Genomic DNA, 144,179 nt, shown 5'->3' on the forward strand with positions numbered 1-144,179 from the left:
AGAGGGCACGGATTGCATGGAGCACTGGGTGTGGTGCAAAAACAATGAATACTATTACACTGAAAAGAAATAAAAAATTTAAAAAAGCATTAATTTGGTCTATAAACACCAAAATAAAAAGAAAAGCTGATTGTATCTTTGTTTTGTTTTTGCTTCAACTCTTTGGAGTACATGAGTAAAAATGAGTTGCTTACTTCTTTCCTTTCTTCTGATTTAATTCCTTTAAATCTATCTCATCCTCTCTTAAAACAAGTGAGTGAGCTGGACTAATTCCATTATTTCCAGAACTGATTACACAGTCAAGGTTCTCTTCTGATGTTTAGAGGTTCTATAGTTTATATCTGAGTGGTTGCCTTTTTAGTTGATATATTAGATAGCAGAACTACCATAACTATTTTCTATTTATATCAATTTACTGATGTTTACTGTTGCATCAAACTATTCTATAATTAAAATCTAACATGAGAGAGGATTTATACATATACTTGTATTGCAAAAGTTTGCTTTAATGTGCTCCTAATCTTTTAAATACAGAAACTACTATGTAAAATAAGTGATAATATAAAACTAGTTAGAAGAAATTATTTCCCTTTCTTTATAAACTGAAAGTTAATTGCTTTTCCTATCATTTCAAATATGGCACAAATAACGATTAAGAATGGGAGAAATATAAGAAGTATGAAAAATTTTTGAGTAAACTCTGATTGTAAAGTTTTGTCGTGAAAATAGTAATCAGTTGAAGTAATTACAAATAATAGAAGAAATGGTAAGAATAATAGAAGAAATTGTTTGACATGCAAACAATCCAGGTGGAGCAGCTGTATATTCATAGTTTTAAAGCAGAAAAAAAAAAAAAGGATTTGACAATAACAACTTAGTTTTTGTGACAGCGTTAAGTAACACTGGATTTGAATTTAAGTGGGAATACAAACTTGAATTTAAGCATCAGCGAACACCTGATTCATTGTAAACATTTAGACTTCAATGATGTTTTAATGGCAAAAAAAAGTCATCTTATAATGAGTTTATAATATTTTAGCATAATGTATATTTTATAATAAGAACAAATTTAAAGTCCTTAACATTTGCACATAATCAACACTTAGAAGCTTAATGATTATAGTGTGTGTCTAACATGAAATAGTGAAAACATCTTTTTCAGAAATTATTACTTTGAAGTAGGAATTTGTCAAGCAAAGCAATGTTAATACAATTAGGTAGACTTTTCATTTTTTTGTCAAGTGCTAAAGCACAATGAGTTAGCTATATTATTCCCTAACCACTTGTCTCAACAACTTTGCTACTTTCTCTCTCTTTTGTACTCACCTAAAAAAAGAGAAATCCACGACATTCCGTCTTTTTTGTGCCATGACCAACATAGGAAATTACACAACTGAGCAGACTGGGGCAATGACAATAGCCATAGTAGTAGTAATGACCAGTAACATTTATTCTCACTGGATTGTATAAGGTGCAGTGCTAAAAATTATTTCATGTAGTCATCACAACAATCTAGTGAGGTTGGTACAAATATACCAATTTAAGGTGAAAAACAGATTTAGAGAGCTTTGGTTAGATGTTCAACATCACATTGCTGTAGGTGGCAAAGGCGGGATCCAACTCGATCAGTCTGACCTTAAAGCTAAGGTTCTGTTCTACGAACCATTTAAATACATAACACCGGGGCACCTGGATGGCTCAGTGGGTTAAGCCACTGCCTTCGGCTCAGGTCATGATCCTGGGGTCCTGGAATCGAGTCCCGCATTGGGCTCTCTGCTCAGCAGAAAGCCTGCTTCCCTCTCTTTCTCTCCGCCTGCCTCTTCCTACTTGTGATCTCTCTTTGTCAAAAAATTAAATAAAATCTTAAAAAAAAATAAAAAAAAATACATAACACCAAACTCAAAGGAACACTTAACATTTTCTGACACATGACCTTCCATTTAGGCTAATGAACTATTTGTTATGAATATGAATCACATTAATGCCCGAAAAGCACTTGGAATAGAACGTGACACATTGCAAGTACCCGGTAAGTGTTAGCTAATATCATTATCTTGTCTCTCCCTATAACACCCAATCAAATATCAGTCTGGCTCTGTATCATCTGTTTCCCCATCATCTCTTTCCTTCCTGTTCTAGCAAAGCTTCTGTTTTTTTTTTTTTTTTAAAGATTCTATTTACTTATTTGTTTATTTATCTGAGAGAGAGAGAAAGAGAGAGAGAGAGCAAGCGCACATGCATGTGCCAGACCAGGGCAGGAGGAGGTAGGGGTAGAGGGAGAGAGAACTCAAGCAGACTCCATGCTGAGTGGGAGGTCGGGGGCAAGGGCAGGGGGCACAGCAGGGCCTGACCTCTGGACCCTGAGATCAAGACCTAAGGAGAAACCAAGAGTTGGATGCCAAATCAAGTGAGCCACCCAGGCGCCCCAAAGTTTCTGCTCTTTTGATTATCCCATCTCTTTGCACTGAGTTATAAATAACTCTTTCTACAGGATAATTTGGCAACTACCTACTGAAAATAAACAAAAAGTCCTCCCTTAACTCCTCAAGGTATTACCCCGGTCTCTGGTCCCTTTCACAATTTTATTCAGTCTCAGTTTGCTAGCTCTTGATTCTTAAAAGTTAGAGTTCCTAAGGGTTTTAGACTAGGTTTTATTTTCCTTTTTAAATTATTTGCTCCAAAAATGATCTCGTCTATTCCCATGGTTTCAAATAACATCCATATTCTGATGATCCCAAATTTGTATCTACAGTCTAGGCCATTCTTTGGATGTCCAGTTCAGAATATTCAATATCCTTCCAAATTTTTGAAAGACTGTTTACTTTTGGGATTGACTAAATGTAAATATTTTGGGTCTTATATATTCAATTGGAACTTGAGTATCATAATAGTCTTATCCTGTATTCTAATTCAAGTTTTGTTCTACCATTGACTTTGCCAATTTTCTATGCATTCTCATATTTAAAGAAGACTTAAGATTAAACTAAAAAGATTCTGATATTTGTATACACTGATATTTGTATACACTGATTTGTATTTCATCATCCATTATTAAAGTGTAAGTCAAAGCATAACACATATCTAAAACAAAACCAAAAACTTCACAAATCCTTTGTACTGTGAAAATAACCAAGAAAAATCAAAATCAATCATAAAATAAAAATATTCATTACATTAGGATTTTTCTACAGGGAAAACTGAAGTTGTTTGGAAAGACATTATATCATTATTTTTGCAGAACAGAAGCAAATATACATGTGTGAAGTGCATTATCAAAGATCTGTCAAGCCAAAAGATGAAACTAATTGGATGTGATTGGTCAAGATTAAGACTGTAACTAATTTTTCATTGTTTTCTCTTTGAACTTACTGGATCGGTTTTATTTCTGGCATCTCTTCTGCTGATTACTGGAGACATCTTATGTTTCATTTAGGCCTGTCTTTGTTACACCTTTGCAATACCAAGTGGCAATCTCTGGCTAAGTCTTAACTCCCTACTTCATTTACTACAGATACTGGGATACTGTTGCTCCATCTTTTTCCTATTCTCTTTCCTAATTATTTTCTAGTAGAGTAAATTTTCATACCTGGTTGTTTTTGGATGTAGGGCAACAGAACTTGAAGTATTGATTTAGCATATATGTTATTGTCTCTCCTTTCTATGACCATTGTTAAACAACAGCGAAATCTTCTATCGTCCTTCTCCACACTTCTTTATTCATAGTTGGCTCCTTTGTTTGCATTATTGTCCAGTTACATGTAGTCTTTGAAACAATTTTTAAAAATGATAATTCTTTGCAAAACTCCATTAATTTCTTTTCTTTTCTTTTTTTTTAAAAAAGATTTTATTTATTTATTTGACAGAGAGGGAAAACATAAGCAGAGGGAAAGGCAGGATCCCTACTGAGCCAGGAGCCCAATGTGGGACTTGGTCCCAGAACCCTGGGGTCATGACCCAACCTGAAGGCAAACACTTAACCAACTGAGCCACCCAGGCGTCCCTATTAATTTCTGTTTTATATGTGCCTGACCCTTCCCATTGCTTGACTCATTTTCTCTTTCTGCATTCAATTCTGTGCGAATGTAGCTGTTTCCCAAAGGAAGGGATGGAGGACAGAAAAACCAATATATATCTGCTGCACCATTCTCAGGTTGTGAGAAATCTATTTCTGAAGTCCAATGGGGGGCAAAGGTTGCAACCGTCTTTAAAAACAAGTGGAACAGGGCGCCTGGGTGGCTCAGTGGGTTAAGCCGCTGCCTTCGGCTCAGGTCATGATCTCAGGGTCCTGGGATCGAGTCCCGCATCGGGCTCTCTGCTCAGCAGGGAGCCTGCTTCCCTCTCTCTCTCTGCCTGCCTCTCCGACTACTTGTGGTTTCTCTCTGTCAAATAAATAAATAAAATCTTTAAAAAAAAAAAAAAAAAAAAACAAGTGGAACATTATCTTTGACAAGAAACATCCTAATCAAAAGCCTTTATCCCAAGAACTCAAAAAGATGTCTTTTGTCAATTTTTCTCTCTTCTTGCTTTAAGTAGTGAGGCTGGCTCACGTAAGTGATTTTATTTTATTTACTTTTTAAAAAGATTTATTTATTTATTTATTTATTTGACAAAGAGAGAGATCACAAGTAGGCAGAGAGGCAGACAGAGAGAGAGGGAGAGAAGAAGGCTCTCTGCTGAGGGGGAGCTTGACATGGTGCTCGATCCCAGGACCCTGAGATCATGGGCCTAGTTGAAGGCAGTTGCTTGACCGGCTGAGCCACCCAGGTGACCCTTGAAGGAAATTTAATGAACAGATTATTTATAAAGGTTTAGGCACAGTTAAGGAACTTTATAAATAACTGTAGAGTCATGTTCACTGGGATACAGGAGAAATTTATGCCATCCAACTGCTCTGCAGTGACATCACAGTAATTAAGAGTATGCATGAATTTTGGTCAGACTGATAAAGGATCCAATACCAGCTTTAACACTTTTATGGCAATTTAAAAAACCTATCTGCATTCCTATTTCCTCATTTGTAAAATGGAGATGATAATATATCAAAGGATTGTTGACAGATAGAACAGAAAATGTAACTCAAATAGTAAAACCTACACATAGTGCAACAACACTTGAATGTTAAATTTTATTAGTATTCTTTATTTGATTCCTAGTAGAGATATTATAATACTGGCCACAAAAAACAATATTTAGGATCAGGTGTGGCTGTAATAATAATTAAAAAAAAACAAATAAAAGAAGCTTAAATATAAGTTTCTCTTTCACAAAAATCAGGATCAGGATAGACAAGGTTTTGTATGGCAGTTCTGCTTTTAAAAAGCCCACATACATCTTCCATGTCAATTTTTGCCATCCTTAGCATGTGGCCATTTTCTTCACGGTCCAAAATAGTGGTCTTTGCATCCTTGTTTCATGTGGCAGAATGAAGTAAGTGTAGCACTGGCAGAAGAAAAGTTGCAGCAGTCTCTTAAGCAAGGTTCTTGAAAGCTTACATTCTATGGGCCAGAACATCAGTCATATAGCCACAGTGGGCTGCATGAGAGGCTGGGAAATATAGTTTTATTTCTAGGGGAGAAAGAGACCATAGATATTGAAGGATAATCTGAAATCCTTGTCACAGTCAGCAACTCTTTCAAACTATCTTTATTATCCTTAAGTTCCCCAAAGTTACCTTTTGTTCTCCCATTTTTAAAAAATCTTTCTTCTCCATTGAATTTTTTGTCCTGCTTTAACATTCATAGGCCTATATATTTTCTGTCCCACTTTTCTTTCCAACTTTCTCATCCTGTCTTTGTGTATGTAATGAGCATTCCTGTTATTTGCCTGCTATTTTGCATTTACTAAGGTTGAACTTTGTGCATAGAATGTAATTTTCTACAGTTTATAAGTCCAAGACTTCACTCTTCACTCTTCACTTTCACAAAAGCCAAATGTAAGTTACTTGGAAAAGGGCTCTTAGAAGCTTCAGTTTGAAATTGTTCTAAGTCTTCTGTAACCTTGTACCTGAGGCTCCCACGTATTAGATCTCCTTATGTACATATCTATTCTTATCAGGATGTGAGTTCAAGGAGATGAAAATCTGTATCTTACACAGCTTCATATCTCCTTCTGTAGAATAGTATTCTGCATGTTTTAAGTATTTGATTAGTTATGTATTATATAGAACTGGATAATTTTTAAAGCCATCCATAATTGTTACTGTAAATGATCAAATGTTTTATAACACCTATATAAGAAGCTGTGTGCTATAGTTTCTGAAATTTTGTGAGAATTTTATAATTGAATCATTGTAAAATATATTTAGAGACCTCAAATTGTAATTGTAACATAAATTCTTCTGTAAAGCCAACTTTACTCTTCCTCTAATTTTAATATTTTCAAGTTTGCATTTCCAAATGCTTATCTTCCTTAGAGTGAGTACCATTATACTTGCCTCAAAAAACAGTTTTTCAAATGTAGATATATAACTTTTTAAGGATCAGATTTATTGAGATAATTTTTTAAAAAGATTTTATTTATTTATTTGACACAGAGAGAGAGATCACAAAGTAGGCAGAGCAGCAGGCGGGGGGAGGGGTGGGGGGCATGGAGCAGGCTCCCTGCTGAGCAGAAAGCCATGATGTGGGGCTCCATCCCAGGACCCTGGGATCATGACCTGAGCCGAAGGCAGAGACTTTAACCCACTGAGCCACCTAGGCACCCCGAGATAATTTACATACGATAAAATCCACATTTTCTTAGGCATACTAGTCTCTACTAAGTAATTTCACTAGTTAGTTTTTTAAGATTACTACAGATTTGAAGCTATTACCTACTTTCTATATCTCTGAAGGCTTATAATTTTAATGATCTCTGAATATTTTCTAGGGAAAAACAGTAGAAATCTCTTAACTGAATGGAAACTACTTGGAAATCTTTAGTACCAAATGAACTGTTAAACTATGCTTTATATGATGAGGGAAGTAAAATCTCCAATAATGCTTTTAAAACTTAGTTTCCTAATCATTTAAAAAATTTTATGCTTTCCCAGAAAGCTATGGTAGGAAAAAACCACAACAGGCACAATTTTTGGTAATAGTTTTATAGGCTGATTAACATGGTATACCATATTTTCAATGACTGAAGAACTGAAAGAAAATATAAAATGATATATACTAATTACGACTGCCATAAAATTATATGTACATGGCAAAACATATAATTACCTTAGTTCTGATAGTATGCTTTTTATATATATAGGCAAATACCGAAAGGGTTGAAAAAGATGCTTTTTGATGCAAAATGTAGAAAAAAATGCAAGAATTATGAATTCTTCCTCTAGGTCTAATCTCTTTTACTCAAATAGGTATATTCCATTCAGTCTAGGGTCAATATGTCTAGAAATTATAATAAAAACTGAATACTGGACTAGATCTAAAGAGTCTCCCTCTATTGTATATTCTGAATTATAATCAGGTACAAGTGCTCAAGTTCATATGGAAACATGATAGTGGCTTTTCTTAAATAATAGTTGTGTTCAAATTATAATATGGTACCATTTTTTTGTTCTCTTTTTTTGTTTTTCTGTTTTTTTTTTTTTTTTTAAAGATTTTATTTATTTACTTGTTTTTACAGAGAGAGAAGATGAACACAAGAGAAGCAGACTCCCCATAGAGCTGGGAGTCCGATGCGGGACTTGATCCCGGGACTCCGGGATCATGACCTGAGCCGAAGGCAGTCGTCCAACCAACTGAGCCACCCAGGCGTCCCTTTGTTTTGTTTTTACAGAGAGAAAGATCACAAGTAGGCAAAGAGTCAGGGAGGGGGGGGAAGCAGGCTCCCTGTTGAGCGGAGAGCCTGATGTGGGGCTTGATCCCAGGACCCTGAGATCATGACCTGAGCTGAAGACAGAGGCTTTAATCCACTGAGCCACCCAGGCGCCCCTTTTGTTCTCTTTATATATCACTTTGGAAAAACTAGAAAATGATGTTAACTTTCATTAGTAGGACTCTGTAGTTCCGCTCCTCGCTAAATTTGTTTGTGGTCCTCTGAAAGAGCACATCTTTCCTTCAATGTTCACCATCTTTCCATTTTCTTATGTGGCTGTCCCAACCCCCTCATGCAGCTTTGCTTTTCCCAGGTCGGTCTGCTCTCACTGTAGCAGGCTCCAGATGCTTGCCTCCTCTAAATTAAAATTTTAACTATCAGGTTGGATAGTAACCAGATAAATCAAATCCCCCAACGTGTTACTGGCTAAAATAGCTCAAAAGGTCATCTCCTTGAGGTGTTTGAATTAAAAAAATAAATAAATAAATAAAAGTAAAGGAGTCTTTAAGTTCAAAGCCTTCATTCAGGTATGATTGACTGTGCTGGATGTTGGACTTCTTTAATGTCATTTAAGTCAAATGCATTCAGTCCATTTCCTTCCTCGTCAGGATATTAAAATAAAGATTTCTGTAGAAATAGTATACACCCCAGCTTTATATGTATTTTTAAAAATTATTTATTTAACAGAGTTTACAAGTAGGCAGAGGGGCAGGCGGGGGGGGGGGGGGGGGGCGGAAGCAGGCTCCCTGCCCAGCAGAGAGTCCGACATAGGGCTCAAACCCAGGACCCTGGGATCATGACACGAGCCGAAGGCAGAGGCTCAACCCACTGAGCCTCAAGAGGAGCAGAGGGAAAGGGAGAAGCAGGCTCCAGGTGGCACCACCACCACCTTGAGCAGGTGGCCCAAGAGGGGGCTCCATCCCAGGACCCCAAGATCATGTCCTGAGCTGAAGGCAGAGGCTAACCCACTGAGCCACCCAGACACCCCTTAAATTTCCTTTTGAAAGCGATTCATCACAATTTCCTTTTCACAAAGCGTTTTGATAAATCCAATGATAGCTTATTTACTTAGAATGTTGTTTTGAAGGTAGATGGAGAGGTTGCAGGCTCCCCGCTGAGCAGAGACATTTTGATCAGGCAGCGGCTTAACCCACTGAGCCACCCAGGCGCCCCTAGAATGCTGTTTTGAAGGTGGTTGAACATTTTGTCATTCACTTAAAATTAATGAATATAACAGAAAGATTAACACACTGAAGTAAATTAAGGGCAGAAATGATCAAGGCAGTGTGAATCCTCTTGGCTAGAACTCCTCAAGCCAATTACCTAAATCCTCGATTCGTTCACTTTTGGAACCAAGTCTAATACATTTGTCTTGAGGGAGTAGTCTCAGAATGTGGCCGGGAAGAAACTGATCAGGAAAACAAAACAAAACAACACAATGAGATGGAAAAGTAGAAGGGTTCCAAGAAAGGCTGGGATTGAGGGTGGAGGCCAGGGGAAAAAAAGCGATCGTTCTTTCATTGAACATTTATTTTTGGCTTCCCTCATGCCAGGGCCTATTTAGAGTCTTCTCCGGATGGGTGCCCCGAGTCAACAAATTCCGGATTCCGATTATCTCAGGAACTGGAGCTGCCCTCACTTCCGACCTCCTCTCTCACAAACTGCCTGGAGGCAGGGGAGTAGGGGTGGGATGGGGCGGATGGGAGAGGCGACGCCCGCCTCGCGGAGCACAACATCTGCTGTGTTCAGCCGGGAGCGTCTGTCAAGCAGTGGGAGGAAAAAGAGCTTGGAGCCACCAGCCCACTCTTAGGCAAAAGTCTCCTGAAACGCTCCCCTCCGCCCTCCGGGCTTCTCCTGGTTTCTTTAGGGAGGTGGTGCGGAAAGCCAACTTTTGGGAACTTGTAGGAGAGGCGTGGGGGCCGAAGAGGGACGAGCATGGAAAAGCGACCTCACTCGCTCCTGGTTTAGGACTCCCCTGCCGGGATCCCGCGCAGTGGGCGTTCAGGGTCGGGTCTGGGGCGGGAGTCAGGTCTCAAGCGGCCGCAGCCGCAGCAGCGGCCAGGCCGGGAGGGGCGACTAGGGCCCCCCCGGCGCAGTTCCCCGTCCGGCCTCGCGGGGGCGCCGGCGCGGCGGATCAGGTGACCGAGCGCTCGTCCGGGGCTGCGGGAAGCTGCCTCGTTCTCAGCCGCCGGAGACGCCGCCGCCGCCGCCGCCACACCTAGTGGAGGAGCCGGGGAAGGCGGCTCGGTGGGGGCTGGGGCGGAGAGCGCCGGGGGTGGGGACGGAAGGGCGGCGGGCGGAAGGCAGGGGGCTGACGGGGCGCGGGCGGCTGCGGGGGAAGGGACCCCGAGGCGTCTGCCGAGGCTCGCTCGGTCACTCGCGCGGGATTGAGGCGCAAGGGTCATGGGCGCTCTCCCCTGAGACGGAGGTCGCGGGGGGGGGGGGAAGAGGCCCGAGAGAGGTTGACGCGGAGGCCGCGGGCCGGTGACTGGGCGCAAGGCGGCCGGCGGCGGCAGCGGCGGCGGCGGCACCACCAGCACCACGACTACCACCATGTCGCGCTCCGTGCTGCAGCCCAGTCAGCAGAAGCTGGCGGAGAAGCTCACCATCCTCAACGACCGGGGCGTCGGCATGCTGACTCGTCTCTACAACATCAAAAAGGTGCGCACGGGCCGACGAGGCCGCGGCGGGGGCGACGGGCGGGCGGAGGAAGGACGGGCGGCGGGGGAGAACGGGGGTGGGGGCAGCGGGCGGCGCCCACGGCAGAAATCACGGCCATGCCGAGTCAGGCCCGGCCCGGGGTCGCCGAGATGCGTCGCGGCCTAATGCGGAGTCCCGGCGCCTCGCCCCGCGACTGGCGGGCCGGCCGGAGGCCGAGAGAAGCCATTTCCCCGCTCCCAGCGTTGGGATCTGGCGGGGCCGGCGCAGGGTGCGGGGCGCCTCTGTCGCCCCCTCCTCTGCGCCCCCGCCCCCGGAACGGGGTCAACAGGAAAGGGAGGGGGTGGAGGGTAGGCAAGATGGGGGCGGGGAGAGCATAGGAAAAACTTGGGTGTTCATAACTGAGGCTGAATGGTGGGAATCTGGCGGAGATGGTAGCAATTTTTGGCCAATTTTTTGGTGTGTGTATGTGGGAAGGGGATTGTTCATCAGGGTGAACCCCGCATCTCCTCCGCTTGCCACTTTATTTTAGATAGCTAAATAATAGTCGTTTGAGAGCATGCTGACAATTTGGAATTATTTCATTTTGAGGGTGGAGAGGAGGGGGAGGTGAGGGTGGAACCAGTTTTCTTCTGAGATACTTCTGGGCTGTGAGTCACTAGAACAGGAATAACAGCCTTCTCTCCCATCCGTCTTTACACCTCCTCATCTTAGTTTTTCCAGCCTTGTCTAATAGTACCTAAGCACATTTCTTAAAGTTCTGTGTCGGTACGAAATGAAAACTGTAAATATGTTGCTATTATTACTGGTTTATAACATATAAGGAAAATTTGTAGTTGTAGCGAATAGGCCCGTTGAAAGTCTTTAAATGGCTTCAGCAGATTAAGAAATGGAAGGCTGAGTTGGAGTTAAGAGAAATAGATGTAAAAGATAGAATAAATATTAATTCCTCCTAAGAGAAAACAAACCAAAATTTTTTTTTCCTTTTAAGGCAGGGTTAGTAAGTTTCAAAGAACTTGGTTAAGAGAACATTAAAGAGATTTTTGGGTACAGTCTACGTTCTTTGAGTTTCCAATGTGTATTTGATGTCATGTCTTCATAACTATTTTTGTTGGCTTTTTAGTAAATCATGAATATTTCCTTTAGCTTAACCATAGTCGAATTGTGTGTAAATTAGGGCTGCTGAAGAAATAATATGTATGTTTTTTGAAGTCCATATAATGAGGTTCAAGTATAAAACTGATTTATTCCAACAATTTGATGTAGATATTGTAATTTTAAAGAAGACTGTCCTGACTTAATATTGATAAGTTTTTTATAAGGATGGTTTATGTTGCTGTTGCTTACCTGGATGCAAGATTAGTTTGCCTCTAAACACAGTAAAATCTGGAGAGTATCTGCAACATGTCTGTTCAGTTTGTTACATCTTATGTGGCAGGAACTCAGTATCATTACAAAGAAGCCCTCTGCATTTACCAAAGAGCCTTGGTTATAAATTTATGTGGTTGCAAAGAATTTAATTTTGGTACTACTACTTACAGGTTGTATCGACCTAAACTTTTTTGTGAGATTATGCTTCAACAAACATTGAAATTCGTTCCTATATGAACTTTGTCCAAAAAAACGAGCAAGGCAAGCAGTACTAAAAATTACTAGACCTGTGGTATTGTGGTTAAAGGAAATGGTTATGATGGTTTTCAGAAGAGGAAGTGAGAGTAACATCAAAAGTGATTTGGGTATTTGGGCACAATACCTTTTTAACCTTGCATTTAAACATTTTTATGGTATAAATACAACCAAACTTTATTCCACTTTCATAAAGTACATAAGGTTAAATTTTATTCATTTCAACTCTTACAATTTCAGTTCAATGCCTTAAAAGCATTATTTTTTCACTTCCTGTTTTGAGAAACTTCAGGCTCTTGTATTACTGAGCTAGTGAAATTTAGAATGAGTTGAATGTGATTATTAAATCCAAGTGTCAGATATTTTGAGTTACTGAAAAGTTATATTGCAGCACCTTATTGATAAATATTTTGTCCACCTTGCTTGATTGTGAGTTCCCTCTGGGCAGAGAGAGTGTTACTCATTTTTGAATTACTAGTACTTACGGTCTTACCTGGTCCACGAAGTTTTCAGTTAAGTCACAATTGAATGGATAAATACACAATGTATGTTATAAGTATATATTTAACATATTATGTGTGTGCATAATCTTGCTCTAGTTTTAATAATAGCTTTTGGTTTGCTCTCCTTGTGTAATTTTGCATACAAATGCATCAGATAGATTTTGAATCTTTTAGCCTATAGAGTTGTCTATAAGACTGGCATATCTTCCTGGCTGGCTAGGGATTGAAACATTTGTTCAAAAATCTTGCCAAAAAAAGTGAGTAAGATTTGTTCACCATGTGTTTATAAGGTTCATGCAGTCTGCATTTTTATAACAGTATGAGCTACCTAATCTTTTCAATCCCAATCTCTTAAAATCCTCAAGAAAACAACAACAACAATAAAAACCCCCAAAACCCCCAAAAACCAAAACCCTTCCACTACATAATACATGTCTATCAATTAGTTATCGCATTTTTATTAACTCATGTGTGCATTATATTGTTAGATTCAATTACTCTGTTTCAGTTGAAAGTCTGCATGGGAATATAATGAGCATACACCATGAAAATACTTAAGTGACCTGAGTAAAATAACTTCATAAGTTGCTGGAATCAAAAATAATATGCTTTGGTGCTTATAACAGGAATGTAACATGATTATTGAAATCGTTTTGCTTTTTTAAAAAAAATTCATCAGTTGAAAAATTTTTGAATCTTAATATGTACAGATTTCGGAAATTTTAAGGAACTTATAGACTAATCAGGGATGTGAAAACACATGAAGGAGGATTTTAGGGAAAAGACGTGAACGTGGTAGGTAGTTTTACATTTAAGTTTATTTCTTGAATCCTTAAAAATTGAAAACATGTCTTTTTCCAGACCTGATAATACTGCTCACTTATATGTTGATTTTTAACATTTTCCAAGCTCCTTTTATATCTGTTACTGTGGCATGGCAGGCAGTGTGGTTGTGAAAGTGGAGTACTAGGCCAGGATTTGGGAGACCTTCGTTACAGTCTTCAGTCTGTCACTGAGTTTTGTAACATTGGGAGGTGTCTTGACTTCTCTGAACTTCATTTTTTACTCTTTCTGTAAAGCAGGGGAAAATTAACTGTAAAAGAAATGCTAAAGTCCATTCCAGCTCTGATTATCTTATCTTTACAAGTAGTAGTCATAGCCCATTTTAAACAATAACTGAATTCAGTATACTTTTCTATAAAATAGAGATGGTAATCCATTCTCTGCCTACATCACAGGATTATTCATGAAGATAAAAGACAACAATGTGAAAATAGTTTAAAACCTCTGTGAATGTAAGGTAGTATTTATTTAGGAGTCTCAGCAACTTTTTTTGTCAACATTTGTTTTTTCGAAATTTTACTGCTATTAGCAAACATATTCACAAATACCAAAACATTTTTGCTGAGTTCAGAAATACATCTATTTTGTTTCTTGTTTCCTTTCCTTTCTTACCTGTCATCAACATGAACTTGATAATTCTGTACCAAAAAGGTCTCAGTTAATACTTGCATAATTTTGTTACATTATTGCCTTAATTCTAAAGGACAGAAAAGAAGAGCCACCTAGCTATTGCAAACTTTTTTTTGAATGGCATCTGTTTGCAGATTTCAAAGCACTTTCACTTGTTTAAAAATTTTTTTCTTATTAGAGGCTTTTTAAAAAAATAGTCTTTCCTCATAATTTTGGATATATTTATTCTATGAGGAAAAATGGGTAGAATAGCAGTGTCTTTAGCTGGTATCTGTATATTTAATGGAGAAAAAAAAGGGTGCATGGGAAGGGTGTAATGTAAGACAAAGGGAGGGGAATCAGCTTTAGTTTTCTTTTTCACTGTTACGTTTATCTTTATTTAGGGTGTTATTTTCTCTGTTCCTTAATCAGGAGCAGAAATGTGCTCCAAAGATTGGTTTGTAGCAAATTGTAGACTAATAATTATTATTAGTATGAGATTCCCCCCCACCATCCCCTGCAGTGGGGTTTCATTATTAAGAGCCTTAAACATGATAAGAAGGAAACATCTCTCCATAAAAATCTGAATTAAATAATATATATTATTTATTTAAACAAATCCTATCATGTCCATTTGTAACTTTATTTTTCAGGAAAGCTGCTTGTAAAAATGAGGATTTGATAATTTTTTTTCTTGTTACATTGGATGGTAGGCTGAGGAGATAAAGATCACTGAAAAATACTTAGGAAAAAATTATTTTTATTTTTTCAAGTGGCAGTGATAGATTATTCTTTGTGGGCTAGTTAAGTAAATACTAAGCATTTTTTTTTAAATCTTTTTTTTTTTTTTTTTAAGATTTTATTTATTTATCAGAGAGAGAGAGGGGGAGAGAGAGAGAGCACAGGCAGACAGAATGGCAGGCAGAGGCAGAGGGAGAAGCAGGCTCCCTGCTGAGCAAGGAGCCTGACGTGGGACTTGATCCCAGGACGCTGGGAACATGACCTGAGCCGAAGGCAGCTGCTTAACCAACTGAGCCACCCAGGTGTCCCAATACTAAGCATTTTTAATGATTACAAGAAGAATACATGTTTATTATCAGAAACTCAAACATAAGATATTTGTGTCACTTCAGAAATTCTTTGCCTGCCCTTCTCCCACTTTTAAAAATAAGCCTTATACTTACACCCTTTTCTGTACCAATGCTAACATATGTGCATGCATATTTTATTATATTTTGATTAAATTAGACTCTTCACAAAAATAAAATTGAAGCAGCATGGTGCAGTTTACATATAAATGAAATTAGGGTCCTTAATCTATTGCTTGTAAACTTACACTGTAAGAAAGTGTTAAAGGAACGAACATACTTAGCTAGCTATATCCAATATGTAAAAAATGAAGAAGCCCAGATGAGAAAGTATGTCAGGGTCGAAAGTTCTTGTTCTTACTGCTTGGGATAATTAAGAATCTACTCCATATTTTTGTTTGATAATTTCCTAGGGATTGTTCTTATTAAGTTAAGTTATAGCAGTAATTTTGGGTCAGTTCCGGTAGTTGTACACTTTATATGTTATTAGAACTAAAAAGTTTCATCTCTTTATTGGCCAGTAAAAATAATGTGTAATGAAATTAATGCTAGCTGCCATTTTATTGAGACTTTACTGTATGCTGTTTGTAGTCTTTAAATTTGTCCTTAGGTGTATGTTGTACTTATTTATAGTTAAAGCAGTTGACTTTGGAGAGGTTAAATAATTTACCCAATTCCCTTTTTTTCAAAGTTTTTTTATTTATGTTTTAGTAATCTCTACAACCGATGTGGGACTCTGACTCATGATCCTCAGATCAAGAGTTGCGTGCTTCTCCGACTGAGCCAGCCAGGTGCCCCTTCGCACTTCTTATTTTAAAGAAAATAAGAATTTAGATTAGTGACTTTTTTTTTTAATTAAACCATAAGTATGGTTTCTGATTTAATTATTTTTGCCATTAGATTTATAGTGATTATTGACATTTTTGTGGTAGATAGAATTAGATTTTGGACACACAGTAACCTTAAAGAGATATGCAGTTATATTACAGAAATAATTTTTATTTTTACTGTAGATTAGTTTTGTATGAACTTCCTATGGATTTGTATGAAAAGATCACTGAGATCATACTCTCAGTGTACCAGAATTATTATTGTTTTAAAAAAAGATTTTATTTGAAAGAAAGAGTGCAGTGGGCATAGGGAGAGGGAGAGAGAGTCTTAAGCATACTCTGTGTTCAGCATGGTGCCCATGTAGTGCTGGATTTCATGACCCGAGCTGAAACCAAGATCTGGCCACTTAATTGACTGTACCACCCATGTGCCTGCCCAGAGTGATTGTTAATGGAGACTCCTGTTTAGCTTCGTAATGTATTAAAATGAGAAATAGTTTAGAATTAGGAGTTTTAAAATTCAATTTATTGAAAATCTTTTGGAGAAATATGTTTTTTTTATTAGCTTTTCAAGTTCTGTGCATTTTTTCTTTGTGATTATTTCTAAAATTTAGTCTCTGCTATTAAAATATAAAAATTGGAAGGACTAACCATAAAAATAATACTAAAGAAATCGGGAATTTTGTTTTAAATTGGGGGAAGAGTATGAAGCAGAAAGGAGAAGTGTAAACTGAAAGAAACAATGAAGTACCATTTGTCTTTCCTAATGTTAAGAACACATGCAATCATTTCCCTACTTGAAGGTATATTTTGTTCCAAATTGAACTTGGATTTTTTTTTTTTTAATTTTTAGAAGGAGTGATTATGCAGGATGCGGGGAAGATGGGAGGGACACAGGGAGAGAGAGAATTTTAAGCAGGCTCCTCACCCAGTATAGAGCCCTACAAAGATTTAATTCTTTGAGAGAGAGAGCAAGAGTGAGTGAATTTGGGGAGGGGCAAAGGGAGGAAGAGAGAATCTTAAGTAGGCTCCCCATTGAGTGAGGAGCCCAACCTAGGGCTCTATCCCAGACCCTGAGACCATGACCTGAGCTGAAATCAAGAGTGGGATGATTAACTGACTGAACCACCCTGGGGCTCCTAAATTTGGAATTTCTAATGTTCTTTTTCATTTTAAATTTTACATAAAGTTAAATGGTAACATTCTCATACTGAAAATTTGTAACATGAAATATAAGAAATATAGTTAATAAAGTACACCGGTAAGTTTGTTTCTTTCTGTCTTGGGGAGAAATTAGTAATTAGTAAATTAGTAGTACTGTTTTCTATTCTCAAAATGTGGGTTTTGTTGTTGTTGGCTGTTTTAACGATTGCCTTTATCAGTAAATGTAGTAAAATCTTTTGATCCTTTTAGGAATTTGCAGTACTATAATTAAACTTTGGTGGATTTTTTTTTTTTTTTTTTACTTAATCTGACAGTGCCTGGGTAATAATTTCTTAAAATAATATCATATTGCAGTGTTTTACTTAAATAAGTTAACAAACTTCATAAGCTCTTGAATTGCTAATTTGTAAGTAGGCTTGTACATGTGCCAGTTTCAAAGAAATTTCTTGTTTTAAGTAAAAGTCTGGGAAAATACTTTCTTATTGCATAGTTAATTATTTTAGATACTTGACAGTAATAAAACTGCATTTTAGAAAGTATTTTATAAATCGTATGAACTTTTCTTTTAGTTCCAGATTTTGAGGGTTTTTTTATTCATTCATTTGCTTTGCATTTACTGAATGTCTTCATAGACACTGGGGAGACAGATAAATTAAGATGCAGTCTCCAATGCCAAGAAATTCACATTTTAGTAGGTTGAGAGATTTAGAGGTATTTACCTAAAATGTGTTGTGTAAGTGTGCTTATGAGAGTCTTGAGAAGGGCAGTGAAGATTCCATTCTGGGGAAGAAGAGATACTGACCTTTGTGCTTGATTTTGAAGTATGAATAGAAACTTCAGGTAGGCAGTGACAAGGTGTAGTCGATCATTATTAGGATTCCAGAACTTTTGTTCAGCAGAATATATAGAGATGTAAAATATATAAAGTTATAAAAACCCTAGTAATGTCTAATGCCCTCCTTGCTGACATATGGCCTCTAAACTTCTCTTTTGTTTTTCATTCTTGTAATTTATTCTGTGGCTTGAGAGAGCTAGATTCTGATAAAGCTCTGATACTGTCTTTTAAACTTTGGACAAGTTATTTAATTTTTCTTGGTTATAGTTTCTTTATAAGTTGAGGAGACCAGTCTTTTTTAGCCAGGGATACACAATATAATTATTTTAAAAGGTTTTTAAAAATATATCTGTATCTTGACATAAACCTGCTAAGAAAAAGCCCCTGAAATGATTCTGATGTTAAGAACCATTGAAATAAGTAAAATGTAAGTTTTAGAGCCCCACAAAGATTTAATTCTTTGAGAGAGAGAGCAAGAGTGATTTCTTTCTCAGGCAGTTACTCACAATAGTGATACAATTTTGTTTTTTTGGGGTAATACTAAATTTCTGGTATATTGGGCTGCATGTAGACTTTTTACTAGCAAAATCATCTACAGAGTACTTATTCTCAGCTTCTGTTACACTCTAAGCTGTATATTTTTGTTTCCTAAGCCATGTTAATCTTTTTGATACTAAGTCTTGAAATTTTTATAGATATTCCAGTTCTACTGTGTCTGTAGAGTACTCTTTAGTTAACCTTAGAAGGTTGAGTGAGTTAATTCATCTGAAGTGCTAGTGCAGTGCCTGACACAGAGTAAGAAATGAGTAAGTTTAGGCTATTGGTATTAAATCTGTTTCTGGGGCATGAATCAAAGTAGACAATAAGTTCATTTTTCCCCCCTGTTAAATCCAGCTCAGTACCCCCTCTGGGAAACATATCAACTTTTCCTTTTTTACTTTCTGACATTATAGTTTGATATCTATTTACTGCTAGTACAAAATAAGTATTTTTTAAAAAAGATTTTATTTATTTATTTGACAACAAAGATCACAAGTAGGCAGAGAGGCAGGCAGAGAGAGAGGAGGAGGCAGGTTTCCTGCTGAGCAGAGAGCCCGATGCGGGGCTCGATTCCAGGACCCTGGGATCATGACCTGAGCCAAAGGCAGAGGCTTTAACCCACTTAGCCACCCAGGTGCCCCCAAAATAAGTATTTTTATTACAGGAGTGTGTTCTTCAGTGGGCCTTTATGTATTTATTTATTTTTAAAGATTTTACTTATTTATTTGACAGACAAAGATCATAAGTAGGCAGAGAGGCAGACAGAGAGAGAGGAGGAAGCAGGCTTCCCGCTGAGCAGAGAGCCGGATGTGGGGCTTTGGTGGGGCTGGATCCCAGGACCCTGGCATCCTGACCTGAGCCAAAGGCAGAGGCTTTAATCCACTGAGCCACCCAGACACCCTGTCAGTGGGTTTTTAAAGAACAGATTGACTGATTGATTGATTGATTGATTTATAAAATAAAGTGGAGCCCAGCATGAGGCTCGAACTCACGACCCTGAGATCAATACCTGAGCTTAGATTAAGAGTCAGATGCTTAATTGCCTGAGCTGCCCAGAGGCCCCAAGAGCAGTTTTTTTAAAACAGTAAAAATGTGGTCACATATAATACTTGGGAAAAAAAACCTATAGAATACCTTTTTTTTTTTTTTGTAAATTGAGCTGTTTCTCTATATTGCAAGCTGAAAAATGTTTAAAACCTGTAGTGAAATACACTTCTTCTTGTGAAATGAATAATAATTAGTAACTCATTTGAATCACTAAGATTTTTTAAAAAATGAATTTTGAAATATCTAATGCATTGAAATATTTAAGTTTGTGGTTTTCCCAGAATTTGTGCTTGGAAAGCAATAACCTTAAATTGGCTCCAAGTAACAGGTAATTATTGATAAATTTGCATTAATTTTAAAGCATTTCCAATAATTCCAGTATATTTTCTATGAAGCCTCTTAATCTAAATTTTAGCAGTGAATTGCTTTTTTTTCCCCACATATCCAAGCTTGAGGGGAAGTTCAAAGCACACTAGTTGGCCAAAATATAGGTGACACATACAAAAAAACAAAATAATTGAAAACAAAACCACTAATATGAGACTTAAGTCTTGTTTTGCTCTTGATAGATTTTCCAGTATTTATTGAAACTTCATTGTATTACTTTTGTTTTTGAAATTACACAATAAAAGAATGATAGCTAAATTATTTTCTGTAGTCCATGATTTTAGGTGATGTCCGTCTATAGGCATTAATGTCAGTTAATTTCCTTGAAGACTCTAGGGAGAATCTTGGTCCTGATATGCTTTTTTTTTTTTTTTTTTAAAGATTTTATTTATTTATTTGACAGAGATTACAAGTAGGCAAGAGAGGCAGGCAAAGAGAGAGGTGGGGAAGCAGACTCTCCGCCAAACAGAGAACCCGATGCAGGGCTGGATCCCGGGACCTTGGGATCATGACCTGAGCGGAAGGTGGAGGCTTTAACCCACTGAGCCACCCAGGAGCTCTGGTCCCGGTATGCTTTTAAATTTGCAAAACACGCTTTAAGATCTATGGTTTTTCTTATTTATTGAGTAAAAATTAACTTCCTGTTTAAAAATTAACTTCCTGTTTCTAGCATAAATTGGTCACATTTTGCATTTTTCTCTTTTTCCCTGACATATTCAGATAGGGCTAGTTTTTTGTACTTTCACAAATAGCATTCTCACTCTGAACTCTGGGATTTTGTTCATGTTTTTTCATTTACGTTACTGTATCTAAAAAATTGGTTTGCTCTGCAGTATTTTGGCAAAAGAATGTGTTTTATTGCTGAGTTAGACTAGGACTTAAAAAACAAAACTGATGAAACTAAGCAGATTTTTCCTTTGATAGTAATTACTCCAGTGAAAGTTTTGAGCATTGAGGTGTTGAAAGAATGGAACTATTTTTTTTAACTGTTTTTCTGTGCATATATTTTTAGATAAGCATTTTTAGTGCTTTGTAATCTTTAGGTGCTCACAGCTAAACCTTGAGCAAGTCACTTAATTTTTCTGACGCTCCTTTCCTCTCTGTTGAGAGATGCTTTAGGCAGTTTCAAAAGCATAGATGTTTTTACGCACAACAGGTGCTTGTAAATGTTCTTTTCACTCCCCACTCTTGGGTCTTTTTTTCTTTTTCTTGATTGTTGCTTAATCTCTTATGAAAGATTGAGGATTATTTCTGTATTTGATTTTTGTAACATCATGTTAAGTTTTTGGAAAAATATGTAGCATTAGCCATGTAAAATTAATCTGTGTTATGTAATTGGTTTGAGGAAAGGACTTGGGGGAAAGGGTTTTGGTGGTAGATTGGCAGAAAAATTTGTTTTGCAGTTGAAATCACACAAAGTCTGGTGTTGAGGTTTCTGGTCACAGATATTTATTTTGTGGCCTGAATGAAATATTGTGTGGTTTTCTAAAACATCTCTGTTCTTTATTTTTGGTAATAATATTATATTTATATTTTGTGAAAAAAAATGAATTTGGAGATGTTGGCTGATAATACTGAGCTAGAATTGGTTAAATGGAAAATTTTACTTTAATAATTGGGAACTCACTATAGATATTCATGTGTTTTAAGAAATTTTATTTTAAAAAATGGAAGATTGTTCAAATAAAAATCTGAACAATCTACCCTGGGGAGTAGGTAGTATTACTTACTTTTATGAGTTAGAGAACTGAGGTTCGGAGATTAAACTGCTTGCCGGGATATGGGCTGAGCTCCTTGACTCAGATTTCTTAATTATTATATTTAAGTATTCCCTTTAACATTAGTACAATTTCATCTTCTACATTAAATAGTCATAACTTTGTTGAATTTAAAGACAAGTAGAATATTCATAGAAAATAAAGTTGCAATTGTGAGAACTGGAAATTTAAGTACATAAATATTTAAATTTCCTTTATATCTTCTGGAACTCTAAATTACAGTGTTTTTTGCATTATGAAAGCATGCTGAGTCAAGATAAAGTAAAATACATGGTTTTAGGGTTGTGGGTTTTTTTTTAAGTTCTGTGGCTCAAATTATTTACTTTTTGTCTAGTGATACAGCTCTTAGCCAATTATGCAAAAAAGCTTTTTTTTTTTTTTTGATAAGGCTGTAAGGTTCAGTTATTTAGGTACAATTTTGCCTTGTACTCACCTTTTCTTTTCCTCTTTTTCTTTTTTGGTGTTGGGGAGGTAGAAGTATTTAAAAGTTTTGTTTGATTTAGGCCTTTTGGTAAGCCTTTCTGACACATAATAGTCTAAAATTTGTTAATAACTAACTATATTAGTATATGTTTTCTTTTTTTTTTTTAAGATTTTATTTATTTATTTGACAGAGATATCATAAGTGGGCAGAGAGGGCAGGCAGAGAGAGGGGGGAAGCAGGCTCCCTGCTGAGCAGAGAGCCTAAGCAGGGTTTCCATCTCAGGACCCTGAGATCATGACCTGAGCCAAAGGCAAGAGGCTCAACCCACTGAGCCACCCAGGTGCCCCTTCGTTGTTTTCTTAAATGTGGCACTTCAAAGGGTGATACTTTTGAGAGTGAGAGATTAATTTTGTATAATATAATAGTTACAGGAGAATGAAGTAGAGTTTCAGATGTACCAACTGCAGACAATGTTTTTGAAATATATGTTGTTATTTTATGATTTCTTTGTCCTGTGTCCTGAAACTCTTATGCTTTGAGTGATGTTGGAGAAGAATATTAATTTTTATTAAATGAGAGTATCTGGTTAGTTGGATTTTTTTAAAATTTTGTTTATTTGACAGAGATTACAAATAGGCAGAGAGGCAGGCAGAGAGAGAGAGAGAGAGAGAGAGAAAGGGAGGAGGAAGCAGGCTCCCTGCTGAGCAAAGAGCCTGATGTGGGGCTTGATCCCAGGACCCTGGGATCATGACCTGAGCTAAAGACAGAGGCTTTAATCCACTAAGCCACCCAGATGCCCCTAGTTAGTTGGAATTTTGCTATACTGCTTTGGTATAGGAGGAAACCCTTTTTAACTGAATTATTATGTATGGCTTTTTGTCAGATGTTAATTACTTAGATGTTAGTTTTTAGTCAACTCGTTTTTTTCTTTTTTTCTTGTACTTTTTCTTTTTTGCGTGAGTGTTTCTTACACGGTATTTCTGTTGATATTAAGTAAATAAATCAAGCAGGTTGACCAGAAAAAATGAAATAGGGGCTAGTACTTCTATATAGTATCTATGAGCCATGTATGTTTTATTGGCATTTTTGAATGCTCATGGTATTCCAAATATCTATGTTAACTGCACAAGCACATGCATGCACACAAGTAATGGGCCTGAAAACTTATTAGGGTAAATTGCAATTATTATCAACCAATTTAACGGATGGAAAAACTGAGGCAAAGAGGAGTAAAATCACTTACTTGCTTATGGTTAGGCAGTTAAAAAGTGATGGAGTTAGGATATGAACATGGGAGAGCCTATCTTAGAACTCATGTTCTTAACTAGGAGGCTAAACTCTATCAGTACAACGTATTTGGCATTTAGAGAACAAATGAAGGAAATGTGTGATTGGAAAAGGGAATTGTGGTCATTATTTTATATACTATGATAAAGACTATTTTGCAGTTATTCTTATGAGACTTTTACTTGGGTAATTATAATTATTGAGGCTGTTATTGACAACAGCTCGCATTTTTAGAGCATTTTAGAACACGCATATGGTAGCCCTTCTGTTAAATACTGTACATGGTTTATCTGTCTCTTTTCTAATCCTCATAATGACCCTCTGAGGTAAGTACTAAGTTCCCCATTTAAACATGTAGAAACAGACTAGGAGATAATTTGTAGTATATTAAAGGTCCTGTGGATCATAAGTGGTGACGATTGAAACCCAGTAAGTCTTATTCTAGAGTCTGTTCTGCCTCCCAGGATAGTATGTTTAGATATGGCTCATTGAGCAATGTGGAAAAAGGTAAATCAATTCCACAAAAAGATTATACAACCACTTATTTTTCCATTGAAACGAAATTTCATTCTTTATGTTTTCAGTGTAAGAAAGAATTCCTCGTATATATACATGCATCTATATATATGAGAATACATGAATGTTAGTTTTCAGATATTTGATTAAATTCTTACACAGTAAAATTTGTGATCATGGGAAATGCATATGGTATTCTATCATATTTTCATTATTCAGTAGTCACGAATAATGTTAGAATGGATAGCTAAATTTTTAAATATTAGAATATGGAAGATAAAACATAACATTAAGAAACTGAATGTAATACTGAATAAATACTCAAGTGGAAAAAAAACTGTAATAAAAAATAAAAAACTGAAGGTTATTTGGAATCACTAAGATTTGCACCACCTCAGGCATATTTAGGGAACTTGATTTTCATTGTATCATTGGTGTAAGGAAATGTTAATCTGTAGCTATTTATATTTGCACAAATTCTTAGTATGTGGTTCTTAGTTATTCTTATTATATATAGTAGACTATTTTTTGGGAAGTGAATTAATTGGCTAATTAGTTTATGAGAAATCATATTTTAAACAAATGATAGTCTACTCTGATGAAAAGGCAGATGTATTTTAGTATTTACCATGTTGAAATGGAATTTGCATAGTTGTTTTGTGTCAATCTGGTTAAGGATTATGAAGTTCTAAATTTCTTAGGTTAATTTTATCTACCTATGTTTGAACAATAAGAGAATTCTTACTGCATTCCTATTTCCATTTGGAAAATAACAGGAATGTTTGCATTGATTTTTATACTTTGATTTGGAAGGGAGTTAGGTGATATTTGAAAGTAGTTTCAATTTGAGCTGAAGTACAAAAGTCATCCAATAACAATTTATTTTTATTCTTGGCTACTGTTTCTTTTTAAGGTATGTAAAATTTCACTGACGGTTTTGCTCCTATTTTTATAGTTGCATGTAGTCTTCATTTTCCTTCTAGTATTATTTAAAGTTTATTTAGAAAGAGCACCAAGAAACTGACATGGTTGTACACTTACACAGTAGTATTTAAATATATATGAATAGTATAAACTCTATAAATCTATTGTATACTAAACTCGCTACTTAGAATACCTTTAAATTGTAGCACCATATAGTTCTAATCTTGTTTTGTTATTCATAGTCTGCAGTGCATAAGTTCTCTACTGAAACTACTGAAACGTATATCATAGTTTGACAATCATTGTTTACACGTAATTTTCTCTCTTTTTATTACAATGCTTCCCCAGCAAGGACAAGTTTGGAAGGTTTGCAAAGCTTTTCACCTTCCCTCTGCCCGCTTGCCCGCTTTCAGATCAGTTTCATGTTTCATAACTTCTCTCTCTGCAATTCACAACATAGCCATAGTAAACAATGAAAAAAACATTAAAATTGCAATATGTTTCCTCACACATAGTAGAGAGATAAAACTTTGTCAAAGGACACATTTTAAAAAAAATGTAATGAGAAGTTAAATAACAATGTTATAATTTTAGCAATTCCCTAAGAAATAACATTTCACTAGCATGCAGTTTATTAAACGTCACATAACAAAACACTAAGTAGTTTAGATTGTATTTGGTATTGCTAATAGTTCAGATAAAAAGTTTCTTCTAATAGTAGTACTTGACATTTGTATAATGCTTTACAGTTTACTACAGAGAATGCTGTATGGCTGATGTGGTCAAAATGTAAACATTCCCATTTATTCTGTGCTTATGAGATATAGAACAGATGTAGATTCATTGTTTGAAGTGCTGCTGGTATGATGGAAAAATACTGTTGTAACTCATATGTTCAGAGGAATAGGCAACACACTTTAGTAATATAAAGATAATTTTAGCAGCTTCCAGTTCTTTTGAACTAGGGCTCTTGTATTAAAATGTTTAAAGTGAATGAGGAAAACATTTTGGAAAAGACATTTAAACATAAGCTTATTATTTTATAACACTTAGAAAGAAACATTTCCAGTATTCTTCTGAATATTTAATTTTGTAATATTTTATTAGCTTCAAATGAATACAATCCTACCTCAAACCAAGACTTTTTTTTTCTTTTTCTTTTTTTTTAGGTTTGAGCTTTTTCCTTCACTGCTGTTCTGCGCTAACTGCTTTGAAACTTTCCATGCATTTTTTTTTCAGTAGAAGAACATCTCTGTACTGTCTCCCATTGCATATTTCAGCTGTGACAATCCCTGCACTTTGCCTATTCATTTTATCACCTGCTCACCAAAAACAATAAAATATCTCTAACTTCTGATTACAGATTTGCTATTACTTGGTTTTAGAACAAGGATGCATTTCACTTTTTTATTACTGTTGTCTTATAGGCATGTGGAGATCCCAAGGCAAAACCATCCTACCTTATTGATAAAAACCTGGAATCTGCTGTGAAATTCATAGTCAGAAAATTCCCTGCTGTAGAAACTCGCAACAACAATGTAAGTCATAGAAATTTTTATATTGCTTGATTTTAGCAGTCTGTAGGGAAAGTAATGTTTAGTTCTTATTTGTCTAATTCTTTGTATTTTGGTATGCCAATTATGTAACTTGATTAAGGGCTTTTGGGAACAATATTCTTATCTCTAAACTGGAAAAAATGATTCCGAACTACATCACCATTTTATTATAGAAGACATAAGATCTTAATTTCTTACACACTTCTTCTCTTTCAAGTTGGGACAGAAAGTAAGGTAATAGAAATGTATATATTCCAAATATTTGCATGACTAGTTGGGGAGTTTTTAATTATAGTCATAAATTTTAATTTGAAATTAATAAATGTCTTCATAGAATTTGTATTCTTTTTAGTAACTATCTGTGTTTATTTTAAAATACATTTATTTCTTTAGTATTTTTAAAATTGAGAAAAACATTTCTGAAAAATAATATAACAAGGTGATGGTATAGGATCTTTATTTTTCCATATTACTTTCTTCAGATGGAGTAGTTTTTCTTAGAATATACAATATAGTCATATCCGGAGTCTTCTTGATATGTTTATATAATCTTTCAGTAGTTCTTTATAATAATTTCTATAAATAACTAATTTTAGAAAATTAGAGCTAATTTTATCTCACCATGGTCTTTTCATATAAATTTTGTTGACTTGGAATCTTTTTGCATGTCTTCTTTTTAAAAATTTTTTTTTTCTTTTGTAGTCTCATTTTATAATCTTTACTTTTTTTTCCCTTATGTACAAACTTAGTCTAGAAATTTCCTCTTATATCTGGTCTCCGTACTTTTAAGAAACTGTTTAAAAAATATTTTGTCATCTTTTAGTCTCCTCAAATCATGTATATTTATTGAAGAATCATATTTTCCCTGTTGATAATCACCTTTACTTAAAAAATATTGTAATGTAGAATCAATCAGAATTAATAGTCTGATAAAGTGCTTTTTAAAGAATTAAAAAAAGGTCTGTTTCTTGTAGTATGGGTTAATAGAGGTCTTTGTGTGTTTCATAGACGATTGTGTTTCATAATTGTTATATTAAGATATCAATTAGTTTTTGATTACAAAATGGGTGATCCAAAGTATACGCTTCTTAAGAACACCATTATTTTATGGAGAATCTTTTTTAGTTATTGACATTAATTAACTGACTCATCTGACAGATAATTTACCCACTCTGAATGAGAGAGATTTTGTAATGAAAATCTGTCCTACCTTTAGTTTTATATATACTTCTTTTTCTTCTGGCTCATAAAATCTCTGTGATATGAGCTCTCCAGAGAATCATTTAAGTTTAATTTGTGTGTGAGTATGTGTGTGTTTGTGTGTGTAAAGTTCTATGTGAAAATAAGCATAGTTCCTAAATAGGAGGCCTTTTTTTAGAAAATTAGTAAGATCTGATTAAATACATGTTCACTGTTTTTGTAACATTAATATTTTTTGTTGAAGAGTAAATTAAGAATCTTTGCTTTTCCTGATTTTTGGGGCAAACTTTATAATAATGCTGCTATTTTTTGTTTTTTAAAAATTTTACTTCCCTTCTCAAATTCTGCAGCACAAAATTGACTTTTTAAAATAAGCTTTTTTAAAGATTTTATTTATTTGTATTTATTTAACAGAGAAAGAAAGATCACAAGTAGGCAGAGAGGCAGGTAGAGAGAGAGGGGGAAGCAGGCTCCCTGCTGAGCAGAGAGCCCAATGCAGGGCTCCATTCCAGGACCCTGGGATCATGACCTGAGCTGAAAGCAGAGGCTTTAACCCACTGAGCCACCCAGGCGCCCCTAAAAGAACAGTTTTATTAAGGTATAATTCACATACATATAGTTTACTCACTTAAGGTGTACAATGCGGTGGGTTTTTAGTACATCCCCAGAGTTGTGTATCCTGTACCACAATCAATTTTAGAGTATTTTCATCACCACAAAAAGAAACCCTAGACTTATTAGCATTCACTCCTACCAATCCCCCATCCCTAGATAAACACTAATCTTCTTTCTTTCTGTATACCTATTTTGGAGCTTTCAAATAAGTAGTATCATATAACATGTTGTCTTTTTTGACGGGCTTCTTTTCATTTAGCATAATGTTTTTATGGTTTATGCAAGTTGTAGCATATATCAGTACTTCATTTCTTTTTATTGCCAAAATATAGTCTGTGGTGTGGATATATGCTTTTATGTATCCATTCATCGGGACGCCTGGGTAGCTCAGTTGATTAAGCAGCTGCCTTCGGCTCAGGTCATGATCCCAGCGTCCTGGGATCGAGTTCCACATTGGGCTCCTTGCTCGGCGGGGAGCCTGCTTCTCCCTCTGCCTCTGCTGCCACTCTGCCTGCTTGCGCGCGCACGCGCTCTCTCTGTCTCTGGCAAATAAATAAATAAAATCTTATGTATCCATTCATCAATTGATAGATGTTTAAGTTGTTTCTGCTTTTTTTTGTTTGTTTGTTTTACTGTTATGAATAATGCTGCTGTGAACATGTATGTAAAAGTAGTGTAAACTTATGTTTTCATTTCTCTTGGATGTGTATACTTAGAGGTGGAATTGCTGGGTCATGTGATAATTTTTTGTTAAACCCATGAAATTAGTTATATAGTATTGTTGAATGTTACGCTGCTTATAGAATTTACTCTGGTTGTTCTGTTTGCAAAGTCTGAGTTTTGTCATACAGCCTTTAAAACTATTATGTGTAATGCTGTTCTGTTGTTTTTTGCCTACTGAAGTACTATGTACTAGGTATTTATGAAATTTTGTGATCTCAGTTTTGATCTGAGCCTGCTAAAATCCTGGTGAAAAGTTCCTGGCAAACTTGGGTTAGGAAATGAGAAATGAGTTCAGTTTTTTTTTTTTTTTTTAATTTCATAGAAGTAGTTAATGGAGCTTTAAGGACTAGCAACTTTCCTTAGTACCATCTGGGAATGATAGAAATTTGCAGATTTCTGGCTGTTAGGTATGCTGAAGAAATGGTATTGATATCATAGTCGGGTTTTTTTCCTTTGTGTTTGGGTCCTTGAGTCATTGTATAAATATGTGCCACAGAGCATGCTTACTTTATCTCATGGATCAGGGGGAATTACTGGTTAGCACTGTTTTTTTTTTTTTAATTTTAATTTTTTATTTTTTATAAACATATATTTTTATCCCCAGGGGTACAGGTCTGTGAATCACCAGGTTTACACACTTCACAGCACTCACCAAAGCACATACCCTCCCCAATGTCCATAATCCCACCCCCTTCTCCCAACCTCCCTCCCCCCAGCAACCCTCAGTTTGTTTTGTGAGATTAAGAGTCACTTATGGGGGACACCTGGGTGGCTCAGTTGGTAAAGCAGCTGCCTTCAGCTCAGGTCATGATCCCAGCGTTCTGGGATCGAGTCCCACATCGGGCTCTTTGCTCAGCAGGGAGCCTGCTTCTCCCTCTGCCTCTGCCTGCCATTCTGTCTGCCTGTGCTCTCTCTCTTCCCCTCTCTCTCTCTGATAAATAAATAAAATTAAAAAAAAAAAAAAGAGTCACTTATGGTTTGTCTCCCTCCCAATTCCATCTTGTTTCATTGATTCTTCTTCTACCCACTTAAGCCCCCATGTTGCATCACCACTTCCTCATATCAGGGAGCACTGTTTTTGTTTTGATTCAGGTAAGCACCACTTGTCCTCAGTTTCAGAAAAGGCAATCATAAAAATATTGTTTTGGTAAAAATTAAGCACAAATTTATTTAGGTGTTTCCGTGATTTGATTCTTAAAAAAAAAGGCTACCTGTGTGCTCACAGATAGCTGGTTATCTGGTATTGTGAGAAAAGGAGGACACTATTATCTGATACGCCCAGATTGGTTCTAACAATGCTTTAACAGTGATGATGTTGGGCTCTGTTGAGTTAATTTTACTGTCTTGCTCAGCCCCTTTGTAATCTGGTAGAAACTTTTGTACTCTTCCGATTCTGGAGTCAGGATAAGTCAAGGAATGTTTGTTTTGTTTTGTTTCTTTTTTGTTTTTGTTTTTGTTTGTTTTCTGAGTCGTGATTTTGAACTGGATGCCTCATAGGCTTCAAAGCAGGTTGATTAGGGTAAAAGTCACCTGAATAAAAGTGATACCAGTTTTATAATTACAGCAGCATTTACTGAGTGTCTAATATGTGCCAGGCTATGTATTTTAATAGAGTTATTTTTCTTATTTAATTTTAGATTAAAGAAAGCATTTCTGAGCTGAGAGATTGTCTAATATATCTATAACATGGTATCTTCTAGTATTTTGAGAGTGACTGCCAGATGGTTTAGAATTTGTTTCCTGTAAGTTTCTTAGAGCATATAGAGGGAAATCTGTAATTTTCCTAGATAAAGAAAATAGTAGAAACTTCTTATATTTTTAACAGGTAAAAATTGTTTTGTCCAAGAAATTCTAAAGGGGCATTTTAAGGAAATGTTCAGGTGTATATATGTTAAAATATTTCTTTTGAAATATTTTTCCTAAAATATTTTAATTTCCTCCCTTTGTTCTGATGTTAAATTTCCATCTAAAAGCTACTTTGTGTTTTTTAAAACAATAAAAATATCTAACACAAAGGTGTCATTGTAAGATTTGTCTACTTACTGTACATTGTAGTGTAAAACTTTTTATTTGATTCCCAAATTAATGGGAAAGTGATAAAAATTACTGCCCTGTATATGTTGAATGAATCAGGTCTTAATTGCCTAAGACTGATGGCATTGTTGGTGAGGAGAGTGCCACAAGAACCATACTGAGATTCTGGACTGAGATATAGGCCATTATTGAAATAATTAGAAAATTAAGTTTTTAGACTTAAGAGGAATATTTTGTTATAGGTATTACTTATCTCCTCTCTTAAGGAACCCAGTACTACAGGATACTATGTAATAAATTAAAGTTTTTAGCTTACAGCATCACTTAAGGAAACACAAAATAAAGCAACTCTAATACTGTTGGTTGTGAGACATAGCTTTAGAATCTTTTTTTTTTTTCATTTTTTAAAAAATTTTTAGAAGATTTTGTTTACTAGACAGGCGCTTTAACCAGCTAAGCCACGGAGCCAGCACTAGAAGATTTTGTTTAAATGAATCTTAACACTGAAAAAATAAAATAAAAAAACAAAAAATACAAAAAAAGAGAGAAGATTTTGTTTATTTATTTGAGAGAAAGTGAGAGAGCACAAGCAGGGGGAGCAGCAGCAGGAGAGGGAGAAGCAGGCTCCTGCTGAACAGGGAGCCCTATGCAGGACTAGATCCCAGCACCCTGGGATCAAGACGTGAGCCCTAGGCAGACGCTTAATGACTGAGCCACCCAGGTTTTGTTTTTAAACACCATTTTATCCCTAGTGCATGGTACATAAGAGGCAATAAATAAATGTTTGATGAGAGAATAAAATTTCCTTTATTGTTTTAAATTTATGTCAGAACCCAACATAGCAATATTTTTTAAATTTCATTATATTCTTAGCTAAAAAGTAACTATCCTTTTTAGTAGAGTTACACAAATATGTCTCATTAATACTACTACTGAGAATAAACTGGAATAAGAACAGGAGTTCCAGCTTCTTCTTTTTTCTCTTTTTTTAAAGATTTTATTTATTTATTTGACAGAGAGAGATCACAAGTAGGCAGAGAGGCAGGCAGAGAGAGAGAGAGGAGGAAGCAGACTCCCTGCTGAGCAGAGAGCCCGATGTGGGACTTGATCCCAGGACCCTGAGATCATGACCTGAGCCGAAGGCAGCGTCTTAACCCACTGAGCCACCCAGGTGCCCGGAGTTCTAGCTTCTTAAAAACATAAATATGTTTTGGGAGTGGGTGCTGGTATCAAGGATGGGAGTAGGGAAGCTCTGACACATGCCATCATGCACTGTGGTTTAGTTAGAAGGAAATGGTAAGGAAACTTACTTGTTTCTAGCTAATCTCTAAGAGGGCATTTGTTGTCTTGGCATGGTTTCCATTATGATGTGGTACTTAAGAAGATGGACTTTGGAGCTAGTAAACCAGAATTTGAGTTCTAGCTGAATGATTTGGGAAAGTTATTTCACATCTTTTTTCTTTTTTTAAAAGATTTTATTTATTTATTTGAGATACAGTGAGTGAGCGAGCAAGAGCGGAAGCTGGGGGAGTGGCAGAGGGAAGAGGGAGAAGCAGACTCCCTGCTGAGCAGGGAGCCCAACTGGGTCTGGATCCTGAAACCCTGGGATCATGACCTGAGTTGGAGACAAACGCTTAACTGACTGAGCCACCCAGGCGCCCCAAGTCATTTCACATTTTTTTAGTAAATATGCTGCTGAAGTGAGCATAGTCATTTCACATCTTAAATCTTCTTTGTTCTTACCTCAAAAATGATAATACCAATTCCTAAGAATCAGTTTAATATCTACTAAGTACTTCACAGATTTGTGTGACAAATTGCTTTTGAAAAATGGAAGCTGTTACTTATATTACCTTGCTTTTTGGTCTACTTCACTGGTTTTTCTTTTAGCTGCCCTTTATAATGTGGGTGTTTCTAAATGGCTTCCTGCCCTCCTCCCTCCTATACTCCCCTGCCTGCAGTATATATGTATGAAAACATTTACTTCAAGGCTTCAGCTGAGTAACAAACGGTCTTCTTTTTTCTGGGTTCTAGATCTGAATTCCGTCTACCTTTTGGACAGCTGCACAAGTTAAATAGCAAACTTTCATCTAGTATTGAACACATGGTTATCTTCCATTTTGTTTCTCTTTTGTCTTGAGTCTCTTTTTGTCTTGAGTCATTATCTTCCACTTTGTTACCTAAAATAGAATTTTCTGAAACCCCTTTGACTTTTAGAAAATGTCAAGTTAGTCATTTAGGGCTCATCACTTTTAATACTTGCCAGTTTTCATAACATTTTGAATTTATCCCCCTACCCCCCTTCAGGTCTGCATTTCCTGACGGGGAGAAATGCTATGATAATCCAAACACTGCTTTTCATGCCTTTCCAATCTCTCCTCATGTTGCCACCCCCCATCTTTCACACTGGGGAGGCCAAACAAAACAAAACTAATCTGTTTCTCTGTTGTAACTCACATCTCTGTTTTCCTGGCCCGAGTACTCATCTTTGAATCCTGTTGAGTAGGATATAGTAGGCCAACAAATAACACTTTGGTTTTAAAAGAAAATTATAATAAGATAATGTAACAATTTTTTTTAAAGATTTTTATTTATTTATTTGACAGACAGAGATCACAAATAGGCAGAGAGGCAGGCAGAGAGGGGGGGGGAAGCAGGCTCCCTGCTGAGCAGAGAGCCCGACGCGGGGCTCGATCCCAGGACCCTGAGATCATGACCTGAGCCGAAGGCAGCAGCTTAACCCACTGAGCCACCCAGGCACCCCAATGTAACAATTTTTTAGCCTTTTTTTTTTTTTTTTAAAGATTTTATTTATTTGTCAGAGAGAGAGAGAGACAGAGAGAGTGCACAAGCAGGGGGGGAAGCAGGTTTCCCACTGAACAAAGCCTGATGTGGGTCTTGATCCCAGGACCCTGGAATCATGACTGAGCCAACGGCAGACACTTAACACACTGAGTCACCCAGCTGTCCCATTGTAACAGTATTTTGATGGTGTATTTTGTCATTAGTCAATATGTCTCTATATATACTCTAATGGAAGCTTAAGGAAATATTTGGTCTTGACTGATTAAACTTTGCCAAAATTGAAAAATAGTGAGAACTAACTTAAGCGTCTATTCTTTTAAAAAGGTATTATCAACATTCATTTAATATCTCTTCTACATATAATAGTCTTTAATTCTAGCTTGAATAAACAGAATAAATAAAAGAATGAAACCCTGATTAGTAGATACAACTAAGCCATGCTTTGATACATTTGAAAAGTATGAAATAGGTCAAGTACTGGCAGGGAATTGCATTAGCACTAATAACCTACCTAAATTGGTTTAAATTATCTTTCAATTTTTACCAAAAGTAATATGGATATATTGTAATGAGTCAAATAGTTCAGAAGAATTTAGGATGAAAAGTGATTATATCTCTTATTCCATTCTTTCCTGCCCTGGTCTTGTTTCTCAGAAGGAACTTGTGTAAGGAATATCTTATTTTTCTTTTATAAATTCATTTACCAATGTTAGACACTATATATAGTCTACGAAAGAATTTTGTAGACTGCTACAGAAGAACTTAGGTCATTCAGTTTCTTGCTCCTTACTCACTCTCCTCTTCTTGATATTCAATAGGTTTTCTTTTCTTAATATTTTTGGATCATTGGTTACCTAATTTTTTTTTTTTTTAAGATTTTATTTATTTATTTGACAGACAGAGATCACAAGTAGGCAGAGAGGCAGACAGAGAGAGAGGAGGAAGCAGGCTCCCTGCTGAGCAGAGAGCCCGATGCGGGACTCGATCCCAGGACCCTGAGATCATGACCTGAGCCGAAGGCAGCGGCTTAACCCACTGAGCCACCCAGGCGCCCCTGGTTACCTAATTTTTAAACTTTAAATATAGTTCTCTATTTTTATAGCCTCATCACAGTCATTTATACTTTAATGCTGTCAAAATTGTTAGTTGCTTCCTTTTGTTTTTGAAATCATAAAGTGTTCTGAAATTGAATTATATACTGATTCTAAAAATTAAAACTAGTAAAGATCTGCGTGCTTAGTTTGCATTGTTTCACTCCATTGTCACACTGAACTTAGAATAATTTATATTACATATATGTATTTATGTTTATGTATATAATATATATAGCATTAAAATGAAATGGATTCTTTCTTCCAAAATTATTTCATAGTTAGATTTGTTTCATAGGTGCATCATAATTTTCTGTACTTATAGTTATGTGCCTTGATAGAATTCTTAAATTTACCTGTCCTAATAATCACATTGATCAGCTTTCCTTTTTTTATGGAGCCCACTCTTCTGTAACCTGCAGCCTCTGACTCCCCTCTGGACAGTTTGCTTATGTCTGCTGTATAGCTTTTGTCCTGGGAAATCTTCTCTTTGTTGTCCCACCAGGGCTTTCACATGGAGTTTTCATAAATTTTGGGAATGTCTTGAAATTGTGTACCGAGTTTGATTGGGAAAGTAATTTTGAGCTTTTATTGTAATCTCAGGAATGATTCTTTGATCCCCAAACACATCTCTTTTGAAATCATAATCTTGTATATTGTATATTCTCATTTTACTATACTGTAAGCATAACCTCTTCAGCTCACTGATGCTGTTTTCCTAAAGCAAATGAGACTGTCAGTGGACATTATACTGAGGTTTTTATAGTATAGTCCCCAAGGAGATACATTCCTGGCATTTGCAATCATCTGTTTTCCTCAAATTTCCTGAAGTTATATCTTGCCTTTAGTGATAGTTTTTCAGCTGTCTTTCAAAGAATCCCTTTGGCTGCAATGGTAATTATGATCCCTTACCTAATAAAAAGGATGTTACGAATACCTAATAACTTGTTGATTTTTAATTTTTATTTTCTTTGTCATTTGTTCTAGGGGGCTCTAGCCACTTTTAGCCTGTACCCTTTGAGTACCCTTAGCATAGTATTTTACTGCTTATCATGGCAGGTCTGGTCTTACCTTTGGTCAGATCAGAAGTTATTTGCCAAGATCCAGAGTAAAAGACAACAAAAGAAACTGCAATGGAGTAAATGAGAAGATTTTGCGAAATCACTTGTTTTCTTTTTTCTTCTTAGCAGTAATCTTGGCTAAAATTGTTTTAAATATGTATACCCATGGTCTTTGGCCACAAATAAATAGGATAGTATACTATGTTAGTCTTTTCTTTAGTGTTGGATAGAATGTAGAACATGGGAAAATTATTTAATTGCTTATATATTTTTAAAATTTTTATTTATTTGAGAGGAGCATGAGCGCATGAGTGGGGGAGGGGTAGAGGGAGGGATAGAGAGAATCTCAAGTGGACTTCACACTGAGCGTGGATCTCCCATGGGACTCGATCTAATAACCTGAGATCATGCCCTGAGCTGACATCAAGAGTCAGATGCTTAACCAACTAAGCCACCCAGGCATCCCTTAATTGCTTATTTCTTAAGGAGTATTTTGTTTTGGGAGAGTATGTTTATGCTTTTCATGGCACAAATGGCCATGCTTTCTTTTGCCTCTAGGCCTTTCTTTATTGCTATCTTTACTGTCTGGCAAAATATTTTACTCCCATATTCTTTCACTAGGCTAACTTCTTCTTGTCTTTTGGGTTTATGCTTAGATGTCACCATTTCAGAGAAACTTTCTTTAACCCTTCCAGTTAGGTTATGTGCTGCATGTATAGTTCCCTCCATTTATCATTTACTTTATTCACTTATTTGAAAGGTTTGTTGAATGATGTCTGTGAGCCAAGTTCTGTTATGTGAGAGGGGATCCAGCAGTGAATAAACAAACCAAAATACTGCCCCCTGTAGAGCTTATATTCTGTTGGGTAGAGATAGAAAAGAATATGAATATAATACCAGGTAAAGATGAGTTCTAAGAAGAACAGAGCAGAGTGATAGTAGGGAGATACTTAATTAAGGTGACCAGGGAATGCTATTCTGAGGAGGATGAAATTTGCAGTCATTGAGATGAGAGCTTATAGTGACTTGAGCTAGAATGGTAGAGGTGGAGTATGTTCAAATTCTCAATTATTTTGGAGACTGAGCCATGAAATGTTCAGATAATAGAATTGTATTTTGAAGATAGAATCCAGAGTAATTTGCTGATGCATTGATGGGGGATAATGAGAAATAAGATCTGAAGATTTTGGCTTGAACAGATATCAAGCTTCACTTGGGAGAGGACACAAGAGGAACAGGTTTGGGGTGGGAATAAAGAAGCGGTGGTACTCACCAGCTCAATATTAGATATGTTAAATTTGAGGGGCCTGCAAAACTGAATAGAGATTTTGAGTAGCCAAGTCTATGTATAAGTATTGAGCTCATATATATGTAGCATGAAGCTGAGAAGTTGAAGAGAAATTGTTAAGTGTTTTAATGGAGAGGAGGAGTGGCATAATCATTGAGAGGAAGAGAATGAATTGACAGTAAAAATTGGCAGTGAAAATGGAGTAATGTTGCTGCTCAGTTATGGTTTATGATCATGAAGTAGGGTTGAGATCAAGTCAGCCTGTGTATATTCTTTCTCTCAGTGGGTTTTTTTCAGGCAATAATGATAGAGGGAGAAAGGGCAAGGGTGTAATACAATGACGGGCCATTCCATTTTTTTGGGGGGGGGCATTTAATTTTAAGACGGATAAAAATAGAAATAGAGCATGAGATGATGAATGAAAAGATGGTAGGGCAAATGTATAGGGGGTGCCTCAGAGTTCAAAGAATTGATGAAGATGTAAAGGTATTAAGAGGATATTATCTGTATTAAGTGGGAGTTATTCTTCCATTGATGCTATTTTACCTTGTCTTCAAATCTCCCAAGAACAACAGATAAACAAAAAGGTCAGAAAGAAGCCACGGCAGCTTAAGCATTAACGTTATTCCTCTTTATAGGCCTGTAAATTGAGGACATTTAACATGATCCACCACTCTCTGTCAATATGGAAGAAAAATAATTCCTGGGAGCCTTCTGTATTTTAGGATCTCCTTTAACTTCCCCCATCTTCTTTACCATCCTCACTGCCCTTAGAAACTTCTGCAATTCTTATTGTGGTCTTTTGCAAACTAGAGTGAGTGAGATGTGTTTGTGTTTGTGTTTTAAACCTCTTTTGTGTAATTACTATATAAATATCTACATACTACATAAATAATTTCTACATACTACATAAATAATAATACATAAATAATTTCATGGAATTACTACATAAATATCTACATAAATATCCCTCACTAGATTATATACTCATTTAGAGGGCTATCATTTTATTGATAGTTTTATCCCTCATGTTGCCTGATAATAATAGGTTGGGATATTTGTTGACAAAATGAATACTATTTTATTACGGTAATTCTTCACTTTCCTAGAGGCTACTTTTCGTATCACTTGCCTCTTTGAATACCTCTGAGAACTAGGAAGGAAGTGGTTCCACTTTCAAGAATCTTCTCAAGAGGAGCGCCTGGGTGGCCCAATCCATTAAGCTGAACCTTTGGCTCAGGTCATGATCTTCAGGGTCCTGGAATCTCAAGGTCCTGGGATTGAGCCCCGTGCTGGGCCCCCAGGTCAGCAGAGAGTATGCTTCTCCCTTTTCCTCTGCCCCTTCTTATCACTCATGCTCAATCTTTCAAATAAGTAAATAAAATCTTAAAAAAAAAAATCTTCCCAAGAAAAAGAAAGTGTGTGTCCACATATAGATATATTTATAGCAGCATTCATTATTTGTAATAGCCTGGAACTGGAAACAGTTAAAATGCCCAGCAATCAATGAATAAATAAAATGTGCTATATCCACTTAATGAGATACTGTTTAGCAATTAAAGGGAACACACTACTGATGCATATTATAGTATCAGTGAACTCCAGAAACATTTAGGCTAAGTGAAAGAAGCCAGATCGAAAAAGCTACATATTGTGTGATTGTTTTATAGGAAAAGTCTAGAAAAAGTAGATTTGTTGAGATAGAAAGTAGGTAAGTAGTTGCGTGGTGCTGAGGGTGGTGGGGGTAAGAGTGAGGTTAATGTAAGTAGGTACAGGGGAACTTTTTGGGATATTGAAAATTTTCTAAAGTAATAAAGTTGGTAGTGGCACAACTCTAAATTTACACAAAGTATTTAATCGTTCATTTATCATGATATGGTAGGTAAATTATACCACAATAAAGCTATGAAAAACAAATAATTTTGAGCAGCCAGAATTGGTATTTTAGAAAAAATAAAGCTTATTTAGAAATAAGCCTTTTGGTTCTCACTATGTCAAGCTTGTTGAGTTTACTTAGACAAAATTGTAACAAGTCTCTTTTCTAAAGCACTGTACATTAAAGGTACTCTTATTAGGAGCAAATGATAATTGACAGGAAGAGAAATAGAAACTTTAAAAAGTGAAAAGTATAGCTAGCAAGGACTGTTTAATGTTAGCTTATTACCTTGTATATGTTAGTAGCACCTAAGGCTATCTTGACATGAGTAGCTCGGTATAATTATTGATTACAGTGATGACATCTAATCAGTAAGAAAAGCTTGATTTCTTTCTGTGTCCCCAGGTTATGAAAGCAAAGTTATCACATATTATAGAAAAACTTATAAAAATTAGTTATTAAAATTCAGTGTAAAGGAACTAGCTTCATTTATATTTTTACTTATATTAGAAAATGGTGCCATTATATGAGGTAAATTGTATTATTAACACAGTGTGCTGTCTTTTATATAAACCTGTTATGCCTAACCACACTATACTAGGATCTGTAATTAATGATTTTTCTAGTAGTAATGATAAAATTACAGTAGTTTCATCAGTTTGCATTAATTTTGACCATCTTGTAACCAGAAATCTTAAACTTTCAGGATTTTTTCTGATGCAAGTTAATGCACTGAGGTGGTCAGATAGAGATTGTTTTAATTTACCTAGTGCTACATAACAGACCACCCCAAATTTTGCTGAGCTTAAAACACAACTTATTTCTTATCATTCTGTGCATAGGTGGGGTAGTTCTTGTGCTTGTCTCACCAGTCTTACATCACAGCTGCATTTAGCAGTGAGTTGGCTGGGGGATGGGCCTAGCTGGGCTTAGCAAAATGCTGAACAACTTCTTTCCACATGATATGATAGTTGAGGCTTTTTCACCCATGGCATTTTAGGACAGTGTTCCCGAGAGAGGAAAATTGGAAGCCATAGGCCTCAAGTTAAGAGTGTCATTTCTGTGGCTTTTTGTTGGTCAAAGCAAGTTACAAGACCAGTTGAGATTGTAAGGGTGGCAAAATAGACTGTAATTCTTGATGGGAGGAGCAATTAAAGTCCCATTACAAAAGAAGCAGGCTTTAATATTTTTTGCCTTTCTGTTCTTTAAAATATAAAATTATGCATTTCAGAATTGAACAGATGACTAGCATAATTGGAAAAAGTTTGGATTTATATATAAAATGAAGAGGTTGAATTAGAGAAATTCTTGGAAGCTTCAGTCTGATGAGGCTACAAATAAATACAAGTATTTTCTGAAAATAGTTTTGGCTTTGCTTATTCCTATTCTAATTTTGTGTCATTGTAGGGCAGCTTCAATGTTGAAGTGTATTGGAGAGGTGTTTGGGCTTTGAAATTTGACTTGTATTGGCATTTTACCCTTTTATGGTCTATTTCTGTATCTGGAAAGTGAATATAAAAATATACCTGGATTGGGAAATAGAAAAAAGTTCTGGAGATAGATGGGAGTGATGGTTGCACGACTATGTTAGTATATATATATTTTTAAGATTCATTTAGAGAAAGAGACCACAGTTGTGGGTAGGGGGGTGGACAGGATAGGGTGGGAGGGATTAGGGTTACTTTCCCTAAAACTTACTTACTTTTTGTTCAGAAAAATGCATTTCTGATATAATTGACTACCAATAGAATCGTCTTATATATGATAAAAGAAGAATCCTACAAAATCCTATGAACCTTTTTAAAACATTGTGTACTTTTTGTGTGAATTTGGATTTTCAGTTAATCTTAAGTGATTTGCTTATATTTGGATGGAATATGTCATTCTCTTTAGATGTTTCATATCCTTCTTTTATACTTTCTTATCCTGGAAAGACATAATGAAATATTTTGCCCAACTTTGAGGATTTGTTCAAAGGATTAAATCAACACTCTGTGTTAGGATACATAAACTCATTTGAGGCATGAGTTGATGCCTGATACTACATTCATTTACAGTCAGCAGTGCAATTTGAAAATTGACTTCATGATTTTAATGTTGAGAATCTTGAGGATTGGTGATGGATTGATTGTCCATCTCTGTGCTATGTCCATCTCAGTGCTGGCGATACAGCAGAGAATGATACAAACGCCCTTGCTCTCATGGATTTAAGTTCAAGTTGAGATTTTAGACAACAGACAAGAGAAATAAACACATACTTTGATTGGAGATAAGTGGTAGAATAAGGAGTTAGAGAGTAATGAGGAAAAGGAGACTGTTTTAGAGAAGAATGCTTAATAGTGGCTTCTCTGAAGAGAAGTGTGGAGTGAGTTATGCAAAGAAGTGGAAAAGAGCACCCCAGACTTAAGAAAGAGCAAGTGCAAAGGCTCTGTGCTAGGGCCAACCTTGGTGAAGTTGATTAAAAGAGCAGGAAGAAGACCAAAACGTTAACTACTAAGTGAGGGTAGAAGAGTATGAAGGGAGATGAGGTCTTAAAGGTAGGCAGGTCTGCTATTTAAATTTGATTCTGAGGCTTTGGTAGGGACTTTGTATTTTAAGTGTGATGGGAAACCATTGGAATTTTTAAAAAGCCTTCTATTTTGAAATAATATTAGATGTGAAAAAATTTGCAGAAATAATACAGAGAGCTCCCATATACTCTTTACCTAGTATTAATATCTTGCATAACCATTATTGGAATCAGTTTTTTTAGATAGCATGTTTCTTTAAAATTCTCACTCTCCCGCTTCTATGTGGAAAAGACTGAAGAGGCAAGAGATGAAGTATAGAGTCCAGTTTGGAGGCTAGTGTAGAGATCTAGATGAGAGTTGATGAGCGCGGTAGCTGACAGTTCCTTCAGAGGTTTATCCAAATAGCTTCTTCGGGACTCGTACTTTTAAAAGCCTGGATTAGAATATCATACTAAGAAACTGTGCAAAGCTTTCCCTGAGTCCAAGCTCCTATATTTGGTTGTTTTTTTAAGAGGAACAAAATACTAGCATAATTTAGACCAAGAAAAATACTGTGCATAAGTAACTTTGTTAATGAAAGAAGGTAATAATTGAAGTAAGTGAATAAAGAACAATAGCCACATTTCTTTGTGTTGAAAATCAGTGAGTAGCTCTCTTAGGCCTTGGTTCCTTGCTGTAAATTTTCAGTACTTTTTCTTTGAAAGAATGAAAACTAGTAAATACTAGATGTCAGTCATGTTTTTAGATACTTTGTGTGGAAAATGCTTCTTACTTTGACAAAGATCAATTACCAAGATTTTTCATTGCAAAGGTATCTTATTTTATGATCTGCGTGGCTACTCTTTTACTTGAATGGTAAGAATTTTACTTGAATGGTAAGAATAATGATCCATGGTTTGAAATTTTAAGAAAGCATTCTGTAACTATATACTTTGCTAATGTATATAGTTTTTCTATGAATCCATGATATGCTTTTAAAGTATTAATGAACAGAATGCATTCTTCTCAGAGTTGTGCTTTTCTAATATTCTGTAATGTAACATTAAACAATTTATTACTAATTTATGTTCTTAAACTATTTCCTGCTTTTGTTCGCTATAAAACAATGAGGTGATGAATTAAGAAAACTTTGTTCTGGATGTTGAACCTAAAATTAAGTACTTTTTGGTAGTATCTACTCTCCCTCACTTTAGGAACTAAGTGGTAGCATTTTTTGTGGTTGAAGTCTGAAAATTGTAGACACTTTTGTTCTTTGTTATAGGTTTATATAATTTATTTTCATTAAATAGAGTACATAATTGAGATGATTGAGTGAGATACTTGTAGAATATTTGGAACAATGCCTAGCAAAAAGTGCATGCTCACTTAATATTAACTCTTATTAGAAGTACTATAAGTAGTATTGGATTATTTAAAATAGCCTTGTTTTTGTTGTTTTGAAGAAGTAGTCTGTGAGCCTCCTTTGTTACTTACTTAATATTTAATGGGTAGCTTCTGGGTGTCAGGCATTGTTAGATGTTCTTATGTACTTTATTTTGGCACATCATAAGAGTATTAGGTTCTGAGAGGTAAAGTCATATAATCATCGTTGTGCAGTAAGATGTGGGCTTTCTTTTCTTCTTTCTTTATTTATTTTTTCAGTGTTCCAAGATTTATTGTTTATGCACCACATTCAGTGCTCCATGAAGAGGTAGGCTTTCTAACAAAACTACCCAAACCTGTCATCTGTCATTGACATATAAAGGCCTTTTAATTTGTCAAAATCACTCCTCTCATAGATGTTTTTATTGCATAATTTCTTATGTGCAGAGCTATATGATATAGGTTGTGGAGACTGAAGAAATGAGTTGCATACACTATCTTATAGTGTTGGAGATAGCTGTGATACATGGAAGAAAATGATATTATTAGAAATTAGACACAATTAGAGGATGGAGGTGTTGTTTGCATTCAGGGAAGAAGGTTAATCCGGAATGGTGTTTTTGTTTTTGCTTTGGTTTTAAATTTTATTTATTTATTTATTTATTTGAGAGAGAAAGAGCCAGTGTGAGCGGCAGAGAGAATCTGGAGCAAACTCTGCCCTGAGTGTGAAGCCCATTATCGGGCTCAATCCCATGTGACCTGAGCCTAAATCAGAAGTCAGATGTTTGCTCAACCAACTGAGCAAAGGACCCTCAGGGATGGTTTCTTGAAAATAGGTTAACATTTAAACCAAGTGATTTGGTAGTAGTGGGATTTGGACATCTCAGTAGAGGAAACAATGAAAACATGAGATAGGAAAATAGTGAATAATTTGTTTTGGCTACTGTGTGTGAATGAATGTAGGGGAAATTTTAAGATTGGAAAGGTAAATTAAATTTAGGACCAAATTGTGTAGCGCTTTGAAAACGTGACTGTTTTCAATTCAGACATTCATTAGTTGAGTTCATTTCTTTTGGTCATTGTAGACGCTAGTTACATATGGTTTGGGGGGAAATAAATTGAATGAGAAATTTAGACCACAATGAGATTTTGTTATTAAAAGGGAAATTGGTGGGTATGCAGAATGGTACAAAGAGCAGTTTATTAGGAATGAGGAAATGAGATTTCAAATTCTGGTCCTGCCATGAAGTAGTTATATAACTTTGGAAAAGTTCTTTTACATTCTGTGTACATTAGGTTATCAGTATGTAAAATGAGGTTTGTATAAAGAATCATTAAAGCCATAATGAGATGGTGACTGTGTCTTTTTCTTTTGTCCAAATAGGATGCTGAAATTGAAAGATACGATTAATAATTAAGCCCAGTCACAACTGAATTATATTCTTGCTTATCTTAATGAGTCTTTCACCTATTATGTTTCAAAACTCAAATTTAAAGTACTGAACAGCAAGAAAAAGGACTATGACATTAATCATAAATGTCTAATGTTAAACAAGGTGAAGGTTTATAATCTGATGAAATAGAAGCTTTTAAAAATTAATTATTTTTAATTGAAGTATAGTTGACATACAGTATTACATTAGTTTCAGGGTATGTGACATAGTGATTTTGTAAGTTTGTATCTTAATACTACGCTTACCACAAGGGTAGCTAACCATCTGTCACAATACAGTGCTATTATAATAACACCGTGGCCTTTATTCCCTGTGCTATACCTTTTGTCCATGACTTAAACTCATTCCATCACTGGAAGCATATGCCTCCTACTCCCCTTCAACCACTTTTACCATCTGCCACACCCTGGAAATAGAATCACTTTTAAATAAGTATCTGCTTGATGTTATGAGTGGTAATGATTAAAAATGGGTGTATGAACAGGGAATTGTTTTGAAACAGATGTATTCTTCAAAATAAAGGCAGTTAATCTCGTAGATAAAGCTAAAAACAGTTACACATCACTGTAAGTATACACTTTAATATGGCATTTAGAGGAAGTAATGAGGTACCTCATTTGCACATGTTTTCTAGACAGAATTCTTTAAATGTCTTCAGGGACTGAAGTCTTAGGGTAGTTTACCCTGTGCTTGCAGTTTTAAATTAGTCTTGTTACAGTTTTTTTGTTTATTTTTTAAAATCTTCCCTTAATGTTTTAACTGCTGTAAATTTTCTGGCTTATAATGGTTCATTACAATTACATGGAGAGGCATCTTTTCCCACAACCTTCCTGTATAAGAACTGCATGAGAACCTCAGAATTATGTGGATTTGGTAGCAAGTTTGTTATTTCAAGCCACTTTCCCTGTGTTTTCTAGTTTTCTCATATTCTGAGTAGGTGATTCTCAGACATTTAATGTGTATTCAGATCACCTCGGTATTTTATTAGATCTGCCATGGGCCTGATTCAGTAGATTTGCCATGGGCCTGAGAATTTGCTATTCTAATAAGCTATCCTAAATGATGTGGAGTTGCTGTTCTGTGGACTACACTCAGTATCAAATGTTCTAGGAAGTTTATTGGAATTCACATTTATTGGATACACAGGACATTAAATATGGCTGGATTCTTTCAGAACTTATATTGATAGTTAAAAAGAAAAAACTTAGGACTTTTGTAAATCTAGTAATACAGTTGATTGAATGATATTTATCTTTTGTATTCACATTTCCCTCTTTCATGTCTACCAGTGTCTTAATCCTAGTTTTGCTTCTTTCTCATTTCTTTTTTGTTGTTGTGGTTTTTTGCTTTTGTTTAATGTATTATTATGTTTTGTGGATCTGGTTAGGGAACCGTTACTGTATTTTATGTTTGTATCTACATTTTATTTTGCATGCGTAACGTGGCTTTGCCTGGATGTTCTTTTTGGTAAGTTCCAAATTTATAAAGCATATTATTTTTTTGTAGTGTAAGTTACAGTGTTTTTCTTCTTTTTTCCCCTCTCACTTCTAGTAATGTGATCATGCTCATGAGTTGTTGTTTTTTTTTTTTAAAGAGTTCATTTGATATTTTTTCCTAACATTTTCCAACTTTCCTTAATAGTAGTGCAGTTTGATACTAATCTGCTTTCATTGGTTTTATAGCTTCACGCTGTCAGTTGCTGATCACTATTAGCAGTTGCTGTCTCAAGTATTTTGGTTTTTTAAAAAGCCGTAATCATTTAGAGATATTGTTCTAAGAGCTTGTGCTTCCATATAGCAATCATAAAAGAAGATAGTTTGTAGTAAAATTAAATATCTTTGTTCTGAATGAATAATGGATTCTGATTTTGTTTTTACAGCAACAGCTTGCACAGCTACAGAAAGAAAAATCAGAGATTCTGAAAAATCTGGCATTATATTACTTCACATTTGTAGATGTTATGGAATTTAAGGTAATGTATTTTAATATGTAAAATTTAACATAGAATGATGTTTGTTAATTGTATAAATTGCTTTATCACTTGGATATAATAAAATTTGACTTCTTCTAGAACTAAAACTTATACTACTTTTTATTTGTGTGTTTTCTAAATTTAGTATCATTTATATAGGTGAGAGATTAAAATAAGCTTTATTTTCAGGACCATGTTTGTGAATTGCTGAATACTATTGACGTTTGCCAAGTCTTCTTTGATATTGTAAGTATTATTTTCAGAAAAATTTCCGATTCTCTTCTATCTGATTTTCTAATAGAACTAAGGGGACTGAATATTTTTCTTTAGAAAAAAAAAATCTACGTGTCTAGTGTGTGAAATTTTAGCATTGTTAAGTTGGCAAATTTGTAGGATTTTATTTAAGGTAAGGAGTTATAAGGAGTTTTTAAGGTAAGGAGTTTTACTTGTTTATTTGTCACTGGGTATATGTTTTGCCCATATTGGGAAGTAGTAGTTATTTTAGTATTTTATTTTAGAAGACCCAATTAAAAGTTAAGTGAATAATATTTTTCTCTGTGAAAGACATACTTGATGGAATCTTTCTTAGGTATGATAATTTCTAGATACAGGAAATCAAAGTGAAAAATGTCTCCATTGACAGTTTACTTATTCAGTGAATTTTATTACTTATTGGTATAATACTCCTTTTTCTTAGTGAGATTGGCTCTATCTTCCTTCTCTTTCTGGTTTTGTTTATCGCTTTAAACTGTCATCAGTTAAGGCAATAACAAACTTGTTTCATCTATAAAAGTTCGTCAATAGCACAAAACTGTTACCTGTAACTTCCAAATTTTAGGTATATTTTTGGTGAAAGGAATTAGAATCTTAGAAATGGGATAAAATAAATATAGAAAATTATTGGCTTTCAATAGCTGCTGTGAAGATGTGTGTGTGTGTGTAAAAGTTTTGTAAAATAAGGAGTTAACCTTGATTTTTGTTTTCTAGACTGTAAACTTTGATTTAACAAAGAACTACTTAGATTTGATCATAACCTATACAACACTTATGATACTGCTGTCTCGAATTGAAGAAAGAAAGGCAATCATTGGATTATATAACTATGCTCATGAAATGACCCATGGAGCAAGGTAGACACACATTATACAAATCTTTGTGAAATTCTGTTTGATGGCTAACACCTCCCTGAAATTTGGTATGTCTGTTTTAAGTGACCGAGAATATCCACGCCTTGGTCAGATGATTGTGGATTATGAAAACCCTTTAAAGAAAGATGATGGAAGAATTTGTACCCCACAGCAAGGTAAAGTCTGGTTTTTATTTTTTATTTATTTATTTATTTTTTTTTAAAGATTTTATTTATTTATTTTTAGATGGAGAGGCAGGCAGCAGAGAGAGAGAGTAGGCATGTGAGCAGAGAGAGCCCGAATCGATCCCAGGGATCATGACCTGAGCCGAAGGCAGCGGCTTAACCCACTGAGCCACCCAGGCGCCCGGTAAAGTCTGGTTTTTAGATGCACATAGTAGGCATGTGAAATACAGGGTCAGGAAATCAAGCCCTGTGCTGAGCCCATGTGGTGCTTCCTTAAGATTCTCTCTCTCCCTCTCTTTCTGCCCACCCTACTCCACTCATGCATGCGTACTCTCTTGCCTGCTCTCAAATAAATAAATAAATAAATAGGCGTATGAGATGGCATAAGGGTGAATATTTAGAGTTATTATCAACTTTTATGAAAAACATAATGGGATGTGAATAATAGCTATGTATGGTTTTATCCAATTGTGAACCAGAGAACTCTAATTAGTTAGACTCCCAAAAAGTTTTTGGAGACTCAGGAATCATTCATTATAGTTTTTAGATGTGGTGTAGGGTAGAGAGGTAGTGAAATTTAGTATTTGAGAATGTCTCCTCTCATATCAGACTACCTGGATTCTAATCCCAACTCTGCCAATTACTGAGTATGTAATATTGGGTAAGTCATTTAACCAACTTCGTTGTATCTCAGTTTTCTTATCTGTAAAAATGGAATAATAGTACCTACCTCATATGGTTGTGAGGATGATTAAATGAGTTTAATAAGGATGATTTAATAAGTTTAATACTTCACCAAAGTATTTGGATACATAGTATTTGGTACATTTTAGTTATATTATTAATAAAAGCTCTTAATGAGAAAAAAATTGCAAGAGTTTTGTGAAAATAATTTGAAGCATCAGTCTTTTATAATATATTAAAAAAATAGTTCCTAATGAAACAATTTTGGTTCAAAGGAGTCTTGCTGTATGGGTTCTCCACAGTAGGGCTGATTCAAATGTTCCTAAGCACATCAGGGAAATGTATAGGTATCTCATATATCCTCTTTATAGATAAGGAAATTGAGGGCTAGAGAAGTGACATGAATGATTAGTCATTTGGCAGTAATAGTGGCAAAACCAGAACTAAAGCCCAAGATTTCAGAATCTTGGTTCATTCTCTGAGTGATGAGAGTTAGACATTTTAATAATACACTATTTTGTATGGATCTGTTAATGCCAAGATTTTTCCTTCAGTTTTCTTATTCCTGTGAAAATTCTGAAGATGCATTTACAGAAGGTGTATTTGCAATTAATTTTTTGTATAGCTGTATTATCCCACAAATTTATATGGGTTTAATGTTTTGAAGTTAGTTGGATCATTAGTTAGAAAGAAGCCAATGGATGGCATTAGTTTTGAAGTAAAAGTCAGCATTATAGATGGAAGTGTCAGGATTTTTCAGAGTGCTGAGCATGTCCTAGTCATCTGTCTCTGGTTTTGGTAACAGTTTTTCCTCACCTAGAATGGTCTTCTTTGCTCCTCCCTTGTTTTTTCCATGGATCCGTTTCTGACTTTTTGCCAGTTATGTATGGCCTTGTTTTTACCCACTGCAAATTTGTTTCTTTTCCCACTTAGGTGATGATTTTAGGTAGTATCCTGGTTTCTGTTTTCTGAACAAATCCCATGGTAGTTTATGTGCAGCCAGATTAAAGAATCACCCTTAGGGATGGCTGGGTAGCTCACTTGGTTGAGCATTTGCCTTCGGCTTAGGTCATGATCCCAGGGTTCTAGGATTGAGCCCTGCCTCCGGCTCCTTGATCAGCCTGCTTCTCCTTTTACTTCTGCCTTCCCCACTATCCCTGCCTAGAGCTCCCTGGCTCTCTTTGTCAAATAAGTAAATCTTAAAAAATATATAATTAAAAAAATCACTCTTGTACAGAAATTTTAAGAAGCAGAGATGGGGCACCTGGGTGGCTCAGAGGGTTAAGCTACTGCTTTCGGCTCAGGTCATGATCTCAGGGTTCTGGGATTGAGCCCTACATGCGACTCTGCTCAGCAGGGGGCCTGCTTCCGCCCCCCATCCCCACCCCCACTGCCTGCCTCTCTTCCTACTTGTGATCTCTGTCAAATAATAAATATACTCCTAAAAAAAAAAAAAAAATGAAGTAGAGCTAAGTACCAAAGCCCAGTTAAAAGTAAACAAAAAGCAGGTGAGAAGAAACATTAAATACCTTGATGATAAAGCTGTACTTAATAGACCAATGGCAAATAGAAGTACAGTAATTTATTAAGATAGAGTACATTTTTTAAATAAGGCATTCTTTGGAGAAATATGAAATATGTTGAGTTCTGTTAACACTTAGTCATATAACCCTAATGTTCTGTTATTTCAGAGAACTATCAGAGTACGAAAGAATGAAACTAGGCTTCCTACCTCTTCTGAAATAAAAATCCCAAGATTTCCTGAGCTAAGATCTTCTCCAGAAATGCAGAATCTATGTTGCTTTTATGAAATTAAAAAAAAAACTTGAGAGGAGATAGCTGGACCCATCTCAGATATTATATGGAGCATAGTCGTAATTAGGCTTTGTTGTTTTAGGGTGATACAGTTAGAAGCACACAGCAGTTAGAGCTGAAATTTAAATGGAAAAAACATTTATTCCTCAGCTTCCTTTTTTCCTATTTTAATTAGTCTCTTTCAGATGCACTGATTTCTCTTCAGATGGTGTATCCTCGAAGGAATCTTTCAGCTGACCAGTGGAGAAATGCCCAACTATTGAGTCTCATCAGTGCACCTAGTACAATGCTTAATCCTGCACAGTCTGACACCGTATGGTTCTCTTTTTTCCCTTTTTGAATGGAAATAGTAAAGTTGATTTTTTAAAAATATCGGTTATGCTGTGTTGTTGCAGTTTTTCTTCTAATTGATATTAGCCTGTCAGTAAAATTTATTTTAAGATGTTAAGTCGTACTATTGAATTTTTTATTTCTAAATTTTGATGCTGAGTTAATACAATCAGTGTTAAGTATTTTCTTTTAAAATTTAAATGTTTGTTTTGTTCTGGTGTAGTAGAAAATTTGGAAAATGCAGAAGATTTTAAAGAAAAAAATCAGAATATCACCTCAGTCTTCACTGACTATAGAAAATCATTATATTCTTTCACACAGTGGACCTTTAAACAACACAGGTTTGAATTGTGTGGGTCCACTTACACCTGGATTCTTTTGATAAATACTATAAATGTCTTTTCCTTAAGATTTTCTTAATAACATTTTCTTTTCTCTAGCTTAATTTACTGTAAGAGTACATTATATAATTTGTGTAATATAAAATATATGTTAATTGATCTTATGTCATAGGTAAGACTTCTAGTCAATAGTAGGCTATTTGTAGTTAAGTTTTTAAGAGTCAAAAGTTTTAGGTGAATTATCAGCTACAGAGGGAGGGAGTTTGGCACTCCTGACCCTCATGCTCTTCAAGGGTTGACTGTATTTTCAGTCTTTCCTCTGTGTATATGAACATAGAAGTTCTGCAAATGGAGAACACACACACACATAACTAGTAATTCGGGTGAGACTGCATCTATGTACATAAATCATTTTTAACTTGATTAATATATTATCCTTTGGAATATTACAAGCTCTAAAATAGACTTGGGAAATTTAGAATAGACTCTTGGAAATTTATCCTTTACCAGATTGAAGACAGTTTTGCGAAATATTATTTTAAGGGAGATTTCAGGGAGTGTAAATGTGAAGGGGGCACAGCTCTCATTGTCCTTTATGGATTGCACATTTAAATATAAATTATAAGACCTTTATTCAACTTTTCAAATAGTTGTGGTGGTATTTGAACCATGAATTGAGTAGTAAGAATTTTTAGGAGAGAGACAGTGACTTAGTATAGGATTTGTTTTTTTAGAATTTCCTTAATCAGACATCTGTATTTTCTTTTTAAGATGCCTTGTGAATATCTCTCTTTGGATGCAATGGAAAAATGGATTATCTGTAAGTAAAATTAGTTTTGTAATCACCCCTCAGGTTCTAAGTTTTAGAAAAAATAATGGATAACATGGATTACTTCTATGCCAAGCAGTGCGCTAAACCTTCTCAGTGCCTTACCTCATTCAGTTCTCATACTGACTCTGTCAGGATAGATAGTCTGCTTTATAGATAGGAATCTAAAGCTTAGTTCACATAGTTAATAAGTGACCAAGACAAAATAACCCAGGCTAATGCCAAGGCTCATGGTACATAAATTGCCTCTCAGAGTGGCTGTCAAACTACATTTTTGTTTTGTTTTTAAGGATTTTTAGAAATATTGTATTTATTCACTAAGGTTTTTGATTTTGATTTATTTCAGTAATACTAACTCATGGTTGGCAGTTAGATACATGGAGGATAAAAGTACTAGTTGTACTCCTGAGAAATTCACAAACTGTAGGGAAAATAGACACAGTGACCCACAGATATAATATAGAATGAGAATTGCTATAATACAATTACTTCTACCACCCTGAAGTCCAGTGGCAGAGGGAAATAATTTTGAGCATTTTTTTAACTTCCTCTAGTTCTTGTTACTTGATTTATTAACCATTAGGTAGTATTTGTTGTCTTTTCATTATAGTATGTCTCAAACTATAATGAAGGACCAGTTTTTCTTTTTTAAATTATTTTGGATTGATACTTAGATAAAATACAGATTACCAAACTACTAAGAACTAAAAGTGAATTACTAGAGTTACCAGAAATAAAGTAAGAAAGACACAAAATAAAAACTCACATTTTAAATTATTTAATTCAGTTTAGTCTGACAAATAGATTATTACTAGGTTTCTACTCCTACTAAATATCAAATTTTTGTGAAAGTTGCTAAGTACTCTCTTTCTTTACTTAATCTCATCATGCCCTGGCACTTTGAATAGTCCTGGCACTGTTACTAGAATGAAGGAGAGCACATGCTCCCTATCCTTAGCGTTTTTTAAAGAAAGATTTGATTGATTGATTTATAGTGTGCACACATGCGAGTGGGTGGGGGCAGAGGGAGAGAGAGAGAGAGAGAGAATCTTGAGCATGGAGCCTGTCTCGAGTCTTGATCTCATGATCCTGAGATAATGACCAAAAATCAAGAGTTGGATGTTTAACTGACTGAACCATCCAGATGTCCTCCTTAGCCATTTTTATTAATTATATTTTTTACATTGATCAGTTTTGTGATATTTATATTTTCTTCTATAATGATAGTTAAGATTTTAATCCCTTCTCTTAGTTGACTCAAAAGCCAGCTTTCCAATTATTGATTTTGCTGAAATGTATTGTGATCCTCGATGGTTCATGTTAATGGAAGTCTGGCCGTAGAGTAGAGGTGGTTAGTAGTTTAGGTGGCATGGGTGATCTCAAGAGTTAAAACTAGTTGCGCCAGTCTGTACAGGAATGCTGATTGCAGGTTTTCACATGATGAGCAGGGAAGTGATTCAGAAGGTAGGCTACCCTAATGGGGATATAGGGACATAGAGAAGGCAAAGAGATGTGGAATGACCACAGTTGCCAAAATAAGGAAGGTGTTTACTCTGAGTTTTGCTGCTTTCATGTAATTGAGCCTTGAGTAGAGGTAACAGGTTAAGAATTACGTTAAGAATTAGCTTAAACTCTGTACTTTTTGACCTCGATACTCATAGTAGGACATTTCTGTAGAAGGTGGTCTACTTCAGCACTTTGCTTTAGATTAGTTCAGGTGTGGTCCCTGGGTCAGCAGCATCACCTTAGAACTTGTTAGATATACAGAATCTTGATTTCTACCTTAGACCTGCTGAATTAGACTGTGAATGAATCCTAGCAATATGATTTAAAAAATCATAAGCCTTTCCAGTAGTTCTGATGCAAGCTAAAGTTTGAGGATCACGTGTCTATATTATAGCCTGGCTAAGAGTTACTGAGAGTCTGGAATGTAAAAAGACTCAGCTATTTGGAATGCAGTATAAAATAACTTATCCTGGTGTTCTTTCCGGGTCTATTCTTGCTATATTGGTTGGACTCCTTGGGAAAGATCTCTTTTCATCTCTGGAGTTTTGGGTTACTAAGTCCAGTCTCCTTTTAAATTAAATTCTACCTACTTTCCATCTTGAAAGATATTCTCTAATTTTCTTATCTAGCACTGGTGTTTTGTCTTGTTTCCAACATTTTTTGTGGCTTAAAAAGTTAAAAAAACATTTTTTCTGTCCTTTTATTGGGACGTTGGTGGGGAAAGGAGGGTAATATTTAATTTAATAAACCATCCTGATCTTGGGCAGTCGAATTTGAATTACATTACCTTTTTGGATTCTGTCATAAACAAATGGGTATACTAAATTCAAAAGTAATCCATATCTTAAAAAAGTAAAACATATGGTAACCCATAATATAACTGCTAATATTTTTAGAGAAACCTTTTGTTGTTAGCAGCAATTTTGTGAATCTAAGTATTCAACAAGGTATAAGACACTAAATGAAATCTCTTTACTCAGGGGTTTAGAGTAAAAGTCATTATATAAGGCAAGAATCTTTTACAGTCTCTCTTGAGGATTCTTTTTAAGTTTCCGTACATGAATTGTATGCCTTTGCTTGTGCACCAGATCATATAATTGTGTTTAGGGGTCCTGTTGCGTTAAAAATACTTTATGTGTTTCAGGAAATTTAAATACACGTCTGCACATAAGACTCCACAGTATATGCCTACTTAACTTAAAAAGTTAACTTGCTTGTGTAGTGGCCCTGTTAAAAGAAGGTTGAGCTAAGAATAAAAAGATAAATGGCAAGTTGTATGTTAATGATTCAGGAGTTTAGAGGTGGGAGTGACTACTGAGAATCCTAGGGAAGTTTTGACAGGAAATAGGATTGGTTTGTAAATGGCCCACTACAATACCTTTTGTATAGCCAGCACTGAGTAAATGTTGAATGAAGGACAGATGAGGTTTTGTGGCCTAGTCTGGATGGCTAGAGAGGGCACCCACAAACATATATATGATTATATTTTTGTGTAGGATTTCCAAAGTAGGTAACACAAGATGAAAGAGAGATTTGAATCCGTATACTAGAGAGCAGCATAGTATATTGAAAGAATCTTAGACTTCAAGGGTAAATACTTGAGGCTGACTCTAGCTCTAACATGTTAATGGTATAACTTTAGGTAAGTCATTGAACCTTCATTTCTTAAACTATGAAAGAGAAGGATACCATCTGTTTTATCTACTCCACAGAATCATGTGATATGATATATGTGAAAACTTATTTAGTAAACTGTGCATTGCTATGAAAATGCAGGATGCTATTGCAGTTCTTCTGGTGATTTAGAAAAGTAGATTCATCTTATTTTTCAATTATTTGAATAGTTGTAATGATTGCTGTATTGTGTGTTAATTAGTAACTTCGGACCTTTGGCTTAAAATATTTTGTAAAATATTTTGTAAAGGTTTTTGAAAATGCCTTTTACTCATTTGTTAAAAATGACTTCTTATACTACCCAGAAGCAACATTTCTTTTTCTCATCAGTGTGGGTTGAAGGAACTGATTTTGCAGAATACAGAAAACTATTGAGAGAAATATTGTTGCTATCTGCCATGTATATGAATTTTTATCTGTCACTTGAAATCCTCGATTTAGTGATTATGTTTATATTTCTAAAAATTTGAAAGCTACTTTGTAACTGAAATAATATAATTTTGGAATACTTTTACTTTGTATTTGCTTATGTTTTTTTACTTTTATCTTTGTATTTACTTGTGTTTTTTTAAAGTTGGCTTCATTTTGTGCCATGGGATTCTAAATACTGATGCGACAGCATTGAACCTTTGGAAGCTAGCTCTTCAAAGTAGCTCTTGCCTCTCTCTCTTTCGGGATGAAGTTTTCCACATTCACAAAGCTGCAGAAGACTTATTTGTAAACATACGAGGGTATGGAATTTTCATTTATCTTGCTTTTTTGGGAGAAGAGTCGGATTATCTTCATTGAAGTTGATAATAGAGAAGGGTCATGTCATACAAGAAGATATCACCTGTATTATCTTACTGGCCATAGCAAGTTGTTGTTTTTTTTTTTTTAAGATTTTATTTATTTATTTGACAGAGAGAGATCACAAGTAGGCAGAGAGACAGGCAGAGAGAGAGAGAGGAGGAAGCAGGCTCCCTGCTGAGCAGAGAGCCCGATGCGGGACTCGATCCCAGGACCCTGAGATCATGACCTGAGCCGAAGGCAGAGGCTTAACCCACTGAGCCACCCAGGCGCCCCTAGCAAGTTGTTTTTAACAATCATCCTGATATGGTAGTATTCATATCATTTATAGGTAATATTCATATTAATATTCATTCATTGAATATTAATGAATATTAATATTCATTCATAATATTCAAAAATTCATATCATTTTTATAGGTAACTTTGTAGATTAAAATACCTAGTGTTTCTGCCCTTTCAAAGTTTGTGTTCTAGGATAAAGAAGATGTGTTCTCTTTTGCAAATCATGATACGGAATTCGACATAAATATTGCTGAAAGTACCATATACATTTTAGAGTTTTGACATTTTTGTAGTGCTATTTAAAAGTACATGAATCAGTCAATAGCTCTTACTTAGTTATAACAATTATAGAAGTCAGACCATGGCACATAAGAAAACATGTTTCCTTTTAATAAGTTGTTTCAAGTGACTCATGTATATTAATTCCCTGTAAATCGAGCAGTTCATACAAATTTGTTTCCTTGAAAATTTTAATGCCTACATTTCTTTCCACATGAGGTTCTATAGACAGTATATTAAAGACAGATTGAACTCATACTTGGTAGCAATTTTGAAATCTTTTGAAATTAGGAGTGTCTAAAATATTCTGGGATCCCCTTTACCTGAAGGTGTTGAATAATTATGTTTGGCTTCTTAGCTTCAGATAGAAATAAAGTTTACCTACATTTATTTCATATCCAGTTTAGAAATGTCTTGATGAAATTGAGATGAAGCATCTGTTATTTATTAAAAAATAAAGATCTGTTTAACCTACCAATTTAAGCCTCACATTTTAGTGTGTGTAAGAATTACAGGTTCCTGGACATCATCCCTAAGTTGTATTTCCTATATCTGTATCTTGAAGAGGCTAAAGGAATCTGCCCTCTTTCCCCTACTAATTTTTGAAGTAAAATTTACCGACAAAAATGCATAAATTTTAGGTGTCAACAAATTTGTTTATGAATATTCTAGGTGATCACCTACTCAAGATACAGAACATTTCCATCATCTCCAGAAAATTGATTTGTGCCCCTTTTGGTCACCACTGCCACTGTAATTTACCTCCCAGTCCTTTGGTCAAGAGACCCCTGTTTTGATTTCTTTGTCTGTGGGTGTTTCTGACATTCTTTCTCTGTTTCTCTCTCTCTCTCTTTTAAAGATTTTATATATTTATTTGACAGAGAGATAGAGAGAGAGAAAGAGAGCACAGGTAGGGGAAGCTGCAGAGGGAGAGGGAGAAGCAGGCTCCCCAGTGAGCAGGGGCTTGGTCCCAGGCCTCCAGGATCATGACATGAGCTGAAGGCAAATGCATAACCAACTGAGCCACCCAGGCGCTCACTGTTTCTGACATTCTCTTGTGGTAGTTTCTTGGTCATAAAATGAGGTCTAGTGCTCTATGTACTTTACAGCTCTTATTCGGCTTTTATTTTAGGTGGTGAAATACATGGAAATATCCCATGCCATATGGGATAGCTTCTAATTGATTTTCATTTTCTAATTGATTCAGGTTGAAAGTCATGAAACTTGTATTTTGTTTTAGCATATTGATAGCTTCTCTGTGGAATAATATTTAAATATATGTAAGCATTTAGAACCAGGTAGTCTATATATTGAGCAAACTTATGTATGATACACATAAACTTAATGACACCATGAGACTGATTGCTTTGATGTTATGCTTTCCTTTTTTTTTTTTTTTTTGTTATGCTTTTCTAATAAGAAACTTAACCATATAAGAATCTTCATATTTAGAGTTGAGGAGTCTTAATTTTTTATTAAATCAAAAGTGACCAATTTAAAATATGACTTCCAGTAGTTACACGGCAGATTGTTAAGTATAAAGGCTTATGAATTATTAAGGACAGTGATTACAGAATTAGCTTATTTTCAACATTTGCTCAAAGAACACATAAATTTTAGATTTTGGAATTAATTTAGAGTTTGGTTTTAGCCGGGTTTTCAGGAATATAGTTTTTCTTTAACGTTTTAGAAATTTTGAGTTTTTGTATATAGCATTTATGAAAATAATGTATTTATTAGCATTTATTTTTCAAGTATTATCTTTAAAGTTTTTGATGTTCGTGTCCTGTTTCTTTTGATTTAAAGTAGTCTTATGCTTTCCTGCCCTAGTTTTTTCTGTCACAAAACCCCTACTCCAAACATTAAATAGTGTTGCTCCCTCTGTCCTTTCAGAATTTTTTTTTTATGAAATAGCATAAAAATCAGAAGTAATAGCTTTGTTATTGCTTTAGATTTTGGGAAACCACTGTTAATTTCATTGGAAGTATAATTTTTAATAACTCCATGAGGGCTTAATGAGGTGTAGTTAATCAAGATCTACATAGTGAGCTTTAATTTTTTTTTGTTAGATTTAATATAATATGAGAACTCTTTTTCTAAGAAGACTTAACTGAGTAATATAAGGAACCAGGAAAGGAGGTGGGTGGATTTCTTTCATGCATTTTTAGTTTGAGGGCCAGTTTTCCTTGTTGCTAGTAGAAAACTTTAATTGACTTTTAGTGTTTGGCTAACTTGTTTTGACTGTTACTGATGAAATTAAGATTAATGTGGTTTTAATTTTTTTTTCACATAGCTATAATAAGCGTATTAATGACATAAGAGAATGCAAAGAGGCAGCTGTGTCACATGCGTAAGTAGTTCTATCTTATCTGTGGAACTTAAAATCAAGAACAATTTCTTTCTTAAAGCACAATTTTGTTGAAATGATGGCAGATTAATGTGTACAAGATGTGAGAGACTTACAGTCAATGAAAAGTAGGTATATATCCTTAGTATCTAGTAAGCTTCAAGTTGTACAGACAGATCTTAAATATTTTTGAAGTGTTGATATAAATGCTCTAAGAAAGTACTGTACAGAGAGGTCTTTTATTTTAGGTATCATTTAAGTCTTTTACCATTACTATGCTTTTGTGCCAATACTTTGCAAATTGTGATGATTTTTGTACTATTTCATGAAAATTGACATATTTTCACACTCTCCTAAGTAGTATTTACTTTTCAAAGTATGCCTTTCCTGAATTGTAATAAATATTTTATATTAGTAAATATATAGAATAACTTAAAAGTTAGCATATTTAAGATCTTTGAACAGCTCTAAATTTACTCATGAAAGAATTATAAATAATTTGATATTTCAACTTAATTGATATGTATGGTATACTTGTATAGAATATTTTCTCTACTGAACTTACATAGAAGTACCTACCTACCTACCTACCTATTATTTGAGCCATCTGTATTTCTATAAGCCAGAGAGAAGATAATGCATCACCGCCACTGATAAAAATATAAAACCACAAGAAGTTTTAGAATTTAGGTTTAAGCTATGGGATGGATGTTGGGAATTTAAACCATCTTTATTTATTGCTGTCAGTGTTGTATCATTTTCCTCATGCATATTTTTTCACTTGAATGAAATGCTTATATTATAAAAAGTTATTTTCTAGTATAAATAACATACTTTGGAGTGTGTTAGAATTCCTTTCTTGACATACAAATGATTATCACTTCTTCATTGGATAGACACTGTTGTAAGCACATATATGGTGTCATAGCTATCTTTTATGAAACTCTTTCAAAGGTAAGACGTTCCCCCCCTTTATTTATTGTATAAAGCAACCATAAGTAATAAGCAATAATTTTTCATAGGAATTTCTCATTCCCATAATCCAGGCTTAGGACTTTATAGACCTTTTCTCTCTGTATAAATAATACCACAGGCACCTTGTAGCTACTCTGTGTAACAAAATAGTCAAAGTAACATTGACCCCTTTCTTGGAAATTGCATAGAATGACTTTATTATTGTCAGATAAAAAAGAGCTTGTTACTGGAGTTAACCTAACATTGTGAAAGTGTTGTGTTTCAGCCATTATGGAAGATGTATTTTTTGAGGCAGGTATCATCATCCCTGCTTTATAGATGAGTGGCTAATACTAGGAGAGGTGAAACCTAAGATTGCTAGGCAGAGGTTGGATTTTAATCGGTGTCTTCTACTGGGTCCTGGCCAAATTTCTGGTATTCTTTATCCCTTACAGTTGTTTTTCTGGCATATATATATATTGTGTGTGTGGGGGGGGCGGTGGTGCCATTTTTTGTACCTATCAAAATCTTAAAACCTAAAATTGGGACTGTATATTTTTCATACTGTGAGAAGTTGGAATACTTAAAACGTTCTGTGATTTTTTTTCCATGTTATTATGTGAGAGTAATTCTTTTTAAAAATTTGTATTTCATTTAAAGAATACCTAGTAATAAATATTTATAATTATCTTTTCCTTAACTCATCTTTTCTGTTTTTGAAGAGTGCCAAGAGATCTCATCCCAATATCTTTATTGTATATAGCTCTTCTTTAGTAAGTCTTATATATTTAATAGGAATGTAGTTAATAAATTGGATATGGATTATCAGATATTTATTAACTTGTGTTCATTGATTTTTTTGTGGAGATGACAGAAATGTATACATAGTATACAAAGGATTTCACAGTCCAGTTCTTAAAGTGCTAGGCTAAATGGTATTAGAGTTGGAGAAATTATTTAGAAATGGAAATCTGGATAGTGGGAAATGCTTTTTGAAGGATTGGTCTTAAAGTTTGGGTAGGATTTTGATAGGTGGAGAATAACAGAATAAAGATGGTTATAAAAACAGCATAAGAAAGGCAAAAAAAAACGTAGGATTGGAAAGTCCTTTAATGACATACCATAGAAGATACTTGTAGGGGCTTCTTCCTAAGACAACTTTGGAAATTGACCTGAAGTGATAAGTTATTTAATTGTCAATAATGATTTTAGTGGAAACATAAATTATAATGATGTCTTTCCCTATAGTGGTTCAATGCACAGAGAAAGACGTAAATTTTTAAGGTCTGCACTGAAAGAATTGGCTACTGTCCTCTCTGATCAACCTGGCTTGCTAGGTCCGAAGGTAACTGATTTAATTCTTGTTCTACCTACAGGTGCACGATATTAAAAGGAAAAATTCTGTGTGAAGTTTTATTAAAATTTGATCTAATTTCTTAACTATATGTGTGCCGTATTAAAATTTAAAAAATATTCTCTATGGGAAATTGTACTAGAATTTGAACTTTTACTAAAACTTACATATAACTGAGAATGAATTTGTTTACTTGATACATATATCACACCTTCCTCCATTTTTCTCACTTCTTATATATATCTTGATATATTTTGTATATATTTTCTTGATACATATCTCCAGGTTTTCTTCTGTATTTTCATTTTTGCCTTTTGAACTTGATTTCATCAGTTCTTGCCAGTGACTTTTCACTTAGAGAAAGATTGTGCGTAGGTTTTACTTAGAAGCTTGGCATGAGAATAAGCAACATTGTTTATTTCTTTTTAATTAGGCACTTTTTGTTTTTATGGCATTATCCTTTGCCCGTGATGAAATTATCTGGCTACTTCGTCATGCAGATAACATGCCAAAGAAGAGTGCAGATGACTTTATAGACAAGTAAGTTAGCAACATTTAAAAAGTTATTTTTTAAATATTTTGGTGTATGGGATGTGGAACTTGGGAACTTGGGGTTAAATTATTTTGTAAGACCTTTTTAAGGGCTTTTCATATTTCATAATAAAGGAATATTTGTAATACATCATTAGATGATATGAACTAGAATGCGGAGTCTACTTTAGCTTAATATTAGGGTTTTAATGTTTCCTTTCTAGTACTCTAGGTTGTCATAAATTCCTGTTTTCTTGCTATAACCAGTACTATTTTCTTTGGAATTCATTTTTTAAGATGACTTACTATGCAAAAATTTAAAAAGAATCCTTCTGAAGTAGAGTTGCAACCAAGCGTGTGATTTGAAATGTCTATCATTTTAGTCCACAGTCTTTCAATAGGATTTAGATAAATGAAGCAGAGAAATAAGAGCATACAGAAAAATCTTATTTCTAATCCTCTAATCCTCTTTCATTTGTGATTTTTTGGTAATGATGTAGTTTATGAGATACCCTAGTTTTATTTTCATTTTGGGTTTTCCTTTATCAACTTCTTTAGTCATAGTTGTTTTGCTGTTGGTTTTTTTTTTTTTATTTTTGTTTTCCATCATGGAAATGTCTTTAGAAAGTAATTGACATAAAATGATATTTAGCAGTGCTTTTTCTAAGAAAAAAATCTTCTTGTAGTAATACCAAAGGCATTTTATATTTTCCTATTAATAATGATGAATTTCTTTTTTGAAATACTTTTCTTGAATTTTTTAAAAAGGCACATTGCTGAGTTAATATTTTATATGGAAGAGCTTAGAGCACATGTAAGAAAATACGGACCTGTAATGCAGAGGTATTATGTGCAGTACCTTTCTGGCTTTGATGCTGTTGTTCTCAATGAACTTGTGCAGGTAAATCTATATCATGCTATTCTCTCTATTGTTCTTTGCTTCCCTTTTTTCTAATAACTGTTTTGTTTGCTTACTACAATCTAGTGCCAAGTGGTGGAGCTACAAATGTAAGTAAGTCATTGTCCTGTATTATCAAGGGGATCATAATCTAGAGGGGAGAAAACACTTAGTTGTAGTTGAGTATAGTAGGTGTTATGCTTAAATGTGTACCAAGTTCAGAGTGAACACAATGCAGGGAATATTTCTTTATTTTGGCAGTGGAGGTATACAGTGACCAAATTAAAGAGGACCTTGCAAAAGAGGGATAGTAATAAATCAGATTTAACTAAGTTTTAGAGGAAAAATAGAAGATAAGTCCTTTGGCACAGTATGTTAGAAGATCTTTTTATTTATTTATTTTTTTTAATTTTTTTTTTTTTAAGATTTTTTTTTTTTAAAGATTTTATTTATTTATTTGACAGAGAGAGATCACAAGTAGGCAGAGAGGCAGGCAGAGAGAGAGAGAGAAGGAAGCAGGCTCCCTGCTGAGCAGAGAGCCCGATGCGGGACTCGATCCCAGGACCCTGAGACCATGACCTGAGCCGAAGGCAGCGGCTTAACCCACTGAGCCACCCAGGCGCCTCAGAAGATCTTTTTATTTTTTTAAATTCATCTAGATGTCCTAATTTGATTAAATGTTCTAATTTTTTTTTTTTGTTTTTTTTTTTTTTTTGTTGTTGTTTTTTTTAAAGATTTTATTTATTTATTTGACAGAGAGAAATTACAAGTACACTGAGAGGCAGGCAGAGAGAGAGAGAGAGAAGGAAGCAGGCTCCCTGCTGAGCAGAGAGCCCGATGCGGGACTCGATCCCAGGACCCTGAGATCATGACCTGAGCCGAAGGCAGCGGCTTAACCCACTGAGCCACCCAGGCGCCCTCTAATTTTGTTTTTAATTTGGATTTTCATCTGTTGATTTTTCGTCTTAATTTTTTTTTTTTTTTGGTGTCTGTAATTTCTTTATTCAGTCTTTTTCATTTTAATATAAATTTATTTTATCTTTATTCCAAATAAACTAACTGTAAGGGAAATGGGGTTTTTTTTTGCTTCATTTTATAAATCAAGATGTCTTTATACTATGTGTTAGTTTACTAACACATAGTGTAAAGAACAACACAAATTCTCTGTATTCTAAAATTACTGGTTTCCCAGAAGAATAACCATACTTGATATCCTGATTTTTTTTTTCAAACCTACTTAAAAGGTGCAAGTAAGAAAATAAAAAGTTGTTCATGTAATTGTTTACCTTGAATTATATATACACCTCATAGGTTACTATCCTGAACTGGTGTATTTTTTCTTTTATCCACTAGATGGAGCTTAGATGCTTTCTGTCTAGAATGTCTATTAAAAACAGGAATAGAAGAACTGACTTTTATCCCTATAATGTTATTATTTTGCTGTACTTTTTAAAAAAGATTTTATTTATTTATTTGATAGACAGAGATTACAAGTAGTCAGAGAGGCAGGCAGAGAATGAGGAGGAAGCTGGCTCCCTGCTGAGCAGAGAGCCTGATGCAGGGCTCGATCCCAGGACCCTGAGACCATGACCTGAGCCAAAGAGGCTTTAACCCACTGAGCCCCCAAGGCACTCCAACTTTGCTATACTTTTATTTAAATAGTTACTACTTACTGGATAAACCAGAGGCTTTTGTGCTATCACAATTTAAAAAATAAACCAGACTCCTGATTTCATGTCATTTTGGAACTTGCTGTGGCTGGTTGGATATTAATTAATAAATGTAGATTTATGTTACATAATATTAAAATTTTTAAGTCATTCCATCTCTTTTGGTGTCTTTTGCATCAATTGTATTTTATAATACTAGGAAAATTAATGTTTTTTTTTCTGGAATTATAATATTAGTAGCAGTAATACTAGTATTAATAATTGTCAGATTTATTGATAGTGTATTTTATGATGTCTGTGCAACAATCCTCAGAGATTAGGTGTAGTTACCATTTGTTGATGAAAAAAGAATTTACATAACTTGCTCAGTATCATAGAGTTCATGAGTAATAGAGCCAGTATTTGAGTGCAGGCTCTAACTCCAATGTCTGAGCTTCTTATACCCTCTTCTGTTGTAAAGTACATGCATGGTGTTTTTAACCATTTACTAGGATTTAAATTTAGAACTAAGATTAACCTGCTAATGTAGTTCATTGTAATGGGTGTTAAATTTTTTTATTGAGGTAAAATGTACATAACATACAATTTTCTTTGCTAACCATTTTCAAGTGAACAGTGTAGTGAAATTATGTATATTCACATGGCTGTGTAGGTTTTGAAAATTATACTATTTGTGAGCTAAGCATTCACTTTTAAAAAAATTGTATTATTCAGCATCAACTTCAGATGCAGTTTTTAAGGTACTCATTTTTCTAGCTGACTTGAGAGGGATATTTTGGTCCTATTTTGTTGAAGTATAATTTACACACAATAAAAGTCATCTATTTTCAGTATACCATTTGAATTTTGACAACTGTACATCCATGTTACTACTACTACAGTCAAAACATGGAAAGTTTCCAGTACTTAAAGGTTTTCTTGTGTACCTTCGTAATTGATTCTTTCTCTAAACCCCGGGCAACTATTCATCTGCTTTTTGTCACCTTTGCCTTTAAAAACATTTTTTCTCATATAAATGGAATCATATACTATATAATCTGTTGTTTGTGATTTCTTTCTATTAGCATAGTGTTTCTGAGATTCATCCATGTTAATGTATGTATCATTTCATTCTTGTTTAAAGCTGAAAAATACAGTATGGATATACCAGCTTGTTTATCCATCTGCCACTTGACAGATCTATGAATTATTTCCCCAGTTAGATGTTTTTAACATTATTATTATTATTATTATTTTCAGAATCTTTCTGTTTGCCCTGAGGATGAATCGATTATCATGTCCTCTTTTGTTAACACTATGACTTCCCTGAGTGTAAAACAAGGTAAGTCTTCCAAATAAAAGCATATTTTCTCCTAATTAGATTTTCAGATTTGATTATTAAGGGGGGAATTTAACAGTTAATTTTTCTAGACTCATTTATTTTGGACACATTTACTCTGTTTTCTTTTGTCTTAGCTTTGTTCTCTCTAAAGCAAAGTTGCCAAAATAGGTGTATAATGATGTTTATAAAAATACTGAGAATTATGGCTTGAAATTTCTTATTATTCAGTAGGTGGGGAAAAAAAAACCCCAAAATATAATGAAGTATATATGTGGTCTAAGCATCACCTATGACAGTAGTTGGTACCACTGAGGAAATTATATTTTAAAAAGTACCAGGCACTCAAATATTATCCTATTTAATAAATATCAGTTTTAGAAAGCTGTTGTATTTGGTAGATTTGAAAACTCAAGGTTTGAGAGTTAACTCGATTTTGCCAAGCTCTAACAGTTATTAAGTGTCCCTTCTAGTGCAGGGATTTTAAGTTCAGGTCTATCAATCCCAAATGTTGTATACTCGACTGCCTCTTCATTATTTGAATACTTCATTCCAGCAGATTGCTTTGATGTTTCAGTGTTGTAATCTTTGAGTAAAAGATTCTAAAACCTTGAACATTTCTGAGTAATAAATACACTTTAGTTTAATCAATCTTTATCACACTTAAGTAGTGAAGTTATTGTGAAGTTGTACAAAGAGTTACTTTGAGGAGTTTCACCATGCTGTCCATAGCTTCTGTTTATAGGATTTCTCAAGCTCTCTTCTAGCTTTATTCAAAATTGGTATGTAAGCACACTGAGAAATAGTTTAGGAGAGAAGTCTGTACTTTACACTTCTCTTAGCATAACTCCCTCTTTATATCAACATCATTAAAGGATTTGAGAACGACTTCACTCTTAGGTATTCAATTACTTTTGTTTTTTTAAGTGTACAGTTTAATAGTATTTAGTATATTCACATAGCAGTGCAGCCATCTCTAGAACTTTCTCATCTTGAAAACTGAAACTTCATAGCTATTAAAGAACACTTTCTGTTAACCTCTTGCCCCTGACATCTACCATTATGAGTTTGACTACTCCAGGTACCTCATAAGTGGGATCATGCAGTATTTGCCTTTTTGTCACTGAGTTATTTCACTAGCTTAATGTCCTCAGGGTTCAGCCCCACTATAGCATGTGTCAGAATTTCTTTCGTTTTAAAGGCTGAATAATGTACTACATTTCTTTCATCTATTCCTCTATTGATGGACATTTGGGTTGCTTCTGCCTTTTGGCTGTTGTAAATAATGCTGCTTTGGACATGGTATGCAAATACTGCTTTAAGACTCTGCTTATAATTCTTTTGTATATATGGCCATAAATGGAATTGTCTTAGATCTTAAATTTTAAAACTGATTGTATATTTGTGAAACATTAATTTTCTTTGTAATATTTTTTCTATTGTAGTTGAAGATGGGGAAGTATTTGATTTCAGAGGAATGAGATTAGATTGGTTTAGATTACAGGTAAGAATAACTTAATTTTCATTGTCATTCCGTTTGGGTAATGGATATTTTAGCTAACATGAAAATACTAATAAAAATATTCATTGTTGTATACCTGTTGAAAAGACTAGTTTTGTTTAACTAACTATAGTTTTTACCTCATAGAAGAAACAGTTTTCTTAATTAAGATATAATCAACATATAACAATATATTAGTTTCAGGTTCCCAATCCTGAGATCATGACCTGATTCATATTGCTTAACCCACTGAGCCACCCAGGCGCCCCTAATAATATAGTTTTTAGTCTAGTTAACAGTTTTTTATTCACCACATAATCAACATATAACAATATATTTTTTTTTTCATGAGATTCATTTTTAATGACCTACTTTTCATTTATCACCACACATAATTAGGAATTTTTTTTCTTCTGAGAACTTTTAAGACCTACTTTTCTTAGCAACTTTCAAATATGCAATACAGTTTTACTGATACAGTCATCATACTGTACATAACATCTCCAGGACTTACTTATTTTATAACTGGGAGTCTGTAACTTTTGGTTACCGTCAGCCATATTGCCCAACTCTGGCTCCCCACCTTTGGCAACCAGCAGTCCGTTGTCTATTGTACATTTAGTTTTAAGTATTTGGTGTTTTTTTTTTTTTTTAAATTCCACATATAAATGAGTTCATTTGGTCTTTGACTTACTGTGTCTGACTTTCTTCACCTAGTATAATGCCTTCCGGGTCCACCCATATTGTCACAGGTGGCAGGATTACCCCATTCTTTTGTTGGAATAATATTCCCGTGTGTGTGTGTGTGTGTGTGTGTGTGTGTGTTTACACCACCAATTCTTCATCTGTTTATCCATTGATTGCCACTTAGGCTATTTCCATGTCTTGGCTGTTGTAAATAGTGCTGCATATGAACTTGGGTTTATAGATATCTTTTTGAGTGAGTGTTTTCGTTTCCTTCAGATAAATATCTAGAAATGGAATTACTGGATCATATGGTAATTCTAAATTTTTGAGGCATCTCTATACTGTAGACATCTCTATACTGTAGACTGTATACTATATAGACAACTTTATAGTGGCTGCATCCATTTACATTCCCACCAGGAGTGCATGAAGGTTCCCTTTTCTCCACATTTTTGCCTTGTGTTTTTGTCAATAGCTTTTCTAATAGATGTGAGGTGACATCTCATTATACTTTTGATTTGCATTTTCCTGATGATCAATGATGTTGAGCACCTTTTCATGTTCTTGTTAGCTATCCAGATCTATCTAGATGTCTTTATGAAGGAGCAAGAACAAGCATCCAGCTCACAGGCTGTAGTTTACTGTCCCCTGATATAGTGCCAAAAGCTTCATTTTTCTGAAATGCAGAAATAAATGGTAGTAGACTTTAAAAGTTTTCATTTAATATATGACACATAAATAGTTTAGAGGACTTTTTTTTTTTTTAAATTTTTCTTTAGAGATCACAAGTAGGCAGAGAGGCAGGCAGAGAGAGAGGAGATGCAGGCTCCCTGCCAAGCAGAGAGCCCGAAGTGGGGCTCGATCCCATGACCTGAGCCGAAGGCAGAGGCTTTAACCCACTGAGCCACCCAGGTGCCCCAGTTTTAGAGGACTTTTAAAATTCAAGCTTAAAATCTTTGTATAACTGTAAATTTCATAATGAAATTTAATTCCCTGTAAATTCTTCTAGTAATTATGTGAAAACTGTGGCGCAGTTTTTCAGTAACTGAATATTTTTAAAATATGTATATTTTAAAATAATAGTAGTATGTTCTCATTATAAGATGTCAGAATACCCAGAGGTAAAGTAGTTTGTACTTTTCCCACTTTCATACCTCAGAAATGCATTTATTAAGTGGTTTATATCCGTTTAGGTGTTCAAATAGTAAATGAAATTGTAATATACACACCCATGGTTCTGCAATTTAAATTAATTTTTATTTGTTTAATTAAAAAGTAAAATGTGTTGGTGGAAGAGATTTTTATCAACCAGTATGTGTTGGTGGAAGAGATTTTTAGATCAACTCAGTCTCAGGAAGGATTCCTAGAAAGAGCATACCTTTCTATTATCTGAGGTAATTCTGCCCTTAGGTTCCTTCCAACCTCAAAATACAAAGGAATTTTTCTCACACTTGTTCTTTGTTCTATGGTTGTATACATTTGGAGATGATTTTATAAGTGAGGCTACTAGTATTAAGTAACTTGCCTGAGTTTGCAGAGTTGGTTAGTGGGAAATCAGGGAGGAACACTTAAAACACCACCACGCCAAAATATTAAATGTGTATATATAATAGGTTTTTTTTTTCCCTTTAAAAATAAAGTTTGGGGTGCCTGGGTGGTCCTGGGATCAAGCCTCCCGCATCGGGCTCCCTCCTCTGCAAGGATCCTACTTCTTCCTCTCCCACTGCTTGTGTTCCCTCTCTCGCTGTCTCTCACTGTCAAATAAATAAAATCTTAAAAAAAAATAAAGTTTAGATATTAACATTTTATTTTAACAAAAGCTGTGAAACAGTATAGAACTAAGAGCATATAAAATGAAAATAAAAAGTGAAATTGCTGTGCTACAGAATGTACACATTTAAAATTTGGAGAGTCACTCATCATTAAAAAGCTTGAACTATTTAAGTCTCCTGCTGTCAGTTTGTGAGAGTGCCTAAACCAACATTTGGGTTTAGAAAATTTTAGAGAGTTAAGGTACATTTTGAATTTGCCCTTATTAAATACTTTTGGGATTATTAACTTACTCATTTGAAGGATTCACTTGAGAATTTATCTGTGTTTAGTTATATGGCAGAATATAAAACATTTCTGTAGCATTAAGAGTGTAGAACTAGTATATCTAAGTTTTTCTAAATTTTTATAAGATTATTATAATAATATCACCTGCTGTATGATTCTTTCGTGTGTTGTATTCTTGCTTTTATTAGTTTGCTAGGGTTGCCCTAACAGTACCAAAGCTGGTAGCTTAAACAACAGAAATTTATTATTTTATAATTCTGGAAGCTGGAAGTCCTAAATCAATGTGTCAGCTGGGTTGATTCTTTCTTAGGGCTATGAGGGAAAATCTTTTCCAGGCTTTTTTCTAGCTCCTGGTAATTTGCTGGCAAACTTTGATGTTTTGGCTGGTAGATGGGTCACTCTAATCGCATTGTCCCTGTCTCTATACAGTCTTCTGTGCATATCTCTGTGTCCAAATTTTTCCTTTTTTATAAGGATTCCAGTGATAATGGATTAGGGTCCACTCTTACGACCTCATTTTAACTTGATTGCCCCTGTAAAGACCCTGTTTCTAGATATGGTTACATTCTGAGAAACTGGGGACTATGACTTCAGCATATTTTTTGTGGACCCAATTTAACCCATAACATTGCTCATAATCATGAGTGGGACATATAGCCACTTTTCTACTGCATAACTCTTAATTTTTAGTGACAGTGGGCTAAAGCATACTAAGGAAGAAAATAGTGGGGCATATAAGTAAGCCAGAGAAGTCTTGTCTGAGGGAAAGGATAAAAATGTAAGTTGTGAGGTAGTAACCAGAATCCAGAACGTTAGCAGAGGTGATGAAGAAAAGTACCACACCTACAGACTAGGCCATAGGATTCCAGAAATAAAATATTGAGCAGTATTATATAATCTGGAGAAGAGTACAGATCCTCTTTTAAGGGTGTTATAAATCTGGTTGTGGAGACAGGCATTAAAGATAATGAAAAATTAAATAGCAGTTGAAAATTTAAAAGATTAACTTAAAAGATGCTGCTGGCAGAATATGATTATAAATTAACTGTAGTTTTCTTAGAAGGAAGAAAGATTTTTTTCAAGTTGGAATTGCTAATAATGATTTTATAGAGAAAGCATCATTTTGCCCATTGAAAGATGGGTAGAAATTGAATAGGAAAATAAGCTTAGACACAGGAAAAGGGCAAATAACGAGGAAAGGACAAGTAAAGAAACTTTTTAGTGTTAAATATTACTACAAGAAGGAACAAATCTTTACAAGAGTGATGAATGATCTGACTCAATGATCAGATATAAGGATAAGAGTTCAGTATAAGCACATGGCCAGACAGGTACACAGATATCAGTAATTCTTGAGTATTGCAGGACCAGAAGGGTAAGCCTTTGGAGAATTTTAGAATTGCGTTTTGCCTTCAACTGGAGTCCGAATTTAATCCTTAAGTCATTGGTGTTTTTTAGGTCATTTTGATTTTTCTCCTTTTTTCTATTCTTTGAGGAATTCTTTGTCCATGTATTTTTTGTCATTTTTTTTCCTGTTTCCTCAGGCATCTCGTTCCCTTATGTATTCCCTAGTCTCTTAATTATCTTTGGTTACTTTCATTTATCTTCTTCCCTTCTGTCATTAAATTTACTTAGGTTGTTCTTACCTTACTTTTATTTCCTTTTTTTTTTTTTTTTTTAGATGACCTGTTTTCTCTTTCATTGTTGTTAAATACTTCAAATGAGTCTTTTAAATTAATTTTGTCATTTTGTCACCATCCATGTTGTAGCCCCTTGCCATTGTAGGGGCTGAGATTTGATTTTTATACAAGGAAATAATTTTTATACAAGGAAATAACTTTTATACAAGGAAATAATTTTTGTACAAGGAAATAATTATTTAGTCTCTACTGTTTGATAGAAATTGGCAGAAGACATGGGGCCCCTGCATCAAGGACAAAGGATTTTATTCATTGCACAGGAAGCAGCATGAGCATCAACATATATGTATCATTTTTTTTTTTCTCTAGCTTCCATGACCCAGATGAATGCTATGTATGCAGTAGGTTTCTGTTGCAGCTAAGGAACACTGAATTTGATGAACCCTCTGTTGTATCAACAGTAAGCATACTAGCTCTTTGATCCAGAGGTAGATACCGCCTCATTTCCTCAAGTTTTACAAAGTACTTGCAAGTACAAAGTACAAGTACTCTCAGAAATGGCCTGAGTAGTTGAATTCTTACATATCGAAGATGTGTAGGCACACGTGAGATCCATGAAGGAGTATCTCACAACACCAGAATCCTGGCCATCATTCATAATTCTTCTGTTGCCCGCCTATCTAATGATTTCCCAGATGAAACTCTTTTGAACTACCACCATTGTAGAAGAGACCATCATAATCCTGTCTGGATTATTGCCACAGCTGCCTTCTATTCCCTTTCTGTCCACCTTTCCCTAGTTCCCTCCTCCACATAGAATAATGTTTCTAAAACACAAATTGACCACTGCACAGAACCTTTGGTTCACCAAAAGGTTTAAATTCTTTAATGTGTTTTGCAGGGGTCTACATGATCTGGTTGAATCTCTTCTTACACCCATTTTATTTCTCCTCTTTTTTCATTTTAATTGTAGCCATAGTGAACAGTATTTATTCTATAGACACTCTTTCTCTTCTTGTTTTGTACCTTTCTGGAATGCCCACTGTCCGTGGACAGATTTTTCCTCTTGATTTGGTACCCTTATAGTAGAATTTATTTCCCTGTAAACCCATTGTGATGGTTTTGGTTAAGTTCTATCACATTGCTCAACCTACACTAATTTTTACGATTTTCATTTCTTTTCTAGAATTCATCAATTAGTACAGTATGTTTTAATTACTATAATCTAAAACCTCAGTGAATTAACATGTACAATCTTTACTTTCATGTGAGTGTATCACCTGTATTTTTTCTCTCAAACTAGATTGAAAATTTCTTTCGGTGGATCTAGCTTGACAATGCACTGTTTTATACTTTTGATATTATAACTTCTGTTCCTTTGGGGTTCTAGATGAATGACCCATATATTAGATTTTACTTTATTGGCAGTAGTATTTCTATTTATTTAAAGAATTTTTTGATAGGAATTTCAAGTTTGAGTCACTATTGACAGCTTTAAAAAGGTGATGTTACTGATACAACATCAAAATAAAAATCAAAAAATTTTTGATAATGTGTTTTTTTTTTTCCCTGTAGAATGTCAAGGGTAAAGTCATTGGTCTTTGCTTAAACTACTTTTGTTTTTTACTTTCACAGGCATATACTAGTGTTTCTAAGGCTTCACTTGGCCTTGCAGATCACAGAGAACTTGGAAAGATGATGAATACAATAATTTTTCATACAAAGATGGTAGATTCCTTGGTGGAAATGTTGGTGGAAACATCAGATCTCTCCATATTTTGGTATGTGGTAATTTTTTTTGTATCAGAATTTGACATTTTTAGTATGTAAAGATACCTTTGTTTATTGTTATTATGATAGTGTTGTCCTTGAGACCATTCAGTAATAGTCTTTAAAAAATATATTTTATTTATTTATTTGACAAACAGCGATCACAAATAGGCAGAGAGGCAGGCAGAGAGAGGGGGTGGGGAGGAAGCAGGCTCCCTGCTTCCAGGTGTCCCTCAGTAACAAACTCTTAAGAATAAAGGGAATAGAGGGGTCTGGCTGGCTCATACAACTCTTGATCTTAATATGGGTTTGAGCCCAATGTTGGATGTAGAGATTACATAATAAAAAAACATAAAAGTAAATCTTAAAAAAAAAAAAAAAAAAAAAAAGGAATCGTTGACAACAAAAGGAAATCTACCAAGTAGGGACCTTTTTTTTTTTTTTTTTAAATTCTATGTAAGAGCAGCTCTTACTGTTGTGAATTTATTTTTATACTTTTTTGTGTGGAGGTAAAAAACCGTCACTTCAGATTGCCTTAAGATCCTCTTTTGCATCATTAGATTAAGGAAAAAAAGTTGTGACTCAGGGTTAAGTAGAACAAATGTCGGAAATAAAATAACAAGTAATTTCACTCTGTAGTAATTAGATATTAATGCTATGATGATGTGGTGACTACTCCCTCCATTTTCCTCTGTTTTCCTTTGTTCCTGTCATAGCCTCTTTAATTATTTTCTTCCTTCTCTTTCTCTTTTTTCTTTTCAAAGATTTAATTTATTTGTTTGACAGAGAGAGAGATCACAAGTAGGCAGAGAGGCAGGCAGAGAGAGAAGGGGAAGCAGGCTCCCAACTGAGCAGAAAGCCCAATGTGGGGCTCGATCCCAGGACCCTGAGATCATGACTTGAGCTGAAGGCAGAGGCTTAACCCCCTGAGCCATCAAGGCGCCCCTTTTTTTCCCTCTCTTTCCCCCCACATAAGGTGGTCCTTGAAGGAAGTTCAGGTCAGGTTTTTGGTTTTTTAGTGTCTACCATAGTAGGTGTTTAATAAATGTTTAAATGAATAAATGAACTTGATTGTGATCAGACCAATAAAGAGTAGGACCAGGTTTCATACATAATTATTCTGGCTCCAAAGCTGGGCAGTATCAGCTCTGTATCATCTTGGTTTTTTTTCCCCTGTATGGAAGCTAATTGGAGTAACCTAGTGTGTCCCTTTATTTCTACAATGCTGAGAATCTCAATGGATAGTGGTAGTTGTTTGTGTGTATTGAGAAGCTGTTATTACAAACAGCTTCTCATTTTTTTTTATTTTGGAAGATACTCCAGTCCACATTGATTTGGGCAGTTTGTTAAGATAGCTTTAATTAGCAGTATTGCAAAAGAAATCCAAATTACCAGATAGGGAATGCATGAGAGGTTTCTTAAAAAAACTGAAACAAAACAAACCAAAACAAACAAACAACAAACAAACAAAAAAATCTCTGAAACATAATTTGTCACTGAAACAAAATATATCACATGACAAATTTGCAAGAATTTTAAGATTATTTGGAATCCTATACTGTTGTCTGACTTGAAAAGAAAATGGAACATTTTATGTTTACATGTATTTGAGCTACAGAAAGGTTCCTTTTGGTAAAAGGAAGCTACTGCAATTAAAAAATCCTGTTCCCCTTCCTTGGAAATAAAAATACTTTGAGTAATGTTTAAAACTTGTGATTTTCAGTCATACTTAACTTTTATCCCTAAGTAACTTTTATCTATTTTTTTCTCATCACTTTCCTATTTTATCTGTTACATCCAAAATAAATACATGTTTACTACTTCTGGTTGTCTTACTATTCCAAGATGTACTACATTTTATTGCTCATATATTCTTTTATGTTTAATATCTCCAAAATCGGGAAGTAATTTGAAATTGATGGTACAGCATTGTTTAATTAACAGTGTTTTTCTTTCTTAGTGGTACAATAAAATAGTGATGTTTCCTACTAAATGATAGTGACTTGCCTTTGATAAGATTTGGTAGTGTGAGATTTGAATGTCCTGTATTCATAAGCCATAGATATGGTTTATTTTTTGTTGAAGTTTTTTATTTTAAAACTTACTATTATGAAAATTATATTTTTATTACTCTGTAATGATTGTTGGTATATAAAAGATACTCTTTGGAAAAATAACTACTCTCTTCTTAAGGAAATAAAGGCTACCAGTTGATAACTTTTGTTCCCTGGAATCCAGTTAAATTAACTAAGTATTATATCATAAAATTTTTAACTGTAAAAATGGTGATTCTAATTTTTAATTTGTTTCCTCATATAGTTTTTATAGCCGTGCTTTTGAGAAGATGTTTCAACAGTGTTTGGAGTTACCCTCTCAGTCAAGATATTCAATTGCATTTCCACTACTTTGCACTCATTTTATGAGTTGCACACATGAACTGTGTCCAGAAGAGGTAATTTCAGGATAGTACTGTGATTTATGTGGTATGCAGAGTATACTAGCCCAAACATGTAGCTGGCTAGATTTCATAATTACCTAATCTAGCTTCCTACCTAATTTCTCTTTATGCAGAATCAGAACGATGTTTGAATAGATTAAAATAAATGTAGTGTTTATTTGGATGGATGGATAAATGCACATACTTATTTTTAAGAATATATCATAATGTCACTTAGAATTACATTTATTAAATGACAGGTCAGGTATTCATATTTATGGTAAAGTTATATACAGTAATTGATTTTGTATGCTTACTTTTTCTCTTAAACTGTTAATTGAAAAGAGTTGAAAATTGAATGTATAGATTACTGACTAAACATAAGCGTGTCAAAGTGGAATTTCACTCACTTGTTAATATGATAGATATGGTAAACAAAATTAACATTAGCATTTGTAAGACAATTGCTTCTTGGCCTTTTGGCTAAGATCAAGTGTAGTATTTGTAAGACATACACACAGACACACATAGTTATTAAATAATTGGACTACTCAGTATTTTTATCAGTAATAAGTATCAAATATGTACTCAGTATTTCTTCTGATCTTTAAAGAAGAAATGTCACTTTGTAAGTGTGGTGAGACTATATATTAAAATTAAATGGTCTGTTTCTTTATAGTTTAACTTAGTGTTGAATCTCTTAGAACTACAGAACTTGGAGAAAAGAAACTGACAAGCAGTAGCATTATTACTATCTTGAAACATTAGGTAACATCTGTTGCAGATTGTATTCCATTAGCGCTTTGGAAGCCAACTCTGAGACAAGGTTAACCTGCAGGAAGTTTAGTAGGGACTGCTTTTAGGGTTGTTACCTGTGAGGATATCAACACCACCAAATTTAATACTTTTATACAGTTTTTAGGTATAATAGATTTTATCCTGAAGCTTTATACCTAAGATATAGTATTAACTCTTCATCATAATCATCCTTCCCATTAAATTACCCATGAAGTCCTCTTAATTTTATTTGTCTGGTTTCATTTCTTGAATCTGTCTTCTACTTTCCGTTGCTTTGGTCACTCTTGTAGCTCAAATTTGCAATACTCTTCATATGTACTCCTAAATAGTTCTCTTACCTTCAGTATTTCTGCCTTTAAGACTGTCTAATACACTGCCACCAGAGTGTCTCTTTCCTTCTTGAAGAATCCTCAGTGATTGTCTCTTGCATATGGAAAAGGTAAAAATTTCTCACCCAGGCATTTAAATCTTCAACAATTTGCACTCTGTTCTTATTTTTTTTTCTTCTAAAAAACTGTGATTAAAATCTATCTGTATCTGTCTGCATACAGACAGATAATGTTATATATGAGCTAAAAGTGTGCCATGTGTTATTTTTAAATGTGCAGTACAGTGGCATTAATTAATTTCACAGTATTGTGCAACCACCACTAATATCATTTCCAAAACTTTTGTCATCCCAAGCAGAAACCTTATAATTATTAAGTAGTAATTTCTCATTCTTCTAACTCTTGATATCCTCTAGTCTGTTTTCTGTCAAAAAATTTGGTTAGTCTAGGTGGTTTATATGGGTGGAACCATGTAGTATTTGTCTTTTTGTATCTGGTTTATTTAACTTAGTGTATTTCTAATGTCTCCCAGATTTTTGTCTCCATCCCAGAGCTTTCAGATCTTGATTTTCTGGATATTCTGCTGGAATTTAGGTATTTTTAGCCATCTGAAATGTAACATGTCCATGATAACTCTGCATGTTACCCCATCACCATCCTTTGAAGCCTTTTCAGGCTTCATATATCCAAACTCCTACCACTTATCATTATTGTCAAAGCCACATCTTTTTTCCTGCATTACTGTTGTAGTTTCCTAAGTGGTCTTTCTGCTTCTGACATTGTTCTCCCCAAATCTGTTTTCAGTATTGTCGCCAGAGGCCGAGGCAGCAGATCATGGAGAGAGTTCAGTTGTTATGTTTTTCATCCAATTTCAGCATTTCTGAGCATTGAAGGGGAATAGTAATATCAGATTTGTATTTTAAATAAGTCCAGTAAATTTGAAGAAATGCTAATTCAGTGTTTTGTATTGTTTTGAGGAATAAATGATAGCAAGGGGTTCAAGAGTCAGAATTTGATTAAATAAAACCCTGAATGTTTATAATTTGAAAACTTTCCTTAAGTAAAGTGAACCAATATTTAATTGTATCTGAGCTGGGGATTCCTTTTGATTTGGCTTCCTTTTAAAGTATTCAGGGGCATTTATAATAAAATACATTAAAATATCATGATAGATCACCTAGGAACAGTTACTTTAGCTGTTTAAGTATTTTTATATTCTTATATATTACATTTATTTATATATTTTATATTTACATTTATATTTGTATATGTATATTTATGTTGTATATTTACATTTATTAGCAACATAGAAATACCACATGTAAACTGTATATTTGTTATGTAATTATGGAAGATCTGGTAAGGTAAACTTTAAAAAATTTCTCTCTGTATGAAGTATAAATTTGGAGTGCAAAATTTTATGGCATTATATACTCAACTTTCCAGTTATCACTGACAAGAAAAACCTATTAAATTATTATGATAGCCACCAAAACTAAAGGTTTTGGTTACAGAATCCTGTAGAGAGAGATGGATGAATTTGAGTGAGTATATGTCTACGTACACATATCTAATCTCTTGAAAATTAAAATAATGCTCCCTGCCCACCCCCCTCACCCCCCCCCACCCCCGCCAAGTTGTGTTCAGAAAATGCATGGTTAGCTTTTTTTCTCCTCTGGTTTGGAGTTGATTTTAGGGAGTTGAATGCTTTTTTCTTTGTTTTACTGACCTCATGTCTAACAATTTTAATTAAATATTGAAGCTTTTCTATAACTAGGAAGTTATTTGTTGTGTCAAGATCTTATGTATGTGTAATAAATATATATGTGTGTTCATGTGTGTATCAGTTAAGATTAGAAAACATTATTCTAAATGTGTTCTTTCACATCCTCTGTTTGATAGTTTAATTTTTAAGACCCAGATGTAGGACCTTGCAAAAACTGAAAATTAAGTTAATAGTTTTTCATGTAAAAGAAAATACCAATACTCTAAGATCCCTCTAATCATACTTAAAACTTGTACAGTCACCAAATACTTTACATCAGCTATATAAATACAATATGGTAGTTTAGTTGTTCCAAGAGATAAAGGTGATCTAGAATGTTCCTTACCCCCCACTCCTCAGTGTACAATAGACTTTATTTTCCATGTTTATTTAAAAAATATTTTAATTCAAACCGCTTTCTTAATAACTTTTCTTATTGTTGTTATTATTCTGCTTTGACAGCGGCATCATATTGGAGATCGCAGTCTTTCCTTATGTAATATGTTCTTGGATGAAATGGCCAAACAAGCTCGAAATCTCATCACTGATATTTGCACAGAACAGTGTACTCTTAGTGACCAGGTAATAATTCACATGTTTTCTTACAGACAGGAAAAATAACTGTTAGCCAGTTATTTTTTAATTTTTCTTTTTCATTAAACTCTTAGTAAATCTCATTACCTCACTCTTATAAAACTCCATTTTTAGGTTTTTAAAAAAATTGCCACTGTTTTTAGGATTACTTACTGTTTAAAAGACAGCCTGTAGCTTGGTGTTCATATACCTTCCTCATAGCTCAAACTGTCTACTTCACCCTGTACTTGATGCTTTTTACCACCTAGTAGTTCTCACTAAATTTTGAACTTTTCCTTCCAGTAAAATGTTCTCATTCTTTGCTTGCCTAGTCTGTTTTTACTTATCCTTTAAACTTTTGCTTTGATAATAACTTCCTCTATGAAGCTTTCTTCACATAAGATTTACCTGTTTTCTCTTTTCTACCAAACTGTGTGAGCTCCCCAAGCTAGCTAGGTGAACTACATCTCACCTTAGTGCTAGATGGTATTTGCTACATTGTCTGGATTCACGTAAGGTTTGCTTAAATTGTTAGTGCTTTTTCAAAATAATTGGTTAATGTAAGATTTCATTTCTTTTTAAATAGTTGCTACCCAAGCATTGTGCCAAAACCATTAGTCAAGCAGTGAATAAGAAGTCAAAAAAACAGACTGGTAAGAAAGGGGAACCTGAAAGGGAAAAGCCAGGAGTTGAGAGTATGAGGAAAAACAGGCTGGTAGTGACCAAGTAAGCCATCCACTTTTATTATATCTTTTTGTTACAGGTAGAAGTTTTTCATTTTTTGTATTGGCATTAGTACTGAGGGAATGCTAGTAATTGTAAATTCTTAATTTCTCATTTATTATTATTTTATGTTTGTGAACTCAAATAGTTAATGCTTATTTCCAAAAACAGACTTTGGATTTTTGAAGAAAATTCATGTAGTAGGTAATATTTGCCTTTACTAAATACTTTATTTGTATATTTTATTTATACTTATATACTTTGTTTGTACTGAATACTTTGTCTATACCGAGTACTGAAGGCAAAGAATTTGTCTAAAAATTTGGGGGGTATGCTATAAAAGCAAGCCATAGTTTTCCATTTCTTTAAAATCAGATAGCCTGAGACTTTATTTTGGTATGCATTATATTAGAACCTACATCAATTTTAGAGTGAATATATCAGACTAGATATTATTAAAGATTGTGTGTTTGTTTGGAGGGTAGGAATGGTGGAGAGTAATACATGAACATATGTTTTGTTTAAATTTCCTACTTAATTGCTTTTTTTATGTTGAGCAAGCTGTTGGTTATTTTATAGACAACTTTCTTTCTCTGGTACAGAGACTATAGCAAGGTTTGGAAATGATCGTTTTTATGAGCATGTAATAGCTCTTATTTATATTAAATCATTATAGTCATTATCATCTGAATGGAGAAACAAATGAGTGATACTGTCTTTAAAAAGCTGCTCTCATGTTAGTAATGTCCCTTAGGGTTTTGAACTTGTCAGTTTAGGAAAGAAGAAAACTGAATTCTGCAATTATTATCCCCCAATAAGGTCTGATGTGTTTATAAAAGTAATTTTGTATTGCTATGGTGAACTGTTGAAAATTTTATTGTTTATTAATATTTTTTCAGCCTTGATAAATTGCACACTGCACTTTCTGAATTGTGTTTCTCTATAAATTATGTACCAAACATGGTAGTTTGGGAGCATACGTTTACCCCACGAGAATATTTGACTTCTCATCTGGAAATCCGCTTTACTAAGTAAGAAAGACTATAAACTACTTTTGTTGGTTCAGTTAATGAGTTTCTCATGTTCTTCATATCCATACAGTGTTTACTTTTATGAGGAAAAGTATTAGAACTGATACAGTACGAAGAGTAATGAATGGGGAACCACAGAGAATAGTGAACTAGAAATTACTTAAGTTATTCATATTCTTGTCCCATACTTGTTATTAACTAGTTGTAGCACTGGATAAGCCAGTTACTCTTTGTGTGCCTTAAGTTCCTTATAAGCTAAATGGGAAGACTGGAGCAAATTAGTGTATTTCACCTGACAGGTAACAACCAAGTAGGGTCATGAGGTCAATGTATAAAGTTGCAGTCAGTGTTTAAAAAAAGAAAGAAGAGGCAGGGAGGAAAAGAAACAGGGAAGAATAGAAGAAAAATATCCATGCACTGCACGTGAATATAAATACTGCTCTTGAAACTCTTCACTTATACATATGTATGTTTGTACTGATCGTGATGCGAAATGCATATCTTTTAGTTGGTTACAGTTAAATGTTTAAAAACATCAGGACTAGGTGAATTCTTATCTTCTCTGAATTCACATGTATGCTCTTAGACCAGTAGAATTCTAGACTCTCAAGGCATTCCTAATTAGAGATTTTTAAGTCTTACATAATATGTTTCTTGAAGTCATACTGTCTGTGATATCAGAAACCTTTCAATTTTAAAAATGTTGCTCCAACCTTTTTTCTAAAGTTATACACTTAATTATTGAAGAAAATGTCAATTGATTTGAGAAGTTTTTCTTGGAAGGCCTTAGAGCAATTTATAAAACAAAATTTAGCCAAGGATTTTTCACAGTTTTATAGTCATTAACAAGTAGTATTTGTACCATATGCTTGACATTGTGTTAAGTACTATAAGTAGTAATGAAATAGTATAAAGCTTAGAGCTACAGTTCATGAGAAGACTACAACAATTGGAGAGCAAAATAGGAGAATATATAAGTGGCATTAAATTGTGTGTTAAGTCATCAGTTAGCCAGGTGTTTAAGACTCTCTGTTGCTTTCCTTTAGTAAGGCAGGCATCCTGACAGTGAAACCCAGAATAGCATTTAGACCAAAAGGTTATTATGCACTCTGGTATTTATTAAATATTCTCAACTTGGTGGGGGTTGTTAGAGTGGTGGGTGGAAGAGAGGGTTCACTTTCCACTCCCTTTTTTTTTCTCTGTACGTAGTCTGGTCTGTTAATCCACAGAGAAACAGATACTCGTTTAACAAAACATCTACTTAGTTACGAGAATCAAGGCCAAGCTATAAACTTGTTTACCTGGGAAAGATTTTTATGCCAAAACAAATAGCTCGTATTAGTTGGTTGATATTTGCTGATCACTTGAGCACAGTTTTAGGGCTTTAGGGGTTATATACAAAGATAGCACCTACTAACCTTGAGTTGGTCTTCTGGGATTTTTTCTTTTTTAAAAAGATTTTATTTACTTATTGGACAGGCAGATCACAAGTAGGCAGAGAGGCAGGCAGAGAGAGGAGGAAGCAGGCTCCCTGCTGAGCAGAGAGCCCGTTGCGGGGACTCCATCATGACCTGAGCTGAAGGCAGAGGCTTTAACCTACTGAGCCACCCAGGTGCACGTCTGGGATTATTTTCTATTGATGGAGTTTGTCGTTCTCTTTAAGGATTTATCCTTAGAGATGCAAGTTTAAGATCTTTACATATCTAATGCTTAGGGAGTTTTAAAGATGGTAAGATAGAGGTGGTCAATGGAGGGAAAAATCAGGTTGGAAAATATTTTCAAAATTTGTGTTTCCTTTTAGGCGTACAGTTTATTGGGATATAAACATAATGCAACTGTGTTTTATGTGCTGCCAATGATTAAAAAACCAAGAAGTTTTTTGTTTATTGCCTTGTTTTAACTGTCATGCATTTTGTTGAGTGGCAGCACGATAGGCAGATGTGGGCTTAAACCCTAGACCCACTACTTCCAAAAAGAGTGAACTTACTCAGTTTCCTTGAGTTCTGAGCCTTAGGTTTTTTTTTTTTTTTTTTTTAATTTGTGAAATGGTGGTGATAATAACTATATCATAGGGTTATTAAATATGAGGATGATCTGTATAAAGCATAAAAAAAACTACTGGCATGTAATAGTGCCAGATGAATTTGAGCTATGCATTAAACAGTTCATTGTATCTACTACAGACAGTGTATCCTGTTAAAGAAGTTTTTTTAAAAACCATCTTTATTGTTAAATCATTTTATTTTAATATTGATGTCCTTAGAATTTTTAAAATCATATTTCTACCTCATTTTAGCTTTTAGGTGTTTTTTTTTTTTTTTTAAGGTTGCTTTTTGGACGATAATGATAGTAATTACATGGCTTTGAAACAAATTGTATTTAAAATTGTTATGGTTTGGGACGCCTGGGTGGCTCAGTTGGTTAAGCAGCTGCCTTCGGCTCAGGTCATGATCCCAGCGTCCTGGGATCGAGTCCCACATCGGGCTCCTTGCTCCGCAGGGAGCCTGCTTCTCCCTCTGACTCTGCCTTCCACTCTGTCTGCCTGGGCTTGCTCTCACTCTCTCTCTCTCTTACAAATAAATAAATAAAATCTTTAAAAAAAAAAAATAAAAATAAATAAAATTGTTATGGTTTATTTAATCAGAGATCAGTATGTTGAATGGCTTTTACATAAATGCAAAGTCTGTTCTTTTATTCCCTTCCCGCCAGGTCAATTGTTGGAATGACTATGTATAATCAAGCCACACAGGAAATTGCAAAACCATCAGAGCTTCTGACAAGTGTAAGAGCATACATGACTGTACTGCAGTCAATAGAAAACTATGTGCAAATTGATATTACAAGAGTATTTAATAATGTTCTTCTTCAACAAACACAACATTTAGACAGTCATGGAGAACCAACCATTACAAGTCTATATACAAATTGGTAAGCACATTTAGAAATTAGGAGTGATAAAAAGTTACTTCGAAATAAGCTGCTTAAGGAAGTTATTTTTTTTATCAATGAGTGCTCATTTTTATTATCAGTCAACTTATGTAGGAATGTATACCATAATAAATTTTGAATTGATTTCTCCTTTTTATAAATTTACTTTTTCTCCTTAGGTATTTGGAAACTTTGTTAAGACAAGTCAGCAATGGTCATATAGCTTATTTCCCTGCAATGAAAGCATTTGTGAACTTACCTACAGAAAATGAATTAACATTCAATGCAGAGGAATATTCTGACATATCAGGTGAACGAAACTATGACATGTTTTATAGAGTGAAGAAACCTTGATTCTTTTGGCTTTTGATTGTTATGACTATGTTCATTCAATTACATTCATTCAGTACATAATCATCATACATTATATCTTAGACTTACCTTTGTGTTACCTTTTTTATTCTGGAGACTTGTCTAAGGATTTTTGTATTAATAATTTGCTTCTATAATGGAACATTCCAGTATGTTAATATTCGTTTTCTGAAAGTGTTTGCTCTGTCAAAGTATAAAATTAACTACATTTCCTTTCAGAAATGAGGTCATTATCAGAACTACTAGGCCCATATGGTATGAAGTTCCTAAGTGAGAGCCTTATGTGGCATATTTCATCACAAGTTGCTGAACTTAAGGTAATACAGTTTTTATCAGTTTTAGCTTTGAAACGTTAACTCCTGAAAAACATTTCAAAAATATGAACCTCAAGTCTAGAATCTTAGTTTAATCCAACATGGAAGTTCTCATATGTGAAGTAAATTGTAGAGATAGCATGGCCTTTCAGTAGCATTTTCATTCAGTACTCTCTTTTACAGTTGAAAAAACTGAGAGCCTAGAGAGGTGAAATGACTTACTAGAGGAGACTAAAACTCAGATTGATTTCTTGGCCTTTGGTCATATTTTCATGCTGTTGTACCATGATACTGTTCTTTGAATGACTGGTCAAAATTCCAGCCAAAGTCATTTATTTAAATTTTTAGTTTGAATGTATTACTTTATACAGATTATATTACAAACAATTTTAGGCTCATTGGGGTTTTTTCTTTCCCCTAAGTAATCTCTGTGCGCAATGTGGGGCTCAAACTCATGACCCTGAGATCAGGAGTCACATGCTTTATCAACTGAGCCTGCCATGCACTCCTAAGCTCATTGGTTTTTTTTCTATTATTAAGTAATCTTTTAAATTATCTTATGCCCTTTAAGCTGGATAAAAAATGTCTTTAGAATGCTTAGCATTTTTTTACAAAAGATTTTATTTATTTATTTGACAGACAGAGGTCACAAGTAGGCAGAGAAGCAGGCAGAGAGAGAGGGGGAAGTAGTTCCCCGCGGAGCAGAGAGCCTGATGCAGGGCTCGGTCCCAAGACCCTGGGATCATGACCTGAGCCAAAGGCAGAGGCTTTAACCCACTGAGCCACCCAGGCACCCCTAGAATGCTTAGCATTTTATTAAAGATGTAAAAGAGCTGAAGCAACAGCATTTTAAAGGACTTTTTTTTAAAAAGCCTTTTAGAAATATCCTAGTGTTAAGGTGATTTATATTGAATTAGTCTGTGTATATAGTAGCTATTAAGTTTTTGAAAGAATTTGAATTTGAGCCATTAAGACTTTTCAACTTAAGAACAGAATAGAAGAGGCATATTTTAAAATATGCCCTTTTAGGGACACCTAGCTAGCTCAGTTGGTGGAGCATGAGACTCTTGATCTCAGGGTTGTAAGCTTGAACCCTACTTTGGGTTTATTTAAAAATAAAATCTTAAAAAAATATTTAATAATGTACTCTTTGTGAATTTTTTTGGTTACTTGTGCCTTGCATTTTTAATTTCTCAAGAATATGGTTATAGCACTGATAAGTAGCTTGCATTTTATTTTTATTTTTTATTTATTTATTTTTTAAAGATTTTATTTATTTATTTGAGAGAGAATGAGTGAGAGAGAACATGAGAGAGGAGAAGGTCAGAGGGAGAAGCAGACTCCCCAAGGAGCTGGGAGCCCGATGCCGGACTCAATCCTGGAAGTCCAGGATCATGACCTGAGCCAAAGGCAGCTGCTCAACCAACTGAGCCACCCAGGCGCCCGTAGCTTGCATTTTAAATGTAGCACTTAGAAGTCTAAATGTGGCAATCTGATATACTGAAAATTTAGCAAATATATAGCTTAAGTCGATTGCTGCAAGGTGAGAAATATTTTGCTGAAAATAGCAAGAGTGTGACAAGAAGGAGAGGTGGTAGTACCCAGTATTTAAAACTTTTTTTAGAAAGCTTTTATTAATTTTATTTTAGAGAGAGAGTGCGTGAATGGGGAGAGGGGCAAAAGGAGAGGGAGAGAACCTCAAGTCAACTCTGTGCTGTGTGGAGCCTGGTATAGGGCTCAATCTCATGACATTGAGATCAGGACCTTTGCCAAAACCAAGAGTCAGATGCTCAACTGACTGAGCCACCCTAAGAATTCAAACCTTTAAAGACTCTAATTATCCTGAATTTCAGTCCTCTCATTTAAGAGCTTTGACTTTGGGCAAAGTTTAAACTCACTAAGCTTTTATTTTGAGAGAATTGTATGAGATAATACATGTCAAACACTTAGGTACTGAGCATAGTTCTTGACCCACAATAAACATTGAGTAAAATATTACTTGGTATTCAGCATTTCCATTATCCTCTTAATGTTGTTTTTCAAAAGAGTGTTCTATAATTCTTGTATAAAAGTCAACTTTTAGGTACTTTATAATGTGGATTTTAAATAAACAAACTGTATGCTTTATATAGTTTTGAATACATAAACATTGCAGTGACAGTTTTGGTTCTTTACAAGCAATATCATTGCTGTTTATTAGACTCATTCACCTATAAATACAGTCTTTCTCTTATCCTATTGTTCTTAGGTGACAAATTTCTCATCCTCATTATACTTTCTTATGTTCTTTTTGGCATGAAAGAAGAATTATGACAAGATTTTTTTTTTTCTTGACTTCTAGAAAAGAATTTTGCTTTTACCAGCTGTTTTTTTTTTTTTAATTTCAGACTGAATAAGTAGGGACTGCTAGAATTGTTAAGTGTTTTTAGTGCTTCTTTGCCATTTAATGTGGTAGATTGAATATTGTCATGTAGTAACACAAATTAGCCTGTATCTGTATCCCATATCTATGAGAGTTTAAAGGCATTTAATGTCCTTAACAGTACTGGAAGGCTGCCCCTGAAGATCTAGCCTTTCACTTTCCTTACCTCCATAACTCCTCCAGCCTGTTTGGCCTACTTGTTGTCTCAAAATATTCTTCACTGAGTTATTGTCTTAGCTTACCTTTTCATAATATTCATGTATTTTTCAAATGTTGTGTTATCAGAATATCCTTTCTTCACCACACTTTCTAAAATAGCAAACCTCACTTTTTATTCTCTTTATTCAGCTTTCTGTGTATCTTACTTGTGACCTTTCATGTCATGTATTTGTTTATGTCACTGTCACTCAAATAAAAACTCAGGTATAAGCTCACTTAAAACTTTGGTACTAAATTAGTGTCCACACATAGAAGATACTTGCTTAATATTTCTTGGATGCAGAAGTAAAAATAGGTAGCTATTTTGACTCTTCACTTTGTCTGGGGACTTTTCGAAGCTGCTTTCATAAAACTGGTATCGTCGCTGTTTTACAAATTAGGAAAGTGAAACCAAGAAATATTAAGTACCTTGTCTGGACTCACATGCTTAAAAGTGGTGAAACGAAAACTTGAGCCTGTGTAGTCAGTCTAGAATACTAGAGCTTATACTGGTACCATGTTATCTGTTTTTAGAAATAAAAAGGATCTAAGCAGTGATCTAACACATACTTACCTGATGCAGGAAGATCACACAGATTTTCATTCTTACATCAAGAGGTAGAGATTGCTTTTGACAAGATTACCTTTACATATTTAAGAACTTTTGTAGTGTTTTGCCTTTGTCTTCCCCATGTGAAATACATTCGTGTTAGTCTTTCTTTCTTTTATACAGATTCTATTGAAATTATTTGTGTAAAGCCCTTGGATAATAGTGCCTTGAAACTGAGAATAAACTTCAGCTAGAGATCTGGTTAGTGAAGGTACACTTATTCTGGGTACTGTACTTACTAGTACTGTTTAAGATTGCATTGATACTTTTGGTAGCTATACCATAATATTTTCATGTCAACTTGTGATCATAAATTTTCTCTTTTCTTTTCACTTACTGACCTTGAACCATGGCTCTCCACATCTGAGATTTTGTATATTTTTGTTCTTTAGACCCAAGTGTTGGCGACATTGTTCTTTTAAAAATTTTGTCCTCTTAGGTACTATTATTTCCAGATCACTTTGACTTCAGATTTTGTCATAATTTTTTAGTAATAGTTTATTTATAAACTTAACTCTCTTAGCCTTTCCTTAAGTATTGTTCTCAAATACATTCTTACTCTTTTTTGTTTTTTTTAAAGATTTTATTTATTTATTTGACAGATAGAGATCACAAGTAAGCAGAGAGGCAGGCAGATAGAGGGGGAAACAGGCTTCCCCCCGAGCAGAGAGCCCGATGCGGGACTTGATCCCAGGACCCTGGGATCATGGCCTGAACCAAAGGCAGAGACTTAATCCACTGAGCCACCCAGGTACCCCTACCTACATTCTTACTTTTGAAAAGAAATGGAAGGAGCTTATGTCTAACATTTCTGTCTCTATGGTGGAGTGACTATTTTTTTCTTGAATGTTATTAAAATTTAATTTAAGGTTTTGATGAGAGTATAAATAATGTTAACATCTTTCTTTTAATGCTATTGAATTTTCTGACTCCAGAATGTTGTTTCTTGGGTGGATCCTCTTTTAAATATTTGATAATATTAATCTTGAGTGAAAAACCTAGACAAAAGAAACTTTTTGTGTGAAGAACTCATACTCATAATAATTGAGGTGCATGAATGTAAATTAGCTTGGATTTCTCATTAAATACAATATACTCCAAAACCAAGATGGTTTAGGATACTAAACATTTTTTTCTAAAACTTTTGATTTTAGCATTTTTATTTTTTTAAGTTTTTATTTAAATTCCAGTTAGTGAACATACAATGAAATATTAATTTCAGTTGTACAATTTAGTGATTCAGCGCTTACATATAATACCTGGTACTCATCACAACCAATACACTTTTTCATCTCTGTCACCTGTTTAATTTATCCCCTTTCTCCGTACACTTGCTAACACTTGTGTTTTTGGTTTTAGCCATTCTGATAGGTGTAAGGTGAGATCTCGTAGTTTTGATTTGCATTTCCTTGAGGATAAGTGATGATGAGCATCTTTTCATGTGTCTGTTGGCTGTTTGTATTCTTTGGAGAAATGTCAGCTCTTTTGTCCATTTTTAATTGGGTTATTTGGTTTTTGGGTGTTGGTTTATATAAGTTCTTTATATGTTTTCAATACTAACCTTTATTAAATATGTCATATGCTAATATCTTCTCCCATTCAGTAGGTTACCTTTTAGTTTTGTTGTTTGTTTCCTTCACTGTGCAGAACTTTTTATTTTGATGTAGTCCCAGTAGTTTATGTTTGCTTTTGTTTCCCTTACCTCAGGAGACATTTCTAGAAAGAAGTTGCTATACCCGATGTCAGAGAGGTGACTGCCTATATTCTCCTCTGGGATTTAAATTGTTTCATGTCTGATATTTAGGTCTTTAATCCATTTTGAATTTATTTTTGTGTATGGTGTAAGAAAGTGGTCCAATTTCATTCTTTCACATATTGCTGTCCAGTTTTCCCAACACCATTTGTTGAAGAGATTGTCTTTTTCCCACTGGATATTCTTTCCTGCTTTGTCAAAGATTAATTCACTGTATTGTGACCAATTGCGGGTTTGTTTCTGGGTTTTCCATTCTATTCTGTTAATCTCTGTGTCTGTTTCTTCACCAGACCTTACTGTTTGGATCACTGTAGCTTTGTAATATAACTTGAAGTCTGGAACTGTGATTCTTCCAGCTTTGCCTTACTTTTTCAAAATTGCTTTAGTAAATTGGGGCCTTTTGTGGTTCCATATAAATTCTAGGATTGTTTACTCTAGTTCTGTGAAAAACGCTGTTCTTGGTATTTTGATGGGGATTGCATTAAATGTGTAGATTGCTTTGGCTAGTAATAGATATTTTAATAATTTTCTTTCAATACATGAGCATGGATGTCTTTCCATTTCTATGTGTTGTCTTCAGTTTCTTTTTTTTAAAAAGGATTTTATTTATTTGAGAGGGGCAAACAAGCTCCTCCCTACTCAGCATGGAGCCGGATATGTGGGGCTTAGTCCCAGGACCATGAGATCATGACCTGAGTGGAAACCAAGAGTTGGATGCTTAACTGACTGAGCCACCCAGGTGCCCCGTCTTCCATTTCTTAGCCTCTGTATACTGAGGCATGCTTCCATGTGTATTCTTGTATTTTATTATATAAATCATTACAATCTTATGGTCATAATATAATGGTATTTTATATCGACAAGTTCAGTGTATTGTATAGTATTCTATCTCATTGAGATAAATCTCCGAAAGTACTCAGTCTGTCAGTGATGATTCTAATTGTTTTGCATTTTTTAATGTCCTATTAAGTTTCCTTAGAATGATCTAATTTATGAAATTATAGAAACAAAATAACATACAGATTTTTGCTTCAAGTATTGGTAGGGTAGGTTATTTAGACCATCTTTTCTCCTAAGGGCAACTTAAAAAGTTGGCAAGATATATAAAGAAAGATTCTTCTTTTAAAGAAGCTAAAAAGGTAGGCCAAAATCAAGAAGAATGTGGGAACTCAGAGACATGAGCCTAGTACTGGAAGCCACTTTTGATCTGAAGACATTTGCTGATCCAGAAGCAACATTTATAAGAGTAATACATAGGTTTTATGGCCTTGTGGGGTAGGGGTAGGGGAGTCTGTAATAAAAGCCAAAGCCTGTCTAAGGTGAGGAGTGGGAAATCTACTTAAATTCCTCTCCACCCTTTTTACACAGATACCCCAAAGGGTTATATCTCTAGGATAATCATGGACTGGAAATGATTTGCCCCTCCCCAGGATATCCAGCTCTTTTGGTGTTGCTCATTTTGTCCAAGGAATCTATAGTCTTAAACCTGGATTGAGGTTGTCCTAGATTAGTAGTGCCACAAAGTGCTTGGCAGAAGCTGACAAATACTCTTTAGAGAAATCTTCATCATAGTTTTCAAATGAGTCCTACAATCGTTTTCAAAAACAGTAACCTCCACCGAGAGAGTGGAAATCTGTCGGAGATTGAGTGTGGGGGTAGGATGTTCAATACATCTGGCTGGCTGCCTTGGGTCATTTTCTGCCCCCTGCCTCCCTGCTGCCAGCTTTTGTTCCTGATTTGCAACTGTTGTCCTTGTTGGCATCACCTCTTAAGATGGTGAGAGGTGTGTAACAACTCCCAATACAGACATGTAATAACCCTCTTGTTTTCATCTTCCAGTCTTTCTTTCTATGCCACTGCTTACAACTTCTGTGCCCTGTCTGGGTCCCAAGGCATGCATTAGCTTGCCTTCCATACTGTATCTCCCCTGCAGGAATTTGCTGGTCACATTTCTTACCTCTACTTACTCTTTGCTCCATTTTCCATCTTCTGGAAGTTTGTTGACATCTCTCATTTGGTCTTGTTTCCTATATTGTTTTCTTTTTTATTATAGGTTTATTCTTTTTTATTCTTTTCCTTTCACTTCAGTGGATTTCTGGAAGAAGAGTTTTAGACATATGTATAAAATACTCAACATTTAAGCAACACTTCACATGGTTTACAAACTTATTTGAGCATAGGAAAAATTTATGAAAGTGGTTCAAAAGATATGGATATCTGCATATTTTCTAATATTGCCAAATATCCCCCTGAAGAGATTGTAACTCACACTCTTCATATTAAAATATGATTATGCCTCTAATAGTATTTTGGTCTTTCTTTTTTTTTTTCAAGTAGGCTCAATACCCAGTGTGGGTCTTGAACTCAGGATGCTGAGATTAAGAATCACGAACTCCACCAACTGAGCCAGCCAGATGCCCTTCACTTTAGTCTTTAAATTAGTGCATAAAGGGGCATGTGGTTGGTTCATTCAGGAGAGCATGTAGCTCTTAATCTCAACGTTGTAAGTTTGAGCCCCACATTGGGTGTAGAAATTACTAAAAGTAAACTTTATGAAATTAGTTACATAAAACATTTTGGGGGAAATTGTAATATTTTAAAGATCATTTCTGTGATTCCTTAGCTTTTATTTTTTTCTGTTTTTATTTCTTAAAATTAATCTAAATTGACATAAACTAAATATTTGGCAGCACATTTTCTTTGTATCTTAAAGATGACGTTCATTGTTTTAGTTTCTATTTTAGCTTGGGACTTTTTTGTTTCATAGAGTAAGTTTGTGTGTTAGAAAAAAAGGAGAACTTCTTTATATTTAATGATCGTGAATAAATCATTTGTCAGACATAGTCAACACTGTGCATGCATACTCATGGTAAAATGCATTCATTGCTCTCTGGAGAAGAAAACAGCCAGTCTTCTTTCCTACTAAAATTCTTGAGGTGTTTCATTTGGTGGTGTGCCCATTGAGACAATGTCTCCTTCTAATCCTGCCAAAAGAATCGTTTTTGGCATTTTACAGATCAGTTCTTCTAGTTCCCTCATAGAGCCTCCCTGCCCCCAAATGAAGTAGGAAATTTAAATATGAATTGTGCCAAGAATTTAACACTTTCTTATTAACTGAAAACCAAATTTATTTTTAGTACTCTTCATATGTTTTGCCTGATTTGTATTCACTAGTATTACTTCCGGCTTATAGTCCATTGGCCAGTGATATTAATCAGTGGCTTTAAAATGTTTAGAGAGCTCTGTTTTAGCATTCAATTGAGAAAAGAAAAAAATTTAAATATATGAACTATTTTTAAGTGGAGACAGTATTAACTTTTTTTTTTTTTAAAGGAATAATGTGCAAACAAATACTTTAGGGTTATGGTTCTTAAATTATGGTCTTTAGATCAGCGGCAGCTGCATTACCTCAGAACTTGTTAATGATGTGCAAATTCTGCCTTTGGTTCTGCCTCAGACTCGCTGTATTGAAACCTGTGGGGACTAGGACCCAGCAATGTGTGTTTTAATTAATAAGTCTTCTAGATTGTTCCGTACACTAAAAATCGGGAACCATTTCTTTAGGGATTAAGAGCATGGATTTTTAAATCAGTTGTATCTAAATTCAAATTCCGAAATTCACCATTTAATATCTTTATAACTTTGGACTACTTACCTAATTTCTCCAAGCCTTAGTTTAGTTTCCTTAGTTGTAAAGTTGGAATATCACCTCTCTTGTGTAGAACAAGTAAATGGGGTTGTTTGTAAATTGCCTGGTATGGGAACTAAAAAGTGATTGTTGTATCCTTACCATTAAACAAATACTTTAATTTTTGATTCTCAAGCACAGTTATTCTGTATTAATAACTGTAGGGATCTTAAAGTCATGTGATTGGAAACATTGTGTCAGCTTACTTGGTAAAGTTTTCTTTTTTTTCTCTTAATGGAGCGTAGGTAATGGTGCATTTAAAACTCAGTGGTGTCTGATTCAATGATATGTGTGGTATTATGTTCAAGGTATAGGAGCACTGTCAGGATTGAGCATGTATTTGAGTGTGTATTGACTCAATCAGGTTTTAGCCTGGGACAGGTATTGAATTGGCCCCAGGAGAAGTAGGCATTTTAATCATACATTGTAGAAGTTGAATTTAGCAAACAGGTATGACTGGAAGTGTATATTTGATTGGGAGCATAAAGAGAAATAATCTGAAGTACAGGAATACCTCATTTTATTGCACTTTGTATATACTGCAATTTTACAAGTTGTGGGTTTGTGGCCAACCCTGTGTCTAGCAAGTATATTGGTGCTATTTCTCCAGTAGTATTTGTTCATGTCGGTGGCACATTTTGGTAATTCTTCCAATGTTTCATGCTTTTTCAGTATGATTATATTCCTTATAGTGATTTGTGATCAGTGATTATGACTCAGAATGCTCAGATGATGGTTAGCATTTTTAGCAATAAAGTATTTTTTAATTAAGAATCTAAAACATTGGTTTTTAGACATGCTGTTGCACATTTATAGACTGTAGTGTAGTGTCAGCATAACTTTTTGTATGTACTGGGAAACCAAAAAATTCATTTGACTCGCTTTGTTGCGGTATTTGCTTTATTACAGTGGTCTGGAACCGAATCTGCAATATATCTGAGGTATGCCTGTAATATCAAGTAACCTAAACAAAATTCATACTAGTATAGGAAAACTGATTTTTATAAATTTTCTGTATAGGTTTTCATCCTCCCTTAAATCAGTTGTCATCAGCCTTTGGCTTGTAACAAAACCCTCATGGCACTTTAACAATATGCTTGCTGTTAAATCTTTGCAACCAGGCCTGCTAAATTGAAATATTTGAGGATGAAGCTTGGATTTGTATGTATTTTGAAATATACCCAGGCTTTATTCCTGGATATTTAAATATTATATCCAGGCTCTCCATATACATAGAGACATTATCTCTGCCGGAATCAAATTAATTATTTTTTCATTTTAATTTCAAACTTAATTACTTTTCCAAAGCATCTTTTAAGAAAAACATTCTTTAATGGGTTATACTTTCCTTGAATAGCTATTCTTTACTCCCTTCCCTTATTTGTATCTCTTCCTTCTCTTCCTTTTTCTGTGGTCTCTGAAAGAGAAGGTAGATAGTTAACACTTCCATTTTATAATTTGTGTGGGAAATCTGACTCTATTATAAGCCCCATGAAGGAATACATACATATGAAATAGTACAAAAGTTATTCTCCCTCTGATTATACACATCCAGTGATGAACTGTAGGCTCTATTTAACTGTAGGCTAGCTTTAACTTTAGCAAGTTGTTTTTATTTTGGTTGGAATTTATTGCTCTCTATATCTTCTTCAGTGTCTGTTTTTTATTATTGATGCTGTTCTGTGTCTAAGCATTAGGTAATCCCTTATCCTACTGCTTATCTTTATTGCTTTTTCCTAAACCATCCTCTCCTTCTTGAATTTGCAAATTGAGGAAAAACATTAATCCTGTGTAAATAATTTTAAGATTCTTTTATTAAGCCAGCAACAAAAGTATATAGCATAGAACATCTGGATTTCATGAATTGTATTTCCTACTTGCTGGATTATGATTTCCAAGCATGCTCTTATCTCATTAACACAAGGTGGTCTATGCTTAACCTAGGATCTTTATTTTTTTTTTTCTGTCTTTCTTTCTTTTTTTTTTTTAGAAACTTGTGGTGGAGAATGTTGATGTGCTAACACAAATGAGGACCAGCTTTGACAAACCAGACCAGATGGCCGCACTCTTTAAAAGATTATCATGTGGGTAACTCATGAAACTTTCTCTAAGCATTAAGAAGACCTTGACACTCAGTATTTAGCCTTTGCTTAAACATAAATATAATTACTCCTGAGCTTATGAAGAGAGCAGAAAATAGTTGCAGTCAAAGGATATTTTGAGTATATGGCTTATCTATTTCACATTTTTTTTTTACCATAGCTTTAATACCATGTATCAAATATTTAATGAGTATTATCAATTAGTTCATAAACTCATTTAATACAAGTAATTTAGACTGAAGGAGAATTAACTTTTGAGTCTATAATTTTCTAAAAATCAACTTTATTGTGGTATAATTTGCATACAATGAAATCTACACATGTAAGTGAACAGTTTGATGGATTTTTGTCAAATGCATATATCCATGTAACCGTTAACCATAGTCAAGACATACAGCACTTCCATCACCTCAGGAAGTTGCCTCATGTCCCTTTGTAGTCAGTTTCTTGATATCCCCCAAACATAGATAAAAACTGATCTGATTTCTGTCACTATAGATTAAATTTGCCTGTTACAGAACTCTACATAAATGGAATCGCACAGTATATACTCTTGTGCCTGTCTTTTTCCACTTAGTATGTTATGTGAATCAGTAATCTGTTCTTTTTTTATTGCGATCTAGTAGTCATTGCATGAAAATCTGAGCCCTACAACTAAAAAAAATTCGTTTTTAATGTCTTCTTGACATTGATTCTTTGTAGGAGGTATATTGTGCAATAGCAGTGAGTCCTAAAAATTTATGAAAACATAGTTAGGTAACTATTTTAGGTGCACTTGAATTAATTTTATTTTCATTTGCTTTTGTACTTGAACTTGTGTAATTAAAAATTATTCTGAAGTCATACTTCTTACTGATTCATTTAAAAGCTTTTCCAGCATTAAAAAATTAATGAAATACCAAAAAAAAAACTTTGTATTTGAGAAAACCACGGTTTATTCTCCCAAATAAAAAATAATCCTGAAAAAAAATTAAAGCCATGTGTATATTTTACTTAATACGTCCCCCTGGAGAATTTTCTTTTAAATGTTATGCAGCTATATCAGATTTTAAAAGTATGAAATGATTTAGAGAATCACTTTATTAGGCTATCTTATCCAGCTTCAAAAATATAAACTTATATAATAAAAATTAGTATAAAATTAAACTACATGATAGTTGCCTTATAGGACAGATCAGTTGTTGCCAGAACTGGGAAAGCAACAAGTGATGAAACTTGTTGACCACAGTGGCAATGGTGGTAACCCAAGTCTACACATGTTAAAATTTTTTCCTAGAGCTGTACCAAAAGGGGGAAAGAGCATCATGTTTACTGTACGGTACTTTAAAAAATGAAATTGAAAATAAAAAAAAAAAAGAAAATACTGATTTGGTAGTATTCTAGGGAGGTAGAATATGAATAAATACTTAGAAGGAAATTATTTTTTTTAATTTCTACCTGATCTCTTTTGTTCATTGTTTTACTATATACTTACATTTACCAGTCTTGTTTTCTTTATTCTTAATTATTTTTTCCTGCTTCTCCTATTTTTTAATACTCAGTTGACCACCCAACCAGCCGAACTACTTAACTTCTTACTAGTAAATAATATTTTGACTGTATCATCTGGTTAAAGGCATTTAATCCACTGCATTGTTCAGTACCTGCTTACTGTTACTTTAACTCTCCTATTTGTGTAATTGAAACAAAACAGAATTTGTTAAAATTCCAAAGTTCATACAATTTCAGAATAAAATCCATAACCCTAATGGCCCATCTATATCAAATTTGCCTTCAAATAGAATTTATTTATTCTTTTTTGTGATTTGGATACAGAAAAGTTCTGCTTGAGAATGGCTCATGTAGGGGAGTAGAGAAAGCTATTCTTTCAGTTGAAATATTTTTCAAAACACTCTTTTGTCTCAGATCCCCATCTTTGTGCCTCCTTCATCCCATATCCAGAGGTTGATAAATTTTTATGAGTCTGATTTTCATATTCAACAACTATATTCTTTTTAATGCCTTTAAAAAGCCATGTCATTTGTTAAAAGTAACCTTAATTGGGGCACCTAGATGGTACAGTCAGTTAAGCCTCTGACTCTTGATTGCGGCTCAGGTCTTGATCTCAGAGTCCTGGGAGCCTGCTCTGCATCAGGCTCCATGCTCAGCACAGAGTCTGCTTGAGATTTTCTCTCCCTCTGTCCCTCCCATCCATGCTTGCTCTCTCTCAAATAAATAAATTAATCTTAAAAAAAAAATTGCTCTGAATTGGGAGGTAATCTGTAATTAATTTTCAGTTCTAAGACTTTTAAGCTATTTGAGCAAATTTAATACTGTATTGCTTCCTGTTTTCTGACTGTGTCTCTGGGGTCTAGGTTCATCACTTTATTGACTCCCTTAGTATAGACCTTAATTTTTCTAGTTTTCCTTTAATAAATCTTCCTTTTAAAAATTCATTCCATACACTTTTGCCCTGACCTTGCGACCATCTACAAATCTGTAAGTTGCCTCCAAAGACCTTTACTTTAGCAATACTTTGAATGTTATTATCACCTTAAATTGTTGCACTGATAAGATCCTGAATTTGAAACTTGACTCTCAGTTCAGTCATGTCTTCAAGCTTTCCCACTCCTTCACTCCTATTAAATTTTTTGTTCTAGTTCATTGAAACATTGTTTCTCTAGTTTTCTAATCAGCCTCTTCCTGGCTTTACTTCCTTACCCATTATGGACTTTAAAACTTAGTGATTTTAATTGCATTCTCCTTTGTGCTATCATACCTTTAACTTTTTTTTTTTTTTAAGATTTTATTTATTCATTTGAGAGAGATACAGAGACAGAGATGGAGAGAGAGAGAGCACAAGCAGGGGAGAGGCAGAGGGAGAGGGAGAAGAAGACTCCCTGCTGAGCTGGGAGCCAGACATGGGGCTCTATTTTAGGACCTGGAGATCACGACCTGAGCCGAAGGCAGACGCTTAACCGTCTGAACCACCCAGCTGCCCCTTCTTTGACTTTTTGCTACATTCATCATTCTAAGCAGTTTCTCTGATCCCAGAAAAATTTCCTGCTCCCTGGAGGCCAGATACTGCTTGTAAAGTAACACTTGTTAAAGTCTGTTGTTAAGCCTTCCTCTTTTTCATTCTACCATTCTTCATATTGCCAAATTTTTGACTAGCTTGTATTCACTGTTTGTCTTTCCAGTTCTCTACTCTCAGTACACTATAATGTGGCTATGCCTGAAACCTTTCTGGAAGAGATCATTAGTGACTATCCATTTTTAAAATCTGGTCCTCTTTCCTCTTATTCTACTTGATTTCTCTGTAGTCATTCTCTCTTTTATTCCCCTTTTTATTGAAATTTCATTCTCTTTATTTGTCAGTAGTTTTACAATTTTTAAGACTTTTTTTAATAATCCTTTTGGGGAAATGTATCCAGTCTTATTTATCAGTGTGTCTTTAAAGTATTCATCCCCAGCCGGACTCTCCTTATGGCGCTGCAGGTATTTAATACCAAGTGCTAATTTGATCAGAGTGTGGTCTATGGACCGGAAGCAACAATCAAAAGCACCACATAGGAGTTTGTTAAGAATGTAAATTATTAGGGTTCCACTCCAGACTTACTAAATCAGTTTGCTGGGGCCCAGCAGGTGATTCTGATTTGCACTGAAGTTTGAGAAATATTGTTAGATGTTTGACGCACAGATACATTGCAGCATCTCTGGAATAGGAATGATATTCTGATGGGAGATACAAATGGGTGGGGCGAGAAAGCCTGATATTATGTTATTGACCATTATATTACCTCCCCTGCCACTCACCCCGTGATTCTCAGAGGGAAACTTGGTTATGTTATCTGACTTTTTTCCTGTCATATTCCATATCTAGTAGCTATGTCCTCCAGATCAGAGTTTGCAAGTTGGTGGGTCATGTTTGGCCCAGAGATATTTAATTTTTTTTGGCTCTGTGCTCCATTAAGTTAAAAACAAAACAAAACAAAACATTTTTTTGATCATTATTTTTAAAATGGATGATTTTGCATAAATATCCAAACTTTTGGTTTTCCCTCCCCCCAAATCCTGGACAGTATTTTGCCACATTGCAGTGATTGGCTGGAGCTAAGTAGCAGTTGTCGCCTTCAGAAATGTTTTTCTCCAGCTTTTCCCCCTCACTATTCTGTCTTTCACTTAGACTACTTCTTTATTTTATGTTACTTGCTATAGACACTGAACTTGTAACTCCTGCTGCTGCAGATCCCATCTCTTAAATGTAATGCCTCAATCTGTTCCTTTTATTCCCATGGTTCTTATTTAAGGCTTTGTCATTTCATGAACTACAATCTTGGCTTCCTAATATGTTCAGTCTAACCCTCTCCCACATTCAGTTATATTTCCAAAGATTTCTTTTCATATCACTCTTTATATTTAAAAAAAAAACCCCTGAACTACCCCCTCCTTGCTTAGAGGATAGTCAGAACTCTATCAAAATGGCATTCAAAAGCAATTATTTGGATAACCTTATATCATCCAGCCATTGTTTCCTCTCTTTCCCCCTACAATTTTTTGCTTGCCTGGCCTGAGATCCACATAGTCTCCACTCAAGTGGTAGTTCCTTGGGATATGCTTTAGTCTCTTTGGGCTACTACAACAAAATATCGCAGATTGGGTAGTACATAAACAACAGAAATTTATTTCTCATCGTTCTAGAGGCTGGAAGTTCAAGATCATGGTGCTGGCATGGTTGGGTGAGGGACCTCCTCAGGGTCCCTGACTTGTTGCTGTATTTTTGTCGCTGTGTTTTCACGTGACTGAAAGGGGATAGGGTTCTCTCTGAAGCCTCTGTAAGGCAGTAATCAAGTTCATGAGACTTCACCTTCATGGCTTGAGCACCTTTCAAAGGCCCACCTCCTAATACCATCAGCTTTGGGGGCTTCAGTTTTTAATACATGAATTTTGTAGGGACATAAACGTTCAGAACATAGCAAGATGTTAATGGAAATTTTGGGGAATTAGAGGAGGTGCCAGTGCTTAAAAAGGTATGCCAAATAATCCATTAATGATAAGTTAAACAACAGTTCGTACAATAAAGTTTCTCAGAACTTTTAATGGGTCATTATTGTTACATATATTCAAGAGAAGATTGTAGGATATAATTCTGGGAAAATTACTTGATTGAATTCTCAGTATCATCCCTTGGAAAATATATGATTATGCCACACTACTTATTTTCTCATTATTCACCTTATTTTCTGCATTCCTTTTTCTAGATTCCCTTTTGTTTTGTTCCCTGGCCTGGAATGCTTTTGTCTTCTCCTTTATGACCAACTTTGATAACATTTTCCCAGAGAAATAGTTCCTTTCATCCTTCTTTCTTCTCTCCTTTTCTGGATGGTAACATAGTCTCATTTCTTGAATAACCTTTTCATTGAACGTCTAGCCTTCTGAGTCTCCAGCACTCTACTAAGTACCAGAGAAAGATTAAAAAAAAAAAAAAATTGGTTGATTCGACTGGTTTCTGCTCTGGGAGGTATAACATATTTGTGCCTTACCTCATTTTGTTAACACTGCTGTTTTAAGTCTCATCACATTTTGGCTTATATTATGGCTGTTGGTGTGTTTTAATAAAAGATGGTATGGTCAGGGTTTAAGCAAACCACACAAGGAGGTAGAAAGTCCAAACATTCTCTCCATTCCTGCTCCTTAAAGGTAGCTATGGTTAATGGTTATCTATACATCTTTCTAGAGATTTGTTATATATATATAAATATATGTATGTATATACTGTTGACTCTTGAAATTCATGGGGTTTAGGGGTGCTGATTCCCTGTGCTGTCAAAAATCTGCATGTAATTTTTGACTCCCCCAAAACTCAACTGCTAATAGCCTACTGTTTACTGGAAGCCTTGCTGATAAAATAGTTAATATATTTTATATGTTATATGTATTATATACTATATTCTTACAACAAAGTAAGCAAGGGAAAAATACTATTACAAAAATTATAAGGAAGAGAATATATATTTACTGTATTTACCAAAGTAAAATCCATGTGTAAGTGGACCTGCACACTTCAAATCTGTGTTGGTTCGTGGGCGAGTTGTGTATCTTTTGTCTCATATAAATAGGGTTGTGTTTTCTTAGTTTTCTTGACAGTTCATTTAGACTGTTAGTTATGGTCTAGTTTATTATTCTGTTTATATTTGTGTTCTTATTATACAGTACTATGTATATTGGGAGTAGTTCAATAAATGTTTGTTGGTTTTTTAAAATATGAAGGTATTGATCCTTCCAATTCTAATTTCCCTTGATTTTGTTAACTAAGTTTTAATATTGAATATATCATAATAATTTTTAGAATAATGCTTTTTAACCAGAACGTGAATGATTAAATCATTTATAGTCTTCAGCAACCTGGTCTTGCCCAAACTGTGTGTGATCTCAATAGCCATTTTTTTTTTTTCTTGACTCTCCAGACCTCAACAGTTTAAGAGTTTAGCATCTCCAAGTTCTGGGACCATTTGAGGACTTAACTCCTGTCCACTCTGACAACTCCTCTTTCTCCCTTAGTCTCTCTCTCCTTCCTCCTACTTCTGCCATTTCTGAGAGGATTATACAGGTGGCTACTTAAGTGATTATTTCAAGATTCTGGTGTACCATCTAAACCATTTTAAAGATAGTATGTGCTCCATATGAAGTAAACTGTAATTTCCTTACTTTAATATCATTCAGTACTTTTCCCTCTTTAATTATTTGTTGTAGTCAACTTGCTGTCATATCTTTTATCTTGGGAATTTTATGACTAGGAGTTTTCTTCAAGGTTAAGGAAGAATTGAATTCATACTCTTCTCTTTTCTTTCAATTTAGCTGTTGACAGTGTCTTGAAGAGGATGACAATAATTGGTGTAATTTTATCCTTCCGGTCATTGGCCCAGGAAGCACTTAGAGATGTAAGAAACCATTTTAAGTACATATCCTATAGTTAAATAATCCCTTTTAATTTCCCAGAAATTAAACATTACTTAAAATTCCAGTTTTCATAATTATATAATATCAAATATATAGAAATAAGAGTTATTTAAACTTATTTTTTATTTTGGCATTGAAATAGGGGTGGGGATTTAGTTTGCCAGGATATTGTACAACTTTTTCAACTTTACTCTTCATTGAAGTGTTTTCCATTTCAGCTATATTCAGTTTGGCATTCTAAGTACTGTTCTTAGTACTTCAGAAAATCAAGTGAAAATAGAAAAGGTAAAATAATGATTGTGAAAACTAGAAGTAATTGAATGGTTATAATTAAATTTGGGGTTCACCATTTTTTTTTTTTTTAAGATTTATTTATTTGAGAGAGAGACAGAGAGAGAGCATGCACAAGTAGGCAGAGCAGCAGGCAGAAGGACAGCGAGGAGCAGGCTCTCCGCTGAGCAGGGAGCCTGCTGCGGGGCTCGATCCCAGGACCCTGGGATCATGAGCCAAGCCAAAGGCAGCGGCTTAATCAACTGAGACACCCAGGTGCCCCTAGGGTTCATCATTTAAAAATAACAATGCATTTTTATTTGTTACCCTGCCTAGGTCTTATCTTACCACATTCCTTTTCTTGTAAGTTCAATTGAAGATTTCAAGGATCATATTCCAAGGGAAACTGATATGAAGGTAATAAAATTTCTATTTGGATTTTACAGTTTCTGAAATGAAATATTTGAGCTACATATGAAGTAAAATTTAATAAATTCAAAACTACTGTGAAGTTTATATTTTAGAGTGATCAATTAATTATGCTTACTTTTGCAAATGCATCTTTGAGAGCTCAGCACCAAAATGCTACATAGGCATTTTGAAAGTTCATCTTCCTTGATCACTTATAGCAATGTCAAATGTGTTGGTATTGATCTTTTCTTATACTGATAGCTGTTCATACATAAGCAGAATTAGAAAGACAAGCCAGTGACCTAAGAGTTGTTTTAGTAAAATTTAATCAATTTTTTAAAATTAATGTTAAAAGTCTTATAAAAGGATTTCAATTATAGGGTATGATTTTTAAAAATTTTAATACCCTTAATTTTAGAAATTAAGGAATATTAGTAGCCATATGTGAGTTTACAGTTTTGTTTTGAAAATATTTTGATCGTGAAATCTAACTTACTTATATAACCCCAGCAGTAATTAACCAGTGGTTACACATCCAGTAAGTGACCTCATATGTATGTTTTCCAAGCTTTCATGTGTCTTGAAAAGATCTTATTTTCTGTTTCACATGTTTTGAAATGCACTGTCTGAAAAAAGTGATGTCTAAACTCTTTTTTGTATAACACTCAAGTTTTTTCTCAAATTGATGCTATTCACTTTTTGAGGCTTATTTTCCATGGCTTGTTCCATTCCTCTCCCATGCTCTTACCTTTCTTACTCTATCTTTCTTGTCATATGTATCCCATGAGGTAACTAGTTCTTCCTGTGTGCATTCTCACATCTGTTTGTTTCATCCTCCAATTTATTCTACCTGAAAATCCTGCCCTTGTCTAATTTCCGCCTTGTTGAAGTCCTGCTTATCTTTTCAGGTCTGAGTCAATTGCTGTATTCTGAGAAACATTCCTTGATCCCCAGGCAGAAAAGGATTTCTTTTTTCTTACTATTATCAGAAAACTTTTTTGTTTATCTATTGCAGAGTTAAATATTTTCTGCTTTGTATTATCATTGTGCTTTTTCTCTTAAATTTTTACTAGATTATAAACATTTTGAAGACCTTGTTTTATTTTTTTTTGTCTCCTACAGTGCTTTACATAGTGTAAACATTTGAAATTAATGACTGTCCTATGATTTTATGTTTGAAAACCATGTGTGATTAGTGCAAACTTGTTAAATGGAAAAACTGTAGAAAAAAGTTAAGAAAACAGTAAAGATGAATCATTCCTTGAAAATACTATGGTGTATGGATTATGAGAGTATCTGAGCAACCATCCAGTTCTCTGAGCACCTGACATAATTATGTTTAGTTTTTAACAAACTTTCTTTCTTTCTTTTTTTAAAAAGATTTTATTTATTTATATAAAAGACAGAGATCACAAGTAGGCAGAGAGGCAGGCGGTGGGGGTGAGGGGGAGCAGGCTTCCCGTTGAGCAGAGAGCCCTATGCGGGGCTCGATCCCAGGACCCACTGAGCCACCCAGGTGCCCCTTTAGCAAACTTTCAACAACACTAATATTTTTTTTAAACTTACTTATTTTTAACATTTATTTTTAACTGAAGTATAGTTGTTATACAATATTATACTAGTTTCAGGTGTACAACATAGTGATTCAGCATTTATAAACATTATGAAGTGCTCACCATGATAGTGTAGCTACTATCTGTCACCATACAAAGTTATTACAGTGTTGCACTACATACAGGGACTTACTATCCAAAACATTGTTGACTGTATTCTCCATGCTGTACTTTGCATTCATGTGATTCATTTTACATCTGAAAGTTTTTACCTCTTACTTCCCTTCATCTATTTGCCAATCCCTCTGGCAACCACCTGTTCTCCAAATATATATATTTTTAATAGCTTTATTGAGATATAATTCAGTTATCTTAAAATTTACCCATTTAAAGTATATAGTTCAGTGGATCTAAGTATAATCAAGTTTCTTGATATCCTGTCAATATTTATTGTTGTCTTAATTATAGCCATGCTAGTATGTATGAAATGGTATCTTATTGTTTTGTTAAAGATTTTCCTAAGATGATGAATGTTGAATACCTTTTCATGTGCTTATTGAGTATTTGTGTATCTTCTTTGGAAAAATCTCTTTTCATATCCTTTGCTCATTTGGATTGTTTGCCTTTTTAATTTTGAGTTGTAAGAGTTCATTATATATTCTGGATACAAGTCCATTAACATAGACATAATTTGCAAATCTCATTCCGTGGGTGGTTTGTTTTTTTTTTTTTTTTTTTTTTTTTTTTTTTCATTTTTGTAATAATGTCCTCTGTGGCACAAAAAGTTTTTTAGTTTTGATGATCCAGTTTGTTTGTTTTTCCTTTGGTTGGCTTTCCTTTTGGTGTCCTAAGAAACCATTGCCTTACCTGAGTCATAAAGATTTATATCTACATTTTCTTCTAAGAATTTTATAATTTTAGCTTCTGTGTTTAGGTTTATGATCCATTTTGAGTTAATTTATGGGTTGGGAACGAGTATTGGATCACACACAAAAAAAGTTCTTTTTTTTTTTTTTAAAAAAGATTGATTTATTTGAGAGAGTACGTGAATGAGCAGGGAGAGGGGCAAAGGAAAAGGGAGAGAATCTCAAGCCAACTTGCTGCTGACAGGGGGTTGGGGGGGCTTGATCTCACAATGTTGAGATCACGACTTGAGCCAAAATCAAGAGTTGGGTGATTAACCAACTGAGTCACCCAGGCGCCTCCCCAAAAAAATGTTTTTCTAGAACTTAATCCATGGCAATTTCCATTTATTTTAAGATACACAGTTTTACTTCGCATTTTATACTGAGTTTTTTTTGGTAGCGATAGCAAAGGTATGCTATGTAACTATGTAATTGGTTTTTAACTGAGGTATTGAGTAGTCAGAATACCATACTTGAAATTGATATATGATACCAAAAAGAATTATTTTAGTCATTAGAAATTTCTTTATCAGACTTTAAATTTATATTCCTTGAAAATCTCTCATGGGACTGGACCCCTGCATGGCTCGGTCAGTAGGGCATGTGACTCTTGATCTCTGGATTGTGAGTTCAGGGTCCATGTTGGGCATTAGAGCTCGCTTTAAAAAAAAAAAAAAAATCTGTTATAAAGAGATTAATTTACCATATTTATAGCTATGATATGATGAGTCATTGAACCACCACAATTTTTCATTAAGTAAGTATGAATATAAATATAAGTTGAGCAATTTTGATTCACTTTGTTCCTTTATTCGTCTCTTTTGGCTTGATATTTTTACATCCATGCTTCCAAGAAATGTAATCTTAGTATGATTTTATTGGCATTTGCCACAGAGAGTATACAGATTTTCTTTGGCCTAACAATGGGAAGTTCTAATAAGCAGCACATTATAAAGTAATAACTCAATTTTTCATTGTAGGTTAGTTGTGCTGTAGTTCCTGTTTCAGCCAAGTTTGAGATACTCTAATATTCTCATAGGTAGATTCTAATTTAAAATGTCTTTCCTTACTAAAGTGAGATTTCTTAGAAATTTACAAAGTATTTCTTACTCTGTAATTCTTAAATATTCTGTCAGGTTGCAATGAATGTATATGAGTTATCATCAGCTGCTGGATTACCTTGTGAGATTGATCCTGCCTTGGTGGTAGCTCTCTCTTCACAAAAATCAGGTAAAGTGCATTGGTAAATATGTATTAGTCTTAGTTAAAATTACCAGGGCAACACAGATACAGGTATGGTACTTATTTATTCAAATGCCTACTTAATGTCAAATTTTTGGTAGTTGGAATATAGCAATGCAGAAAAGACAAAAATCCCTGTCATCTGGAGCTTATGTTATAGTGTAGTCATAAGACTAGATGGAATATTTAAACCATAAGACTAGATGGAATTTCCAAGGTTAGTTAACATAGATGCAAAAGAAAGAGGATCAGGGTCTGATCCTTAGGACGCTTTCAAATTTAAGAACTCAGGGAGAAGAGGAGGAACTACTGAAAAAGAAACTGAGAAAGAAAAGGAAAACTGGGAAAGAGGCACTTCCAGCAAAGTGGAGAGGGAATGATCAGCTATGTAGAACTGGGTAATGCTGATAAAAAGAGCGGCAGTGGAATTTTTGGAGCAAAATGCTGAATAGAGAGCGCTTAAAAGAGAATAGGAGAAAAGAAATGGGAAATAATAAGTATAAAACAACTCTGTCAGAGAGTTTTATTGTAAAGGGGAACAAAGAAATGAAATGATAGTAGCTAGAGGCAGGAATAAAATCAAGAGAAGGATTTTTTTCAGGTGACAGAGTCACAGAGTCTATACTGATAGAGATGGTCCAGTAGGTAGCATAATTGATATCTAGGAAAGAGTGTCTTATTTTCACTGGACTAGAGTTGTTTACCATGAATGAGTGCATCATTGTATTGTGTTAAACATTTAAAAGATTTTAAAACTAGCTCTTTGAAATGTAGTACCCAGAATGTTCTAGATTTGTCTACAAAGTAAATAACATTTTATCTGTTTCTGATACTAAAATAACCATCCCTATGGTTGGGTTATTATGTCTGGGTTCATTAGTTCTTTTTTTATTTAACATTCCTTTTTGTTTCATCATTCATGCAGTATGTTAATTATAGTCACATGGGTAATTGCCACTATTACTCATTTGGCTACAACTATATTTTTCATAGCCAAATTTTTAAAACATGTTCTGGCTCTTAAGTTCAGTTCTTACATGTATGTGGTAGGTGAATAATAGAATACCTGGAATTTCCCAGGTACCAGACTCAACTGCCTAGGTAACCCTACAATTTTAATACACGTTATAATAAATATTTTAGAAAGGATTATGTCTTAAAAGACTTACGGCAGTGCTAGTTATTTTCATTTATCATTGGTTCCTTCTGTCTTCTAAAATAGGTTGGAAATCTAGTCCACTTTCCACATTTATATCTTTCAATACTAGTAGTAAACTTTAGATAACATTTACATGTTTAAAAAAAAAAAGGCTTTTTTTAAATTATTTCATAGAGTAATTTATGCGATAATTTTCTAAACTGTAGTACACAGAATATTTTTATAAAATAATTTATCATCAGTTTTCAGTTAGGAAATTTTAGGATTCCACTTATCCTACTCATATTTTTTTGCCCTATAATCTTAAAATTAAAAATTTATTATGCCTCAGTGTTTTTTTTTAGAGGTCCTTGAAATATGTTTGGGTAGTTGATAATAGCCAATAATAATGTATTTTACTTCTGTATCACAACAAAGTTGTGATTAGTTCTGTAGAAGCTCAGTATAAAAATTGAAATTTGCATTTTCTGGTTTAGATTGATAGCTCTTAACTAATCTTGAAGAAATACCTTGGTTTTATTTTTAATTTTCTCCCTTAGAAAACATAAGTCCGGAAGAAGAATATAAAATTGCCTGCCTCCTTATGGTCTTTGTGGCAGTTTCTTTGCCAACATTGGCTAGTAATGTGATGTCTCAGTATAGCCCTGCTATAGAAGGTAATGGTTTAAAATTGCTTTGGTAATGAAAAAGTCAAGAGTTTTGATATAATAGATACTCTTCAAGTAATTAATGTTCATTTATAATAGAATGTAGATGAACTTACTAGCTATTTACTACTAGCTTTATAACCTTGAATAATTGACTTTTCTTTTTCAAAAGCCCCAGTTTCCTGATAAGTGAAACATGTATGTGTGAGCTTTTGGGTGCCTGGGTGTGTGTGGCAGGGGATGATGAAGTAGTATCCAACTCTTAAGATTATTTTAACGATTGAATGACAAAATGTAAAGCAGCTAAGAACATCTTTTTTAGTTTCAGAGACAATATAAAATTGATATATGATTTTTCTTGGGATTTTTTGAAAATTTGCCTTTTTAATTCAAACATCATTCATTGCTTTTTTTGCTATAATATTTTTAAAAGCACTAATCCTCATAAAAATGAAAGGAGAGCAAGGCAGGTAATCTCCCAATTCTTAATAATGTCACTATTTATGTAGGTTGTGACGTGATTAAAGACTTGCTGTTTATGTATTCTTTGAAATTTGGGGGTCATACAGAAAAACCAAAAACTCTATTTGCACTTTCTCAGGGCACTGCAACAACATACATTGTTTGGCCAAGGCCATCAACCAGATCGCTGCAGCTTTGTTTACAATTCACAAGGGAAGCATTGAAGACCGTCTTAAAGAATTTCTGGCGGTAGGTGTAGTCAAATAGCAGAACTTACAATGTTTTATAAGGAAAATTAAAATGATAACGATCAGATATAACAATAAATTCTTTTTATTTTTTTCCCCCTCTGTAAGGAGGACCAGGTGAAGAAGGCAGGCATTAAAATCAAGGAGCCAGTTAGCATTTTTTTTTCCCTTAGAAATCTCTCATTTCTAAATCTCTGCAATATGACCTTTTTTTTTTTCTAAGCTGATTTTTGTACTGCCTTGAATTTTGCCCATTATCTTATATATAGACACTGAATGATTGAAATGTATTATTTTAGGTTGAAGCATAGTGAAAATAAGTAACTTATGAACATTTCATTAAATCATTCTTAAAATGTTTATATACTTTTAAGCTTGCATCTTCCAGTCTACTGAAGATTGGCCAGGAGACAGATAAAACAACAACAAGAAATAGAGAATCTGTTTATTTACTGCTAGATATGGTAAGTCTCATTTTATTTTTTATCAACAAGAACATTCTTGATAGTCTTCTTGGCATGTAGTGTTTCAATAACAATATGAGCTGAAGTACCTTCTGTTCAGTCCACTCAAGCTACACATTTTCTAAATACCACTTGAAAGACTAACATTACTTGTATTTTATCATATGGTAATCATACCAGGAAACAACAGAATGAAAGATAAGTATTACCTATTGGATATTCTTTTATAAATAGTTTTTTAACCACCTGGGAATCAGTTAAGGCCTTATATTTTCTTAGTGTGTCATTTTCAACTCTTCAAGTTTTTCTGAATTTTCTACGTTTTGACTCCCTTCCACCCATCTAATACAATTTGCTATGATTCTCTGAGCCTGGCCAGCTCTTTCTCTTCACTATCTGAACCAGCTATGCTTGCTTCTACACTGTAGCTCTTCCCTCGCTTAGAGTAATCTCCTTTTCCTGCAGAGATCTGTATCTATCCTATGCTTTGGCATACCCCATAGCTAAAATCTTTTTCTAGATAGACTTTCCTGATTACTGTGGCTCACATTAATCTTCATCCCTTTTGAACTCCTCTAGCTTTCCACTTATTTACAGTTGGTCTTATGTTTGATTTGGCTTTTTGGCTTAATCTTGGAAACCCAGTTAAACTTGATGCTATGGACCATATTTTAAATATGTTTATATTCTTTTATATGTCTAGAATAGAGTTGAGGGCAAATGAAAGTGCTCAATCTTTTCTTATGATTAGTAGACTTAATTGAAAAGTGGTGATTTTAAAGATTTTGATAACAAAATACTGGCACATTTACATTTCACATTTTAAAGTAAAAAAAATAATTTTCTCACTATTTCTAGTAAGAACAGTATAGAAATTATGATTTAGTGGCTGTGAGTAAATGTTCTGATTACAAATAATTTCAATTCTGTGATGCATTTTTTCTACTTTTCAGATTGTGCAGGAATCCCCATTCCTGACAATGGATCTTTTAGAATCTTGTTTTCCTTATGTCTTGCTGAGAAATGCATACCATGCTGTCTACAAGCAAAGTGTTACATCTTCTGCATAAAATAATAAAATATCTACTTATTGAAGACAAGCACGCATTTTTTGTTGCTCTGGTTTTACCTGTAAACTGTGGAACTATTTTACCTTAAGGCCTGAAAAACAGTTTTGTGGATTATAAATTTCTTTCATACGGTTGTATTTCTGATCATTTGTTTCATTTAATATGGTTGGACTACAGTATACTTGGTTGATTTAGGTTTCATATTCACTGAATTCACTAAAGTTATTCCTATAATTTTAGAATATCATTGTTTGAAAAACATACATTATCTCTATGTTTTTGATATTTGAAAATGAAAAAATCTTTGCTTGTTTATTTCTGAAAAAGAATTGTATTTAGTGATTATTTTAGATAGTGATATTATAGCATTCATCTGTGTGTAAATTATTTCATATAGGGAAGAGTTCTGATCTGTACCTATGGTTCTTAATGAAAACAAAACTGGATGTGCATTTCTGTGATGTTATGAATACATTTCTACTTTATTTTGAAACATTTGCCAAACTAAATACTGTAACACTGTATAACATTAAAAATGTTAAAGGACTGCTTAACATTAGAAGCAGACTATGTCCAGAAATTCTAAAATAGCAGCATATGTTGTTGCTTGTATAAAGCCTGGTGATAATTTTTAGACTAACTTCCATAGTGCCCTACTGGCATTAGCACTACCATTGTACCCTGCTGTATAATAAACAATCTTAGACATTTATCAACTGTTGATACAAATGTTAGTCCCTAACCACTTTTTATATGTTTTAAATTTTTGAAATTCAAGTGTACCTGCCATAACATAAAATAAACACTAGACTGTATCACATTTTGAATTATTTCTTTAATTTTGGATCTCCAGAAATTTATTCAATATGAATATTTTAGTGTCATTTTAGTTTAAAATAAGCTTTAGTTTAGGAATGTCTAAATTTAGCATTTGATACTAGGTCAGTTGGAACAAAATTTGATTAAGTATTTTGAAAAACATTCCACTGGGAAAAAATTTTAAATAAATATAATTGGGAAATAAAATTACATAACAATTTTTAAGAATTAAGAACTAAAAGGAAACTCATATGCCATCAGCTTGCAGTTGTGTATGTGACCAAATGGACAGAGTTACTTGAAAGAATGGGAATAAAATGAATGATATGAAACTATAAAATGTTGTTGAGAACTACATCAGTGAGTAATGAATGGGAAAGACCTATTGCTTAGGGGTTGGCATGGTGGGCAGAGCAGCTCATTTTGTTTAAAAACTAACCAAATGTTTTGTTCTTTGATTGACGTTATAAAGACTACTTCTCAGCAGCTTTGTATCTGGGTCTCAAATAGAGCTTTTTCTCACAGCTTCTTAAGCATACCCTAGTAAAATCTCAAGAGAAAAGAAAGGTACTATGAACACAGTTATATAATGTTCTTCTTTGTTCAGATATAAAGAGTAGAATGAAATTGAGGTGCCACAAGATTATCGTGTTGCTATTTTGCATATGATTTTTTCCAGTCTATACTTAAAGCAGGGAATAGTTATCACTATCTGTTGGGAATTTTCAGTAGTTCAGTGAGGATTTTTGAAAAGGGAAAGAATTTTCTGGGTTGCCTGGGTGGCTCAGTTGATTAAATGTCTGACTGTTTATTTGGGCTCAGGTATTGATCTCCAGGTCCTGCCTGGGATTGAGTCCAAATCAATCTCCACACTCAGTGGGGAATCTACTTGAGATTCTCTTCCTCTCCTTCTGCCTCTCCCTTCATTTGTATGTGCTCTCTCTCTCTCTCTTTCAAAATAAATCTTTTAAAAAGAAGGAAAGAAATTTTTTAATGGAGTGGTTTTATAGACTTGAAATAGCCTGATGACTCAGTGAACAGTTGAAATTAAATTGTTTATTTTGAAATTTTAGTATCCTAGGGTGATAGTAACTTGTTGGTAATGATACCCTGAGAGGTAAAATAGGTTTTTGAATATATGCACTTAGATTGGTAATGTGGTAGGCCATAAAGATGTCCATATGCCATTATTAAACCCTGTTTAGGCCAAGAAAAGATGGCTCCTTCACAGTCATGTGAAGGTTTTCTTGCCTCAGTTTTTTTCTCACATACCCAAACTGACTGGTGTGGTATCTGATTATTCTTTGAAGACAATCTTTCTTTCAAAAAAAAAAAGACCAAAAAAAAAAAAAAAGATGTAACTTGGAGAATTAAAAGTAAACTGACAGTACTATTTCTAACATTTTGTTTGTCCTAACTTTTTTTTTGTATTAATGTAATGTTCTTATTCTAAACTTTACAGCACACTGTTTTTATTGTTTTGTGTACAATCATGTCATGCCATGGATGCTAGTCCTATACTCTGCTATTTCACTCAGCAATAGAAGATGTCTTTGTTTTTTTTCTTCAATGCCTCATATATGCCATGACTAATTTAGTAATTTAGTGAACATTTAGGAAATTCCTTGTTTTTCATTTTAAATATCTTCTGTCTATATCTTGGTGAATTTGGCCCATTATCTCCTTAGGATAGTTTCTTACAAGTAAGATTGCTTGGTGGAAGGATGTACAAACTTTATTTATTTTTTAAAGTTTTTATTTAGTTATTAATTTGACAGAACACAAGTAGGCAGAGAGGCAGGCGGGGTGGAGTGGGGGAAGCAGGCTCCCCGCTGAGCAGAGAGCCCGATGTGGGGGCTTGATCCCAGGACTCCAGGATCATGACCCGCAGCCGGAGGTAGAGGCTTAACCCACTGAGCCACCCAGGAGCCCCAGGATGTACAAATTTTAAACTTTGATACATAATATTAGTTCCCAAGAAGATTATAATAATCCAGTAAGATTATATCAGTTTTACTCCTATAATTGTGTGAATATAATTTATTCTATTACTGCTAATCCATATCTTTGCCTCTTCAGAATGGGAGACATTTTGTTTTAATTTGCATTTCTTTATTAGGGAGGTGAAATGTCTTTCTTGTGTTAATTGGTTATTTTTATTTCTTTAATGAATTACTCATTTGCATTCTTTTTGTTACTTTCAAGTGGTGTTTGAAGCTTTTAAGATACTAATTGAACACTTACTGGCATATGTAAAAAATTTTTGGTCCCATACAATCTTGAGTGTAGTGATGTGGCTATTAAAATCTACTAATAGTGCATAGTAATTAATATTAGGATGCAGCTACTTTGATAACTGAATTTTAATTGGGTTTTAGAAGTATAGGACATTTATTTCTAAGAATAGCATTCATATAAAAAGGGTGTATATATATCTTTAAAAATGAAAAGATGTTCAATTTAAATATATGAACTTAAGAATCAATTGAAATTATGGTGAGATTATAATTCCTTTATTCTATTAAATAGGTATAAAATTATATATTAAGCTAATTCAGAGAGATTTTGTTTGTGTGTTAGATACTATATATAGGAGACTGTGTATATAGCAATTTTTAACCTCATTCCTCAGAGATGTCATTTTAAAAACTGTTTTCGATAAAAACATTTGCCAATCAGAAGGCAAAAAGTTGCAAGACTTTCCTTGCCTTTCATACTAATAGCCTGGTGTACATCATTTTTTAAAGAGAAGGAAAAAAGACCAGAAAGAACTTAAGTGCTTTCTTTCTAAATTAGTAGAATTAATATTAGCCTTTGTCTTTTCATTATATCCTCTAAAGTTCATTTGTAAAGCTCTTTATATTTTAATGTGCTTGGTAAAATTGTTTGTATCATTCATTTCACCCCAGACTTCATTTTATGGGAAGTTTTTCATTTTATAAAATGATTGTGAACCCAGGTAAAGTGGCCGTTTTGTTTTAAAGGGTTTTTTGTTTCGTTTTTCATTTTGTTTTGTTTTGTTTTGAGCTAGAGAGCAGGGGGAGGAGCAGAGGGCAGGGACAAGCAGATTCCATGCTGAGTGTGGAGCCTGATGTGGGGCTCCATCCTAAGACCCTGAGATCAAGACCTAAGCGGAGATCAAGAGTCAAATGTTTAACTGACTGAGCCACCCAAGCACCCCTAAAGTGGCCTTTTGTTACTGAAAATATAAAAGAAATGGGATCTATATCATACATTATTTTAAATGTAATTTAGATAATTCTTTGTGAAGAAAAAGCTGCCCTACCTATCATTTAGCCATCTGTAATCCTTGTCTTTATGGATTGTACTAATAGAGGAAATCTGGTCACAAACTGTTCTCCAATTCAGTCAATTTGAGCATATGTCTGTATGATTGGGATGAAAAAGACGTGTAAGGTCTTGCACCTCCCTTCTGGGAGCTTAGAGTAAACTTTGCTGTTATGTCATATTTTAATCAGCTAATTGTTCTGCTAGTGTTGCCAGTTTCTTAACCCAGGAAGGATGGAAAAAATTCCAAAGTTCGGTGGAATAGAGGACTAGGATCCTGGTAGTTGATTCTGGAAAAAAGGCTTCTGAGAATGTCAGCACAGAATAAACCTTTAGGAATCTAGAAGTAAGGAAGAGTCATTTGAGCCGAAGTTAGGGCAGCTGCTGGGGAAACAGTCTTCACGGTCAAGAAAGTGCTCCAGAAATGAATAGTTTTTACAGGGTTATATACTTTTTACATCTTACAAAAACTCAGAATAGTATAGAATAGTACATAGGCAGGAATCACGAGGTTTACCATAAAGGAATGCAGGGAGTAGGTGCACTGATTGCTGTCTCAAGGATGGTTTTCCCTTAGGTTACCTGTTCACAGAGTAGATGTACCATGCAGGTGTGGTAGGCCATAAATCGGGCTTTTGGTTTGAGCAAAAATTACATGTAGTCATGGTGACTTAGGAATCTAAAAATGGCTTCCCTTGTCTGTCAGGCCTTTTGAGAGTTTTTTACTCATCACACGCAGGAGAAGGTTGAGTCCAAAAAAAATTCAGAGCTTAGCTTTGTGTGTTACACTTTGTGTGTTATACTTGACATGGTGCTGTGATGATAGTAATGAGAATCTGATGTGGTTGAGCAAATATTGGCTGGATGAGATAAACTTCATTTTTCTAGCAATAAATACCCTTACCTACCTTTGTAATTCCCCGGTAAGTAGAAACAGTGCCTTAGATTTAAAATGGGGGCTTCCTTCTTCTTCCATTAGACTCCTATTTATTCCTTTTTCTTTCTTTTTTACAAGTTACCTCTTAATTTTCCCTTCTCTTTTCAGGGTGATCCTGGGACTTGGCACAGATGCTTCCCATGACTTCCCATTTGGAATCCCCCTGTTAGTCATTGGCACTCTCCTAGTAATTCTCTACCACTTTTCCATTCATTCATTCAGCAAATATTTCTAGATGCCTGGATATAATGGTGAGCAAAATAGAGAAGGTCCCATTTTACAGTTAAGTTTGCACATTAATGATGGTAGGCAGTAAAGGAACAAACTTCTGATAGAGGAAGTATTGAGATGGTGGGCTGGGAAGACAAGGAGAGAGTTGTTTGAGGCATCAGGGAAGGCCTGTGTATGAGGAACACTGGAGCTGGTACATGAAAGGTGAGAAGGGGCCAGAAATGGTCAGAGAGCACAGTGAAGGTGAAAGCCCAGAAGGCAAAAAACAAAACAAACAAAAAAAACTTGGCATGTACGAGGAGCAGAAGAAAGTATACCAATTAGTATTTCTGTGGGTAGGAGCCTCACAGGGCTGGCTAGCTCTTCTACTTTCCTGGTCTGCCTGTCTTCTATCTTCTTTCTTTCTTCTTTGCTTATATATTCAAAGTTCCAAAGTCCAATCTAAGGTAGGTTGGCCATAAAGAAAGAAAAATTGAATTCACTGATTGGCTGTGGCATTGATGTGAGAATGGTCGAGTTTCATGTGTCTACCACCAGGCCTTCTAAACCAAATTTTTTTCAGGCGGTGAATCATAATCTACCAATTATGTGTAATCGTGCCAACCCTTCTATTACAGTGACTTGCCTTTGGAAGATAACAGCTGTGTTATTCTTAAAAACCTCTGAATGAGTAATCCCTAAAGTAGTAGCTACATCTGTCTTTATGGCTGCTTGAGCACAAACCGCCATATCATTTAATGGCATTGGCCTGAATTTTCAAATAGACAACATGCCTCTTTTTCTAAAGATTTGCTGTGACCTTTGTCTTTTGGGAAAAAAGACTGGTTTGTATTCCTTAAATGTTTTAATCTTTAATAAAAAATGATTGTTTAGCTATTTGGTCCTATAGAATTGAAAGGAAAATTCATATTTATTGACTCTACCTGGTATTATTTTCAGAGTGGAAAGCTGCTTTAAGTATATTGAAGTACGGGTGCTTATATGAATCAAACTTCCCATACATATTACTGTCACTAACATTTCAGATCAAGCATGCCTAACTCTAATGTGTCTCATTTCCAAGAAAAGTTTTCAGCCTGTCATTTTGACCTAAAAAATAACAAAATAGGGCAAATTAGCAGATTAAAGTGAGGAACCTACCCAGAGAGGGCTATATCTTATTTCCAATTAACCTTAACCCTCACTTTACTAGTAATTTTCTCTTCACTTCGAGAATGAGATGGATGGGCAGGTTCTGGTCAACTTCTTTCATGAGGTCCACAAATCTGGGACATGAGTGATCTGGAAATTGGGCTATACTCTATGAACAACCTGGTGATTACTGTCTTAACTGTTGTATATGGCTAAGTTATATTCATAGTGTATATACTGACCATATGCTCAATGGTCTAGTCTTGAAATCAGTATTTGGCCAAGACCTACTTGGAAGATCACCATTATAGAATACAAGCTTCTGTGATACATGAACAACTTCTATTCAAAAATTGTTACAATTTTATTAGATCAGTTATGTTTTTAAAGTTTAATATAGTTTAGGATCATTCATTTTTCACCTCTGTCAACTGCCAAATTGCTCCTGTGCTCATTTTAAATCACTCATTTAAAATACTAATGGGGCACCTGGGTGGCTCAGTGGGTTAAGTGGCTGCCTTTGGTTCAGGTCATGGTCTTAGGGCCCTGGGATAGAGTCCCAACTCTCTCTGCTCAGTGGGGAGCCTGCTTCTACCTTTCTGTCTGCTGCTCCCCCTGCTTGCTCTCTCTCTCTATCTCTGCCAAATAAAATCTTTAAAAAACCAAAATACTACCTGCTTTCAAGTATAGAGTGGAGAGCAACTCATGAAATTGCTATCAAATTATTTAAGATCTGCTTTTTCTCCATTAGTACTAAGTTAAAGGCATCTCCTCTTTAACTCCTGGATTTGAAGTTTTGGGGGTCAGTGGTAATGATAAAATTTCTTAAAGTATTCTTGCATGCTGAAACTTCATGTATTATTGGATTATATTGCCAGAAACAAACCTAAAACATGTTGCCCTTGTTTATTATTTCCTAATTTTGCATGTATCACTGGATCACAATTTCTTGAAAAAAATTTTTCATAAACTTTGGTTCTAAAAATGTGACAACAGAACAAATACAATTGAATTCCCATTTGCATATTATCTTTAACAGCATGCCCATTAATTTCAGCATCTTCCATTTAGTAGAAAGAAAATCTTTACAGCAAGTGTCATGTAAGAGAAACATGAGTTCTAAAGGCGCATTCAGGGACACCTGGGTGGCTCAGCCAGTTAAGCATCCACCTTTGGCTCAGGTCATTCGGGTTCCTTGCTCCACAGGGAATTAGCTTTTCCCTCTGCCTGCTGTTCCCCCTACTTGTGCATGCTCTCTTCCTCTGACAAATAAATAAAATCTTTAAAAAAAAAAAAAGGCACATTCATTCTTTAAGTGATAGAATCCAATTTGGGGATATCTCTACTCCAATTACATCTGAAAGGTTTTACTTGAAACTGGATATTCAATTGTTAATCATAAATCAAGATGCTGTACTGACTATGTATGACCATAACCTATGTGATTACCTGGTGATTGATCATACATAAGTTGTAGATGCCAGAGAGCAGGTTGGAGCAGGCATTCGATTGTTAGACCTTGCAAAAACTGAAGCAGAATCTAAGGAGCAGAGATAATGCAGAACTTCCTAGGCTGAAGCTGAACTTCAGTCCATTCCTACTTCTTACCTTCAGCCAAAATGTACACAGGTCTCTGTGTGTACCCTGAAGTGCAAGGCCCAGCTGGCAGAACTTGAGATGAGAGGACAGGTCAAATTTGACCTTGGATGTTAATAGGGGTATTGTCCAAGCTGAAAACGCTGGTTAGAGTAGAGTCTTAAGAAGAGCTCACATTTATTGATAGCTCGCAATGCAGCAGACACTGCGAAGTTTTATCAATTGGATCCTTTTTTGCTCATTTAGTCTTCTCAGTCATCCTACATGGTGATTATCCCCAAGTTACTCCTGTGGAAACAGGCTCAGGGAAGGTGAGTAACTTGCACAAACTCATATTGAAAGGAAGTAGTGGCTAAATATCAATCTGGCCCCAAACTACATACTTACCATTATATGGTCTCTGATCTCTCAGATATAAATGTGGACTTTTTTATGCACTAGCATTTAAAGGTGCTTTGCACGGATTTACCTGCAGATTCAGAGTCAGGAAACACTTCTGAGTGCTTACATTGTGCCACTGTTGATACTAGGCATTTTCATGCCCATTACCCCCATTTAATCTGCACAACCAAATTGGTCAATAGGGACTATTTTTTCATGAAGAAACTATCACAGCTTTAAATCCCTTGTAACAAAAATACAGAGTGACGGTAATAATGGAGCATTTTAGTTTTTTATAGCTGGATAAAGCTTTAGAAATTACCTATTTTAACCTAGTCAACAACAATTAACCCAAAGTCACATAGAAGAAATCTTGTGATTTCTTCTAGAATTCTTTCATCTTGATTCTTGGTTCAGTAGATCTAGTGCTCCTTGTACTGTGCCATGCTGCTACATAAATGTGCATAGTCCCACAGTCAAAGTTTAAATCATAATGAGCATTTGCTGGTTCCTGCTAGCATTTTAGGGGTATGTATGAGGTATGATTCCATGGCATCAAACAAATCTGGGATCCCAGTCCCAGCTCTGTCACTTAAGGATGAATTACTTGACTGAGGTTGTTTCTGTAAGTGTAGAATGGGGATAATGTCTACCTCAAAGGGCTGTTGTAAGGATTAAAGTAAGTGAGGACATATATATAAATTGATGAGATTTAATAAGTGGTTGCTATTATTTGTTGTTGATTTGGCTATTTGTTGTGATTTTTATAAAATTATCTTAAAAGAGTTTGTCATGGTTTTTTATGAATAGTAACATCACAACTTCCAGTCATGAGAATGGACATTGTTGTGTCAGCCTGTACTCCAGCTCTGATCTGAGAATCTCTGTATTAAATGGGAAAGAACTCTTTCTCGTGTAGATTTAACATAAAGCAATCTTCAAGTTAATGTAAGACTGTTCTTTACTATATATACTTTATACTGTATTTGTGCATAGAATATACCACAGATGTAAAAGATAGAAAGCTTACATTTTCAAATGTCCTTGTAGTACCCAGAACAATTTCAACAGTTGCTCACTGGAAGCCTCTGTGCCTTTTCTCATGTTGTTTCCTACCTCTAGAATGGAATGTTCTCTCATATTATGGCCTGCAAACTGCTGATCATATTGTCAACAGCGAGTTCAAACATCAACTTCTTTTCCAGAGTACATCATCCACTGTTTCTTCTGAACCTTGTAAATACCTTTATTGTAATACTTATTGAATCATAGTGTAATTGTTACATATTGGTGTCTCCTTTGATTCTGGGAATGTCTTCTGGATCCATGTTTATTTCATCTTTTTTTTTTTTTTTTTAAAATCAATCCCCCAACTCGGTGGAAAAGGCTGATGGCTAGATAGAAGTTACAGAAAAATGTCTGTTGCTTCACGTTGGGGACAAGTTATTTTTCTTTTTGTTCTTGTTGAGGGACAGGGCATTGTGAAGTACAGGTAGGTACTTCCGGTGCCTGGAATGGAGGTGGCTCACTGGTGACACAAAGTGGTTTCTGTGATTTCTCCCAGTGAGATGATTCACATGTTTGGAGTCCTGGGGGAGATGTGGAATCTGAACTTCTTATATAAATAGGCATAACCCCCTGAAACTAATAGTACATGATATGTAACTAAATTGAATTTAAATAAAAAAAAAAATTTTTTTAAATAGGCTTAAGGATAGTGAAAGATCAAGAAAGTGTTCCATATAACAGGAAAATGATTAAAAAAAAAAAAACCAACTCTGGAAATGTAAGTGAAATGCCAAGAACAAAGAAGAGAAGGTCTAAGAGAAATTACAGAGTGACAGTTGAGGTCATTGTCCTAAAATAGAAAAATAATCCTTACAATTTGGTGACTCACCCCTAACTAAAGTCAGTACTTCATAAAAAAGGTAGGAGCTTTGAGACACTTAACTGTAATCTTATCCCTTTGCAGAAATACCTCCCGTACTTGAGCTGGTCTGATGATCTTCTCATGTCACCAGGCACAAGGATTAGTAGACCTTGAAATATCCTTTCAGTGTAACTTCTCATCTACTCTCAAGATCACACCGACAATCACTTTGGCAGCTGATCACAGAGTGACGACCGACAAGGCTTCTAGGCTTTCAAGATGGCAGAACACTCTTGCAGAATAAATGCCTTTGCTGCTGGAGTCCACAGCATCCAGAAACTGATTGGAGGAAGCAGCTGATGACCTCTCTAGTGAGTTCTATTTTTGTCATATTTGAGCCCAAGTCCAGTGGTTGCTAACAAGTGAACTAACCCTAATACTTCAGTTTGAAGGAGATATCACACAATTCAAGTATACTCTCCTCAGCTAGAAGCCATAGAGCCTTCTTTAGCTACAGTCTGAACATTAGCATTCTTTTTTTTTTTTTTAAAGATTTTATTTATTTATTTGACAGAGAGAAATCACAAGTAGATGGAGAGGCAGGCAGAGAGAGAGAGAGGGAAGCAGGCTCCCTGCCAAGCAGAGAGCCCGATGCGGGACTCAATCCCAGGACCCCGAGATCATGACCTGAGCTGAAGGCAGAGGCTTAACCCACTGAGCCACCCAGGTGCCCCTGAACATTAGCATTCTATACAAAACATTGCAGTTGGAAAATAGGTGTGGTCTTTCAAGAACAGCTTCTGAATCTGCCAAGTCATCCTAAATAAAATGTATCATAGAAATTCTGCTTTGCTTCATGTATCAATATCATTGTATCTTCTGAAGTTGAGGTGTGCACGGATGGTAAATTCTCAGATTGAGTTTGACCGCCTCTCTTTGTGAGAGAGAGAGACCTTGAGAGTACCTGTATTCCTGGGGGGAACACCCAGGTAGAGGTGCTCACGACATGCTGTCATGACTGGCATGCTTGGATTCCCAATTTCAGTGATCATATTTGGTCTTAGCTTTATAACCCCTTTACAAAATTCAATGTATTTGAAGTGAAGGGAGGGAAAGCCTAATGTTTCTCTGGGTACTAGAGGGGTCAGCCCTTCCACAAGAACAAAAAGAGAAATAATTTTTTGCTCCTAACATTGAGGCAAAGGGCATCTCTACCCCCTGGGTTTCTGTAATGTTTGTCTAGCCATCAGACTTTTCCACCTCACAGCATACTTTCTGAGGGGGAGGTTTATTAGAGAGTATTTGTTTCCTTAATTAATCTTGAAATTAATAATAGAACTCTTCATTCTAAATAACTTAAGGTCTAAAGGGAATCAGAAATGGACAAAATACAGTATTGTGGCATTTTTAGAATGTGGCATATCCTCAAGGATCATTTTAATGGATGGGTTTCTGAGAAATATTTTATATTCTATTATATTCTCTGTTTTCTGTTTTAACTGATTTTTAAAAGATTGATTTTTTTTAAAAAAGATTTTATTTATCTATTTATTTATTTGAGAGAGAGAGCACGAGCAGGGGGAGGGCCAGATGGAGAAGCAGATTCCCCACTGAGCAGGGAGCTGGATGTGGGACTTGATCCCAGGACCCTGAGATCATGACGTGAGCTGCAGGCAGTTGCTTAACTGACGAGCCACACAGGTGCCCCTTTAAAAGATTGATTTGATGAGTTTTCATTTTAAAAGCAATGTTTGAGGGATGCCTGGGTGGCTCAGTGGGTTGAGCATCTGCCTTTGGCTCAAGTCATGATCTCAGGGTCCTGGGATCAAGCCCCACATCGGGCTCTCTGCTCAGCGGGAAGCCTGCTTCCCCCTCTTTCTCTGTCTGCCTCTCTGTCTACTTGTGGTCTCTCTCTCTCTCTCTCTCTCTGTCAAATAAATAAAATCTAAAAAAAAAAAAAGCAATGCTTGAATAGGAAAGTGAAATATAAATTTCCAGCTTTAATTCTACTTGTTCTGGGAGTATTATGTATCTTTCCAGAGTCTAAAACCTCAACAACTATTGTTTTATCTCCCTCCACTTTCATTTCTCATTCCATAAAATTATGACTCTTAAATGAAATACAGTAGTCCTTCCTTTATTTGTAGGGGACACACTCCAGGACTCCCAGTGGGTATATGAAACTGTGGACAGGACCAAACCCTATATATAACATTATCTATGCATACATACCTGTGATAAAGTTTAATTTGGAAATTAGGCTCTGTAAGGGGTTAACAACAATAACTAATAGAACAATTATAAGAATATACTGTAATAAAAGTTATGTGAATGGTGGTTTCTCTTTCTCAAAATATCTTACTATACTATACTTACCCTTCTTGTGATGATGTGAGATGATAAAATGCCTACATTACCTGGTGATGAGATAAAGTGAGGTGAATGGTGTAGGTGTTATGACAGACTTAGGCTGATATTGACCTTCTGATGATGTCACAAGGAGGATCAGGTGCTCCTTGACCACAGGTAACTGAAGTTGACCACAGGTAACTGAAACCACAGAAAGTAAAACTGCAGATAAGGGAGGACTACTGTAATATATTACATCTTAGCATTTATTCAACAAATATTTTTTAAGTTTATTTTTATTTATTTACTAATTTTTCAGTAGTATCTCTACCCAACGTGGGGCTCAAATTCATGAACCTGAGATCAAAACGCACATGCTCCTTGGACTGAACCAGTCAGACATTCTCAACAATATATTTTTTTTGAGAGAGCTTAAAGATAGATACTTTATTGTTCACCTTTTACACAAAACACACCAGCCATTTTCTTCCACAGCTTGACAATGTTTAGATCTGCAAAAACCCAGCAAGAAGCTTCATGTAGATTTCAGTAAAGGAGAATGTAACTCAGCCAGGATTTTGTTTTCCGCAGCAATACCAAGGGCCTCCTGCGCCTAGCAAAAATCTGTCCTTTTATTTGCTGCAGTGACTTTCTTCCATTATAAAACAAACAAAAAATGTCTGTCCAAAAGCAAGCTACCTTCTGTTTGCTGAGCCAGAGGTATTAGTTCATGCATAAAACAATTTCAGTTTGCTGTTTCTTCTAACAGATTTCAAGTAAAAATAGGGTTTAAGAAAGAATGTTTTGAATGGATGCAGGTCGGTTTGATTTGCTGTACTATATAAATGCCTACATGTACTATAGGTTCACAACTTAATTTGCTTTTATAATCTTTATGGATTTGGGCCATATTTAAGGTTTTCAGAGTTGAGCATATGGTTCAGTATTCCATCAAAAGGATAAGGCTACTGAAAGTGCTATCTGCAGAAGAGCTCATTTCGTAGGAACTGACCTAAAAGTTCTATCATGATGCAAATGTGGCATAAACTCTGGAAAAAAGACAATCAGGGCATACCTCTGCTTGGAAAATAAGCATTGGAATACTTTAAGGAAAATACATTTAAGTGGATTGATAATATGAGGAAGGTTTCCTAGTTGTAAATCTAAAAAAAAAAAAAAAAAATCTAGGAGAATCCTCATATTCTAAACTGCTTCCTAAAACTATTAATTTAAGTAATTTCTTCCCCCCCAAAAGTATGCATGCATGTTCTAACTGGGGAATTAGTCAACTGGTCAATTAAAGACAATTTTAATACTTTTTAAAAATTCTTCATACAAAGGAGAGATGCTGTATGTGTTTCTTAAACTACATTATGTAAGTCCTTAAAAACAAACAAACAACAGAATTCAATGAAGACCTACAAGTACTTATGCCAAGCAGGAATCTGCCTGCCACCTATGGTCTCATATTAACTAAAAATTGATGTTGGACTCAAGATTCTGAAACTAAGTTTTTATTACTTGGGCTCTAGCACAATGTAAGGGTCTGTAGCCTTAACTAGGATAATGTCTTCCCTGATCAAATCCAAAATGATTACACTGATAACCTCCATGCTGGAAGTGCTATTCAAATTGGGCCCCTTGGTGATAATTCTGGCTCCCCCTTCCTCCCCAACTTCTTTCTGGCCTCCACATCCACCTTGGCTTCTACAACCACTTCTCCCTCCACGACCACTGCCTCAGTCACCATGGTGACCACCATCTTGGTATCTACTGTCCTGCTGGTATCCACTACCCCAGTATCCACTTTTTATGTATGTAGATGTTTGGAAGTCACCATAACCATCACCTTGATAGCTACCACAGCAGCCACCACCATGATAGCCACCTGGCTGGAAACCCGAATCTCGATGACCACCATCTTGGTAGCCACCACCTCCTTTTCCATTCTCTCCATCCGTCCAGCCTCCTTGATGCTTATTTTCTCTCCCTCCCCCTAGCTATCATGGTCATAGCCACCGCACCCACCTCTCCCTCCTCTTTGTTCATGACCTCCTCGACCTTCATATGAGGAATGTTCATAACCACCTCTCCTCCTTGTTGGCCTCCTGCTTGTTGTTGGGGGCCGTCTTACCTTTTCTGCCATGGTGGCATCTCTGGAGGTAGAGGTCCAATTTCATTGGGTCTACCTCCTCTGTCAGGCACCCTACCCAACAACATTTTATTGATGGCCAAGGCAGTCTTTTCTTTTATAGAGTTACTGCTTGTCCTTAAAATCTTTGATGAGTCTTGTCTTATAGCCAAAACATGGGAACAGAAATAATACTTTTAGGAGATAGGACTGAGCATTTCAGCTGGTAAACCTTTGCTATTTTTTCTGTCTGACTCTTAGCTCTGTCAGACCAACCAAAAGACTGGACAGTGACATCTAAGCCTTTTAATAGCAGCTTTCTCAGAACTTCATGTTCATTAGCTATGGCCTGGTTAACTGCTTCTTTGTTTTCCCAGTGGGCTGGTCTCATTGGTTTCTTCAATAAAGGCTTTCCACATGGTTAAGTGGAACCTTTGCTAATGTCTCCTTTAATTTTTTTCAATCCCACTGAAGAACTGGAACATAGTTATATTGGCTGGAGGATTGGACATTCCTAGAGCAATACATATGCCTTTCAACTCTTGAAAGACCTCATGACTACCTCCTTCCTGAGCTTTCTTTCTTTCTTTTTAAATTACTTTTAAAAAGATTTTTATTTATTTGACAGATAGAGATCACAAGTAGGCAGAGAGGCAGGCAGAGAGAGAGGAGGAAGCAGGTTCCCTGCTGAGCAGAGATCCTGAAGCAGGGCAGAATCCCAGGGTCCTGAGATCAGGACCTGAGCCGAAGGCAGAGGCTTTAACCCACTGAGCCACCCAGGAGGCCCACGTATTTTTCTTTTTTGAGGAGTATTTGTACAGAGAATTCTGGCAGCTTCTAGTTCTGAGATGAGGAGTGTGAGCAAAAAGAGGCAGTTCTGAATGAGAAGGCACATGGTCACATCCTCGGATGTCAGTGAAAGATAAGGACAGTTCATCTCCCCTAGTAGCCCGTTCACTTCAAGCTGGAATTCTCATTTTCACTCATTAGTTGTTTACACATTTTCCTCTAGTTTATAGAATACTCTTAATTCAGACACCAGCCAAGCATGGTTTGGTAAACTTTGGGGAACTGGCTCCAGCAGAGAGTGCCTGAGACAGAGAGCACCATCTTCCAACAATGGACCCTTGTTACCTAGATCTTCGAATGACTCCAAGATGTTAGTCTCTATGAGGTTACACTCCATCCTACTGTGGTATTCAAATATTCTAGTCATCAGGTTCCCCTCTTCTCCTGCAACACATACACTCACATGTGCACTGCCTTCCTGCAACAAATATTTTTAAAAATACTTACTGTGTGCCAAATCCTTGGGGCAAAATAGTAAAAACAAAACTGTCTTAACTAAAAATACAGTTTAACTAGACTTATCTAGGTTTTCTGCCCTACACACAGACAGCTTCATCTAAAGAGAAAGACTCCTAATGGTGGGCCCTTCTGTGTGTATATACACTCTGATCCTAATATGTGTCTTCTTGCTGGCTAAAACTGATTAAATGAGAGAAGGAACTAAACTTGCAGGGAGCTAGTCTGATAACTTGAAAATGGTGGGCTGTTTTTACCATATTTTTCTCATAAATTAGAAGAGAGGCTGAAGGTTGTAGTGGCTACTTAAGCTGGTAGTCTTACGGAGTAGGGATTGGAAGAGCCATTTCTGGGCTTCCTGTGCTTCCAGATTATGAGGGAGGAGAGTGTCAGAAAAAGCTGATCAGGTGAAGGAATGGCATGGAGGTGCAGAAGAAATCAAAGAAGCATCACAGGATGAAGAAGAGAAAACATCCAAACTCTCTTTTTTTACCTGAATTGATTTGACAAAATTTATATTTCTTACAAATTCCCAGTGCAGAGAAGATTCTCAGTAAATATTCGTTGAATGAATAAATGTACAGGGCATTGTGTCCTAAATGCTTGGTGTATACAGGAAGCAGATATGATCCCTGACATCATGGAGTTTACAGTATAGAGGAGGAGACAGATTTTACACATTTGGTCTTGATGGTAATATAAGTGTTAACTCTCATCATCTGATGCAGGAGGAAGATATTAAATAATGACTATTCAACATTGTAGTGTCAAAACTAAACAGAGGCTCGGGTAAGAGTTTCAGTGTTATTGCTTATGACCAATGGATATGTGAATGCATTAGAAAATTGGTATGGTATCATTAGCAAAAAAAATAAATAAATTGCCCTTAACTGGAATTCAACTTTTGCCAGATTTTTTTCCTCCATCCTTCTTCTTCCTTTTCCTCCTTATTTCCTCCCTTTCTTTCTTTTTGAAATCTGACTACAGTGTTGTGATAGTGCACATATTTTAATCTGGTGCAGGGCATGCATAACAAAACAAGTGAAAAGCAGTAGATGTTAGAGCATATAATTTATTTCAATGACAAAGCATCAATAAATCATTTTGTCAAGTTGCACTGTAACATTCAAATTCTGTCTCTGTTATGTCTAATTGGCTAAGCATTTGCAATTCTGAACTTTACAGAATGGGGCAAAAATATATTAATTTATAACAATAGATCATTGACTTGTCAGATGTACCTTTCCTAATTCATACTTTGTCTCTTTATCTGAAAAAAAAATGCCTTCCTCAAATATGTACTATTTATAGGTCATTATAAAAGAGTATTGCACAATAGGATTACTATAATGTACTAAAAGAGAACACATTTAATCTTACTGGCATGTAGAGATCACATGTGAAAACTTTTTTATCTTTGTTGAATTTTTAGCAGAAAAGATTTGGAAACCCTTTTGTCACTGAAAAAAACTGAGCTGCGGTAGCTGTTTTATAGGTCAATTTTAACAATGGATAAAAAAGTTTTTGTTGAAGCCCATTTATTAATACATAATGGGCAACATGTTGCCTCAAGACAAATGCATATTTTTCTCATATCAAAAGACTCCTCAGATTTTTGCTAACATCCAAAGATATTTAAAAGAGATCTGTGTTCTTCTCCCTTCCTCCTACCCTGTCCTGCTCCCCCCTCCCCTTCTGTCCTAGGCTGTGAAATAGTACTGCAATCCTCTGAGCTTTGGCAGTTTTTTAGGTAAAAGGAAATTTTCATGATGTAATTGATATTATAACTACTCAGCTGGATATGAGCTTTTAAGGGCCAAGTCCATTTGCTGATTTGTTTGCATTCCCTACTCCAAATAAAAGAATTCAAAGGCATGAAGAGTCTATTGTGAAAAATGCATGAATAATGCAAAAGGCATCCTGAAGTGGGATATCAGTAAGGGTCCAATGCAGCTATGGCTTTCTAATAAAATCATGAAAAATTTAAAATGAGAAAAGTCAAACCATCTCAATTATGTTGACACAGCTATAGATGAGTGTATGAGGGAAATCTCCCTCTGAAATATCTGGGCTTTTTCCTGTGAAGTCTGTCCCCCTATAGCCCACTACAGCTTTGCAGAGATATAGTTAACATGTAACATTATATAAGTTTAAGGTATACAGGGTGTAGTTCTGATGCACTTACGTAATGTACAAGGATTACTACCATAACATTAACTATCATGGCCATCAAGTCACATGATTTCCATTTCCTTTTTGTGGTGAGAACATTTAAGGTCTACTTTTATAGCAACTTTCAAGTATCTAATAGAGTAGTACTAACTATAAGCATTATGCTGTACAAGAGATCCCCATATTATGAGTGGAAGTTTGTACGTTTTGACCCCATATCCCCCATTTCCCCCACTCTCCCTCCCCTGGTAGCCACCACTCTACTCTGTTTCCATGAGTTTGCCTTTTTATAGATTCTACGTTTAAGTCATATCGTACTGTATATGTCTTTCTTTGATATATTTCACTTAGCATAATGCCCTCAGGTTTTATCCATGTAACATAAAGGGCAGGACTTCCTTTTTCATGGCTGAGTAATATTCTGTCTCTGTGTATACACATCTCCTCAGTCCCCCCACCCCCACACAAATACCATGTGCAAATTGATGATTTTCCATAGCAGTATACTTTGATTCCCTTCTCTTTACCTTCTGTGAATCTACTGTAGATTTTCATTTCATGGTTATCATGTGGCTTACATAAAACATTGTAGAGATATAATAATCTATTTTACACTGATAAGATAACTTTTTTTGTTTTAAAATATTTTATTTATTTATTTATTTGACAGAGAGAGAGAGAGAGATAGTGAGAGAGATAGTGAGAGAGGGAGAAGCTGGCTTCCTGCTGAGCAGGGAGCCTGATGTGGGGCTCAATCCCAGGACCCCAGGATCATGACCAGAGCCAAAAGCAGATGCTTAATGATTGAGCCACCCTTATAAGTTAACTTTGATTGCTACAAAAGCTCTACATTTTTACTCTTTATTTGTTGTCATAATTTTTCTCTTTTTATATTGTGTATCCATTAACAAATCATTGTAACCATAAATTTTTTAATCCATTGGTCCTTTAACCTTTATACTACAGTTACAGAGTTAACATACCATAATATTACAGTGCTAGAGTATTCCGAATCTGACTATGCTTACTTTAACCAGTGTTGTATATTTTCTATGTTTTTATATTTCTGATTAGCATCCCTTTATTTCAGCTTGAAAAATTCCTTTCAGCATTTCTTATAAGATAGATCTACTGGTAATGAACTCCCTTGGCTTCTGTTTTCTAGGGAAAATCTTTATCTTATTTTCATTTCCCAAGTACAGTTTTACTGGGTAAACTATTCTTGGTTGGGAGCTTGTATCTTTCAGCACTGTGATTATTTCATTCTATTCTCTCCTGGCCTGTAAGGTTTATGCTGAGAAATCTGATGTTACCTGAGGGAAGTTCCTCATATGAGAGAACATTTTTTTTTTTTTTCTTCTTGCTGCTTTAAAAACTCTCTTTTTAAGAGAGGAGAAAAATGGTGGAGGAGTAAGGGTCCCTATTTTAACCAGTTCCCTGAATTGAGCTGGATATCTACCAGACCACTCTGCATACCTACAAAATCAGCCCGAGATGTAAGAAGATATATCTGGATCTCTACAAACCGAATTTCCAGTGGTTGGTCTTGAGGTATGAAGCAGGAAGGTGTGATTCTGCATGCAGATAGAAGATAAACAGAAGGGAGAGGGAGCCTCCATGATCTTGTACTGGGAAGGCAAAAGCCTCTTGCACTGGGGACATGGCACAGACTTGCAGACTGGTAGCAAAGGGGAAAGGATTTCAGGGCAGAAACCTAGAGCTATGGGGGCACTCATGCTATCTGGGAGTGGCTTATGGTTTTAAAAACACAAAGGACAGAGATGTGCCCAACCCCAGGGGTAAGGACTGGGAATGCTGCTGTGGGGTGCACAACCCAGGACACTGTGGTTTTTAGCAGCACAGACAGAAATGGAGACAGTGTGGCCTGGAGAGCTTAGTGAAGAGCAGACTGTGATCTCTGTGTTCTGAGACAGAGGTTTGGATACAGTCACTTCTGCTCTGACTCTCAGAATAGATGCAGAAAGCCACCAGGGAAAGCTGCTAGAGAAGAAAAGCCCCCAAACACCGGTTTTCACTGAGTCCATTCCCTCCCAACATTGGGCAAGGCAACTCTGCCCAAACAGGGTTGTCTGAGAAACAGTGCAGCAGGCCCCTCCACCACAAGACCAGCTGGAAGAACAAGAGGCTGACAATGCTAAGGTCTCTATAAAACAGGTGCATCTAGCTTGGGCTATGGTCAATACTCTGGACTCTGTACATTCCCGCAACCCTCCCCCACCCCCAACAGAATGACTAAGAGGAGGAATCCCCAACAAAAGAAAGAACCAGAGAATATGCCTTCTGCCACAGAACTGATGGATATGGATATAAGCAAGATGTCAGAAGTAGACCTCAGAGTAACAAATCAAGGTGATATCTAGGCTTGAGAAAAATATTAATGACAGTATAGAATCTCTAAGGGCAGAAATGAGATCTCATCAAGCCAAACTTAAAAATTCTATGAATGAAATGCCATCTAAGATGGATACTCTGACTGCCAGGGTAAACGAGGCAGAAGAATGAATTAGTAAGCTAGAGAATAAGATGATAGAAAAAAAAAAAATGGAAACCAAGGTGGCATTGGGAAAAACAAATTAAAACCCAAGAGGTCAAACTGAGAGAGATTAGTGACTCAATGAAATGTTCCAATATCTGAATTATTGGGAAGCCCTGAGGGGGGTGGAGAGAGAGAGGTCTAGAAGATATATTTGAGCAAATCATAGCTGAGAACTTCCCTAAAATGGGAACAGAAACAAGCATTTGTGTCCAAGAGGCAGAGAGAACCCCACCCAAGATCAATAAGAACAGATTGACGCCACAACATATAAATAGTACAATTTACAAATCTTAGATGCAAGGAAACAATCTTGAAAGCAGCAAGAGGGAAGAGATTTCTTATACACAGATGGAGGAACATTAGAATAATGTCAGACCTGTCCACAGAGACCTGGCAAGTCAGAAAGGCTGGCAAGGCATATTCAGGGCACTAAATGAGAAGAACATGCAGCCAAAGATACCTTATGCAGCAAGGCTGTCATACAGAATGGATGGTGAGACAAATAGCAGAAACTGAAAGAATACATGACCACCAAACCCTGCAAGAAATATTAAATGGGTGTTCTATAAGAAGAGAAGGACCTGAAGAGTGATATAGAACAGAAATTTACAGAGACAATCTATAGAAACAAGGACTTCACAGGCAACATGATGACAATAAAATCATATCTTTCAATAATCACTCTCAATGTTAATAGCCTAAATGCTCCCATGAAATGGCACAGGGCTGCAGACTGGATAAAAAGACATGACCCATCCACATGCTGTCTACAAGAGACTCATTTTGAACCTAAAAATACATCCAGACTGAAAATGAAGGGATGGAGAACAATTTTTCATGCCTCAAAAGAAATGTGGGATAGCAATTCTTTTTTTTTTTAATTCCTTTTTTTTAAAAAGATTTTATTTATTTATTTAACAGAGAGAGATCACAAGTAGGCAGAGAGGCAGGCAGAGAGAGAGGGGGAAGCAGGCTCCCTGCTGAGCAGAGAGCCTGATGCAGGACTCAATCTCAGGACCCTGAGATCATGACCTGAGCCGAAGGCAGTGGCTTAACCCACTGAGCCATCCAGGCGCCTTAGGGTAGCAATTCTTATACCAGACAAATTAGATTTTAAGCTAAGGACTGTAGTTAGAGATACAGAAGGACACTATATCATTCTTAAAGAGTCTATGCAACAAGAGTATCTAACAATTGTAAATATCTATGCCCCCAACAGAGGAGCAGCCAACTACATAAGACAACAGTTAACCAAAATAGATATATTGATAATAATATGTTAATAGTAAGAGACCTCAACACTCTACTCTCGGCAATAGACAGATCATCTAAGCAGAAAATCAATGAAGAAACAAGAGCTTTGAATGATACACTGGGCCAGATGGACTTCATAGATATATACAGAACATTCCACTCTAAAACGGAGAATACTCATTTTTCTTGAGTGCATATGGAACTTTCTCCAAAATAGACCACACACTGGGTCACAAATTTGGTCTCAATTGATACCAAAAGATTGAGATTTTTCCCAGCATATTCACATACCATAATGATTTGAAACTGGAACTCAATTACAAGAAAAAACTTGTAAGAAATTCAAACACTTGGAAGCTAAAGATCATCAAACTTAAGAATGTTTGGGTCAACCAGAAAATCAAAGAAGAACTTAAAGAATTCATGGAAACCAATGAGAACAAAAACACATCAGTCCAGAACTTATGGGATACTGCAAAGGTAGTCCCAACGGAGAAGTACATAGCCATCCAAGCCCCACTCAGAAAAATAGAAAAATCCTGAATACACAAATTAATTTTACCCCTTAAAGAACTGGAGAAAGATAAAGCCTAAGCCATGCACAAGAAGAGAAATAATTAAGATTAGAGCAGAGATCATTGAATTAGAAACCAGAAATACAGTAGAGCAGATCAATGAAACTGGAAGCTGGTTCTTTGAAAGAATTAATAAGATCGATAAACCACTGACCAGATTTATCCAAAAGAAAAGAGAAAGGTCCCAAATTAATAAAATTATGAATGAAAGGGGAGATATCACAACTAATACCAACAAAACATTCAAAGAAGAAATAATGCATATTCTCCTGAAGCTGTTTAAAAAAATAGAAATAGAAGGAAAACTTCCAAACTCATTATATGAGGCCAGCATTACCTTGATCCCCAAAACAGGCAAAGAACCCATCACAAAGGAGAATTACAGACCAATATCCTGATGAGTATGGATGCCAAAATTCTCAACGAGATCCTAGCTAATAGGATCCAACAGTACATTAAAGGGATTATCCATCACAACCAGGTGGGTTTTATCCCTGGGGTGCAAGGGTGGTTCAACATTCACAAATCAATTAGTGTGATAGAACACATTAATAAGAGAAGAGAGAAGAACCATATGGTCCTTTCAACTGATGCAGAAAAAGCATTTGACAATATACAATATCCTTTCCTGATTAAAACTCTTCAGAGTATAAGGTTAGAGGGAACATTCCTCAGTTTCATAAAAACCGTCTATGAAAAGCCCACAGTAAATATCATTCTCAATGGGGAAGAGCTGAGAGTCTTCCCCTTAAGATCAGGAACACGACAAGGACACTCACACATACCACCATTTTTCAACATAGTACTAGAAGTCCTAGCAACAGCAATCAGAGAACAAAAAGAAATAAAAGGTATTCAAATTGGCAAAGAAGAAGTCAAACTCTCTCTCTTTGCAGATGACATGATACTTTATGTGGAAAACCGAAACGACTCCACCCTCAAATTACTAGAACTCATACAGCAATTCAGTAGTGTGGTAGGATACAACATCAATGCACAGAAATCAGTTGCTTTCCTATACACTAACAATCTAACTCTATAAAGAGAAATTAGGGAATCAATTCCATTTACAGTAGCACCAAAAGCCATACGATACCTTGGAATAAACCTAACTGAGAGGTAAAAGATCTATATTCTAGAAATGACAGAAAACTTACGAAAGAAATTGAAGGATACGCAAAAAGATGGAAAAACATTCCATGGTCATGGATCAAACGATACACATTGTACACATTGTTAAAACGACTATGCTGTCCAGAGCAATCTATACTTTCTATGCCATCCCGATCAAAATGCCAATGGCATTTTTCAAGGACCTGGAGAAAAAAAATCCTTAAATTTGTGTGGAACCAGAAAAGACCCTGCATCTCCAAGGAAATGTTGAAAAAGAAAAACAAAGCTGGGGGCATCACATTGCCTGATTTCAAACTATATTTCAAACTGTGATCACCAAGACAGCATGGTAATGGCACAAAAAACAGACACAGATCAGTGGAACAGAAAAGAGAGCCCAGATATGGACCCTCAACTCTATGGTCAAATAATTTTCAACAAAGCAGGAAAAATATCCAATGGAAAAAAGTCTCTTCAATAAACGGTGCTGGGAAAATTAGACAGCTATATACAGAAGAATGAAACTCGACCATCCCCTTACACCATACACAAAGATATACTCTAAATGGATAAAAGACCTCAAAGTGAGACAGGAATCCATCAAAGTCCTAGAGGAGAACTTAGACAGTAACCTCTTTGACATTAGCCACAGCAACTTCTTTCAAGACATGTCTCCAAAGGCAAGGGAAAAAAAAGTGAAAATGAACTTTTGGGACTTCATCTTGGTAAAAAGTTCCTTTACAGCAAAGGAAACAGTCAACAAAACAAAGAGGAAACCCATAGAATGGGAGAAGATATTTGCAAGTGGCACTACAGATAAAGGGCTTATATCCAAGATCTACAAAGAAGTTCTCAAACTCAATAACCAAAACACAAATAAGTCAAAAAATGCCAAAAGACATGAACAGACACTTCTCAAAAGAAGACATACAAATGTTCGTCATCATTAGTCATCAGGGAAATTCAAATCAAAACCACATTGAGATACCACCTTACATGAGTTAGAAAGGCAAAAATTGATAAGGCAAGAAACATCAAATGTTGAAGAGGTTGTGGAGATAAAGGAACCCTCTTACACTGTTGGTGGGAATGCAAGTGGGTGTAGCCACTTTTGAACACAATGTGGAGTTTCCTCAAAACATTAAAAATAGAGCTACCCTACGAATGAGCAATTACAATACTGAGTATTTACCCAAAAGATACAGATGTAGTGAAAAGAAGGGCCACATACACCTCAATGTTCATAGCACCAATGTCCAAAATAGCTAAACCATGGAAGGAGCTGAGATGCCCTTCAACAGACAAATGGATAAAGAAGTTGTGGTCTGTATATACAATGGAATATTACTCAGCCATCAGAAAGGACAAATACCCCATTTGCATCAACATGGGTGGAACTGAGGGAGATTGTGCTAAATGAAATAAGTTAAGCAGAGAAAGACAATTATCATATAGTTTCACTTATTTGTGGAACATAAGGAATAGCATGGAGGACATTAGGAAAAGGAAGGGGAAAATGAAGGGGGGAAATTGGAAGGAGGGATGAACCATGAGAGACTATGGACTCTGGGAAACAAACTGAGGGCTTTAGAGGGGAGGGAGTGGGGGGATGGGTGGGCCTGGTGTTGAGTATTAAGAAGGGCACATATTGCACGAAGCACTGGGTATCATATGCAAAAAATGAATCATGGACTACTACATCAAAAACTGATGATGTACTATATGGTGGCAAACATAACATAATAAAATAAATAAATAAATAATATTTAAAGGAAAAAAAATTGGCTTTTTGCCTTTCATTTTAGAAAATTTTATTACAGTGTGTCTTGGAGAAGATCATTTTAGATTGAAATTTTTAGGGTAACCTACTAGCTTCATGAATTCAAATGTCCAAATCTTTCCCTAGACTGGGAAAGTTCTTAGCTATTCTTTCTTTAAATAAGCTTTCTACCCCATTCTCTCTCTCTTCCCCTTCTGGGACTCCAGTCGTGTACACTGTTTCTCTTACTGGTGTCCCGTAATTGATGTTAGCTTTCTTCATTCCTTTTTCTTTTTGGTATTTGACTGGATAATTCCACTTGGCCTGTCTTCTAGCTTGCTGATTCTCCTGCTTGGTTAAGTCTGTTATTGAAGTTGTCTGTTGAATTCTTCAGTTCAATATTTGTATATTTCTTAAGCTCCAATATTTGTTTGGTTTATTTTTATGTTTTATATTGCTTTGTTGACCTCATTTTGTTCTTGCATTTGTTTACCTGATATTGTCATATAATTTATCTGTGTTCTCTTGTACCTCTCTGAGTATCTTTGAAACAATTATTCTAAATTCTTTGTCTAACAATGCCTAGGTATCCATTTCTTTGAGGACAGTTACTTAAGGTTTACTATATTTCTTTAGTATAGTCATGATTCGCTGATACTTCATGAACCCTGTAGTCTTGAGTAGGTGTCTGTGCCTTTGCAGAACAAGTTACCTCTTCTGGACTTTATGGATTGACTTCAGTCATGAAACACAATGTCCTGTCACCCTGGGTCTAGTCATATAGGGCACAAGGTGTGGGGTCATGTGGCAGCAGTGGATACAGGAGTGCATGATGTCCCTTTGGCTTAGGCTGCTGGAGCACACGGTATGAACACCCATGTGATCCTTGGTCAGCACTGTGGGGAATACAGTGGCTGTAGGGACTGTTGGGATTCTTAGCAGAACCTTCAGGTCCAGTAGCTCGTGACCTGGGCAGGCAGTGATGGTGGCTGGTGTGTGCACACTTGGGTATGGATCCCGCACCAGGCGCCTGTGTAGTGGCTGGGACCAGATGCAGCCACACACATCGTGGGTTGCGGGGGGGGGGGGGGGGAGTGGGACTGGCCAATTAGGTGCTCTTTGGCAGCTACGGGGACCCTGGCTGCTGGCAGGCTCTCCCATGGCTGCACAGTTTGTCGCAGATCCGCATGCAGCAGTGGAGGCTGGTGACAGGTGTCAGGGTAGCGGCACACAAATACGCAGCTGGAGGGGCTGGCCCCTGTGCCTGCTAGGCTATGGAGCTCAGCCGCAGGATTCTATGCTGGCATCTTACGCTCATGCCTCCACCTAGGTTGGGTTTGATTGCAGCTCCTGGGCTCTGGACTGGGTGAGGGAGGAGGCAGCAGGGACAGATGCGGGAGGCTGGTGTCCACAGACGATAAGTAGTGGTAGTGAACCGAGCAGAAGGCGCTGCATCATTTTCATCAGAATCTTCTGGCTTTGTCTATAGAGCAGGTCACCATGGCCCAGGATTGCCCCTGCTGCGTGGTGACTGTCTGTATCCCCTGCTCTTCCTCCTTGTTCCTTGCTGTCTCTATATGTCTCTGCTTTGCCACTTTCTGGATACAGTGAAACTGAAGTGAGACTTTCAGGGGGAGCTAGAAGGCTGGGGAAGCTGGTCCCTGACCTTCCTTTCCTTCCCTGGTGAGGAAGCTCTTTCTAGATGGGAAGTTCTCTCTTTACACTGAGCAGTGCTGGCCTGTAAAATGGGTTGAGACAGGCAAAATGAAGCTGTCTTCCTTTGCTTCTTGTGTGGTTTTTCTCGGATTTTTTGTTTCGCTGTGCTGTTTAACTTCAAATGGACACCAGGGCTCTCCCAGTGTTGTTTTATTCTTGGATAGCTAATTGTTGCTCTTTGTGGGGGAATGAGGCTAGGTTTCATCTATCACCATTTTGATGATGTCACTCCTGCCATTAAAGAAAAAATCTCCATCAACTGCAGTCTGTTCTCTAAATGAAAAAGTAGGTGTTTTTCAGCATAAATGTTTGAAGAATTTGAGGGAAATGGAAAAAAAATTATCAAAATGGGTGACTTTCCTGGTTCCAAATCATGATGATGGCCACTCCATTGATGACTTAACCTTTTGAAGTTTAAAGTGTCAAAATATGGATTTCACTTATGTTTTTATAGATTAAGATTTTAGGTTTCAGTTTTTTTTAGATTTATCTATTTATAGCAGATTATATTAAAATATATTAACTAAATAATGAAGTCATTAATTTATTGCCATTTCTCAGTTTTATTACTATATTTTACCCTGTCCCATGAATTCACCCTTTTCCTGTGTATTTGAATTCTCCATTGCCTGAGGCTTGGTGGGTGCAGAGTCTACTTCGTACCCTAGAGGTCCACTCTTAGCCTCCCTTGTGCTTTTTGTGGGGTATGTGACTCAGGCTCATCTTGTCAGATGCAACTACTGGGGGTTTGAATTGGGGGTTAGGGATGTAAGACAGTAAGGATACAAAGCACTCCTGCTGGCGGTAGGGCTGGTCATACCCTTATCCTACATGCCAGCCCAGTAGAGACAACACTATTAACAGTGGTTTTTACTACCTAGTGGCTGAATTCCTGAGAACAAACTTTCTCATTAGAACTCTACAGTCTTTTATATTTTAGTCTTCACTAACTCCCTTCTCCCCTTCCACCGTATGCCAGCAGGCGTGTTTACATGTGTCTGAACACCAAAGATGACAGAATATGTGGTCTTTGACCAGAAAGCTATTTTGCCTTTATATACCCCAATTGCTGGAAATGGAAAATGAGGAAAGTGTTTTTTTCTTAGGAGTAACCACAAAGCTCATTTTGAATCTCATCTCATGGTGGGCTCCCTCCTTTATTCTTAGCACCTCCAATCAAATTCAAAATGAAGCATTGGAAACTCTCTGTTTCTAGTCAAATTAATTTGTATTTTGATGCTCTGTACTGTTAATATATTCTCAGGGAAAATTTAAAAGTCCTTTTTCACTTAAACAGATAAAAAAAACAGCAGCGTGTATGTAAGAAAAGGCAATAAGCTCAAGTGTTCATCAATAGAGGAGTGGATAAACAAAATGTAGCATATACAGACAATGGATTATTACTCAGCCTTAAAAAGGAAGGAAAATTTGATCTCAGCCTTAAAAAGGAAGGAAAATTTGATCTATGCTATAACATGGATGAAACTTCAAGACATGCTAAGTGAAATGAACCGGTCATGAAAGGCTGTGTATTGTATGATTTCTTTCACATGAGATTCCTAGAGTAGTCAGTCTCATAGAAACAGAAAGTAAAATGGTGGTTGCCAGGGGCTGGCAGGGAAAGGGGAGTGGGGAGTGAGTGCTTCTTGGGAACAGAACTGAGGAAGATAAAAATGTTCTGGAAATGGATGGTGATGACTGTTGTACAGCAATATGAATGTACTTAAGACTACAGAAATGTACAGAAAAATGCTTAAAATGGTAAATTTTTATTATATTTATTTTACCATGATAAAAAAAAAAGGTAAAAAATGCTCTCCAGAAGTAACTGCTGGTTTTTTTTCTTGTGTATTCCTCCAGGAATTTCCCTATGCATGCATATATATATATATATATATATATATATATATATATATATAAATGTGTGTGTGTATTTTAACATAAAGTGTTCTGTATGCATCTTTCTTTGCTTATTCTATCTTGGACATACTTCCAGATCAAAACATATAGATGTACTCTATTCCTTTAGGTGGTATCAAAATATACTCTTATCTTGAAGTAATCTAAATTTTTAATTAGTGTCCTACTGCTGGACATCCAGATTAGATTCTTTTCTTTTTTTTCTTTTTCTTTTCTTTTCTTTTCTTTTCTTTTTTTTAACCAAACAGGGGTGCCTGGCTGGCTCAGTCAGCAGAGCCTGTGAGCCTGTGACTCTTGATCTCTGGGTCATGAGTTCAAGCCCCATGTTGGGCACGGAGCCTATTAAAAAATAAATAAATAAGGGTACCTGAGTGGCATCTGACTCTTGTTAAGCATCTGACTCTTGATTTCAGCTCAGGGCAGGATCTGAGGGTTATGAGATGGAGCCCTGCATGGGTTCTGCTCTCAGTATGGAATCTGCTAAAGATTCTTTCTCTCCCTCTCCCTCTGCTGCACCCCCTTCTTTCTTGTGTTCTCTCTCTTAAAAATAAATAAATAAATAAATAAATAAATAAATAAATAAATAAATATTTTTTTAAAAAAATCAAGCAATACAAGAGTGAACATTTAAATATACATTTTTTTAGCTTGAGGGCTTGGGTAAATATATGTGCTTGACAAATTTTTAGAAAAATGGCCTTTAGCTGAAACATTATCTGTTTTAATAATATGGTAGATATTGTCAAATTTCCCTCCAAATTGTTTGTACCAGCTTACACTGCCACCTACAATGTATAGACATCTATTCTCCACTTTCCAGTAATGGATATTATCAAATTTTTAAACTGTCGATTTAATGGATGAAAACTAGTGTCGAGCATTTTTTCTATGTTAATTGATTTGTAAGACTTTTAATGCACAGTAACAAAATTAGTTTTTTTGTCTATCATATTGTTGGCAAATATTTTCTATGTCTGTCATTTGTCTTTATGCTTTTTTTTAACAGCTACGCAGAATTTCTAAGTCATTACATAGACACAAATGTATCCACTTTTTCAAGATTAAAAAAATTCTTCACACCATTTCTCATACTTTTGTGGTGTCTTCTTATAAGTCATCGATTTATTATTTTGGTGTAAGATTGAGGCCAAGAAACTTGGGACTTTCATAAAAAAAAAAAGTTACTCATTAAACACTCTGTGAAGCATTATGCTAGTGCCTTCCATTGGTCACAATGAAATCTGTATTGCTGACAGGTAAGGAAGCAGGCTCAGCAAGTTCCCATTGCCAACCCAGTAACACAACTAGCAACTGGTAAAGAGACAAGACTTGTGCCCTAGTGATGGTCTGAATAGCTAATTTGGTCACAGAATTTAAGACCGTAGTGGGGACCTCTGCTTTCGTACTCTGTCACTTCCTCCATTTTACACCAGAAGATCTGAGCTCTAGAGACATCACACAAGTAGGAGCAGCAACTTTAAAAACATGTCAGAACTCCTGAGTCCCAGCCTTCTTCTTCCAAAAAAACCTTTATTCTCCGACTTTCCCAGGTCAGCACAAGAGGGTGCGCAAGACGTTTCCTCATGAAGATGATTGACAATTTCACCTACAGGGACCGCAGGGACGGTGAGACTTTCTGGAGGCCCCTTTGCCACTCTGAAAGGCTACAGATGCCCAAAGCACCCTCTCCCCTTCCCCCACTGAAACCTGGAAACCTGGGCTCTTAACTGGAGTTGGGGAGGCCTCTGAGCTCTACTGCAGGAGGCTTGTGACCTAGGCTTTGTATTTATATGTGTATATTCTTTCTCCTGGGGCCATAGTTCATACTGTTCATCAGATTTTCAAAGAGAATGGGGGGAAATGTTAAGAATTATGTCACTGTACATATATAAAATATTCGTGGAATGGATCCCTGCATTGGACTGTATTGCTTCCTGAAAAATTTCTTTAATAGGTATCATTTCTTCCTGAAAGATTTCTCCATTAGAAATTCCTCAAGCAACAAAGGTGAGAGTCTGTTCTTTTACTGTCAGCAGATGTGTAAAAAAATGTGTTCAAATTGTTTCCTTTTCCAGGGCTCCCCTCTTCCTTCTTCTGGAATCTTTCAAGTCTGAGAGGCAAAGTACTCCTGAATGTCAGAGAAGCTACACAGACGGTTGTGGTCCGAACGTTTCCGGGGGGGGGGGGTGAGTTCCCCAGACTTAGAGTCCTGGCTGTTCTGTGGCCAGAAACACAGCCATCCATGTCTTCAATTAGCGCACAGCCCGGGCTCCCGCGAGGACACCTTGTCCCCTCCAGCCTCAAGCAGCGAAGTGACTTCTTCGGCTACGCAGGAAGGAAAGGAGGGTGGAGATGGCAGAGCCGAAAACCTGCAAGTGAAATCAACTTTGAATTGATCCAGAATGAAGCCTTGTTTCCCTCCTAAGCTGCAAGTCTTTGAAATGCTCACTGGTGTCTTTGGGGTGGGAAATTAGCATAACTTCCTTCTCTCACGGTCAGGTCTTCCAGTCTCCCAGTGGGGGCTCTCTTTGAAATACGAGGAGTGTGTGTGGAAAGGTTTCAGGAGCAAGGCTTGCAGGCCAAGAAGAAAAGCAACCGACCTATTTCCCATCCAAAGAGTAACCAAATACAGCTGTAACTTTGGACTAAGGTGCTTGGGAAAATGATTTTTATTATTATTTATTATTTTGTAAGAAGCAAGTGTACACTGCTAAGGAAAGGATCTAAAATGTGGCTTAGGAAATCTAGCTTTGATATTACAGTCTAACCTATTATGTAAAATTTAACAAGTTAGCTGACTTCTTAGGAAGAGAAACCTCACAATTAAAAAGTTTTCTAAAAGACACAACGATTAAGTAACGACTTAGAAATACAACAGAGATTCCCAAACACCCAGCAGGTACAATACTCTTACAGCCTGTTCTTATTTCCTTCAATATTAGCTCTGTTCCAGTTTGAGCAATTAATAAAGGAAGCTAAAATTCTCTTGTGTTTTGTTTACCCGTGGGAGCTATAACAAGATTGCCGCTGAAACGGGAAATATACAATAAATCCCCCCTTTATGACTGGAAGTGAAGTATTTTAAGGTGTTTGCGAGTCATGTAACTTTGTAGGGGAAACAAGTAAATTACATTGTAAGTTATGTATTACTAAGTAGTCTCTGCGGCATAATAACCTGTTTTGTATATCTGCCACCTCTTTGTAATTGCAGCCCGTGTCTGTCCTAGCACATGATCAACTGTGATGTTGAAATGAAGAGAAAAGAGGCACTTGACACTGAGTTTGTGAAAACTTATGTGTAATGAGATTTCCCACAAGCGAATTAGACCAACCATGATATATTGTATCTTATTAATTTAAGTAGAAAAAAGTTAGGTGACTTAAAAACTAGGAGATATTTCAAGAATATGGTTTATTGGGCCAATATTGTTTTCAAGGAGTCTTTAATTTAGGAGTGTTCTGCCATTTTAAGAGAAATTCAGAGTAGTTATTCTTTGATTACTGTTACCAAAAAGCTAACTTTTAAAAAAGAAAGAAAACAAGATACGGTCTTAGTTTTCAAAATCCAATTTATTTGCAAAGCCTGTACTAGGGGGGGGGCACTATATTTTGTGCGTTTGAACCAAACTCTTTGCTCAAGTCAGTCTACCCACCTCAGATCCAAATCTGGTGGTGGTTCTTGATACCTATAACACATCTCCCATGTCTGACTTTGCAACTCCAGCCTATCACCTGTTCAAGTGTAGATGTAATCAAGATGAGACTAATAAGGCGTGTCTCTTATTTTGATTGCAGCTTCATGTCTGTAAAGTCTGGAGAGATTTGTGCACCCTGTATCTCCAGTGTAAGGTTTTGACCTATGATAGTAGTGACCACCAATCACACTGTAACCCAGACTCTCTAGAAGGAAAAGAAACATGTTTTTCATACAAATGGAAGACTAATTCATCATCAAACCCATTCATCTGAAAAGGGGTTGAAGTGAAGGGAATGCAGAAGAAACTCAGAATCAACTCTCTGCGTCTGTTTTGGTTCATGGTCCTTGCTCTGAATGTTGGACTTGTGGCTACAATCATAGAAGGCATTTTGTGAACCAGAAGATAGACTGCAACTATCAGAAACTGCCAGAATATTAGCTAGAGGATTCAGCCTTGAGTGAGACTCTTGAATGCTGAAAGAAATGCTACCTTGTGGCTACATGCATTCTGTATAAATTAGGGAGGGCCTCATAAAGGAGGGGGAAAAATCCATGAAACAAATTCAAGAAAATTAAAGAGTAAAAAAGAATCTTCTGCTGTGAGACCATTGCAGTGGACATTTTAGTATATATACATTTCTTTTTTTTTTTTTTTTAAGATTTTATTTATTTATTTGGCAGACAGAGATCACAAGTAGGCAGAGAAGCAGGCAGAAAGAGGAGGAAGCAGGCTCAGCAGGGAGCCCAATATGGGGCTCAATCCAAGGACCCTGGGATCATGGCCTGAGCTGAAGGCAGAGGCTTTAACCCATTGAGCAACCCAGGCACCCCAGCATATATACATTTTTATTCTATGTGCTGATCACTAGGGATACTGTAACTTAAATAATAATGCAAGAATGGATTCAGTAATTTTCCCTTCCTATATTTTTCATGCACAACATCTAGGCCTTCAGTCATGTATCAAGTTGAATCCTAATCT

The 144,179-nt window shown here is 35.3% G+C and overlaps 1 protein-coding gene and 2 pseudogenes across 1 annotated transcript; 2 read left to right on the forward strand and 1 right to left on the reverse strand.

Moving 5' to 3' along the window:
* Nucleotides 1-10,148: 10,148 nt before the first annotated feature.
* Nucleotides 10,149-111,216, forward strand: NCKAP1 (NCK associated protein 1). Its single transcript, XM_045066440.1, is given in 33 exon segments — nucleotides 10,149-10,467; nucleotides 25,214-25,231; nucleotides 26,293-26,403; nucleotides 46,320-46,412; nucleotides 46,602-46,658; nucleotides 47,400-47,542; nucleotides 47,624-47,681; nucleotides 47,683-47,715; nucleotides 50,399-50,536; nucleotides 51,666-51,714; nucleotides 55,478-55,634; nucleotides 58,549-58,605; nucleotides 60,805-60,901; nucleotides 61,344-61,450; nucleotides 62,210-62,342; nucleotides 65,249-65,330; nucleotides 66,773-66,831; nucleotides 72,849-72,994; nucleotides 75,303-75,435; nucleotides 78,775-78,894; nucleotides 79,472-79,611; nucleotides 80,508-80,639; nucleotides 83,349-83,567; nucleotides 83,747-83,877; nucleotides 84,159-84,256; nucleotides 94,915-95,008; nucleotides 101,864-101,946; nucleotides 102,572-102,652; nucleotides 106,241-106,334; nucleotides 108,045-108,161; nucleotides 108,754-108,863; nucleotides 109,237-109,326; nucleotides 110,280-111,216. Coding segments are annotated over 33 exon segments (3,405 nt in total). The 5' UTR covers nucleotides 10,149-10,359; the 3' UTR covers nucleotides 110,397-111,216.
* LOC123387937 lies at nucleotides 75,884-75,973 on the forward strand (annotated as a pseudogene).
* Nucleotides 111,217-124,552: 13,336 nt separating the features above from the next.
* LOC123387922 lies at nucleotides 124,553-126,315 on the reverse strand (annotated as a pseudogene).
* Nucleotides 126,316-144,179: the final 17,864 nt, after the last annotated feature.

The sequence above is a fragment of the Mustela putorius genome, unplaced genomic scaffold, assembly GCF_011764305.1.
Source record: "Mustela putorius furo isolate JIRA1106 unplaced genomic scaffold, ASM1176430v1.1 tig00003867_pilon_pilon_pilon, whole genome shotgun sequence".
NCBI classification, from domain to species: Eukaryota; Metazoa; Chordata; class Mammalia; order Carnivora; family Mustelidae; genus Mustela; species Mustela putorius.